We start from the raw sequence: 118,277 nt of genomic DNA, 5'->3' as shown, positions 1-118,277 counted from the left end.
GTCTCAGCAATTTTCATTTTTTCAAATTTTGGATAAAAAATAATCAGAAGTGCCCGCTGCCATGCTCGTGGTTTTTGTAACCAAATAGAACTATAATTATCACTCAATTAAAACATTAAAATCACCATATTAAATAACAGTAGAATGGGGTTAGACTAAATTTTAAGTTTATAACCAACTGAAGGTACAAATAAAAATACAAATTAATATACAAATGGAAATAAACTAAGAATATGAAAGTAGAAATAATTAATGAATGTGAAAATTTTCACATGAATAAACCCTGCTGGGGCACAACATGACTGTTAGAGCAATTTTGTACAAAAGTTTTTCTGTCTAAGTCTTTTGACGCAGAAAAACTTTGGGAGAACTGATTTTCTGGCGGGGGTAGCAACCTGTCCCTTCATTGGCATGATTATAGGCTAGGTCAACCAATTGAATTGAGGTTGTAAGTTATAGAAGTAATTATTATATTATGATTGGATTCAAACAATTATAATTCAAAAATAAAAATACAAGGATTCACTATCTACAGCCCAATGACTCCTGCAGATTCGTAAATATTGATTAAAAAAAAAACATTTAAAAAAAAAATTAACAGCAGCAAAAATAAATAAATTTTTTTCAGCTTGGGGGGAAAAAACATTTCTGTGGGACCAGAGGTATGTTGAAAAATCAAAATTGTTAGATAATCAGGAAACCTTTTTGAAATTGATTTCGTAAGCACATAAAAATTAAAGTACCAAAAAAATTAGTGACTAACATAAATTTTAATAAAAATCTTTACTTGTGTTTTACTTTTGAATTATAAATAACAATACAATATTGTAAAAAAAAATCATTTATAATTTTTTGTTTAATAGAGACTCAAGACAGACTGAACCATGTTACTTGACTATTATTATTCACTCAAATGCCACAATAATGTGACTGTTATGGCAACAACTTATTTACTCTATTTAGTTTTGAAATTACCAATTGGTTGCTACTAGTTACTGATTTATCATAGTTGAATTTTTTGTAGGCAGGTAAGTGACAGCAGCTTAAACATCTTCATTGTTGTTTTCTAGTTGTTAAATTAAATCATCATCATCACAGCAGCAATTAGACTTAACTGAAGTGAATTGATGATACAAGGTTCAAAAATGAATCAATAATTGGGCAACATAAATAATAACTAAAGGATTGGGTGTCGGATAACTGAATGATCAGACGATGGGGTGTCGGATAACCACAGGATTTGATATCGGACAAACAGAGTTCTATTGTATTAAAAAGCTAATTTGTTTTCTATTGGTTGAGCAACTTTCTTGTTCAGATTTTATTTTGGTGAAGCCCAAACTTGATTGTAACAATTTTATTCAAGTTCTGTTTATAGTAAAAAGCTAAAGTTTGGCAATAAAATGTAGTCTTTTTGACAAATTTGTGCAAAACATACAAAATTTGTGAAAATTGCACAAAAAAAAAATTTTGTTGTGCAAAAAATGAATAATTTAAAAATTTCATTACAATCATCACATTGATTTGATACAGGATAAAAACAAAATGCATTAAATAAATTAATAAACTTGACTTCCGAAGGCAAATTTTGGTTTTTCTCTTTTATGCTTACATTAATTTATATTAAAAAACTTTTTTTTTTTTGTATTTTCATTATTGCACTAGAGTAAATTAATTGTTTATGCATATGTGAGTCATATATGTTAGTACTAAATAGAATTTTATGAGTATAGCTTTGCATTATGTAGGTCTTCCAATTGGTTTTTTCTAGTTTTTGTTTCCCATTATTTAAAAAAGATAGAAAACCCTTGATAAAGAGCAATCAAAAGACTATTTTGTATTTCTGAGTTTTATATTCAATGATAAATACAAAAAAATAATTCTTTATCTTTTTGTAGTCAAAAGTTATAAATCACAATGCAGATAATATGATGATAATATTTTTGACATCTTTTAAATTAAAGCAAAAAGAAGACAATTTAAAAATATATAAATTGATTAAATTTTTTTTTATTATTTTAAAATAAATAAAATCTTGATATTTACAAACTCTATACAGAAATTATTCTACGACAAGCATTAATCATCATCATCAGTTCTTTGTCTAGTGTTTCTTTTTGAAGATCCAAGGAACTTTCTCTTTTTGAAAGTAACTTCTTCAGAAGAATCAATGTCAGTTAAGTTTCCAATTACTTTTTCTTTGATTTTTAATTTAGGTTCATCTGTTGCGATGGGTATTACAACCTCAACAAGATCTTCCGAGGGTTTAGGTAATTGCAGATCAATTTCCTCAGGCTCTCTGCAAAATAACTAACATTATTAAAATAGAAGTGATGTTGCAAAAAAATTCGATATCATCAATTTAAAATCATTAAAACCAAGAATATTTTGTGGTAACACATTTTTTTTTTTTAAGAAAAAGTTTAGTTTTGATGAATTTTGCATTGTTTTGAAAAAATTGTTAAAATTACAATAAAACTGTTATAGCTTTATGGGTTAACATAGATAACAGCCAAATTCATAGTTGATTCAGTATTTTTACATGAAATTGTGGTTCCTTAGCCTCAATGTTACCCTGTGCCAACAATGAACTATACTTGCATACATAGTAATTAAATATGTTCAACAAAATAAATTCATTTTAAGCCAATTTTAGATATTTATATTAAAATATAAATGTATAAAAATATACATTACACATTATATTATACACATTATCTTCCTAATAGGCTATGTAACATATGTAAAGTTATCTAATGAAACATTTTTCAGTTGTAACTTGAAGCTCTGTAAACAACACATCTTTACATCTGTACATTTACACCTACCTAACCCAGGGTCACTCTGAGGTCTGCTCCATTTGAAGGCATCTTTTGTTCATCATGATCTATTTGTTTTCTTGTAATAAAAGGACACGGACATGCATTTCAATGCTTGAGTTTTCCCCTGTTATGTTGGGTCGGGGTTAATTTAAGTTAAAAATAATAGTGTACTCAATACCTTGTATATAACAATTACGGATATATTAAATGACACAAACATTGTTCCATCGGGCATCATTTTGATTCTCATCTAAAAAGTGATTTCATGTTCAGTTTAAATTAGATAAAACTTGAAACGGCTGAATTCAAAATTATAGAACTTTCATATCCTCTAAGATTCTGTACCTAAAATTCCAGCTTCTGATCTGCATAATAAACTAATTTTTCTTATCTTATTCTAAACAAACAGACTGTATGGACAAAGAACAAAAACATCCAACTGACCAAGACCATTTCCCTAGGATCTATCTTTTAATCACCAAGGCAAAAATGCTACATAATTTTGGACCTGGTCATATAATATGAACAGAGTCTAGGTTAGTACTCCTATTTCCAAATTTCTATACCAAAAGATAACAACAGGGCTTTCAGGCATATCACACTTAACACACACCTTACTGTAACAAACAAATAGTCTCTTACAAACAAATCAATTTCCTCAATAATAATAACAGAAAAAATATAAAAATATTGACATTTATGAATAATAAGAAAACAAGGACATATTACTGCACAACACAAAGAAACATCACATTTACTAGTGAATAGTTTTTTTAATTTTGAAAAATGTTATCGAAAATACTTAACTTACGCCTCCCATAATAGAAAATATTTTTAAAAAAAGAATAAGTATCACTATCTAAAGTAAATTTTGATTACATAGTCAATTTTAATTAAATTATTTTGAAATTAAATGAAAGAAAACATAAAGTTTCAACAACATGACAATTTTCAATTGCCACTGTTTATAGCTTTTATATTTAAAACTGATAGGATTAATTTTATAATAAATATCTAGTTTTAAAGAAATACTGATAAAATATTAAAATAAGAACTATATTTCACTCTGTAAATAAATATAATTGGAACATTCATTAAACTTACTCCTGTGCAACTGTAACCCATTGTCCGTAAGGATCAGGTTTAGGCTGTGGACCAACAGTACAAACAGACTCTGTACTATCTTTCCTACATTCTTTGGTGTTATGTGTTGTTTCAGTCTACAAATAAAATTTTATAAATTTATATTCAAATTAAAATACTTCTCAGAAATATCATATGCGTAGTTTTAAAAAAAAGTCTATAACAAGAAGTAGATAATAAATTTCAAAAAAACAACTATTATAAGGTTAAATTTACTTAAAATTAAAAAAAAAATTATATTGGTTTAAGATTTAAGAAATATCACTTTTACACTTTTGAATAGCAATCTACATGTTCACATGCATAGCTTGTGTCACATATATAGCTGCACAAAACCTACGCATGAAACCTTCGATTATTTGAATTTGCCTTCTCTAATGATACGATTATAAAACATTTTAATAATAGGATTCTTAAAAAATATAATCTTTTTAAAGTAAAAATATGGGGGCACCTTACAGTAAGCATCATAATATGTAAGAAAAATAGAATCTAGGTAGCATATTTTACAAAGTGAATCTGCAGCACTACCTTCATAAATCTAAATTTATTTCCAATCTTAATGCAGAGAGTCAGAGATTATTACTGTAAAAATTTATCTTATTCTAACATACATGTAGTAAAATTTGCAAATATTAAGTCTTTATACATAATAAATTTGTGTTGTATAAATTTAAGGTGAACTTTATACAATACTAAAAAAATGGAATAAATTAAGCCTGTAATCAAGTAAAAGAGAAAAAAAAATCTTTGCTTATTTTTTTCTGTGTCCTAATTTTTATTCGAAACAAGTGTAAAAGATGTTTTAAAAAGAGTATCAAAAATTTTTTTCTTTTTTTGAATTAAAAGACTTCAACCTAATTTTTAACTTCTTAAATAAAAAGACTTAAACGTTAAATACATACAAAAAAATATATTGTTCTTCAATATTGGTAACTGAAAGAGAAAACTAGAATAAGTCTGAATATCATATTACATAATAGCTTTTCTTTAAGGCAAGTATTGGATCAGTTTGAATTAAAAGTTTTGATTGTTCAAATATAACTCTTTACTTATTTTGAAATTCTTTGTTCTTGTAAAGAGTTAGCAAATTTCCACCTTTTAGTACAAAGGTACCTAGAAATTCGGAAGTTCTTTGTATCATAATTTTCAAAGATTAGCAGAATTACAGCATAGCTTTAAATCAAAACAAGTTAAGATCACCAAAGATTTATAGGAGAGAATCAATTTTAAATTCAAGAATTAAATTACTTCAGTGGAGTTTTCTGAATTTGCTTGAGTTTGTTCTTCCATCGATACATAACCTTCTTCTGGAGGATCCCACTGGCTTTCTAAAAGGATTTTAATAATTAGTACTTAAATCTCAGCAAAATAAGTAGACATTTACAAGAAAAGCACCTCCAAAAAATAAGATTTACTCACCAATGAAGCTGAAATTATACAAATAAAATTGTATGCAGATAAGTTTTAAAGTTAGGAAATGATGAGAGGACATTTCTTTGTCTATTTTCAAACAGTTATAAATCATTGAAAAGTGAATTACGTCAAAAAAAATTTAATATCAGCAATTGAAAAGATGTTTTGGCTGTAAAAGGATGCTTTATTAAAGGTATAAGTTTTATTTATGTTGCACTTAATATGATTCCAAATTTAACTGAACTTTTAGTAAGTAGTTACAAAGTTTTTATCACAAAAAGTGTTTTCACTTCTTACATTTTATTCAAAAAAATTTCTTAAAAAATGCTCATATTTAAAAGCAAAAAAAGCAGTTTTCAGAAACAAATACAGCCAAACCAATTGTTTCATAATCATCCTTGCATTAAACAACTAATTTTGATTTTGAATAAACTATATATTAATTCTGTGTTGCAAGTAAGTATTATTCCAAACATTAGCTACTTAACAAATTTGATTGACGGAAAACAGTGAATGCCTATAGTTTTACTGAAATAAATACCACTAAATTTGACTTTAGTAGATTGTCAAACTTAAGGAAGTGCCTTGACTTGACTTTACAACAGCAAAATTTGATGTTAGTTATCATTAGGACTTTTTGTTTTTACTTTTCTTGATAGTTGTGCAGTATAGTTATGCAGTGAGTAACATAAATAAAAATTTACATTTACTTTCAAGTAAGTTTTAATAGTTAATTTTTATTTGAAATAAGTAGTTGGTTGAATACTGCTGGGTCTAACCTTCTCTCTCTTTGTTTCATATTTACTACCTGACCAGTAGGTCAGAATGAATCAATTACGCTGGAATCCTGAAGGCGGGGTCCAGAATAATTGCTAAATAATCTACCACTATGTAAAGCTCGTGGATTTGGATTGGAAATATCCTGTCGGAAAGAGAGTTGGTATGACAGCTTGGAAGCATGCAATTATATCACATGAAAACAATTATGTCATATGAAACCATTGTCCAGCAGCTAGAGTGACTTTCAGTTGCTCAGTTCCTTTATCATACTCTACAGGAAATAACAGGCTAGAGTTATGATTCTGTGACAGCTCAAGTTTTGTTAATACAAAAAGATAAGCACTTACTATTTTTGTTATTAATTAAAAAACAGTTCATGTTCTGGATTCTCAGATTAGTCAGGTACATTACAAACTGATCAAATTTTATCACTGCTTTAGTGAAAATTTTGAAGATCAAAAAAGAAATAGAATTTTTGTTTTGTTATATCTTAAATCTCATGAAGGTTTTTTAATATGTAAAGAGTCAGCTCAATTTGCATGTGTTAAAATTTGTTAGCGACAAACAGTATCAATAAAATACACAAACCTGAATTTTCAGTATTCCAATAATATTTATAGCCTTCTTCTGTTACTGCTTCATACCATATTTTTGTCGGTGTCTTAGGGGGATCAATCTTTTTCTTGTCTCTATTTTTGGATTTTGGTTTAGGTAATTCAGTAGTTTCCTTTTTGGCAACAGATTCAGTTTTAGTAACTTTAAGAGCAGTTAGGGAACTGTTCACAGAATTCTTTTCTAAACTTGACACAGATTCATTTTGCAAGTCTTTTTTGAATGCAGCTAAAGCAGCCTAGTTAAAGTAACAATAAATAAAAACTTAGAAATTTAAATTTACAGTTAATTATATGAATTTTAAAAAAAAACTTAAATGCTAAAGTTTTCTTACTCTTTCAATTTTGGCCATATCATCATCCAATTTTTTCTGCTTTTTGGCTTCCTTAATGCCCCTTTTTTGAATCTATTAAAAAAGTAATATTATTAATACTACATGAAAAACATTGTCACTATTCAGATACTATATGTGATAAATATTTCTTATCATAAAATAGAGCGTTAACAAAATAATAAAAAATTACTACACTTACATCTTGTATTCGTTTAGCTGCATTTTCTTGGTGACGCTTACCTCTTTCATGGAAATCTATGCTCTATAAGAAATAAAATATTTCGATAACGACCAATTTATTTATATAAATGCAAAAGAATAGTAAAAAAAATCGAAATTATAATATTTTCTGAAGAAAAAATATTGCAGCAGTGGGACATTTCTAGAAAAATAAGTAAAATAAAATGAAAAGAAAAGAAATGTAAAGTGAAAACATAGTATAAAAAACTCCAAACTTAAAAGTTTTGGGAACAAGGATACAATATTTCATAAAAAAATAAATAAAAAAAATCATGTTTAATATGAATTCAAGACTGATTCACGATCACTCTGTTTCTGGGGTAAATAATGATCACCTAAGTTTTATTTTAAAAAAATTATTTTTTTTTTTTAAATTTGAGACATGGACAAGAATGCTTGTACACTTTACTAAAGTATAACTACATTTACTTAATAATAATTTTTTGTTTAATCTAACAAAATAAGTATATTTTAAATTGCTTTCTGTATTTTCCATTTCAAAGATGGGCTTCAAAATGTGCACATTTCTGCAAAGATCCCCCTCCTTCTTTTAATAATAAATATTTTGAGTTACTTTCGTTTTCTTTGATATAAAAGTAGTGTAAGCTTTTGTTTAATTATTTCACATCTACTGTAAACATTATAATTGATTATAGGAAACTATATCAAATGTTGCTCCTTACAGATGAGGTAATTATTGATCACTGGGGTAATTCCTGATCATTGTCATTTCTTTGTATAAATAGTATATAAAATAGCTAATAAATAGCTAATTGTCTTTTCTTAAATGACAGAATATTAAGTGGAACAACTATAAAATATATTTTAACTGTCATCACAAAATTTGTTTTTAACTGTATACATGACTGTATTCTGATTTGTACCATTTCTGGTTTGTCTTACCTTGCTTCTATCTTAATTTTATGTGTGTACATTGTTAGAATAATTTTTAAGTTTATAAATTAGCCTAGTATAAATATGGTGAGAAATTATAAGCCTAAAAAGGATACTAAGCTTCTAGAAAGCAAAATTAGTGAATTTCTTTTAATGATTGAAAATGAAAATTTCAGTGTGAGAGCTGATGCCAAGCTGTTGACTACCTTACTTAACTTTACACTTTCCCTTAATGAAGTTAAAAAATCCAACAAAAGTAACCCATGTGGGAATTCTCTTATATTTCAGCAGAACATGAGAATGAGTTGGCTGATTGCCTAAAATATATGGCATGATGCAAAGATTTTTGAAAATTTAAAGTGTTAATCTTTCTTCTTGCTTTTAAATAAATCGATCTTGATGTCTTTAATTACCATTATATAATTATTTTTAAACAGTCCCTTTACAATAAAAAATGGTGATCAGTAATTACCCCAGAAGAGATCAGGAATTACCCCAGAAGTGATCAAGACCAAAGGTAATTCTGATCACTAAAAATTTAAAATCTTTTAAATCCTAATTAGATTTTCAAACAAAAGAAGGTGGCATAGGACTCATCTCATATATTCACATCCCTCAAACTTCCAGTAAATATTAAAATTATTCTATTTTGAATAGATTTTTCACAAAATAGATGTTTGCATTTTTTGATCAGGAATTACCCCAGGTCACCCTACATTTTTTAATAAACTTTTCTAATATAAGCCTTTTAAGGTATAATTTCTATTTTAGACAAGAGAACTATAATTGTCAAAATACAATTCAGACTGTTTATTTAATAAAAAGTTATATTTGCATATAATGACTCACATAAATTTACATAGCTTTACTTACAGCTTTATTATCAGCAAACCAACATTTGCAAATATCACAGAATTTACGGGGCAATGACTTCCAATATTCTGACCTATTTTAAGGACAAAAACATATAGTAAGTATATAATTGTAATATAATCACACTTGGATTAAATCAAATAAAGAGAAAAGTAAAAAGATTCCAATATAAACCATAAATTTAATTCTAGAAATAAAGGACAATAGTTGAAGTGAAGAGTATTAAAAAATTTTTAATGATAGAAACATAGAATATAAATTGAACTTTTTTGATAAAAAACAAGTAAAATATGAAATAACTTTAAAACCTGGGGAAAATATTTCAAGCTGTCATCACTGAATATTTCAAAACTGTTACACCCAGAGTATATTTATTTCCATAAATTGGGAAGAATAAAAAATTATAGAAATTATTATCATAAGCTAGAACTCTGTTTAATTTTAAACTGGATACTACACACTATATAATTAGTTAAAAGAAATAAAAAATGATGAAAAGAAAATTTTGATTAGAAATTTGGTGAATAGCGCTTTAAAAATAAAATTTTTAATAAAATTAAAATGAGATTAAATTAGGCAACACAAAGTTTTAAATTGATAATAAAAATCAATCTATGATCAAAGATATGTTGCTGTAAATGACCAAAATTAAAAGTTATTCACTTCCACTGGTGAATGTTGACTACCACATAATCGCTTTGGTAAATGTCTGAAATATATAGTATGTCTAGTTAAGTGCCACTACCACCGTATATATATTTGCTCTATATGCCCTACATCAATGTGTTTTAAAGCTCAGTGCCACTGGCTGGTATACATTTACCCGGTATGCTCTACATCAAAGTTTTTTTAAGATCAAGTGCCACTGCCCAGAATGCATTTAACCGATACTCCGAACATTGATGTTTCTCCAAATCTTTCCTCAGCAGATATTAAAATATCAAATAAATATAATAATATCAACAAATAAATTAATATTAAATTGGATACAACAAATATTTCGGACATTCACCAAAGCAACTCGACTATGTGATTGTTGACATTCACCGGTCAAAGTTGACATTCTCATAATTTCGGCCAATCACGGTAACATATATATAGATATTAAACCTAAATGGCCAATAATTGTAAAATCATTCATAAAGTTAAAAAGATAAACATTCATAATCACAGGCATTAATAATAATTCAAGTTATGGTTGCACTTTTTCTCAACAGTATTAAAAAAATTTAGTTTTTCATTTAATTCAATACCCAGCTCAGAAAATAATAAGAACAACACACTAAAACATGTAATAACAAATTTTAATTTTAAAATCTACATTAGAACAATTTCATTTTTTAAATTTTTGGCTTTGGAAAATCTTTTTGATCATAATCATATATGCATTTTAATTCATTAATCATTTCAAAGTCACACGCGTTAATAACAAACTCTTGCTATGATTTTTTTTTTCATTTTCTCTACAATGTTAAGAAGAATTACATTGTGGCGTAACCACCACTATAAATATTAAATACCAAATCACTAGTATATAAGACATGTTAACTTGATTCTATCCTGAGGTACCTTTTGATAGATGAAGGTTGGCATAGTCTAAGATTAAATCCCTACAATGGATTCCTACAGTTGATTTGTTTAAAAAAATACTGCTCAAAGAAAAAAAAAATGGGTGAAGTAAATAAAGTCTCTCGATTAATAAACAATATTGAAAAAAAAATTATCAAAATGTTATAAAAAACATGAAGAAATAAAAATAATGAGTGAAATGCTATGAAGAACAAAAAAATACATAATGAGCTAAATTGATATAAATAAACAGCATGAATCATTTAGTGGTATTCGTACATCGAATTCTATCACAGATAAAATTCCGGAAGGGGGGTAATGCAGCGTAACTGCCACTATAAATATTAAATACCAAATCACTAGTATATAAGACATGTTAACTTGATTCTATTGTGAGGTACCTTTCGATAGATTAAGGTTGGCATAGTAGATTTATAATTCCCTACAACATTCCTTTTTCACTGATTCAATTAATTGTTGCAGAATCAATATGAAAGTAATGTATATACAACAAATAATAAAATTTCATTTAAAAATTTAGATTAAAATACTTTTAGTTTATACAAAAAGGAAAATCTTTTCTATCATCATCCTATATAAGTTTTCAGCGATAAATCAACTCATAATCACAAGCAATAAAAATAAACTCTTGATCCGAGCTACCCTTTCTCATTTTCTCTACAGCGTTAAGAAGAATTACATTCTTTTTTTCACTCTGCGGAATCAACATAAACGTAATAAAACATGCAACAAATATAATTTGAAAATCTACATTAGAATACGTTCGGTTTTTGCAAAGAAAAATTCTTTCTGTCATCATCATACATACATTTTAAGCGATTAAATGTTGATGATAGGATCAAAGTTATCCAATGTGTTAAAAATTAAATTTTTCAAACAACAAAAATTCAAACTATGAAAAAAGAGAGTTAATACTATGAAACAGACATAACGTAATAATAAATTCAGCTTATAACTTACAAAAAATGACTCGGAAGTAAGCCGATGGCCGAGGATTAAAAGCTTTAAACTATCTATTTTTGTAAAGTAGAAGAACTAATAATGGAATATATAAATTACATTTTACAAACAATTTAGTTGCCCCTTTTGACTAGAGAAAATGTGAGAAGGCACTTAAATATTCACTGCAAATAGTATCTATTACGCCATAAATAATTCATGCAAGATACACTTTTTACCGCTGACGTGTCCTCGCTTTGTGGCGCTTCTTCGGTTCCACCCCTCACCCTCATCTAAAATTCTGCATTGCGATGGCAACGGACTTCTTGTGTAAATGGAAATAAAAACTACACTTCAGTTTCGTTAACAAGACGTGGCCGGCATCGAATATAATGGCGACTGCCGGTTTGAAGGGATCTAGAAATTCCCAACAAATTTCTATTTTGCATCATCTGGGTGGGACTAGTTTATTAAAATTTACTATTTTAACCTTAGCATGGTTATTAGGCTTTAGCTCCAGGCTCTTTGCAGTCATTCGTTTTGAAAGTATCATTCATGAATTCGATCCTTGGTAAGCTGTTAATAAATTGATATTACAAGATTTAATTGCCTATTTCATTCGTTAATCAAAAGCAATCAGAGTTTTCCATTGTAACCACTTTTTTAAATGTGCGTCATTGAGATTGTTAATAAGGTACCACACACTCTACCATTTGACGTCCAAGTCTTGGGATGTATTGTTAACACAATAATAGTTATTTGTCACTTGTTCTGTACATATAAACTTACATTTAGTTTTTTATTATGTTTCTGCAACCCCATAAAAATTTAAATTAATTCAAGGAAAATATATTACCAGAACTGAGCTCCTGACTATTTAAACTATATCTTTTGGACCATTTTTATTTACACAGTTGTTAAAAACACCTGATACATGTAAATAAAAGGTTTGTTCTTGCATCTATAATGTAACAGTTATGAACTTAGATGTTGTTTTGATGACATAGTTACTCATAAACTAATATTATCACAAAATTTACTTTTTTGAGGACTTATGATTAAATAAAGCTGTGTATATATACAATACATAGAAAGTAAACATTAAACATGGCATTAACTATTGTCCACATCAAACAAAAGGGAAAACTGAAGTAAAAGTTCTAAGGCCATCTGTAGAATTTTTTTTTTCTCTTTTTATTGAATAGAGTTTTTAGGAGAAAAATTTCTTTATAGTGTTGGGCAACCTATGCATTTAATTCACTAATTTTATAAAAATGAACTTATGCCTAAATAACTTACTACTTTATTAAGCAGTGACCAAAAAAATATCCCAATTAAATTTTATCTACAATCTAAGTTTGTGTTAAATTAATTAGAATGTTTAAAGTAGGGTTAAATTTTTGGTATTAAAATGTAGTTAAAAATGTTAAAAACATGTTTGATGTGACAGACCTGGGAAAAACTGACGTGTTGAAATCCTGACTAATCCCATTATATTATCTAAAGAAAAATATCTGTTGTTACAATTAAAATTTTGCTCAGCAAAAACTGTTATTTTGTTATGTTATCATGCAAATTCTTAAAGCTTTTTTTCCTCCCACCAAAAATTTAAAGTTACTGTTCTGAATTGCTATAGAAACAAAAATTAGTGTCAAATATACTATTAAGTCCTTCTAATGCTTTTTAAGCAGTTAGAATGCATACACATCTGAATACACACATAGAATGCATACGCACAATGTATATGTAATATTGACTTTTGTAGTTTCTTCCTAATACCCATTCATTGCCCAAAATTATATTTGTTAAGGCAAATGCTTTTTTTTTCCCTTGTAAAAGCTTTCTCGAAGTTAAACTAGACCACTTGCATTGTGTTACTTTTGTGGTCATCTTATTAGAGAAATAAATCATTGTTTTATTTATCTTATATTATTGTATTCATGTTACTATTCGAAATTGTAGGTATATGTAGTTGAAAAAATATATGGATTACTCACAAATGAATTTTGGCTAGCTTTTAATTACAGTTAGTTTTTAATACTCTTTTACTTATTCAGTTAAATTCTAATGCATAGTCTAATTGCATAAAAGTATATTCCTGAAAAAAATTATAGCCCAACTAATGAAGGATTTAGAATGACATTCAGTAATATTTGTGATCAACTTAAAAGACAGACTAGTAGTAAGGTTACTGAGATGCTACTCACTTTATTATATGGAATTAATTTGGTTTTAGATAACTGAGATCAACATAGATGGGTGGTGAACTTGTATTGCCAAAAATCTATTACTTTAAAAATATTTTAAAGGAAATTATAATTACTTCTAATTAAAAAAATAAAAATACTTACAATTTATTGTGACACCAGCCTGATATGAACAAAAAAATAAAAGCAAATATTAATTTCAAAACAGTATCAACTTCTATTAAATATGTTCTATTTAATTTCATTAATTGGTTTTTATTTCTTCTGAAAATTTATTGCTATTTTATTATTTTCATTTTATCTTTTTGTCAGATTTAAATAAATTGATATTTTTGTTTAGGTTTAACTATAGAGCTACTCATTATATGGTTCAACATGGATTTTATAATTTTTTAAACTGGTTTGATGACAGAGCTTGGTATCCTTTAGGTCGAATTGTTGGTGGAACTGTAAGTAATTTTATTTTTAATGATCATAAATTAAGAAATGATTTAATCCAAGGTTGATGAGTTTTTGAAATTGCCGGTTTTATCGGCTTCTTACCATGATTTTAATTGTCATGTTAAAAATTCCTTTTTGACATAGCTTTCTACAATTGTCCAAAACTCAAAATTTTGGTGTAGGAATAATTATTAGCTATTATAAGTATGCAGTAATTTAAATAAAACATCATGTGAAATTAAAAGTAATCAATCAATATTTTTTTTTAAATTTGAGACATGGACAAGAAAGCTTGTACACTTTACTAAAGTATAACTACATTTACTTAATAATAGTTTTTTGTTTAATTTAACAAAATAAGTATCTTTTAAAATGCTTTCTGCATTTTCCATTTCAAAGATGGGTTTCAAATTGTGCACATTTCTGCAAAGATCCCCCTCCTTCTATTAATAATAAATATTTTGAGTTACTTTCTTTTTCTTTGATATAAAAATAGTGTAAGCTTTTGTTTAATTGTTTCACATCAGATGGGGTAATTGTTGATCACTGGGGTAATTCCGGATCATTTTCATTTCTTCTTATAGTATAAAAAATAGCTAATAAACAGTTAATTGTCTTTTCTTATATAACAGTTCATATTTATTAAGTGGAACAACTATAAAATATATTGGAACAACTACAAAATTTGTTTTTAGCTGTATACAAGACAAATGTGTTCTGATATGCACCATTTCTAGCTTGTTTTACCTTTCTTCTCTCTTATTTTTATGTGTGAACATTGTTAGAATAATTTTTAAGTTGATAAATTAACCTAATATAAATATGGTGAGAAATTATAGTCCTCAAAAGGATACTAAGCTTCTAGAAAGCAAAAATGGCAAATTACTTTTAAAGATTGAAAATGAAAATTTCAGTGTGAGAGCTGCTGCCAGAGCTGAAGTGTTAATCTTTATTCCGGCTTTTAAATAAAACGTTTTAATAGCTGCTTAAAAATATCTTTTTGGTTTATTTGTTTGATCTTAATGTCTTATTTGTTAATTACCATTGTATAATTATTTTTAAACAGCCCATTTACTATAAAAACTGGTGATCAGTAATTAACCCCAGAAATGATAAGGAATTACCCCAGAAATGATCAAGAGAAGGGGTAATTCCTGATCACTAAAAATTTAAAATCTTTTAAATTCTAATTAGATTTTCAAACAAAAGAAGGTAGCATAGGACTCATCCCATATAGCCTCAAATTTCCAGTAAATATTAAAATTCTTTTTTGAATAGTTTTTTCACAAAATAGATGTTTGCATTTTTTGATCAGGAATTACCCCAGGTCACCCTATTAGGTATCCAAAGGTATGTTAATTCAGATTAAGTAGTATGTTCTGTTTTCATTTATTAAAATATCTACTGCACTAAGTAATTAGCTTATTTGCTAGTCACCTTTTTAAACCATTAAGATTGAGTTCTCGTGTGTGAAGGTATAATAACTAGATCGGAAGCTATTTAAGGTTTTGTTTATGCAGTACTTACCAAATTCAATAAGTTTAGTTCCTTTAAATTTCTTATAAGTCTGTAGAATTTCTGTAAAATTATTTTCTGCTGCAAGCATGTGTTCAGATTTATAATTTTTGTTTAGTTGATGGGTTGTAGATATGCTGTAGTTGAGTTTATTAAAAATGTAAGAATAATAAATGTTCTTGAATATTTTATTCAAATTCCAATCTTCTTGTAGCTAATGCAGTTAATTAAAGTGATAAAAACAATTCAATAAACCAAAAAGTTTGTTTGCTCTTGTTACAAAATTAAATTCAGAATGACTGCATATAAATGCTGTGAATAAATTTTAAATCATTGATAATTGTATGAATACAGGTAAGCAGCACATGCATATGAATACTTAAATTATTTCTATTAAAAAAATTTCTATTACTCTATTTAAAAAAATATTTCTATTTTAGGATAAACTTATATATGTTTTTTGGTTACTCTTGTTACAATACAAAGAACAATTAAATTGACCTTTTTTATCACAGTAGTAAATTTTTTTCCCTTCATATTAAAAAAAAAAAAAAAATATTATCTGAATAAAGGATACTAACTTAAAAGGGATACCTAAAGGTTACTAATACAGTATACTCTCAATATCTTAAAGTTTAAGGGGGACTAAGAAAATTTCCAGATAGCGAGTTTTTGAGATAACAATTTCAGAAAGAAGTATGTTCTAAAAAGTAGAAAAATATATTCCAAAATATTACTCTAAAAGGTAAAGTCATGAAACATAAGAGTAACTACTATTAAGTATGTATGTAATGATAGTTTACTGTAAGTCTGAATACACCAATGACAGTTTTATTTTTAAAAGTAAGACAAATATAATTAGGTATTAAATTGAAAAGAATTGGTTTACAATGAACTCACATTGTGATTTTTGTGAAAAAATTCATTTTCTATTTCAAAAAAAGTTTGAAATAGCAAGGTTTTGAGAAGAAATCCTTCGACATAGGAATTCAAATTAACATTAGGTGGATTTGTAATGCCAGGAGGGAAAATATTTTTTTGACATAAAAAAGTTTTCTAGATATCAAGAGTGTACTGTATTAAAAAAAAAAAATACTTTAACAAAATTACTGTTTGAAATAGTATTTGGAAATCGTCATTAAAATTCATAAATTTTTGGTCTGAAATGTTGTTTTTCAGACCATTTACCAAAAAGAAATTAAAAGAAATATGAAAAATTCTTCCAGTTTAGTTTTCTTTGTACTTTTGGTAACCAAAAAATTATATTGAATATGTCAATTAAATTTGAAGGAGAAAAAAAATTCATGCTCTCTGTCTTACTTTTCTCGAAATTACCCCAATATTCTATTAAATGAATAAAATTAATCAATTAAATGCAGGAGCATGCAGCTCTTTTAAAAATGTGGCCTTATTCTAAAGCTATTTTCAAATTTGTTTTTGTACAGTATTTTGTTGGATTGTTGTTTTTTGACATATCATTTGTTTAATGCCAGATTGCCAACATCTGTCATTCTTTTAAGAAGATCAGAAATCGAATTGGAATTTTCTCTTCAGATTTTGATGAATGTCAATTGTATTGTGTTTTTTTTCCTTATTTAATATTTAATCACTTTTTTTAAGCATAAGATAAGTTTCTTTCTAATTTATTGCTAAATCATGAAAGTAAGAATAAGTTTTCTTGAAATTAAAATAATAAAATGTATTATTCAACATTTTTCTTAACATTTCTTATTGTACTGCTGACTCTCTGGAATTCTCTCATTTGAGAGGCTTGGTGGATTTTGGATAATTTCAGGGCTGAAATTTTTCTCCTCTAAAGCCGATTTGTCCATTTTATTTTTCTCCTTTATTCTGCTGTGTTTTCGACAAATCCATGTTTTATCTGAAAATTTCATATTTTCTTTCAGTAATTCTGTTTTTCAGTGCTGAGCTTAAATTTTTAGCTTTTCTGTTATCAATAATTGTTGATTTGAAATTATTTCAAAGTTTACCATTGTAGTCAGTTAGTTGGAAATTTCTATTGATTCCAAATAAAATATATTTTATCTGATGTAAAAATTCCAACCTTTAAGTACACTTGAAAAAAAATCTTATATAAAAAATAAACCTCTCTCAATTTTATTTAGTTTGTATAAAAATTAAGGTTTTTAGAAAGGGATTTCTTTAACATATTATGATTTTCCATGTGCTCATATAGTATTTTTTTAAATTAAATTTTTTGTTAACATATTAGTGTCTAATGCGACTGCAACTTTCATTCACGTTTGCAATCTTCTTCTTTTTCTTTTTTTTTGTCTCATTACAAAACTCCTTAACTTCCTTTTAATAAATATTCTTTTAAATATATATAGCTTATGTAGGATTATTTCTAAATTTATTGATTCTTTTTTAGGTTTATCCTGGGTTAATGGTAACATCAGGAACTATTCATTATGTCCTATCATTACTTAACATTACAGTTCACATTAGAGATATCTGTGTTTTTCTTGCTCCTGTAATTAGGTGTGTAAAAATTATGTTGCATTTTGAATTATGGATTAGTATTTTAAAACTTTATTAATGATTAATTTTTATTTGATTTATTTTTTATAAAGTGATCACTTTAGCAATTTAATTTCTTGATAAGAGAATCTGTAGGTGTCTGAACACAATTAAAAGATATAACCAGATATATTACTAAATATATATATATATTCTTATTCTCTTGATACATGTACATATATTCTTATTGATAAGTACAATTTCTTAACTATATTAAATGTGTAACTCTTGAATGTCTAAATATTACTGCTCAGTTTCATAGGATTCAGGAAAGTACAATACTTTAGAAGACCCAGGACTTCTAAATTTCTGAGACCTATTTCATTAGATTTAATCCCAGTTTAAAATGTTATCCCTTTTTTTAAATATTTTTATAAAAAGTAAATATTGTGTGATTAGAAAAAATTTATAATTAGCAATTAAATTAGGAATAATTTGGCAAAGAATTAAAACCAAAATTTTCATATCAGTTGTCTTTAAAGTTCAAAATCTGATATTGATCTAATAGATAATATAAATGATCTGATCTATAATATAAATGAGATGATCTAATAGAAGATATATTCTTTTTCATATGCACACACACATATAATGCTTATTTAATCATTCAAAATAACGCTATGCTAAGACAAGAATTTATCAATGAGAATCGTATAGTATGTTACTTATATGTAAGGACTTTAAAAATTTATGAAAATCATTAGACAGCTTTATCATAATTTTTGATTAACAACAAATATAAAGGAAAAATTCCATTCCCATTAAAAAAACATAAAAGAACAATGCAAGTTTTAATTGCCAACAAGCACAAGTCACAAAAATATAAAAAAAAAATTTACATAATAAAAGTTTTAGTTATGATTTATATCTTTTGAAAAATATAAAGAACTTGTAAAAGGTTTTATGATGAAAGTTAAAATCATGATTGTGGCAACAACTATTTTATCTCTTACGTTTAAAGCAGGGTTTTAAAAAAACTTCGGGATTTTTCATAAATGTTTTAAACTTTTATTCCTAAATCAAGTCTTTAATAAGATTTCAGAATTTGCTTCTAACAAGAAAATTAAATGTGTGGTGACTATTTATTTATAACTTGTTTTGTTGCAATGTAAACACTTTTTGGGGAAGTTTTAGATTGCTAAAACACTATGTTTATTTCCTAACGACAAACAGGTTGTTATATAAAAATTTCAAATCATTCAATTAAAAGATCCCAAAACTTTTTATTGCATTAACACAGATTTAGTGGCAGTGTCTATTGGGATAAAATTCAAATTTTTGCTTGGTTACTCTTACAACTTAATCTACAATTTTTTTTTCTTCTTTCAATTCCTATTCAACTTTTGGTGACTATTAAATTATTTAAATCTTTTTCGCTAATGTATTGTTTAGTAATATTGTGTAAAGTTATTTTCTAATAACATTTTAGTATTTGTTATTTTAACTGCTAACTTTGTTGGGAAACTGTTTTATATAAAACTTATTATTTAAACAAATATCTATCTTGTTTAATAATTGTAAAATGATTAAGTTACATACAACTTTCAATATGTTTTTCGTAAAATATTACCTAATAACATAATCATTTTATATGGTTAAAAAATTCCTCTTAATAGCCAATTAATCAAGCCAGCCAAAGAAATCGAGATCAAGCCATAATAAATAGAGAAATATAAATCAAGCTATAATTAATAGTAGAGAATAATATAAAAAGAGGAAAATAAGTAACTTACAAAAATAGCCTTTAAAAATGATTAAATAATTTACTGGTTGAAAAAAACTTCAATGTTTTTTCCCCAAAAAAACTTCATGTTTTTTTTTTTTTAAATATTAAAATAAAAATTTTAAATCTGGTACTTCTTATCTGTTTCTTGTGACTTAATATTTTCTTCCTACTAGTGGATTAACTGCAATATCCACATACTTCTTAACAAAGGAATTGTGGAATGAATCCTCTGGTCTATTTGCCGCCTGTTTTATTGCCATTGGTAAGCAATATTTTTTTATTACCTATAAATTTTAAAAGATTGTAATTAAAGATGTGAGGGGCAAAAATTTACTGAGAAGGAGAATATTTTCCTAAAGTCAATTTTTGGAGATTAATTTATAGATTTTTCTTCTTATATATGAAAATGCTTTTTTTAGTATTATACAATGTTTATTTATTTGTTTCAAAAACATTTAAAATAAATTGTATTAGAGAAAATCTACACTAAAAATAAATTAACTGAAAAAAAAAAAAGATATTTATTATTTTTGTACCTCATTATCTTCCTTCTCAGAAAAGGAAAAACTATTTTCATTCGTTTACATATAATCAAATGCCTCAGAATCAGATGTACTTATAAACTGGGCTGTGCTTTTTTGTTTCCTGGCTTTAATTGTTTTATATTGTTGGCTACAAATGCTTGCTTTACACTTTCAGTGGACAAGCAGAATAAGGAAGAAAACAGAAATAATTAAAAAATGGGATAGTTTATTTAGGAAAACAAACCATTATTGCCGCCAGTTTATAGGTCGTATAGAAACATAATAAAGTTGTATTTAGTGCAAATAGAATCTTTAAAAATTATCATACTATTATTGATGGTAACTATGTTAATTATGGTAATTGGTTAATCATGTAAATTTAAAATAATAAGTTAATTATTAAAAAAATCATGTTAATTTGAACATGCCAACCCTGGCCTGGGCGACTAAAATTTGTTTAAAAAATTAACTCAATTAGTCATCCTTGGACTAGCAATTGATGTAAATAGATAGGTTGCTGTTTTGGTTTTTTGTTTACATTTTGGTCTATTTTTGTAGCAAAATAGTATATTTGATCATACACATTCTTTGCATTGTAATATTTACGTTAAATTCACTTTATTAACTTTTCTTTAAAAAAATTAATAGAAATTTGCAAATGGACCAGTGAAAATACATGTGGAATATTGATATCTTACCCCTGCCTAGCTAAAATCCCTACATTGATAACAGCTCATTACTTTGAATTTATTAACTGAAGTTGAGATGTATAGGAAAATATGGTATTATTTTAAACTTTGTTGCTTTATGTGTGCCAATTTTTCTGAAATGCTCTTTATTAAGTGCCTAGTCTTGCTTCAGTTAGCAATCAATATAATTTTAAATTTTGCTTTTATTACAGTACCTGGTTATATCAGTCGATCTGTTGCTGGGAGCTACGATAATGAAGGAATTGCAATTTTTGCGTTGATGTTTACTTACTACTTATGGGTAAGTGTTTAAATTTTTTCTCCTTTTTATGACAAAAAATTTTTTTTTTTACATTTCATTCTAAATAATATAAGATCTATATTTTTTTTGTTAATTGATTTTAAATTAGTTTGTTATCTCTTAAATTTTTAGAATTCTATCTAAACTTTTTTAAAAACATACAGGATTTGAAATGGCTTAAACAAATTTTTGCGAATGAAAAATTATTTTTATTTGCTATATAAAATTTTCAATGTGCATTTTTATCTATATTTTTATAAGAAAAGAATTTCCTTTAAGTAAATTTGCTATTTACTTTTGAGTTTAGAACCACCTACTTTTATATATTTAAGAAGGATCAAAATTAAAGTTGGTCCTGGGCCACTAAAAGTTTACTTAAATCACCATAAAATAATTTTCAGGTGTCTCAGATTAGCTGTCGATGTAAAGGGATAATATGCTGTAATAGTTTTATGAGCTTTTGACAACAACAAAAATAACATATTCCGTCTTAACCATGGTACATTACACTTTCTCAGTCAATGTTGAATTTTTTTTTTACTTAAATTCACTTTATTAACTTCAAAAAAATCTAACAGGGGCATGTAAATAGACCAGTGAAAATGTGTAAGGACTAGTGATATTTTCTATAATTCCTTCGAACTGATTTTTCTTAATTTCTACTCCCGTTTGAAATAAATCCTGCATAATTTCCAGATTCTTAATGAATACATATTTCGCTATGTTTTTTAGGATATATTACTTTTGATAACTGTATTTGCATGTATTTTAGCTTTAAAAAGCATTGTATATAGTTTAAATTTTTTTTTTTTTTTCATTTAAAAATTTTCTATATCTTATCTCTTTATTTGTAGGCATTCTAACCAAAAAGTACTTTGTTCAATTATTGCAAGTTAAATGTTAAAATTAAATGCTATTTTTTTTGTTATGCATACATGGATAGATTTTAAATTCGGAGAATTTCTATTATTATTCCCCCCCCCCCCTGCTCATAAAGGTTGTTTTTCTGAAAACATAATAAATTTATAACAATATATTAAGCTTGTGTGAACATCTATTTGTAATAATATATAGTTATAATACTCCTTATTAATATTTCATTTATAATTTTTTTTTTTATCAATGTAAACTTTATTATTATAGGTGAAAGCTGTGAAAACTGGCACAATATTTTGGTCTGTTCTTTCAGCTCTTGCATATTTTTACATGGTATGAAAATAATATATTTCCAAAAATCTAATCATAATTTTTTTAATTTTTTTTAAACTTACTGTTTCTTTTTGTTATAGGTTTCTGCATGGGGTGGATATGTTTTCATCATTAATTTAATACCACTTCATGTATTTGTACTCTTACTCATGGGAAGATTTTCTAGTAGGATATATGTTGGTAAGTTCTTTTAGTGATGTTTTAAGTGTAAAATATATTTTCATATTCACTGTCTAAATAAATTGTTTTAAATCTTGACTCATTGGAGCATTGAGAAAGTGAGGGACATTGAGGTTCAACAAAAGAGTCATTTTATCATTTATTTTGTTCATATTTAAAAAGATTGTATAGACAACTATCTAGTCTTTTTCCTATTATTATTTTGACTTTTTAGTTTTAACATTCTGTTTTACTAAACAGCAATCCTTTTTACTGAAAATAAAATATTATAGAAATAAGATATTTTCAGTATTCAATAATCCAGAATTGCTGTCAACCCAGATTTTGCGAACTGCTTCATATTCTAGATGTACTCAAACTGTAGTTCCTATATGTATGAAAGTATTATATTAGTTAGATATAAAAATTTTATTTTTTTATTACTTTAAAAAAATATTTTATGTTTTAGATCATAATAAATTATCTCTAATCTTAATTCTTGTTCAAAGGATACTTAAAATGTTGGTGTAAACCGTCATCACTGACACACTGTACATGTAGTATTTTTTTAAAATATATTGTCTTTAGTCTTTAAAAGATTTGCAATTTGCATAGTCTTATATCTAATAGTGGAAATGCACATATAGACTCATGTCCATAAATTAAGGATGGTTCAGATCCACAGAAATGGAACTGAAGTGAAAATTTCATCTGTAGAATTTTATCACTCATTGAAAATATTTCTGGAAGCCACCAGATGAGACTGATAGTATGTCACAATCACGGGAGTGTAAGAGATAGGAATATAAAGGATGGTGGCAAAGAAGTAAAATTGTTCACAAGCTTTCTGTAAGTTTCTTAGTGCCATAACCTAATAGTGATGACATGGGCACATGTAGATGATTTTTAATGCAATAGAATTATTAGCCGTCTAATATATGGGGATGGAATGTGATTTCACTTGGAACTTGAAATATGCTTTTTTATTAATCGATTCACTGTTGCACTCTCTTTTATGAACTGGACTAGTCCCGCAGTGGACTGATCGTTAAGATCAGTCCCAGCAGATCACCAAAGTCAAGCATCACTGGCTACGGTCAGTGTGCGGGTGGGTGACCACTTGGATCAGTTTGCGTAGGGACCGAGGGTGTGCAGTATTGGTCCTCGTTAAACTGTGCTACCGTAAAGTCCTTGACTTCGCGTGCAGGTCGTCGGGCTACCGAAGCGAGGGTGCCATCCCCTCCGCAGAGGATCAAAATTGTGATGGCATGTCTTTGGATCATCCTCCGGGATGCTTCCCAGACTGTCGCCAATAGCCCAGTGTGCAGCTCTAGTGCGACGTAAATTAACAACAACAATGAACTGGACTAAATGTGTTCCCACTTCCAAAGTAGAAACAAAAAGTTGTGTTTTCTACTTCCCAAACTATGACCTAACCAGGTCTGTACCTAATGCTTTCAGTTTAATTTAGGGTTAAAGAAATGTCTGTAGCACTTTTTCACTTGCGTATTTTACTGGTCCCTGATTGTTCATAAAGTTGTAATAGTTAATCAAAAGAATATGTAAAATATTCCTACCTAGTAGGTTTGGGTCACAAACTTTCTGTTGAAGTTATCAAAAAAAAAAAATTTTTTTTTAATGCATTTTTATTGTTATTTTGACCATAAAGAAACATAATTATTAATAGTAATTCAGTTCAGTTGAAATACTGGACTGGACCCTGTTTGTTCATAATGTTGTATTAGTTGATCCAAAAAATAGCATATAAAACATGTGAAAAATATTCTACTAACTAGTAGGATTAGGTCACAAAAGTCAAAATATTCTGTTGAACTTGTCAAAAAAAGGTGTATATTTTAATGCATTTTTATTGTAATTTCGACAAAAAAAATCACTAGTTATTTGAGTTATTTGAAATACTCTTTATTTTTCAGCTTATACAACCTTCTTCATCCTTGGTCTTCTTTTGTCTATGCAAATACCTTTTGTAGGATTTCAACCTGTTAGAACAAGTGAACACATGGCATCAGCTGGTAATAACAACACACTGATTTGTTCAAAGGAATAATAATTTTCTAGTCATACTCTTAAACTAATTGTCATTCTGTATTATAGGTGTTTTTATTCTGATCAATGCATATGCCTTTCTCAAATACCTTCAATCCTTTTTGACAAAATCTGAGTTAAAAACTGTTTTCATTTTTGCTGTTACTGCCATCGGTCTTTCAGTATTTCTTGGAGTTGTTGTGCTGACTTATGGTGGTAAGTGCTAATATTTTTTGTAAGTAGAAAGAACTATTTGATTCCTGTCTAATTAAAATAATAATTATGATAATGATTCCCTCAATGTGTCGAACCTACTCAGAATAAGCTTAAATCGTCTGTTGGTAACTTTAAGTGTGACAAATTAAATATTTTAATTTTGTCTGCTTTTTCTACTTTTATATTAATTAATCAGATTTTTAAATAAAACATTTACTGGGCGTTATATTATTTATAAAATTATTAATGAATACAAGTAAGTGTTAAAAAGGACTAAAGCTGATGCCTATGGGTATATGTGATTTAACTTTTATAAATCACATTTATAATTTTTCAAATATTTTAAAAATTATTTCTTAGCAAAAATATATTTTTTTTAATGATTTACAATTTGTTTATAGTAATTAGAACCTCCATTTTGTTAACCAATGCCAATTCAGACTTTTTTTACACTTAAATTTTTTTTCCCCTTTCAATAATATGCTGTCATAATTCAGTTCCACAAAAAAGAAATCGTATATTAATTACATTTTTATGTTAGTCTTTTTTTTCTCTCTTACGTTTGTCTTTTTAAAAAAACTTCATTGTAAGTAAATTTTAAAATATAATATATTTATACCTATTTGATGAAAAGACATTTATTAACCAATTATATTGAAATTAAATTACTATATAGAATAGGGGTGCACAACCTTTTTAGTGAAAGGCCACTTGTAGATAAAATTGTTTTGGTTGTCCAATGAAGAATCGCCTTCCCAATTATTTAGACATGTTGACTGTAATTATGGTAATTTTTAAATAAACATTATTTTAGATACTAAATTCTTTTTCTAAATCAACCTAGTAATATATTTGAAAAAATTAAATGTTTTTAAATTAGTTAAATGTTACCTCAAAAATACCAAACTGATACTTCTTTAAAAAAAAAAAAAATTCCTTTGAGTCAAAAAGTAAATATCAAAAAAAACTAGTATTAAAAAAAATAGAGATGGAGGAAAAGTAATATTTTTTTTATTATATCACATAATGCAAAGGTTTATTTAAAAGATAATATACTGTAGTGTTCATAAAATAAAAGTAAAATTAATAAATATTTATCTTGAACAACATAAATGCAAATTAAATATTTTAATTAAAGAAATTTTATGGTTGTCTAAAATGATTTAAAACAAGCACGTTATAGCTCAAAATTAGTTGGGGACTTATTTTTTAACTATAGAACAATTATTGTAAATGAGTTTTTAGAGATTTTATGAATATTAAATCTTAGACAGTTTTTTCAGCTACCAAAGAATTTAAATAAAGTTTTTTAAAAAACAGTAAACCGTACTTTACTCATGCACAAAATTTCGTGTGTTGTAATAATGTTGTATTAAAAATATTAAGATCTTCAAAGAACCATGTGGAAATTAGTAGACTGCCCAAAAATACATAAACTGCTCAAGATCAATCATACAGTAGATTAAAAGTGAAATCACAAATTAAGCAAATTATTTAGCTGCCAAAGCGATCAAAAAATGACTTGGACTGCCAATTGGCACAAATAATGACTTGAACTGTCAATTGGCACAAATAAAGCCTGTCGAAAGTGAATAATCACAATTTAAAACTCTAAAATCGTAAAAATATTGTAATAAAAAATCTAAAGATTTTCAAAACCTCTTGCAAAAGCGTAGCAGCGACTGCCAAAGGAAAAGTAAAAAAATTCTTTAGGCTCGTAACAAAATCAGCACAAATAAAGCGCTCTTTTAATGCACAATTCAAGTGTCTTAATGTAAAAAAAAAATATCAGAATTTTTACAACGATGTGTAAATCCATAACAGTAATTGACGAAAAACTGCACAGATTTATGATGGAATCTGTGTAATTTGAGAAATTTTGAAAGTGATGTCTCAATTGTGCAAATCAAAATTCCTGACTTTGTTCCTTTTCAAAAAAAGAAGAAAAAAGTATAATGAATATTTCTTGCTTGCTGGCCATACTTCAACAACTGGATGGCCACATGTGGCATGCAGTTTGTGCACCCCTAAATAAAAACTGTTATTAAAAATACAAAATTTTTTTTAGAGTTTATTATTGAAAATTCAATTAATAAATAATTTTATCTGTACAATTTGAATATTTTAATTATCGCAAATAAGTCTGGTCCTAATTGCTTCGGATATTTTGAAGACGCATCGCACATTTTTTAAAAAATGTTTTGTTGTGAATTAATTAATCCAGTGATAGTAAGCTTATAAATTAACAGAAATCTTGTACTAATATTTAATTATTTTATTTCAACAACAAATATAAGCTTATAGTTTCAATTCAGCTGGATATAATTGATATTCAAATTTACTGCTGCATATTTGTCGTATCTCGGGTAGTTATATGTTTAATAATGAATAAGTGCAAAATTTCCAGAAATACTTAATTGAAGGAAATGTCATTCTGTGTGCTAATGTTACTGGGCATTTCAAAAACATTATTTTCTTTTTGAAATTAATTTCAGAGTAATTAATTGCATTTAATAACAAATGTTGGACTTCTTTTGGTATTATGAAATTACCTAACACTATATCTAATAAAACGCCTCAATTTCTCCGTAAATTTAAATAACTTTGTGATATAAAAATTTCATTTTTTTATAATTTCAAATGATTGTGAAATCAAAAATCTATTTATAATTATGAATGAATCATTGTTTAAATATAATTTTTTTAAAAGAAATATTATATTTTCAGGCTATATAGCTCCTTGGAGTGGTAGATTTTATTCCTTATGGGACACAGGTTATGCTAAAATACACATTCCAATCATTGCATCGGTATCAGAGCATCAACCAACTACTTGGTTTACATTTTTCTTCGACTTGCATGTTCTTAGTGCTACATTCCCTGTTGGATTGTGGTATTGTATTCAAAATTTAAATGATGAGCGAGTATTCAGTAAGTATTTTTCGATATTTTATTCAGTATAAATGTTGCAAACTTGTAGGGGAAATAGGGCATATTGAAGTATTGAGAATCACATATTAACCCATGGAAGAAAATTGCACAGTAACCAATGCATATAAGAATTTAATTGTAGCCTAGCTTCTCTGGTATTGTTGCACACTGCTAGAGGCATTTCCCTATTAATATCTCCCGGTTTATAGGTATTTGTTACTTTTTTTTATCTTAAAATATATATTCATGTTTTCTAATAATTGTCAAAAATTCCATTCCAGTAGGCCCAAAATTAGGTGTTTTATCGTAATTTACTAATTTGATAAAATCAAATCAGGGAGCTCAGCAAATTAATCGCTAAATCTTTAAACTATGATAAAACAGCTCCAATCTTAGCTCGTTTGAATGCAATTTTTGGAAAATTTTATTTTATAAAACAAATAACTGTGACAATTTCAACAAATAAAAGTACTGGTCCAACTGCACATGGACAGCAGGACCATAGTAAGAAATGCTCTTAGTGGCATGTGATGATATTGCTGCCTATAGGGTGATGTGAGATGGTTTTTATAATGTGCCCTATTATCCCTCCAAATTTATAACTGCTGAGATAAATCATTCTGTATATTTTATTTTGATTTTTCTCTGCATATTTTTCAGTATTTTTCTATTGCGTAAAATTATCGAAATTCACAATATTTTGTGCATATTAAAAATTTCTGTTTTTTTTTTCTTTTTAGTTATTTTATATGCTATAACTGCAGTATATTTTGCTGGTGTCATGGTTAGACTAATGTTGACGTTGACTCCAGTAGTTTGCGTACTTAGTGCAATAGCCTTTTCGCAGTGTATTGAGTTATATTTGCAAGACGATGAATCCCCAAAGACTTCATCCTCATCGTCAGATAGTGACTCTGAAGAAAGTGATGGAACTGACAAGAAAGGCAAGAATTTGTATGATAAGGTATAGTCAATTTTTGTTTTATTAAAGTATTTGCATAATAGGTTTTATAAAACCTTTTAAATAACTACTCATATGCTAGTTAACAATCCATTTACAACAATTATTAACAAATATAGCATACCTATTGAATGTTATGCATTGCACAAAAAATATCTAAATAAAAATATAGATATTTTATGTGCAATGCATAACTACGGTAAACAAAAATTGTCTATTTGACGATTGTAGGTATGTGTATGGTTATAAGTCAAGAATGACCTTTCTAATGAAGGTCAAAAAACTTTTTTCGTTTGAAACTACTACTGATGTTCAATAATGATGAATTAATATTTAACTTGAAGTCTATTAATTAATATGTGTCTCAAACTACCTGTGGATTATGAACTAAGTAAACGTTAGAAAAATTACGGATATATAGGATTGGGTTCATATGCAGCCAAATATTTGACTGCTAAATCGGAACTTTTAAGTTTAGCAAGCATTGTATACAATAAAAAATGAAAGAAAAAATTCTGGTAGGAAATTAATAATGCCTATCCCAATTTCAGAATTTAAATGGAAATTTTTTTTAATTCTTTTTTTACATTAGTACTTATCATTAATCAATTTTTAAATATTTTTGAAAATAAATTCACTCAACTACTTATACTCAGTGTTATGTTGTTTTTTGGCAGGATTTTTATTCTATTTCTCTATGTCTCATGCCAGAAAATGTTTTCTTTTTTACAGGCAGGAAAAATACGAAAGATAAAAACTGATCAGTCGAGAGACAACATTGGCATTGGTACAAATATTCGAGGAATCGTAGTTTTACTATTGATGATGATTTTAATGATGTTTGCCGTCCATTGTACTTGGGTAACCAGTAATGCTTATTCAAGTCCAAGTATAGTTTTAGCAAGTTATAGTGCTGATGGGTAAATAATTTTTATTTTTTGATTTTTTGTTAGCATTATTGAACTTTCTGGGTGGTACTTAAGGTACAATTAATCTTCTTGAATCGAAAATCTAATTTGTTGTTTTTTAATAGTACACAAAACCATTAAATTGGTTTTATTGCAAGATATTTTGGGGGAAAAAACTGTTAGAAGTTCATGTAACATAAGTGTAAAATGTGCAATTAACTAAAACGCTTCTTAGTACAATTATAGTTAAATTCCATTTACTTATACAATAGTTGCTATATTTATCCCCTTCGTCTTGTAATATGGCATGTTCATTACAAGAAATTTTAAAGTGCCAATAGAGGTTAAACAGGATTTGTCATGAAAAGTTTCTTCTGCTGTATAGCATCCTCTTAACTTGTCATTGAGGCCTACTCATTGAATAACAAGGGAAAATATTGGGTTTTTTAATACGAAACACAATGGGTGAAAGGAGTCTTTATTCATCACAAACTCAGTTGCTTATCAAAAATGCCATAGGTGTGCAATCGAACTAGTATTGATACAATTAATTTCTAATAAAAATTAAAACTTGATATAAAAAAATTTCTCAATTTTTGGTTATTTTAAAATAATACAGTTAGACACAATAAGCACCATGGTATAATTTTTTATCTTATTGAAAAAAGAAATATTTTAAAATTAAACAGAATATTGTAGCAATAAAGAAACTCTCTTTAAGAAGAGGACTTTTCTCCTTGTAAACAATCAAGCTGGATTGAAGAAAAATGTCTTTAACCTCCAAAAGTAGACTAACTGATATGATATTTATTTCCAGGTCTCGTTTAATTCTGGATGATTTCCGTGAGGCTTACTATTGGCTTTCCCAAAACACTGCTCCAGATGCAAGAGTTATGTCTTGGTGGGATTATGGTTATCAAATTGCTGGCATGGCAAATCGTACAACATTAGTAGATAATAATACTTGGAATAACAGTCACATTGCTCTGGTAATTTTTCTTTTTTGTGCTATTACAGGAAAATTGTTTAAGAACAAGTATAGTTGTTGATCTTTGGCATCATTTTTGTTGAAGGTTGGGAAAGCGATGGCTTCAAATGAAAGTGCTGCTTATGAGATAATGAAGTCCTTAGACGTTGATTATGTTCTTGTAATCTTTGGAGGTGTTATTGGCTATTCGGGTGATGATATTAATAAGTTCTTGTGGATGGTCAGAATTGCTGAAGGAGAGCACCCTAAAGATATAAAGGTAAGTTTGTCTTGTTTGATCTTATATGTTTATATATATAAAGTTTAAAATGTAGAGAAAAGATGAAAAATGATATAATAAAGATTAATGAAAGAAGAAGAAAAATCAATGAAATAAAATATTTTTTAAAAAAATATTAAAAAGCTAGAAAACAAAATAATGAAATGATATCTTGTCATCAGCTCACACGATTATATCCACAAAAAGGAGTGCTTATTAATATTGTATTAATGTAACCAAAGTAAAATATATCAATACAATAGTGTGGGGAGCAACCAAAAAAAGAAAAAGAAACAAAAATAAAACGCATTGAGCAAAAAATATGTTAAGTAAAAAATGTATGAAATAAAATATCACGCTGAAAACAAAATGTAAAAAGAAGAAAAAAACTTAATCCATAAAGCAAGTAGTGAATTGAAACAAACTTTCACATTCCTGAATACCCCAAGAATGATTTAAAATATTTTCGCAACAAGCCTGCCAGACTGCAGAACATGAAAACTGAAGCGTAAATTGAGGAATCTTTTATGGCCGGTTCTTACTACATTACTGAAGCTCCTTTGATTTGTTCGTTACCTTGGATTGAAAGCAAAAATGGATGTGTGTGACATAATAATATTATACTGAATAATTTCAAGTTTATAATTAATAAGTTTAATATTTAATTATACAGTTTTAAGGATTTTAAAAAATTAGCATTTATTTGAACAAGGAGAATTCTATATTTTCTCTTGTGTGCATGAAAAAGACAGTGGTTTTCGATGAGTTGCCAGCCATCAAACTTAAAGGAGTGGCATGCTAATTTCGTTTTCTCTTAAATTTATAAGAGGGAATACTATTAATAATGTTTCACTATTCTTGTTGTAAATATAATTAAATAAAAGAAGGTTGGTGGAAATACATAAAAATGCAAAAACGGCTAAAATACTATTTTTTATTTAATAATTAAATAAGAATATAGTTAGCAGTGCAATATAAAATTTTTCATTTGGTGTTCACAAAGCCGGAAAAGTTTTCCCTGCCATTTTGAACTAGGAGGACTAAGTCATCTTTAAAGCTGAATAGTTGGGAACGTGAAGGTGGGATTCTTTTTCTTGTTCAATCAAATGTAAAAGAGCGGCTGCATTCCAAATAATTGATTCTCTACTGTATTATGATTTCAGATGATTTGTTGTAATCACAAATAGAGACTTTGCTGTGAAGATTTGTGCATAGAAACCCCAATGGATTTCAAATTAGAATCATTTGGATTTTCCTTTTGTTGTTGACTTGCCCTAGCAAAATTTTAAAGTAACTAACATTTTCTCAAGAAGCTAATTTAATGGCCCAGTTGTCACAAAGTGTTTTTCAATGTTTATTTATTAATGTAATAGACTGCCATCTAAAGGAGAAAATCTAAACTACTTTATTTGTTTTAACAAATGATGCCTTATAGACTGCAGGGATTTTTCTTAATAAGTATATTTCTAAGAATTATTACCCATTAATTTCAGAAATATTCTTTTAATTGGAATATTTAATTTATATGGCTCTTTATGAAAAAACTATTTCTAAATATAAAATTAATAAGAAAGTTTATTTAAAGCTATGAATTAACATAGAAAGACTTGTATGAGACTATCTATATTACATTATCAATATAATGATATGGGGGGTTAAGCAGGCTACTGAATATTATTTATTTCATCATTTCATGATAAAAAGACAACTTCATCGAGACATATAAGAATCAACAGCTCCACAAAATCTTTGTGCTTCGTTATTTAATATTAGGAAAAAGTTTCGCAAGTATTTCCCATTGTTTCCCTAGTCATATCAGAAAAGGGTATCATTATTAATTGCAATTGGTTCATGAAATAGGACAAAAGATTTCTCATGCTTGGTTAAGGGAAATACTTAAAATAATACTCTTTCTTTGTAGGAAACTGATTACTATACTAGTCGAGGAGAATTTAGAGTTGATGAACATGGATCACCAACTTTACTGAATTGCTTGATGTATAAATTAAGCTATTACCGTTTTGGGGAGTTTCAAGTAAGAATACATTGAAAATGAATTTTTAAACTGTAATTTTTCATTTCTTTATTGCATGTAATTTTAAACACTAATTTTTTTCTCTTTATGATTTATATTTAACTAAAGGTGAAGGATTAATAACATATATTTCGCTTTCATAAAAGGATAGGTAAATTTATCAAATAGTAATTTGAGCAATAATTTGCCTGATACACACTATCAGCATTTAATGCCATTATTGCCTATTTTATATTAAATATAATCTCAAAAATATACTTTTTATTTATAATTTATACCTTTAGAAACGCAATTATACATAAAAATGTTTTTAAAAAATTGTAATTTATTTTAAGAAAATTTGATTAAATATGAATGTGCAAAGTTAATAGTAGCGTATAAAGTATGACTCTTGTTTTAAAGTCCTTAATGTACTGTTTTCATTTTCCACAGATTTATTCTTAAAGCATGCTATAAAAAGTTTCAGTGTTTGTTGTGTCAAAATTTAAGTTACTTGCAGAAATTTTGTTACAAATTTTTTAATGTGTGACTATATTCTTGCACCACTTATTGCTGGCAATTTCATTATCATGGGAATTTTTATCCAACACTTGGTTGCTTTTATACTCAAACGTTAAAACTGCATTGTCTTTATTCACATCACCAAAATTATATTTTTATTCGACTCTACTAATCACACTTAGTTTTTTTTTTTTTTTTTGCTGAATTAGTATGAGGCAAAAATGATGTAACAATATCCACATAAATATGGTTGTATAATTATGCAAAAATTGTAGTTATCCCATATTTTATTTTTTTAAATTAACTATCCTGCATGAAATTGATTTAACAGTAAGAATTTATTATATTTCAGTCCTGAGATTCTTTCTCAAATCTGTAATTTACTACTTTTTTTTTCCACGTATCCCACTTTTCCTAATTTGTTTTTATAATTTTCTGGTTTTCATTTTTGTCTTGCTTATGAAAAATAACTACACTACCAAAATTGTGTCTAAAATAAACTAAATAATTAAAATCGATCTATTGGTTGATAAAAGCTGGCAATTTAAGATTTTTCAATGATTCATTATAGGGTCATACTCTGTTCATTTTTTGTATAATTATAAGTTTTTATTTTTTATATTAAATAAACTGAGGTGCTCATTGTCAGTTTATTTATTTATTTTATTCAAAAGTAATTTGAATGTTTTTTAAATGCTATTTTTTTTTTTAATTGTAGATCTATTAGTGATATCCTCTTGTTAGAAGGTTAAAAAACTTGCAGTAAAATATTATTATACTGTATTACATTTAATATTTTCTTTGAAATGTAGCATATAGATTTTTAAAAAAATCGTTGTAAACGAATTTTCTACACACAAAGTATTCTTTGTTATTGAAACATTTCATGTATTTTACTGCTTTTCTTTCTCATGGTATTCTTTTTTTTTTTTCTTTTAATGAAATCCCATGCCTGTTATTTTCAATGCTTAATTTTTATGTTTGTATGTATAATGCAGTTGGATTTTCGCACTCCCGCTGGATATGACAGAACAAGAAGTATGGAAATAGGAAACAAAAATTTTCAATTGGAGCATTTGGAAGAAGCATATACCACCGAGCATTGGCTTGTTAGGATTTATCATGTGAAGAAAGATGCTAATAGACCACGCATTCCTTACAATCAAAGAAAAGTCAAATCTTCAAATCTTTTTATATCCAAAAAGGTATGTCTCAACATTACTTCTTCACTCCAATTCTTTTTATTTTAAAGTGGCTACTAGTGTATTTATTTTATTTTGCTGACTGTAATTTATAAAAAGAATTGCATTCAGAATATATTTATATTCTTTTAGAATCTTTTTCTTGGTATACTTATGGCTTTTTTTTTAAACTAAAATTTTAAGTTTTTAATTAAAAATTCTCTATTTAAGGGCATTTTTTTTTAAATTCAAATTTTTGAACTCTCTAATATTTTGAAAAGTTTAAACAATTTAAGCTATGAAAAGTTCTAATTCTTAGAAGAAAAAATCCAATAATTAAGAGCTTAAATTCATTTATTATAAATTTCTACCCAAAAAATAATTTTGAAAATGATTCATATCAACAGGACGTTATATTGCGGGAGAAACCCTTTCTTGGCAAATCCTTTAACTTACATAACTAAAGTAAAATTAAAAGAATAGAAGACTTGAATTCTGGTAATCCTAGAGTAAACCATAAAGTTTCTAATGTTGAAAGACTAATTTCAAAATGCCAACAAATTATGACAGAGTTACCCCATAGAGAATTAGTTCTGCAATAGTTTGTTTGCATTTTAATGTTTTTAAAATTTTTTCTTCCTCATTTGAAATTTCATTGTTAACTCTAGGTTTATCTAAACTCTTATTTCTTAACTGTAAAATGCCGATGGAGGCGAAACAAAATTTATCGTGCAGAATTACTCACGCGGTATAGAGCTTTCTCTTGATAGGTCTCTTTCCAGGCTTAATTTAATTCAATTTTATTGCAGTTTAAGCTAATGAAAACTGATTTGGATGATGGTAAAAAATTTTTAAAGATAAATTGCACAGAAAGAAAGATATTTATCAGAACTCCAAAAAACAGTCTAATGTATTATACTTAACTACCTTTCAAAATATGCTGACTTCAGAGATATATTGGTATATTTTTATCAGAAAAAAACTTAATGGAGAATTTAAAATACTGCATGCTTTATATCTCAAATTGTGATTAGAAGATGGCCTTTCATGTTTCAAAAGAAACTGTCGAAAAGTGTAAGCATCCACTATCAGTTTATTTGTATAAGTTAAACAAAAAAATCAACAGCATATTCGAAATTTTTCCTCCTCTTCGACAGTTCAGTCTGGAGGAGAAAAGGCCTCTTATATAGTTTAAAAGCACAGCTAATAAACCATTTGTATTAACATTATAGCTTTAAAAACAATGTGTTGTAAAACAATTTTTACCATGAAAAAACTGCTTGAAGTGAAGGAAAAAAAACTAATAGGCTTAAAATTTTTTATTATTTTCTTGATTAGATAAAAATTCTTTTTTAAAAAAATTTTTAAAAAAAACGGAAAATTAATTATTGGCTCCCAGTGTTGTATCTGGTATGGTAAGTATTAAAACAGTCAGAAACTTAGGGCTATAGTCACAAAATTTATGCAGGTGTAGTTTTTGTTGTATATTTAAATTGATTTTTAAATATATGTATGAATTTAAAATTATTTTGAGGAAAAGATAAAAATATTATACATAAAATAAAAGTGTTAAAGATAAAAATATTATACATTTTATATCCATACTCTCTTTTATTGTTTTATTTTATTTATTTGCTCTCATCTCATTAAGCAATTTTTAATTATACTCAATGAAATCTGTTTCTAATACATTTATTAGTTTTTATAATATAGAAATAATTTGTTTTCAATTTTTAAGTTTTACTTAATTCTTATTCTGGCATAAGATTAATTTATAAACAGGAATATTTTTTTTTTTAAAAAAATGTACCTTTTAATATAAAAAAAGGAAAAGATAATAGTGGAAATTTAATAATTTAACTTAATAAATAGAATACATAAGATCATATTGTAGGAGTAACTAGTTTATGATTTCCCTTTTTTAAGCATTGTGCTCTATTGCATTGAGACAAAGCATAGCATAGTAAAGCACATATAATTTATTCATTAACTTGTAAGCCCAAAGAAACTAAATTTTGCAGCAACATGCTACCACAATTTCATTTTCCAAGGCATAACAATTTATATATATACTATTTAATATTGGGTCTTTAAAGTCTTGAAAATTTATTGCCATAGGCAAACTGCACTCACCTTAAACTGTGCTTGGAATGAACTTTTTTCTTCTGAAGTCTTTACGAAGTTGATGATTAACTAATTATATTATTGTAAGCATTTATCGGATTTCAGAAATTATTCTCTTTTGGTAATAAATTAATGAAAAAGAAATTTAAATGAGGGTGACAGCAGAAATTAAATCTTTGCATGAAAAGAAATTGTATATAAAGGAAATAGCGAAATAAATATATCAGTCTGATTTTATTCTCAAGTCATCATAAATCAAAAACTTGCCTTATCATGCTATATTATGATTTTCAAATAATAGTTCAAAATGAGACAATTATGCCATTTTCAGAATAAAAAATCTGATTTTGGTCATTTTTTCATAATATTATTTTTAAACATTTATTTTGAATAAATCAACTCTATTACTGTGGAATTTTTGATCAAAGCTCAAGCAAAAATGAAATCATTAAATACTCTCTGGGATAATATGCTGTATATTGTGATCGTTTAACTTTTGGATGCAGATTGGCCACAGCCTACCAACACGAAATTACTGTACGCAATTAAATGTTTGGAAGTTTACATCTAACACATATGTTTGTTTTTTACATTTTCAAAGGAAAATATTGTTTATTTTCCCCATAAATAAGCATTATTTTTCGTTATGTATCCATAAAAATTTATTCGTGTCATTCAAAAGGTGTAGTATATCAAACTCATTTTATAATCGTCATTCAAAAGGTGTAGTATATCAAACTCATTTTATAATCGCAATTCTTTATTTCTCTAGACATCTAAGAGAAAAAAGGGAACAATCAAAAGTCGTCCAGTAGTGGTGAAAGGTAAGAAAGCAGCTAAAAAATGAAAGTCAGAAAATCAAGTTTATGTGCATCAACGCAGCCCATCATAAATAAATCACTTTGTGAACAGTGCCTCATAGACATTAAAAAGACTCCATTATGAGCCTGAAATTCCATTTGTATAAAAGGACCACAAAGCAATGTTTTATATTAAAATGAACAAGGTGCTGTAAATTATGCTCACATCTTTGACATCAAAATGGGGAATATCTTTTTTTTTTTTTTTTTTTTTTTTTTTTCAATTGCTGTAAATATAATGATGCTGCAGTTATATTCCATTATATTTATAAAATACTTTTTTTTTTGTTTGAAGATGTTCCTAATTCTTCATGCTGTTTGGGTGATTTTGTATATTTTTAAAAAGAAAAAATATATATAATAAAATTCATTTAGGTATTTTCTTTCAATTCAAAGTGTTTACATTTTTTTTTTCTCATTTTGAGAGCTGATTATTTTTAACCCCTTCAGCTCAAATTGAGTCTTTACTTTAGTACTTAATATGCTACAATGATGTACAGTGCACAAATTTTTCTTTTTATCAATTTTTTCTTTTTATTATTATTTGCACATAGTAAAGTGCAATTTCAATGCTTTGAGAGGTTAGCCTGAAATATACTAATTAATTTGTGCAAACAATAATGTCTAATTACAAAGTCAGACACAAAAACGTTCTTTCTCAGAATTAGCATTTTTTTTTTTTTTTTTTTAATTCTTGGCCCTTAAAATGCAGAGAGTTGCCATAATCTGGGAGGAAAACATGGCCCCTGTAGCTCAACATGTATATTTTGCCATTTCTTAAAAATATTTAAGCTCATCGAATAAAGAAAAAATCTTTTTTTTTTTACGCAATTTTAAAACTTATGTATCAAAAGATAGTTCTGCATCAAAAACGATTTGTATTAGTATAATTTATTTTAGTAATAGTAAAAAAATATTTGAATCATTAGATAAGCAAATTTTACGTCATTTAAAATTATATCATTTTGACTGACAAAATCCAAGATTTGAGTGGAATAACTCTTGAGGTATGAAAATTTATTATTACAACTTTTCGAAATTTCATTATACTCAAAAACTATTAAGCCGATTTTGCAGAAATTTTGTAATTTTTTATTTGAAATTTCTTAACTGTTTAAAATGAAATTTTTTTTTTTTTTTGCTTTATTATTCAAGTTTTATTCTACCATTATTAAATCAAATGATAAAACTATTTTTTGTTTGGAATTATAATTATATTTGTGTGAATAAGTTTTATTTTTGTGTTCAAAAGTGTTTAGATTTGCTTAAATAGTCTTAGAGCTGGGGAAATATGTAAAAAGAGAAAATCACATTCAGAGACCCAAACTTTTGACTGCTCTCCTAAACTATAGGTACCGTATTTTCCAGTTTGCAGTTACCATAATATGATGGTCAAGAGTTCCAATTCATCAAAGATGGTCAAGAATTCCATTCATCTGCACAAATTAATTGCATATTAGTATGCCATAATCTGATCACTAGATCTAAAATTATGAAAGTGTTGATTTTTATGTTGCACACTGTACATTTTTGTTTCAATTTCATGAGTTTCAGAAAGAATTTTTACAAAATACTAAATTTTATGACGAAAATTTGAAAATGTTCATAAAACGAAAAAAAAAAAAATTTTTTTTTTTTTTAAAGGGCGAAACAGAGTTCTCCCTAAGAATAAAAAAGGGCAGGGCACGCTGCCTCTCAAAAAAGGCACTATCTATAAGTTTTAAAAGGGCACTCATTCAGCACCGTAAAAATTTATCAAAATGTGTAATATTATGTAATAACTGAATATGATCTTCAACAATTTTTAAATTACCCTCTTGTACTACTTTATGTGTATATTTCAAGAAATGATTCTCTCTCATTAATTTTCTCTATAAGAGAAAAATTTGTAGTTCATAAAAATAATTAAAGACATGCTAATGTCTCTCTGAGCATAAATATTTTTTCAAAAAAAGTTAACTAAAAACAACTATTAATTGATGAACAATTTGAAAGAGATTTTTATAATTTAAACTGAAAATTATGAAAAAATAAGCATTTAAAGTTTAATTTTTGAAAAAATTTATTAATACCCCCCCCCCTCAATAAAAGAGATACTAATAAAAATTTAACGAGTTGAGAATAATTCAAGCAAAGTTAATATTCGTAATAATAATCAGAATCAAACCTATAAATACTGATAATTTTACCAGTGTGTAATTATTATTTAAAAAGTGAATTAGTTTTTTAAAAAATGGAATATGAATAAATAAGCAGTGTTTTTAAGGGATGGGTGGCATGTATTTACAAAGAGGGCACATTTATAGGAATCAAAGGGCAGGCAGGACTGACCGCCCACCTTTAAACGCTTAGGGAGAACACTGAGCTAAATAATGATCAAATGGAATGAGTATTGGAGATATTACTTAATACAAACTTCAAAAAAAATTTGAATGTGTTGACTGAATACCATGTTGTTGCCATTTCAAGCATAATAAGGTCGCAGAATATGCTAAAACAGAAAAAGATTGTGATCCTAATAAATATTAAATTTTATGCATTTATGATTAATATTTAGTGTTAAACTATTGAATACCAGATCTGAAGGGGTTTTCTATTATTAAACTATTTTATAAAATTTAATTAGTGAGATCTGCTCTTTTGGGTATTGATAAAAAGAGTTATAAGAATGTTATTCACACCATAAGCTTAAAAAATTAATCTGATACTTCATATATACTGCCTTGAGGTGTTACTACCTTTTTTTCTATTGTTATTTATTTTATAGTTCTATTGGAAAATATTATTCATGCCATGAATTATTTGCACTGATAAGAAAGCAAATAAAATTTTAATTCTTATGTGCTTGTTTTTATTTTCAAGACTTTAAATTACATAATGCAGGCTTAGTGGGCCAAACAAAAAATCGGGACATATTTTGGAACAATAAGCGTATACTAAACCACTTTTAAAAATGGCACTTGACAAACTAAAAAAAGTATAATATGCTTTAATTTAATATAATAAAGGTAAATGTTATTGTAAATTAATTATAAGATATATTATTTTTAATTTCAAAATAACTTAGTTAAAAGCAGAAAATTTTAAGTTTTTAGTATAATTTTATAATAGCACTAAAAATTGTATAGTTTGAAATTAATGTAAAAAATTTTTGTAGGACTGTTGCCTTAAAAAAAAACATTATTTATTAGCATTCCCTCTTTCCAATAGTTATTAAAACTTACAATCTGGTTCAAGACTTCTTAATCAAATAGTTTAAATTTACAGTTTCAACAACCTTGAAACGAAAACCCAATGAATATTATGCTTAACATTTTTAGTGCAATAATTTAATTTACCTCAATTGATCAATTAAAAATTCTGTAATATGTTTACTGTATTGTTAATTGCAATTGATCATTTTAAAATCGGATGAAAAATATGAATCAATAATTCTTCCCCCTACAAGATTTGTTACTGCCTTTGCTGGAAGTAATAAATAGGCATATGACCGATGAATCCATCTATATAAAGAATTTGATGATGTAAAATTGTTAATTGAGATTTCTTTTTCATATAAGAACAGAATTCCCCAAAAATTTGAAAGAACTAATTCTTTGCTTAAGATTTTATGCCTGAACCATGTATATAGTTTGTGGACTACCCCAAAGAAAAAACTACCGAATTTAACGATTTTTACTGATATCAACAGGGCGCGATTTCGTTGACTAGGGAATCGTTAGTTGCAGAAATATGCAGTAGCAAATATTGCTAGTAACGCCTTTAAGGTATTTTTTTTACACTGTTTTTCCAAATTCCGACACATTTGCGCATGGATAGTTGGAATTATTCACTCACCTGCTCGAATCACATTTATGTTCTATAGTTAATCCACGTCATCGTTATTCGATCTTGGCCACTCCCGATATACCCATATGTATTTATTGAAATTCGAACCTGCACCTATTTGTTCATTATGTCAAGTTATCACCATTAAACATATTTATACTTGAGAAGCAAACTTTTTCACAGCCCTTTATATTGTTTTAAAACTTTAAAAAAACGTATTAAATTAAAAATAGTCAATTAAAATGAAGAAAACAAAAAACTAAAGATAGTAATTTTTTTCTTGGAAATATTTTTGCAGCATATAACTAGTTTAGTATAATTTTAATACACTTAAAATAAGTGCAAATATTTATTCTTTAAATCAAAATTTCATTTCGAATTTTTGCAAATTTAAATACAGTGAGGGCTTGTTATATCGAGATTCACATTGCAAGAAGTCAGATATTATGATACTTTCAAAACATTAATATTAAGATACAAAAATTATTTGTTTATTACGAGTTAAGAAAACAAGCAAAAAATTGACTTTCCGCTATAGCGGCAAAAATTCGTTTGAGGAAAATGACAATTAACAAAGTTATACGAAAGAAGACAAAATGGAGGACGTTTTTATTTATGTCTGATATAGAAAGTGACAATCATTTCACCTAATTTTCCTCTTCCAAAGTTATCAATATGCCGATAACCACCAGCTAAATTATCTTCCTATAAAAATTAAAAAAATGCAAACATATTTTGCAATTATCAGCAGTATTTACATATACTTCAAATGAATGTACAGTGCGCAAAAAAATAAATGAATCCCCAGAATAACTTTCGATTTAAAGATCGGATCTTCATGTTCTAGGACTCTTTCTTAATGGTTCGAGAGCGAAACAGAAATCTTGGTGGAATGTCTGCTTTCAGCTCTGCAGAGAAAAAAAAAAAAAAACATAGGCAGACAAACAACAGCCATATGTGACATTATTTTAAAAATGTAAGTTAGTTAATATTCGTTCCTCGGACGCAAATTTAGAATTTATTAATTCAAAAAGTCATTAAAAATTTTAGCTGTACTGTTTAGCTACATTTTAAGCCGATAGACTCACTCTTTTTTATCAAATAAAGAAATTAGCCGAACATACAGTCCCTTACCAAATTATTAGACCGCACTACAAGAAGATTCTATGTAAAATCATTATTATCAGGGGATACTAAACAGCATTATTATTTTTACACTATACAGAAACCAGTTTGCACTTGCTTAAGCTCGCTGTATGAATTGGTTAAATTAGACGATATATAATATAAATTCAACGATTGAACAAATTAGACGATATATTATATAAATATAGAATATTTAGTATATTATAATAACTAGCCCAAATTAGACGCATTGAATTTTTTTAATAATTTCATGTTTTGCACGAGTTTATAAGCAATACTTTTATATTTAAACATACATGTAAAAGATTTTTATACAGGAGATTTTTTATATACTTATTTCTATTTGTATTTATTTTTAACGTATTGCATTACAATGTTAACCAATTGATATACGAACGTAAACAAGTGCAAACCGGTTTCAGCCGCATAAAAACAATAAAGCTGTGTAATATCACCTGATAATTAAGATTTTACATCGTATAGTGCGTCTAATTATTTGGGCAGGGATTGTAGATGTTGGCTTTAAAAGCATCTTTGAAAAATAAAAGGAATCATAGGGAGAAATTTTAAGTCTCTATATTTACTAAGACGCCCTGTGGCTGAGCAGTAGCGCTTCGCGCTGTCGTGCCACTGGTCCCTGGTTCGATCCTCGGGCCGGGCAAGGTTGACTCAGCCTCTCATCCCTTCAGTGGGTCGATAAATGAGTACCAAGCATGCTTGGGAACTAAACACTGGGGGTTCGGCTGACCACCTGACCGGAACATCTGCTCCTGCACCCCAAGGTCAAGAAAACTGAGATGGGCACAGTAGGCCTTGGCCCTCTTGGGCTGTCGCGCCGCTGAGTTTAGTTTATATTTATTAATAATATATATATTAACATCGAGTCCCCTGATTAAAATAACCCTTTTTTTCTCCGTAAAACTATACTATGTAATAACTAAAGCTTGTACAAAAGGGTCATCATGATATCTTTAGATAGAATGCTTGGTTGCAAAAAATGTACTTATAACTTTATTTGCAAAACTGAACTATTATGTGGTACAGAAGAGAAAATTGAATTTAACATTAAATGTAGTAATAAACATTTAAAAAAATCAATTAGTTCGCAGTTAAGATGAGGACAGAATTTTTCACTATTCCATGAATCAAATTAGATATAATTATCGCTAGAGTTAAAATGGTAAATAAAGATTTACTCGTGATCATTTCCGCCGTTGCTTATAAATGGAAAAAGTTGTAATCAATATATTTTTAAAAAAATTTTCCGTTGTATTTACTGAGTATTTTGTCTGCCTTAGTTATGGAACGCTGTTATGAAGGAACAATACACACGAAAGACGGAGCTTTGCGTGTCTCCTACAGTGAATGCAAATGTAAAGGCAGAAAACACTCGTCGCCTGCCACAGTGGATGTTTGATCGATTACAGTGCGCTTTGAGAGTATCTAACTACTTTTTAAAATGGGAATCAAAAGAGAATTTTTTCAGATCTCTTTGCTGTTATTCGCGATCGCAACGCTCGAATACGCCCTCTGGGGAGAAGACCGGTTCCATGTCTTGACTCTGCTCCTCTCCTCAGTAGTATATACTACATTTTCCCTTTTCTTATTCAATTGTCAAAAATATTTTTTTTAAAAATTCAAACTCTTTCTTATAGAACTATGTTCCCTGTAGTTTTCAGTTCCATATAGTTTCCTAACTTAAAAGTTTTTAATCAATTTGAAAATCAAGAGAGAAATGATGTACTTCCTTCTCCTATGACACTTCACACGCTAATGGTGAAAGCATGCGAAGTATTGCCATAGGTAGAGACTTCTGCTTAACGCCACCTATTGCCCATTTTGATCGCCAATTATTACTATTTACGTCGACCTGTTTGCAGTCTAATCCCATCGAGAGCGACATCGCTCCAAATGGAGGCAACAGTGGGTGGGTATTAACTCTGCATACTCTAAAGCAGCCTACCGTTTCGACAGCTGGTGTGATGATATGTGGTGCCATCGCAGACGACACACTATCATCCCTTATATTGATCCACGGAACTATGACAGCCCAGCGATGCGTTCGTTAGCCACCTAAGTTGCTACTCATGACAGGGCTATCAGCAGTCATTTTTTTTCAAAATTTAATGCATGATTTCTTGATTATATTAGCTAACATGTTTTTGTTGTTGTAGTTCATTTACGTCGCACTAGAGCTGCACAATGAGCTACTGGCGACGGTCTGGGAAACATCCCTGAGGATGATTCGAAGACATGCCATCACAATTTTGATCCTCTGCAGAGGGAATTTTTACCATAAAAAGGGATTAGCTACCATAAAAAGATCAGCAGATTTTTCGTTTCGATTTCGGAGGGTGGAAAATGAAGCCTGAAATTGAGAATATCTTACAAAATGCAGCAGAGTTGCACATGAGAGTACAAGGATCTCACTGAACCCAACTCAGTAGAAGCACATGCAGACTCGCATGCAATTCATCAAACATGTAAAATGATTGGCGCTTTCATACGCTACAGACCGACGGTTAGCCGAAATCGATTTTGTTTGAATGAATTGTAAAAACGTTGAATATAACAATGTGAAAATCACGCTTTTGCATAATATGTGGCGAATATCGACACGGTAAAGAAAAAAAATCTCATTTTCAAAAAGGTACTTTTTAAAAAACCCCAATAAAAAAAAGCACCTTTAAGCTCGTTTTAAAAACGCTACGCATCAGATTTATTACACCCCTCTGAGACAACAGAGATTAAGAATCAACATCATTTGCATTAATACCAAAACTAATTGATGTCATATTGCTACAAGAAAAATTAAAACTACAAAAAATATATATTGTAGATTCTCGAGTAAAAAAAGTTGCAATGTCTCTACTATTTTACAATGTTACAGTGAATTGCCGAATCATCCTTTCATTGGTGAATCAAATAATAAATGATAGCAAGATAAAATGTGAGTTTGAAAACATTTTATTTTGAAATGTTATCAGATACAAAAGTATATACAATACGTTCAAAATATTGCTCAGTCACAAAAAATACCGGAAAAAAAATAGTTCAGTGCACCTATAACACAGACCTACAATTGTTTTTTCTTTTTGGTGTTTGAAATTTTTAAACTAATTTAAATAAACTTAGATATGCTGTTTTGAAATATGAAAACCATTTTTCATCTAATTTACTTTCAGAAAAGTTAACTTCAAAAATTTGCAACTTACACTGCCTTTATGGTAGCTTTTTGTTTGTTTCATATGTTACATTTGCTGTAAGCTGATTCCTTGGGAAATTATGCGGATTTCTAATGTGTTAATCTTTTACTCTTAGTTAAAATTTTAAGATTTAAATAAGCTAACATTTGAAATATATAATTCACACGGGTACTCAAAATAAAATATTGTTTTTTTAGTTGCTTCAGATTTTTTAACCGATTTTGATCATATTGAAGGATTTCTAAACGTCCAAAAGCACAAGAGTTAAACATTTAATTTTATCACGCTTTTTCTCAGTTTCTTTATGAGCAACATATACTTGTTTTAGAATTCAGACCTGTTGTAAGAGTGGTGAAAACAAGGCATTTGCTTTGAGTCAAGCATTTCTCAGACTCAAGAGGATTCTACACATGCGATAATATTCAACATGATCTGACAATGCATTTTGCCAAAAATGCTAGTTTTTTTGTTTTGTTTCTCAAGATAAAAAAACTTTTTTCTTAAAATTAAGTAATACAAAATTCTTTAGTGATTGTATTTGTTATTTTAGGACTTCCAGAGACAAGATCAAAGAGCAGTATAATATGACAATATAAAGGATACAGCATAACAAGCGACTGAGGTATTAAGAATCAGTTATTAATTTATGCACTAAACAAGCATATTTTTAGAATGTGTAGATGTGAAAATTCACATATTCCATGAAAAAAAGAATCTTAACAAAGAGATGAAGGGAAAAAAAATGGTTCTCATATTTGCAGCCTCAATAAAATTAGAACCAGTGAGTGAGTTTTGTGAAAGGATGCCAGTGGAGCATACTCTTGTTGCATCAACTTTCAAATGTAAACAAATATTTGACTGCTGACTTTTTGAACAACCTAGTTCATAGTTCTTAACTCTTTAGTTGAATGGATTAAAATCTTAAAAAATATATTATTCGATTAATAATTTTCAGAAGCTTTTGGGAACAATTTGACTGAATCTGATTCACACTTTCTGCATCAATCAGATTTTCACTTTCCCAAAGCATAGATGGAAGAAAAAAAATAGTTGGGAAAATTTCTGTACCTGGACCAGCGGCAAAATAACCGCCAAGTTTTGGCACCTTCTGAGCAGTGGCCTGTGAGAAACTAAAAAAACACAGAAGGAGACTAACTCAAAAGGTATAACTCATAACCACTCTCAGATAAACTTCTACATACTATACATATTTTAAATTTTTGCCAGTTTGGCACCTTGGTGATTGTAGTTGGCATGAACAGGTACCATTGCAGAAGTATTCCCTAATAGTCTGAACAACTTTAAATAATAATTTGCACCATAAATAAAGTGTTGTGAAAACATTTAAAACTGTTTACTAAAAAAGAGAAAGATAAAATATGCCTACACTCCTGTTTAATGTTAAAACTAATTAAACATTCTTAACTTCCTATTAACAGCAACAGTTTACACAATTCAGAGTACATTCTATTAGCTCTTGGGTCACAAAACTCCACCAATTTAAAGGAATCTGACACCAAACTGAAAGTTGGTCTGTATGATGCAAACTAAATGACACTTACAAAATTTTTTTACAATGGAATGCATTTCATTTAACTTCACAAAATGTACAAAACAATTTTATAAAATTATTTCTTCATATAAATATGAAGAGTTACTGTAAGATAAACACTTATTTAAAATTCATAAATGCATATAATTCTTTTTAAAATGTAATAGAAACTGGTATATACCGACCGAATAATAATTAATAAATACATGGCATCATTTAGTCTCAATTTAAACTATCAAAGTGCTTCTAAAAGATGTTAAAATATTTTATCATTCAAATACAAATATTTTATCAGCAATTTTTTTTGTTGTGTTTCAATATTTTAGCTTAAAAGCATAATAATATTCAATTTAGCAATAGTTATATTACATTAAAGATAGAAATGAAATTTTTTTTATTACAAATAAACACAAACATAATTAATACACAATTATTTACATCAGTTTTACAGACTAACTAAAAGGGCAATCAAGAAAATGTTCATTCATTTATAAAATCAGATACAACAATAATAATTAAAAAAAGATTTAATCACTGTTCATATATATTACAAAAAAAGAAAAATTCAAATTTAAAATGAAAACTCATTCTATCAATATTTTGGAACACAGGGATTACAAAAAATACTTTGGGGGCAAACAATGACACAATGATGAGTAACAATCTAGAAAAATATTTGTGCTGGATAACTAATGCATTTTACACTAACATGAAAATCTCACTAACATGTATCTAAACAAGATTTTGATTTCTTTAAAGGGCTGTCATGCTTCTGCAAATAACCCATTTTGATTTTTTCTTTTATCATATAAAAAACCAGCAAGAAGATGCACTTGCAAATCCCATAAAATTCAATAAATAAAATATTCTAGTTTGTTTTTAAATGTTATTATTTTATTTTAAATCCTAAAATTTTCATTTGTGATTAATAAAGCTTTTTTATGAGCCATATAAACACTAAGAGTCGTAATCTGAGCTGAATACATTTACTTAATAAATTTTTTACTTTGCAAGTACGTCCTTGCAAGTACGCATTTACAAAACTATTGTACATTACAGCTAAAACTTATCAAAAGTAAAAAAAATAATAAAGCTTTATAATTTTATTTTAAACGTTATTATAAATAAAAAATTTGCATCAAAACTTGTTGGTTTAGACAGACTAAAAATTTTAAAATTTATTTTTGAAATTTACTTTTGATTCTTATTATATTTCTGATTTTTCTGAATTAAAAAAATAACTTTAGATAATTTTCAAAATATTAAATATTAATGAATATTGTTCCCGGTTGCATCCTCTTAAGATAATTTCAACCCTTGCAGGTAAATATTTACTAAACTACAAATTATTAAAAAAATTGAACAGTATACATAAGAAAGATATCACATACTACCAATTTTTTTCCACAAATGAAGCTTAACTGGTTTTTTAGAAGAAATGTTAGTAAAAAAGTAAAAATTTTTTACAATTATGATTAACCACCATTTTTCATAGAGTAAGAAATTGGAGAATTTTTTTAAACTATCATTTTAATGCTTTTAGATCATTTTGTAATACTTTGGTGTACAAAAAAAAACTCCTGAATATATTTATTTCTTGCAGATAACACTCAACATGCAATGCAAAAAAGAATATAAAAAAGAACAAAAAATCCTACTACGTTTGAAAATCACGAGTGTAGCACAGAGCAAAACTGATATTTTATGAAAACTCCCAAATGAAAGACATTTTAGGGATAAAGACAAGCTATATCCCGTGCTGAAACATATTGATATTACATTATTTCCTTAGAATAAAAAATAGCACAAAAATAGTACAGAAAAAATAGTTCAGTGATTAGCTCATGAGATATGTATTTATATCAGAAAGACTCTTTCTAGTAAAAATGTACACTATGCTTTAGTTTTAGAGGCAAAAAAAAAAGATATAATTTCGTTTGATAAGAAATATATTTAAAAAAAATCAATTTATTCAGGAGTACAGATATTAAATAAGAAGGTAATTTTTTGAACTTTTTTTTACCATTGTTGAAAAGAATATATTTAAAAATGCTCACATAATGCATCAGTAAGATTTAAAATCACAATTAGTAGAACTTTATTATTTACTATTTGTGATTATTGCATATAAATAAAATAATTCAAAATCTTTATTGAACTAGAAGGCTTTTTTACTGCACTTACTCACTGATATAAAAAAGATCTAAAAAGAATATCACCATTATTATGTTTAATAACAAAAGCCTTGAGTTCATTAGTATCTTTCATCAAAAAACTTATATTACCTCTTTACGAATCATAGTCATAACTGTTTTAAAATTCTTATTTTTTGAAAATGTCTTTGTTTATGCAAAAGTTTATGTGTATTAAATTTTCATAAGAAATAGTAAGCCATGGAAGACAGATTAAAGTGAGATAATAAAAGACTTATATGGATAGTAGGTTTTTCGATAAAGATTGTAAGAGTTTATTATTTTCAAAAAAAAATTTTATTAGGTAATTTTTTTAAATTTAAAATTTTGTGACAAAATAGAAAAAAAAAACTTTTATATAAAACATTTAATAACATAAAAATATATCAATGCATTTTATAAAATTAAGAATATGAAATTGTGCAAGATATATGCATATCCCAATAATAATTTAGAAATTTAAACAATCAAGTGATTTAAAAAATTTAGTATTTGACACTTTCTTAAAATTTATTTTAGATAAAGCAGAAGTTATCTAGACGTCCACAAAAAATTTAACAAGAGCAATTGTAAAGACTGTTAAAAAGTTTACCTTTTTGTATTTTTTAATTGAATTCCAGGTAATTAATATGAGTATGAAACAGAAAATATTATTCAGACAGTCATTTTATGCTATTAGATAATATTTTAACAAGAAATGCAAATTAATGTAAATATAAATGAAACACTAAAAGCCTAAAATTTAATGTTTTCCAGTTTAGTGTAGTTAAGAAACGTCTTTCACTTTAATTTCAATTAAATCTCTTCATAGATAACTTTTATAATAAAATATATTTCAAAATTAATCAGCCAGGAAAACGAAGCATCAACAAGAAAACTTCAAGATAGTATGCTGATATATATATATATGCAATTTTTAAACACCTTTTAAAGAATAAAAAGTAATTTATAACTATCCTCTCTCCAATGAATGTTTTTATTAATGATATTAAAAAAATATTTAAAATTTTTTTTTTTAAAAAGTAAACAATGATTTTTAAGGTTTTAAAAATAGACGAAAAATTCAACTGTTTAAGACTGTACACACCCTATGCAGACATTCTTAGACCAATAGTAATTTGTGAAGCACTTATCAAAATAATAATGCTCTTTCTAAAATTTAGAGTGGAATTTTTTCTGGTTTTTGAGCTACATTTAAAAATTAATTAATATGAAATGGAAAATTTATGCTATAAATATAAAATTATAAGCATTTCAAAGTCAGTAATGGAGTAAAATAATTAAAATTTTCTATTACTGAAGGATACTTGAGTATATGATTACAGAAACTAAACACCTTTTCTTAAAAAAAAACGTGAAATTTCAATATAATAAAAACAATAAAATTTAAGTTCTTAAAATTTTTCCTTCCTTCTCTTAATTTTTTTTAAAAAAAGAATCATATTAAATGCAGTGATTATGGAACTTTTACAAATTCTGAGTTTGTATGAATTTAACAATATCTATGGCCATAAAAGTAAATATTTAAAACAAATATTGTCACCCTAATTTTTAGAATATCTAAGAATTTTACATTTATGAATAACAATAAACAAGTCTTTTTAAATCGATAAAAAAAGAACACAATTTAGATAGAATAAAACATTTCTAATAAACCGTAACACAATCATGAACACATCACTAACAGTACATTTCCATCAATAAACATTAAAACCCGTTTGAGTTCAAGTCATTACTTACAATAGAAATTTTCTTCATTATTTGAGTTTCCATATAGAACTCCATATGATCATCCTCATATTCCACTAAAAGTATTGACAAAGTTTGCATAATATCCCTTCTTGTACACCCATAGTTTTAAGATAGTTTCCCAATACTGTTTTAAGTAGTTTCTGAAAGGGAGTCATAAATGCAAAAACATAAGTTTCCTTAAAATAAATGCATGATTAATTCAGTCTTCTCAGATAGTATGTTTTATCATTATTACTTGAGATCACCTCCACTAAAAAATAAATATTGAATAATTAGTACCCAAAGTAATATAAAATATAAAGAACACACAGAAAAAAAATATAAAACGCAGACAATTTGAATGGCTTTTCAGAGCTGGATATTATCTGTAAAAATATTAACCTCCTTCTTGTTTTTAAGTTAAATTAAACCAACAACGATTAATGAAAACTTTTTCTGTTTGTCTGGAATATTGAAGAGGCTTTTAAAGAATTTTAATTACTGAGGATACTTATACACACCATCCTTTCACTAACAACATCCTAAATACCATCAAAATATCCAATTTAAAGTTCATTTTTAAAATTAATAATTTATTCATTTTTAAAATTAATAATTTATTCATTTTTAAAATTAATAATTTATTCATTTTTAAAATTAATAATTTATTCATTTTTAAAATTAAAATTTATTATTTTTAATATTTCATTATTTAGAGACTCTCTAAAGAAAAGTTTGAAAAAGTGAGGGAAAAAAACCTTTTTTGAAAACATAATTATTTATCATTTTTATTGCACGAAATCCTCCCCCCTAAAAAAATTAAATGATATCTTCTTCATAGAACAATTTTGCATTTAAAGTTATTTAAACAGGAAATGGTGATTTAAATCTTATTAGAAAGAAATCTATTTTATGGGGGAAAAGTTATCACTTTTAGTTGAATAAAACTCACGCAGCATTAATTATTTATTGTATTACTTAAATATATAACTTTTAATGTATGTCACCATACTAACTAGTGACTAACTATATAAAATTATCTCCTACTGGAAGAGTAAATTTATCATTTTGTAAAGTAGTTGCAAACTTCATGCCAAATTAAAAAACAGATTAAGCATAAAAAATTACAGTTAGGAAGCAAACGATAAACTACACTGTACAATGAAGTGGAATGTCTTTCTTGTTCTTTAGATGAAACTGTGTGGTACTGCATAAACAAAAGGTGCTTGATTCATATATCAGAAACAAAATAGCCCATCAAGTACTGTTTTTGAAGGAGAAAATCACCACATTTCTAAGGAATTTTTGGATACTTTGCTTTCTAAAGTATCTGGAGCCTCCGAACTTTGGGAAGGTAGATAAGATTTTTGACAGCAAATATGTTATAAAAAATTGCCAAAATGATCTTTGTTGGTTCATAATATACTTTTAGGTACTGATTAAATTTTTAAAAATAAAACTATCTTGTTTCATTGCTTGCGAGGGGAATTTTTTTATTTTTACTCATAGCTGAAATTACATTAATATTTTAACTAAAAAATTTAATACTCTCCTCAAAAACAAAATGTGTTTTCTAAATGTTTAAAGATACTTTACATGACTTTAGTAATTTTTATCTCAGCCTGACACTACATAGTATTATCGCTTTTCATACTATTCAAAAACCAGTCAAAATTTTACAAAAGTTTAAACTACAAATGAAATCATAAAAGGATTTTTAAAAATGAATGACATTTTAGCAGTTTTACAAGCTTTAATGCAACTAATCAGCCCAAATCAATAGCTCGTTTTTAGAAAGAAAAAAAGTCTTTATATAGTTTTATTCCTATATTTTTAAATCACCACACATGGCTTGTTTTAAAAAGTTATATTCATAACAAAATGCACTATCAAAATTTTAAGGTGCTTTTCAATCAACCTGCAAAGCAAAATTGCTGCAATAGACACATCAGAATCTCATTATGAAAATTGTGACAAGAAAAAAAAAATGTTTTCAATATCTCCTATTATTAAAATGGCATGAACTTTTTAGCTTCAACTATCAAGATACGATATTAAAACAATTATTTATATATTAAATAATTAACAAACCTTATGTTCAACTTGAAGAGTCTTCACTACGATCTAGTTGGAAAGTAAGAGCTCTGCTTTGATCACTTGGTCCTGCTATGGAATTAAGTTGTTGAAAAGAGTTCAACTCAGGCTGCAAATAAAACAATGTAAGAAATATTATTTTGTGCCAATTTTTTTAATTTTATTATTTAAAATATGAATGAAAAAATTTTACTATAGTCCTGGTATTGAATTAAGTAGTTGAAATAAGTTTAACTGAGACTGCAAATTAAACAATGCAACAAATATTATTTTGTGTCAAATTTCTAAATTCTGTGGTTCTAAAGCGTGATAAGGGTTTTCCATTTCTTAAACATACATAAAGCAGGGCATGTTACGTAATAGAACTGGTTGAACTTTTTCCCTTGCATTGGAGATCTCCTTTCTCATAAGAAAACGTAAACAGTTAAGCTTCAACCATCAAAAGACTCACCCTGTCTCATTACATATTACACCTCTTTTAAACAAAAATTTTTGATCAAGAATATATAAAATTTAACACTGATTCAGGAGATTACAACTCAACTCTTCTTGATTTTCTTCTTCATGTTTTAACTAAAAATGAATCACAGCAATATAGGGTCTCATACAAAATACACATAATGAATTAAAATTTCTTTTTAATGTCAATTAAATATTCAACATATAAATTTTACTCCAGCCCTTTGAACAGTGTTATCGCTAATACAAGATTAGAATATTTTTTTAAAACTCTTTGTATTAGACTTTGTTTTTTAAACTAGTTTGGCAAAGAGCCTTTTAAAGAAAAGTACTAAAAAAATTCGCTTTATATTTAAACTTAAAAATTATGACAAGCCTTAAAAATACATTTTTATAAATTAAGTTTTAAAATATCCATTTTGTAATAAAATGTTATGTATCTTCTTTGGATGACTTTTTCTTGTTAATTTTAAGATACAGTACAATGTATCGAGTCCCATATTCGGACATCCCTTAACTGGAAATGTCTATTTTCCGGACACTTTTCTACAATCAAAATAAATCTTTTTTGCTTTTCTTAAAAAAAAAATGTTTGTTATTTTTTTGTGTTTGCGATTGTTAAAAAGTTATAAAATTATTTTTTCCTTTGTTCTTGCTGCTTTTTGATACTGCAATAGTTGTTCTGCTTCTATAAGCATATACTAAAAGAGTTGCTGAAAAGAAAAGAGCAGTTGAAGGAAAATGTTTTAGTTAGAATAATAAACTATGAATATTAATAGTGTTTGAAAAGAGCATCAGCAGGCAAACTTATTTTTCTTTTAAATAAGAAATGCTTATTTTATTAACAAAACCTACCAAATTCTGACTTAACTGCTTAACCTACCAAATTCTGTCACTCGCTTTATGTTACTATTTTTTTTTTATTAAATCAGAATGATTTACTTTTGGAATTAGAGCCATTTTTTTGTTACTTTTATCTGATTATCTGCTACAGCTAATTCTTCATATTAAGGAGGAAAAAAAGAAGAGAAAAAAGGTGTCTTTATTCATAACAGTGACAGCTCAAATTATCTTCTACTTTTACTTATTTTTTTTAAATTATAAGAACACATTGTAGGATGAAATTTAAATTAACCATTTTTAAAGTTTTATTAAAAATGCATGTTATGATGCTTGTTTACCTTAAAGACCTATTACCAGAAAAAATGTATTCAGAAGTTTCAGGGATTTTGGAAACAGGACTTTCCATATATCTTGCTGGTTACATACTTTCTATTTATATGTAAAATAAGTTGAAAACCAAAGGAAATATGTTTCATAATTGAAATAAGCCAACAAATGTGAATATTTCCCAAAAGAATTTATTTGAAAGGTGTCCAACAATTTATAAACACATTTGCTCATTGCAATTTATTATAAAATTTTATACTTTTCAACATTAGAAAAAAAATATTGCACTTTTTCAACTAAAAAATTAGAGAAGAGTAAAATTACATTCCATAATTCTGTAATGAAACTCATTATAAAACGATAAAAAGGTATTTTAAACTCACTTGATGTGGATTTTGTAACTCAATATGTACAAGTAAACAAGCTAACTCTAGTTCTTCACTGAATTCATTTTTCAGAGGTATAGATCGATAGCCTGAAACAAATTATACAATAGTAATCAGGGATGGGAAGATAAGAGTCAAAGAAATTTTTCCAGAAGTTGGATTTGGTATCAAAATTGCTCCGACTGTAGTTAGCTATTAGTCATTAAATAAATGCAAATTATGGTGACATATAGACAAAAATATTAATCAAATGAATATAGTGACAACAACATTATGACTTATCACATACTTATGACTTTCACAACATGACTTATCACATACATAGTAAAAAAGCAACAATTTCTTAAGTATTTTAACTCTTTACACCGATTATCTTCCTTTAAAATTTGCCTCTAAAGTCATTATTATGGCATACAATGTAAATATTAGTTTAAAAATTTACCAGATATGGCATTATAATAACATAATTTTTTTTATAATGTACAATTTTAGATGCAGTTTACAAATAGATATTTTTCATAATATTGTTTGCAACTACTTATTTGATTCATCTTAATTAACTACTATTATTATCCTACTTATTTATTTTACTTATACATTTAAATACTTATATTATTATTTTATTTATCTATTTTTATGTGTTCTAAAATTTTAGTCTTCGAAAGTAGTTAATAACTTTTATTTTGCTGAGTGAGTATTAAAATAGATATAAGATTACTTTATAGACATGACAATAATAATTTCAGAACTTAAGAAAACATTTACAATATACTCAATGGCTATTATGAAGATATTGGTCTTCTGATTCAATGAAAAAAAATGTTATTATCTTTAAGAAAATCAGTCATAAATATTGATAATGAATTGTGATTGTAATTTTTATGATAAGAGCAATAAAAAGCTTTATATATATATATATATATTAATGATTTTCAGGAACTTATAAATATATTTTTTTAAACCCATATCTGAGAATAACTTTTTAATGATTTATCAGTCATTTCTCTGTAATGCAATTATCAATTTTTATTTTACTCAATTTTTAATGGAAAGCAGTAACAATTAAAATTATTAATTATACATTAGTCATGTTTTTATTTTTATTTTACTTTTATAAAACTCACACTAGAATTTTAAAGAAGTATTATTAATTTTCTTCCTGAAAATGTTCTCTTTTTTTCTAGATAAAACCTACTAATCTCTTGCCATCATGCAAAAAGCCCCGTAAATATCTTGATATTTTGCTAATTTAGGGATAGCAAGAAATTTGTTTCCATTAGATTACACAGAATGAAATATAATTCGAAATAATATTGATTAATTTTAATAGATACTAAAGGGTTTACCAAAACCCATAATTGTTCTAAAATAATTTTAATTCCATTTCTATTTCATACATCAAAATTTAAAATTAAATAATAAATCAATCATTTTTTATTATATTAATAGAAGCTTGATTCCACAGATTCAGTTTCTGTTTCTAATGGGATAAAATTTAAACCTATTCATTTTGTTTGGTTACTAGAACAACTCGCAAACTCCTTTTTTAATTCAGTATTAAATTTTTATTAATAATAATAGCTCATGAATATTTATTTTAGCAAAAAGATTATTTAATAATAGTGTAAATTTAATTCATAACATTAATTTAAATAATTATTTGGTATTCATTATTTTTATTGTCTACTTTGACTATACTCAAGTTTACTCAAAATTGATTACAGTTAATGTAGAAAATTTTATGCACAAAATTTACGTGCGTAAAATAGTAAACAGTTTTACATAGAGATACTGAGAATATTGTTAAGAAGGAATGGTATATAAATATTACAAGTGAATACCTTTAAAGGATAACTAAATTATTTACAAGTAAATAGGACAAGAATTTTGTATGGTGATGACAATCAGAATTAGGCAAATTAAAGATCATGTGATTTTTTTTGTTTAATGAGAGTGCAAAAATCATTAAAAGATTTTGATGTATAGTAAAAAACAATAAAATATTTCAGCTCTGAGATGAAAACATAAAAATTTACCAGATCTGAGGCATGTAACAGGATAACAGGCTTGTGCTAGAAAATTAGGATCCCCAAACATATCTTCATACTGGACTGTAAATTTAATTAAAGCTAGTTCAGGGCTATAAATAGACCATGAGAATGTCTCTTTCCAGACTGGATTCAAACCATTGTCCTCTAAAGGTTCACAAATAAAATAGAGTTAAATGATTTAATAAAAAAAGAAGATATTTTAAAAATAAATCAAATATAAGTCACAGCAGTTACTTCTTATCTATAATGAAACCCATATAAGAGGACCACTTATGGGACTAACTTTTGATGGTCCACTTGGACAATTGGTCAAATTATAAAGGGGAATTTAATTGATTTTACCAGTTTTCTACTTGCTCCTAAAGATCAACATAGGGAAGTGGTCAATTTTCAGAGGTGGTCAAGTTTATACAGATTTCACTGCTATGGTCACTGGAAAAGATTTTACCACATGAAGAAAAATTATTATTAAGGAAGGAAATTTTTTTAAAAACTAAAGCCTTTTTTAAATAAATTACCAGAAAAGTACAATTAACCAGACAAATCGATCTTAAATATGAATACTTGAATACTGGTGAGCCATGGTAATTGAAACCTCATTAAATTTTAAAATTAAAAAACAAACAGGAAATATACATTAAAACTTAAATATTGCTACCATATAAAAAGTTTTTATCAACAACTATGGAAATTGGCAGCTACGTAAACAAGATATATATTTTCGAATTTTCATCACAAGTAATAAATGCATCTTCAATAATTATCCAATTTATTCACAAAATAAAATAGAAATTCTGCACATAAACAAGTTAATGAAAAAATGGTAAGTTGTTTATTAAAATGCTTGCTTAGAATTAAAAAGTAGTGAACAATCGATGAAAACAAGTTCTATAAAAATAAATGTGAGCTATTATATTAAACATTGACTAAAAAATTTCCAACTTAACTTTTTAATTTCATTTTATTTTATAATCATCGTTGAACAGCCAACCTGATTTTGAGTTTAAGAGTACCAATGTTCAACTCCTTTATAATTTTTAAAACAATCCAGAAGACAAAGGAACTCCTATATCAAGTATTGGGAGAAAATTTGCCTTAGCAGAAGACTTTTTGTAGAAACAGACACTAGCATGTACGTTGCATGGAGAGGAAAATCATGAAAACCTCCCAAGTTTAGCCTGACGGCAAGGGAACTCATCTACCAATGAGGATATTTTAGGTCAAAACTGTGGCTGGTGCGAGCTGGGTGACCACCCATGATGAAATAATACAGCTATATAAAAGAGCTTTGGCACATCTTTGTTCAAAATGCTTGACAATCAACTTTTTGTAAAAGCAGTCTGCTTTGTTGAAGCGAATCCCAATGAAGGATGCACCATGTCCGAAAGCCTGTACAATGCACGTCAATAAGCATTATAAATAAAAATGCAATTTAGGATAATCCAAAAAGCTCTTAGTAACTTAATTCAGTATAAGAACTATTATAACAAGTCTCGGCACACAATCACACACTTCAGTTTCTACTCTCATACTTAGAATCTAGTCTTTTGTTGTCTGCATTGCAAATGACACAATTTCCATTTCAAGTTTTATCTTCCGATTTATAAACCCTAGAAAAATGTCTTTCTGACTTACAAAACATATTGAGCACATTCAAAACAAATTGAGCACTTTTAGAAGTTGGTTTTATACATGGCTAAAACCATAAAATATAAAAAAATAATTTATAAAAAAAAAGTTCAAATATAAAGAAGTAAAATATAATCTATAATATGAAAAAATAGTAAAATTCAATTAAAGCTTTTTTATTTTTTTACACATAAAATAAAATCTGTAACAAAATATAACACACCTTTTGTAGTGGTTTTGTAGCGAGCAGTATCAAACTCAGATCCCAGTACTTCAAGTTCAATGAAAGGACTTACAATACCTTTACTTGTTTTCATCAGGTGACGAGCAGCAATAACCTTCATGTTTAAAATAGATAAAAAACTGTTATGCATCTTTCATAAAATATATCAAGACTTAAAAACTAAACTAGCAAATTAAACTTATTTTAACAATAGAAACATAAAAATACAAAACGTAATTATATTTTTTTTCACAAATACCCAATAAAAAGAGTAAGCATGAATTGTGGGTAAAAATGAAAAAAATTCCTTATTTCATACTAGGTCATGTAAATGAAGGTACTTTGAAGCTTGAATGGAGCATATTGTGTTTATTATATCACATGGTAAAATATTATACTCTTATCATACATTATGTGAACAAAACTTCAAAGACACTTTCATAAAAAATATTTGATGCATTTTTATGTAAATTTTTAAGAATGAGAAGCTTACAAAACATTTTTCAATAAAGGCTTGGTCATGAGATTTTATATTTATGTATATTTAGATAATCAATGTCATTAAAAAAAGTTAATGAAATCATTACTCCTCTTTGCTATTATTACATTTGGTTTTATAAACTTAAGTATATAAAAGAGCATTTAAATTTCTTTAAAAATTGAAATGCTTGACACATTACAAATTTAACCATATTTCTTTCCATAACAATATGGTTTCTGCTCATTTTACTCAAAATGAAAGGATATAAAAAAAAAATTACTTCTTTTGGTCCAAAATCAAGGACAACCAACTAACACATTAGAAATTTTAAAATTAAATTACCTGCACAGATAACATAAAAGGTTCCCGACCTTCTACGCAGGAACGGTCATGTGGATCAAAATGATCTTCAAACATACATTCTGGTCTCAAAACATATCCACATCTATAAAAAAATGGGGATTTCATTAAATTAAAGAAATTTATTATAGAATAATACAGCAAAAAAATGTATAAGAGGCATGAATACATGTGCAAGAACATGATATCAAAACAAGAAAGAGATAGTAAAAACAACTATTACACAAAAAAAATAACAGAAAATTGATATCACAATTTCTTTAAGAGTATAATGTGAAAAAAGTAAGTTACCTTCCATTTTGTAAAAAGCGAGCTTGATTTAACTGCATTGCTCTGTCTGAAAGTTTGAAAAATCAATTAGAATGACTAAGAAGTAATAAATAATAATGTAGAAGCAAATTATAACATAAAGTGAAGATTGCACTACTGTCTCCTTACTCATGTTACATTTCATATTGCATTAAACATCTGTGTGTCTACAATATGAACTCTGTCTACAGTTGTCAGGATCCTGATTCCTCTCCCACTCATTTGATTGACCCCTGACTTGAGGGTCAGAGGGTGAAGGACACTGGAAGTGTCGTCCCCTACATTGGGGGTGGAGCAAAGGACTGTCTCTTATGAGAAAGAGGATTTTTAGAGATTAGATTAGTTTTGAACGCAGAAGAGTTGAGTTTTTTTTAGTTGAACTATGATAGAAAAAGTATGAACGAAAAAGGGAGCAGTAGAACTACAGCTCATGCATAATTTTGAAACTTTTTGTAAATAATTATATTAATCCAGAATAATGAAATAAATAAGCTATAACTGAAATAATCCTTGGTCATCCTTATTGAGGAGTTCTTTAAAAACGAACCAAGAGACAAAATGTCTCACAACAGTCTTGCATAGATATATTACTATTGTGAACTTTTGCTTATTATATGAAAATTTATGAGGTAAACACACAGGGAAAATTCTACAGATGATGCATAGACAGTAAAAACTTAAATATGTTTAATCAAGTTATAAGTTTTTCAAAATTAGACATAAATATCAGAAACATTCAAAACAACAAAAGTAAAGTCATCTCTTTTACATTTAACTAATAATTATTACCCATAAGGAAACTGAAATTTTTTTTTAATATTTTGTAGGAGTGTCAAATAAAAGTACTCTTTTAATTCAAAAGCACTGCGTAAAAATAAAATAATATATTAAAATTAAATGTTACATATGTGGAAGTTATTGAATATAGAATAATGCAAACCTTTTGGTTTTATTAGTTACCTTAAATTCCAAATATACAAACACATAAGATGTATTAGTATAAATTTAATATTCACATTTTACTTTAAGAAGCATATTCTCCAAATATTCAATAATTCAAAAAAAAAAAAAAAAACAGAGTAATACCTGGTGTTTGATAGTTAAGAGCTACCATTTGAACTCCAGAATTCCAACACTTCATGGGGTCATAGTTGGAACTGTCGATACGGCTTCCTTTCGGGTAAACTCTGCTAAACTGTAGCCTATGATATGTGTGAAAATTAAGGAAATATTTACAACTTAGGGTTCTTTTAAAATCCACGATTTTTAGAACAAATGCTTAAAAAAAACTTTTTTTACTACCCTTTTCTGATCTATACTTTTTTTTAAACAATATAGCTGCTACGCTGTTTCAGAAGACTAAATATAATACTAACATAGAGAAAAAAGAAATAACAAATACTGAGATATAATATCCTTTTAAGATATAATTGCGAATTAAAATTAATAAACACACAAAATTGAACAGAATATTATCTTTTAAAAGAAACAAAATAAGATTCAGCATAATTTTAATTCATGAGAAATTTTGATATTTTATTTATTGCAGCTAATAAAAATAATTTACATGTAATTTTATAACTGCAAATTAATAAACTTATAAAAAAAACTTTAACTTAAAATATTACGCTATTTTACACTACCCATTAATCAAATTTTTTTTATTGCCTAATTTAAAAAATTATCAAGTTATTTGTATTATATTACTTACATGTTTATACAAACATATTATGATAATAAAATTTAAGAGATAGATAACCACTAAAAGTAGATGCCTTAAACTAATTTTTTATTTTATTTCAAGTCAGTTTTCTATATATAGATTGTTATATTTATTCCTTCTGAAGATGGACAATCAATTAACAGGAGGATAGTGTTAATCATTTCGGAAAAAAAAACAGCAACAAATTATGGTTGTAAAAAATCAGCCTCATTCGTAAAATTGTGTCTTGTTCATATAAAACTTCGGTTTTATGAGAAGGATTTAAATATATGTTAATGACAAAAATAAAAATAACCATATGTAAAATTAGCAAATAAAAGTGAAAGAAACACTTCCTATAGCAATGGAAAATCTAAAATAATTCATGCTACTAAATAATGTGTGTAAAAGTCATATTTTTCTTCATCCAGATTAACATATGTTTATAAACCTATAAAAAACCCATTCAGAAATTATAATTAAGACATGTTAAATATTTATTTTATTGGGATATTTAAGATTGATACGTTTATGTTTACTAATATACATATATAGACTAAATAAAAAAATTTGTAAAAAAAGGATATTTTAAAAGAAACTTGGAATTTGCAGCAGATACCCATTTTTCAATTTTAGTTTCAGGAAATGATGACATTTCTGTAAAATTACCGATTTCTGAAAGAAAGGGAAAAATAATATATTAAAAAAGTTATGCAACTCTGCAATAAATAGATTTATAATATTTTCAATAACATGAATCAGGGTTCATACACAAAAGTGAAAAAGAATAAAATAAAGGTACAGCAAAAGGACTATTAGGCCGGGATAGCCTGGTTGATAGGGGGTTGGGCCCATGTTCAAGAGGTCGCGAGTTAAACCTCTGTTGGCCGATGATTCCCTGTGAGCAAAATGTTGACTGGTATATGTTAAATCTGTCGGAGTCATAAAGTTCTCCAAGTTCCAATAACAAATCAATAAATCTGGGGGTATTGGATTGGAGATTTTTGTTCTCTGGTTCAGGTAAAAATTAGAATCTGCAGATGGAGGGTGTGTGAATGTGTCCTCCTTGTAAAACGGGCTGTGATGTATATGTGTGGCAGAAGTGAAATTCTTGGCCATAGATGGCATCACTGGAAAACAAGAAGATTATCCCCTGCCTTTAAAATACACTTGTTAGCCATATGGCATAATTTTCTGAGCTTTCTGCGACAATTCTCTCTAGTATTAATATCTTTCTGAAACACATGTTACTAATTTTAAGTAACAGAAGCACTTTCTGTTCACAGTATATAATTTTTTTAAATTATAAATGCAAGAATTTTGTTTCAATCTACGCATAAAAGAATACATATTCTAATATTATTAGCAATATTCTCCTGTTCTAATAAATATTTGTGAAGTTAACTTTTTGTTAAATTCTTTAAAAAAATATCACACGTGTTTCTTCCACCCCCAATATGTGAGAAAGGCCTTTTTTGAAAATAATTCTGCAGAAATGGAGGAAAAAAAAGAGCTCAGCAAAAATAATATTTCGAAAAATTCTGCAGATTAAAAAACAACTTTTTTGCTTCCCAAACGAAAAAACTTTCTGCAAGAACTCAATTCTGTGACAATGTTGCCGTGTCGCCAGAATTGACAAGTGGCATAAGACAACAACAGCAACATAAGGCCTTTTCAATTCACTTGTATATGAATCTTCAATGGGTAGAAATCTATAAACTAATCTAATAAATTAAAATTATACCTTTTTATAAAATTTGTGTTTGTTTTTAAGGGCAATAATTGTCGTCCAATTGAAAACGAATATTATAATAAAAAACAAGACTATGTAGGGGTTAAAACTAATTTGCTATGTGCTATATAATCTGTAATATATTTGTGTTCTGTTTGTGTAAGATTGAGCAATCGAATTTTGAGTTTTTAATGAACAATATTAATTAAAACAAAATAATGTTGGTCGGAATTCTGAATATTTTGATTCCACAAACTAATTATTTTCAAATCAGTAATGGCAGTTTTAAATGCACACAAAAATCAGGAATATCGGGACAAAAAACTAAAAATCAGGAAAAATTAGTTTTCTTCAAAAAAAAAAAAATAAATAAAAAATTTGAAAAGCCACAAACACTGCAATCTATATATTTTTTTAAAAAATAATTATTATATAATATCTAAAATTTAAATGTTTATAAAACCTTATTAAATAAAAAACAGGAACAATACAGAAACTATTAAAATAAGCTAATAAATTTAAACCTTACTTTCTGGACTAAATGGCATAGATCGGCAATACACAATTAACTTGGACAGTTCTTTGGCTATTCTTAACGTCCTTTCCATCTTTTTGCTGTGTAGCAACTAAACAAAAGTAGTGTAATTTTCATTATTTAAAACATGTTATTTCTCACACAAGATAATACGATATACAAGCACACCTAAATTTAAATCTAAATAATAATATTTAACATAAGTATCAATATAAAATGACAGGAAAAACATTAGGAAACAAGAGTTGTGACATTGGTTTATTAATGATAATGTAAAACATTGAAAATAGATGACTAATAAAATTTTAATTTAAAAAGCTTAGCCACACTAACTTTCCTAACACTCGACATGCTAATAAAGGATGGCCAGAAACACAAAATAAATAAAAAAATCACTGACTTTTCTTAATTTCTGTAGCCAGGTATATAAATTTTATAGTTAACTTTTTAGTTAAAATTAACTCTTATACATAAAAAACATTAAAAACACTTATCCTTGTAATTACAGTTGAAAGTAAGCATTTTCTATTTTACAAAAAACATCAGATTTGTAGGTTACTAGTTCGTTTTTCCTGACTTTTTTAGTACTTTAGCCAAATTAATTAACTTCCATGATTTTACGAGATTGATAAAATTTTTCTAACATTTCTCTGTTCGTACTGTTTGGAAGCACCCAGTAGTTAGAAAGAAAAAAAAGATGAGTAGATCTGCTAATTGAGTTGTTTACGATTCTTAAGGAGAAACCGTTTTCCAATAACCTTGCATTTCAATAATAAATTATAAAATTAATAATTTATATAAAATATTAAATTAAAGTAAAAAATTATAAAAGGAATGTTAAAAAAAATTATTGTTGTATACAGTCAGTTACTAAAGTAAAAATTTATGTCTTCTTGCAAAAGAATTTACAAAGGTAATATTATTAGTAGAGTAACCTATGTCTCACTTGATGCTAGGTTCATAAATCTAAAGGCATTTTCAAAATTAAAATTTTTTAATTTTATGAAAAAATGTCATTTAAATTCTATAGATACCATGTCATTGGCAGATTGCGCTGTCTCTCGAATTTTTTGTATCCATTCAGCCATTTCTTCTCTGGAACCGGCAGCAATTTCTATGGGAGTGACTTGACGAGGTGATACAATACGAAACACAAATTCTCTTCCTCTATTTGATGAAGTCAAAATATCTAACAATATAAAAACATATGTTTGGAATTTGTTTAATTATTGATTTAAGAGATTTAAAATCAACAAAAAGGTTGTAAAAGTTAACTACCACTGTGATTATTAAACATCAATTCACTAGTATGTAAGACATGCTAACTAGATTCAATCCTGGGGTACCTTTTGATAGACGAAGGTTGGCATTGTCGATTACTACTCACCCCACATTGGTGACATGCGGACGTGATATGAATTTGACGACCTCGAAAGTAACACCTATTTTAGCTGAGACAAATTTACTTTGATGAATGGTACACATTGAAAAGTTGACTTGCGCCATCCTCCTCTTCGAGCTGCTGCTTCTCAGTCTCATTTACACACAACGGGATCCTAAACACACTCTACAGCTAATAGCAACACAATAGTGATCACACACACAAATGCAAATTTAATAAAGCTCTCACGACAAGCTCTCCTGGTCTTTTGCAAATATGGCAACTAGTGGCATCCGTTCATCGCATTCTACCCCTGATAAAATTCTGGTGGTATTGTGGCGTAACTACCACTCCGATTATTAAACATAAATTCACTAATATGCAAGACATGATAACTTGATTCAATCTTGGGGTACCTTTTGATAGATGAAGGTTGGCATTGTTAATTACTACTCATCCCACAAGGTAAATTAGCAAAAACTAAGGCCCTTTTTGATTATAACACATAGCCTTAAAATTAAATTAATGTGTTTTTTATTTTTATTTTGCCTGATTTTTGCCTTCTGTACAAAGTCTTAGTAACTATTTTTTTACTTGTCACATTCGACCTTATTTGTTTTGCAATAGAAATATGGCGGAGGTATATTAGCATTGCATGCCGACCGGCCTGTGTAGAGGTTAGGGAACTGCCTTTGCATCAGAAAGGTTCTGGGATCGAATCCCGGGCAAGGCATGGATGTTACTTTTTCTCTGTGTGTTCTATGTCCTTTCTTCTGTGTGATTGTGTGAATGTAACCTGCCTTATAAACGGGTTTGTGGTTGTATGACGTGAGCATTTCTGAGGCCAATGGGAAATAGACCCAAGTGCCCGCCATTAACCAAAAAAAAAAATTAGCATTGAAGTAAGATAGAAATTATGTATTTGAATGCGAAGCTAATTCTATTTTTTAATAAGTGGCTTTTTAGTATGTTTTTTAAATTCAAATAATCCTTCAAATTATATTTACAACACAAAATTATGCATTAAATAATTTATTAAAATTAAGTCATACTTACCAACAGTGCAGTTAACTATGTCAATGCTTCCCTTTTGCAGACTACCAAGGGGCATAGCTTCAACAGACTAAACACAAAATAAATGAAAATTGAATTACATCAAAATCAAATAAAATTAAAAGTTTACTGATAAAATTGTGACAAGGATTACTGCTTTGAAATAAATCCAAGTATAATAACAGCAACAACAGATTTATTAATTAACAATTAAAAACCATAAAAAAACAATTAGTAAAATAAAATGGCCCTCAGGTGCCAAAATGCAGATATATAAAAAAATATACCTTCACAGAAGAAAAACCTCACGCGACGGTTCTTCTTTGTCTACTCCTACTTCCAGAATTATTTAATAGGTGCGGGATTGACTAGCCCTTTAGAGGTTAGCCAATCACTACAAAAATATTTTGAACTATATAAATGGGTGATGATCAATGCCAACAGCTCATTACGACAGAAAAACTATGAATTGTGAAATTTTATAGATTTTTGTGCTTAAATCATAAGTAACATAATTGATTTAAATAACACAACAGCCAAAATTTTTTTTACTACACTAAGCATTAAACATAAATAAAAGGGGATATCAGCTTTAGAAGCCCTAGAAATTAAACTTTCTGAGCATTAACCATGACTGGGGAATTTTCTCCAGAAATTTTTTCCCCATGTTCAATGTTATTCAGCGAGAAAGCCTTGGGTACCAGAAAAACTTCTGTACAATTTCGCCAATACTTGAAAAGGTAAAAGCTATTAATAAAAAACTTCTTAAAATTCAACTTTAAAATACTTATTTTAAAAAAAAAACATACATTTTCGTCGCCATTTTCCTGTGGTTCAATTTCTTCAACGTAATTTGCTGGAAACCAGTGTTGTTTTTTCCCACCGTAATCGCCTTTCCACCAACCTCCACTTTCCTTCACAACATTTGTGATGATAGCATGTTTACAAAATGACAATTCATCGACGCGTGTTGCACGATAGTCATACAAAGCTTTCACAGTTATCTATAAGAGAATTATCATTAAAATATTTTAAAATTAAAATTGAAAAAAAATAAATAAATAAATAAAATAAAAAAAATTTGTTAGGTTTCAGATTCAAATTGTAAAATACAGCAAATTAAGCGGAAAAGTTATGGTAAGGTAATGCAGTAGAAAATTGATTGATCATTTCTCACGGAATCATTCATTGCGAATGACAAGTCAACACAAAATATCAAATAACGACTGGAAAATGTATGAAAAGTAATACAAGATATTATTACAAATTGTTGAACCCCAAATGCAGAATTGCGGCGACATTGTCGAAGAATGTTACTGAGTTCTTTGAAAAAGATTTTTTTTTTGAGAAGTAAAAAATTTTGGTTTTCTTTTCTGCAAAAATTTCAGAGAGATTTTTCTTTTTTGCAGAATTATATTCAAAAGATGCCTTTCTTGTGCATCTGAGGGGTATGAAATGCTGGCGACTTTTATATATTCATTACAGAAATAAAAAATCGGTGATGACAGGCTTGAATAAAATTTCAAATGGATAATACATATAACATATATTTTAAAATATTGTTTACTTTAGAAATCATGTTCTATCCTTTCATTATTTTGAAAGGACACAATCTTCTTTCATTTAATAAAATATGATTGTAAGTGAGGATTTTGTTACAAATTTAGATTTATAGTAAATGAATTAATTAAAGTAATATATTAACCCTTTTTGATAAATTTGATAGAATAAAATCTATCCAATTTTTTTAATATATTACGCACATGAAATTTTAAATCAAGCATTTTAGTCATCATTTTAGAGCTCACAAATTGCACCGATTCCATCGTAAATAAATGTAGTGTTTAGGTATTTTTTTCTAACAATTATTTCTACAAATTGAATTTTTTTTTCTCAAAGAAAATCCTGGTGTCTTTTATTGCTCAGTTACTATTGTTGATATTCGCAAGATTTTCTTTTTTAATAATGAAAATGCCGATATTATTTACGGTACGGAATTTTCGAATCCCGGATTCAAGAAATCACTCTTAACAAGCCCAATTTCCATAGATATCATCGTTGATCTGTAAGTATTTCAATTATTAGGGTGGCCACTCAAAACAGATTTCAAATTTCCCTGATTTTTCCAGGTTTTCCAGGTAAAAATCTTAAAATTTCCAGGTTTGTGTTTTTTAACTTTTTTTCTTATAAAGTGTAGGATGTGTACAAGAAAAGTTTCTGTATTATAAAATATCTTATTCAAAATGTCATTTTTTTAAACATATCTTGAAAAAAATCTATTTTTTTACAAGATATTTTTTTATTATTTTTTAATGTTCTGGTACAACATTAATTTTTAAAAAATTAAGACGTGGAGAAAATATGCTTAGCTTGCAGAATATATTGTTTTTATTGAATAATTTTAATTGCTTTTATTGAATTTAATGTGATACTTTAAGTTGTATTTGCTCAAAGTATACCTACAAAATGACAAAATCAGAATAACCAATAAGACCTTGGACAAATATTGTTTAATATATTTTCATTAAGGAAAAGAAAACCGTTTCAGGTGATTATATATCAATAATTTTTAATAATTACAGTGACTCCCAAAAGTGCTCACTCACTTATAACTTATATTGAAATAGGAAATAAAAATTCAATAATTAAAATGAATATTTCACAATGGGTATTTGATAATAAGATGTATAATCTATTCTTAGCAAAACTGCACAGAATATTTTAAAAACAAAGCAAAAGTTAATTTTTTAATCAAATAGTAACAAAAATTCTACCCCACGAAAGTCATCGTACATTTAAATGTTTTGGATTTTAGAATTAAAATTATCGTCAATTGCTTTTTTTATTTAATTATTTTTCATTTAATTTCTTATTTCTTTATTAGCAATTTAGTATCAAACCTATAATAGCAAAATTATATTTTAACTTTTGCTTGCTAACTCCGTAATATTTTATTTTATCATTTAAAAATGACTTGTGGTCGTAATAAAATAGACCAAATTTGATTATTTGTCTTCATAAGAGGTAAATCAGTGATGAATATGTTAAATTAGTTTACTGTATTCAATTGAACTGTGCAATATGTGATAAAATGCTTAAAAGAAGGACTTCATATCAGAGATTAAAATTATAAATTTTGTGGAAAAATTAATAAATTTGCAATTGAGTGTTGTAAAAGTTTCTGTAAAAATTTTAAAAAAATATTCTGCACGAATTTCACCTGACAAAAAAAAAATAGTTACACGTATTTTCAACCTTTAAAAGCTATTGCAGATGCTAAAGGAAACTCCACTAAACGTTAATTTAACGAAAAATTAGATTTACTAATAGACTAAGTTTTTTCTTTAAAAGTGTATGATGACTTTTGTAGGATAAAGTTTTTGTCACTTTTTGATGATTGATTCTTGTTTTTAAAACATTTCATATTTAAAATATTTCAGTTTTGTTACGATTCGAACACATTTTTTATCATTAAATATACATTCTGAAACATTCATTTTAATTAATGGATAGTCTTATTTCATTGAAAGTCATAAAGTGTATCAACAGTTCTGTGAATCACTGTAATTACATTTCAATATAAAGCTGTACTGTATACTGCATTATATTGTATTTCATCTTATCAGTGCTTTTTATAAAATTCACTGATCATATTTTCCTTAAACCAATATCTCAAGTCAAATTTTTAAATAACGGTATTTTGAAATAGCATTTTTATTTTAAAAGATTCAGTATAAAAAAATAAATGTCAGAAATGTAAAATTGTCTAATTTTTAGTTCTATACTCTATAGAAGAAAAAAAATAGATAAAATTCCTTAAAATTTATACTTTTTTGATTTTTTTTCTTATTTGAAATTAAAACATTTAAAGAATTCCAATCTAAACGCACAGTTTTTTAGTTTAGCATAGTTAATTGTTTTTGTTTGAACAACTGGAATCTTGTACAGTGCAGAACTAAAACACGAAGTTTCGTTTTCCTTCTCCTGACTAAACACATATGAATAAAAAAAAATATTTTATGTATATATATCATTTAATATGTTTCCTATATATTCCTTATTCAGTATCAGCTTTTTGAGGTAAAAAGAGGAATAGTTTTGAAATATCATCTCTGGAATGCAAGCAACATTTACGAACTTTCGATATTGTGATAACTATACAATTCGAATTTTTAATCAAAAAACTAATATTTACCAACAAAACCGTAAAATTTTATATCAATATATAGTTAGTTCAAAAAAAAACTTCTTTTAAAATAAAAATATACTATAAAAGGTTAAAATGAAATAGAAAAAATTAGCATTAATGCAAGAATTGTAACAATTTGTCGAGAAACATTGCTGTTAGTGATGGGGGAAAATGCGTGATTGGTTGGCTTGCTGAGAAAAAATAATTTACAGATTTCTTTGAATGGGAGTTCAAAAGCTTTCAGAAAAATAGTGCAATATTATTATTAAATTATAACCAACTAACTTTTAGAGAATTTAATAAAGTTAAAAATACAAAAACATTTTCTCATTTTGTCAAAATAGAAAAAAATTACCACTCTCAATTGCGAATAAACTTGAATCATTGTGTGAACAAACCCACGGACAGAATTTAAAAACCGAATCCACCATAATCTTCGCTTTTCCTAAATTGCACAGTCCCATAGTCTGCATACTACATTTGCATGGGAGAATTTTATGTTGTATTCTAGTTTAACAGGGTTATAATGGAGCAAATTTTGAAGAAAGCAAAGTAAGTAGATGATATTATAACTGTTTGGAGATACATTTCTGTCTAAAAAATGTGGGTGTAATGGATGAAACAATTTAAATTAAGAAAATTAGCAAATAATTTAAATTAGTGAAATTAAAAAAATATATAAGAAAAAATTTCCAGCTTTTCTTTAAAATTTCCAGGTTTTCCAGGTTTTTATCCATATTTCCCTGATTTTTCCAGGTTTTTTCCAGTATAAAAAAAAATCCCTGATAATTCCAGGTTTTCAAGGTTTTCCAGGTGGGTGGCCACCCTGATTATTGTTTCTTCGACAATTATTGCTACGAACTTCCCCATTTAAAAAAAAAAAATCCCTGATGTTTTTTAAGACAATTTTATTGGACACAAAACTCAAATTGCTTATTTGATTATTTCTTTCTTTAATGCGACGATTTTATAATTTTTTCGTCTTTTCGGAAAAATTCAGTTTATTTTTTAGTCGATATTATTTCTACATGTAAAATTTGAATCACACATTAAATAATCACCTTCTGATACAAATTACAATTGACACCAATTATAACGTAAATCTATAGTGTTTGATTGTATTTTCAACAGTTATTGACATTAATGTTCAAATTTTTATCATCGGATATTTTTATAACAATGTTTAATACATCAACCGAATCTCAAAACGAAACACCCATGAGTAACCCCTTTATAAGGAGTCCAATTTGCGTGATTTCATAGTCAATCCTATTTTTGTAAGTTACTGTAACGGATTTCACAATTTTAAATTTTTTCTTTAATGTGATGATGATTTATAAAATGCAAAAAAGAAATAATAAGTGCATTTTTTCTCCTTAAAGAATATCGCCCACAGCATTAGAACAAAAAAATATTACATATTCTATTACAAAAATGCATACAATATATTTAATCCAAATAGGTTTTCGGATTGTAAACACAACGCTTTTATTACTTTAAATTATTAACAGATATATTTGCTATAATTAAAAGTATCTTGTTCAGAAATAGTAGTGCTAGAAGTTTGTCGCAGAAAGCCCGAAAAAATTCTGTGTCAGGATTGTTGAACAATGATATTCCTTCATATAAAGGATTTAAATGATTCAGAAGAATTATTTCAAAGAAATTTAAAATATTGAAAATTTAATATCTTACCTTAGAAATGAAGCAGTTGGGATCCATGTACATTCCAGGGGGACCATACACAGGAGAATATTCTGGTTCCTAAATATAAAAACACTGGTGTTAAAAAACTACATAAACTTTTATTTTTCATATTACCTTTTATTAGATATATTATAATAGAAATGTGAATTTTTACATAATAATTTAAATCTTCAGAAATTAACAATGACAATAAATATATTAGTATGCTATGTAATTTATATGATTTCAATGATATAGCTAATAAGAATGTTGAATAGGAAATGAAAACGAAAGTACATTCAATCAAAACTTCAACGTTCCATTTATAAAAAAAAAAATTATTTCAAAAATAAATAAATAAAAAAGTAAGTTAATCCGAGAAATAAATCAATATCCTTTTATCGTGAGCATATGTTTTTTTAAAAATGTTTTTGAGTTATTATAGATGTAATAATTTTGTATAACAGAAAACAATGAATTTAATTGTATCAGATATTTTCTTTATGAATTATAAATTATTACTTTATCTTTTACTATAACTACAATGGATTTTTCATAAAAAAAAGGATAAATTTGTTAAGACCGCAATTTATCTTAATATGAATTACTTTTAATAAATATGGATTACTTTTAATAAATAATTTGTTTTTAGGCTATTATAGTTCTTATAGGATAATGTGTGTTAAGAAAAAGGATATTTCAGGATAAATTTGCTAAGATAAAATCAATTCACTTTATTTTTGTGGAAAATTGAATAAAAATTACTTTACAATCAATTTGAATGCATTGAATAAAAATATGATCACTATACATAGATTTATAGACAATGATAAAACTTATTCACTAAAATATTAAATAGTATATCACTCACTCCACCGATTCTCCTTACAACTTCTTCATTAACTGGATACTTAAGTTTCACTTTGCGATACAAGGTATGTTTTTCATAATAGTTAACTAATTCCACTAAGCTCTCAAATTGTGCAGTGCCAATAGTGAAAAGGCGACCTTCGAGTTTGATTCGGCAATGTTTGATTTTATTTTCAGCTCTAAGAAATTGATGTAAATAAAAAGGATTATTTTTACAACAAAACATAAACAATAATTTTTTGTACACTAAATTTCTATAAAACTTGTTTTTAAAAAGCCAAAATCTCCTGTACAAGTTGACTCAATATAAAATGTAAACTACCAGAGTCTACTGATATAAAAACAATGGGGATTCAAATTTGGAAGATAAACAAGGGAAACAAAAGCATTAATAAAATAATTTTATAATTAGTATTTTACAAATGAAGAACTTGATACAGTATGATAAGCCACATTTTAAAATTGTTCAAGGGAGAGTTTTTTGTTAAAAGCACCAAAATTTTCATGTTGGCATTAAGATGTTTCTGTGTTTGTATTGTTATTGAGTGAAAATTCTGGAAAGTGTAAAGAGTTCAGCAGGAAAAAATATAATACAAAGTTAGATATAAAAATGTTATTTTTTGGAAAATGTGGGTTATCACTTTATTACCTAAATCCTCCAGATATTATCAAAGGAAAGAATTTGTTCAAATTTTTCAGAAAAACCTGTGAATTTTAAAATACTAATTTCTATAGATTGTTGTGTTACATAAATATTGTTGTGGTGCAGTCGTTAATATTTTGTATTAATAAAATGGGAAAGCTGCTAATGATGACTTATGAAATTTATACAACACTTATAATAATACTTAGTATATATATAGTACAGGGCTATAGGACAAGATTAGGAAATTTTGTTATTGGCCAGCTGTAGCAGTGGCTACTTTAACAAAAATAAAAAAAATCTAAATGATTAAAAAGACAGTTGCTCTTAATGATGTAAGGCATTCCTTTTGAAGCATTTCTCAAAATATGGCTAACATTACGAGGGTCATTTCCAAAATGAAGAAAAATTTTAAGAAACAATAGCAAAAGAAAATAACTTTTAGAATATTATAAAATATTCAAAATAATTTCATATTTATTATAAAATAATAATAATAGAAAGTACATGGGGGTGAGTTTGGACAAAATAAGTGGCTGTCAGATGAAGACTGCAGACAATTTTTTAATCATCATTTGCTATACTTAGTTGCCCTGTGGCAACTATTACTTTTGCCTTATAATATATTGAGTTTAAACATAAGTAATTCAAAGAAAGGTCCTCATAGGTATAATTAATTTTAAGGTAAATATATTGGAGGATATAGAGTCTAACATACAAAAATAACTAAAATTCCATAATTTGATACAAGGAAAAAAAAAGCAATAATGTAAAGGTGCAAGTCTTAATTAGTAACTAAGCATCTTTATAAAGATGAGAATCACACTAGTAAATAAAGCTCTTGAATAAAGAAGATTTTACCGAAATGAAATGGCAAAACAATTAGCTTCTTTTTCGCTCGGTCTCACTAAGAAAGCTCCATCATAATGCACTCGTTTCAGCATATCTTCTGCTTGAGCTCTTGTCATATTAGCATGATACCACCTATTTTAAAATAATATTAACTCCTTTGTTAATAACAGAATAAAAATGAATAATACTACAAAACTTTTAATAAACTAAACTAAATTGCCAATATTTTTTTTTTTTATAGAATTTGAAATATTTCACAAAAGACTTTTTAATAAGTGGTAGATTTAATAAAGAAGTAAGTAATGGATATAAACACATTGTGAATTGGTAATTATAATTTAAGTACTTAATTCTTCCCTGGGTCATGATTAATACAAAATTCATATGAAGTAACGCATATCAAATGTTTTCAAAATCAGATTTTGGAATGTATTGATATTTTAGAAGTAAAAATACTCATTGGCTATTTAAAAATCAAGAAATATTTTTAAATATGGATTTCTAGTACACAATGTAATTCTTTAAGATATTTGTATTTTTCCTTTAATCCCTTAGTAGTAGTTCGAAAGTGTTTTATTTCTTTTTAAACTATTAGATGGTTGCTTTTTTGATTCAGAAATTTTTTTTTCATGCTATTTAATAAGAAAATCTAGAACTAGAACATTTTTTGAACAAATTTGCAATGAGAAAAACTTTGTAGGTGTGACGATTTTAAATACTCATTTGACAATTTCATGTAGCCACAATGTGTGGTTATTGCAGCCTTCTCACAGAATATGAGTTTGATTAAAATGATAGGACTAATTATAGAACCTAATATTTCAAGGACCAAATCTGATGTGGCCAATACCTATTTTGAAGAATAACCTTCTGAGGAGCCTGATTAGAAAAGTGATATCTCTCTCCATAAGACCTCTTAATAAAAAAAATACCTTTGTGTTTAGTTGACAATAATGACTTGAACAATTTTGATGCAAATTTGGCACAAGTTTCACTGTCATAGGAATTTAACAAGTTTTGCAGCAGCAAATACAGTTGGTTCTCATTTGTTTGGTTTTTGTATTATCTGGCTGGGTACAAAATTAGGAATATAAAAACCAGACTGGCCTTGCAAAACTGGTTGCAGAAGGTGGAGACTGCAAAAATGAGGAATGGTAAGTGGTTTATCTCTACATTTTGACTTTTCCTAATCATAAATTTTAGCAATTGGTAAATTAATAAATACTGAATATTTTTGCATTAATAATTAATTTAAAAAATTGCAACATGAACTTTTTATTATAGGAGAGAAAGGATAGGAAGTGAAACTTTATCCGATCCCGCTATTTTGCAATCAGGTCAACTGTTCCGCCATAGTTGAACAGATAGTCAAAAACCTACTATACTAAGTATTCTACATGAAAAATACTAAGATTCTGCATGAAAAATATCCTATAAATACAATAGTACAAAAATCTAGATTTTGAATAAATTTATCTGAATTTATCAAGTTTTGGATTTGAGTAATTTTAATGTTGAGGAAATCCATTAAATATATTTACTCTTTTCCTTCATGCTTATTTGGTTGTGGTACTGGTTCCGTCAGACACATGCAGAATTCTGGACTTCTTAGTTGATTGGATTGATAATAGGTAATAAGACTGTACAATGTATCAAATGATATGGTATCAATCAGGTAATACTTTGTTTGTCCTCTTTCTTGTCTTGATCTGATGCGGCAGTGATTCACTGTACCCTGTCGCCTAAAAAAGAAAGATAACATCAAGATTGCGGAATATAAATTACAATTTTTCATAATTGAAATTTAGTCTATATTAATTTTAAAGAAAAGCAAATTTAATGAAGCTTGGCCAAATTAGATAAAAGTTTGTAACAATTGGATTTTTACGTTTTTTTTTTTTGGATTTTTACTTTTTTTAAAAGAAATATTATTGTTATAAATGAAAAAGAGGAAGGAGGAAATCAGAAAAATATTTTAAATCTCTTAACAAGTATAAATTTATAAGAGGTATTGTATATGATGCACTGCAATACTTTAACTTTCGTTACTTGTAACGGAAGTAAAGAGTACATACTTTCAATGGTACTTCACTTTTCAACTTTAGCACTGTTACTGTTATACTTGTTTTTTGTTACAGCTTTAGGAAAATAGCACAAGTATTTGTAATAAAACTGTTGAAAGAAATAGTTACTTTTTTTTTTTTTAAAAAAAAAGGAATTTTTCAAAAGGTATTCTCAAAAAACTTTTTTGGAAAGTTTTCCTTGTTCATATTAGTTTAGTTTGGTTTGAGGCAAAGAATGGAATGCCTTAAAGACTTAATCATATTTTAAAAAAAGATAAGTAATATTACAAAATCTAATTGCCTTATACTTGAAAAATGACTTAATCTATTTATTTGATGGATTTAAAAATTTATTTAAGTTTGGCAAGCAATATTTTTGTTGTCTATACATATACACTGGAAGTTTTTATAAATAATTTCAATAATTTATTTAATGCTACTATACCAAAAACATTTTGCCACAAAATTGAAATTCTTCAGCATTTAAGTCTTAAAATATAAAAATTGTGCCTTATTTAATTAAAATATAGTATGTATTCGAAAGTTTAGAATTTTTCTTAAATTATATCATGTAAAAATATTAGTTCATCATATATAATGCTTAACGTATCATCATAAATATTTTGTTGTACGAGTTAATTTATTCCCAAACTATAATTTCTAAAGATTTGAAATTTTTTAGAAAAAGATCATAAATCATATTTATATGCAAACATTGCATTTTGATTTCTAATTTGTCTTCGGCAAATATGTTAAATATTTCAATGAATTTTGTAATATTTTCATATCTTTTAAAGTTTTATATCACCTAAATAAAAATTAAATACATATTAAATGTAAAAGTTTATATTTTGCTCTTACATTTTATAATGAAATGAAAGATTACTTTGAATTTTTGATTTCATTGAAATGTCTTTTAAAATAGTTACTTTTTTTGTTTTGTACTTGTACTTCTTACTCATTACTTTTCAAAATCAAAAATTTTTACACCTTACTTTTCCTTAAAGTACTTGTACTATTATCTTTACCTTTTAAAAGTAATTTTCCCAAGTATGTTATATATACTTTACAATCTTTAAGAGGTAAATCTAAAGATTTCTATCTTAATAGACAATCTTAAAAGTTTCTCTAACATATACACTACACAATAAATAGATACCCTTAATTTTAATTCATATTCAAATTTTGAACAATATTGTGCCAGAAAATTTTTTAATCAAAGTAAAAAAACAGGTAACTCAAAAGGATATGAAGCAAAATTTTTTTAAATGCAAATTTTATAAAGAAAATGAGACATATTCTAGAAGTGACATAAAAATGAGAAATTTCAAAACATAACCGTCAAATATTCGAGCAAAATTCATAACAAGAAAATTATTAATTGCAAATTAAATCAACCATCATATTGAAAAGTGCATGAACAATATTGTCATTTAAAAAGTAAACTTATAGTAAAAAAAAACATTAAATAAATAACTAAGCTTATTTCACAGAAGAGAATATTTAATAAATGCATTTTAGTAAAAAATACTACTAACAACACCATTTAAAAATGTTTGTTAACATATTGGCACAAGAATTTAACGCAGACGAACTGATTCATATAATGGGTAATCAAATATACATAATTCTGATCATTTTCATATTTCCTTCCCTATTTGTTTCAAATATGCAAAAATAAAAACAGAAAATAAAGTTTCCTACCAAAAAGATAATGAGTAGTCTCCAACAAAGGTTTCACTTTCTCGTACCAAAAAAGTACCATCACCTAAAAATGAGTATTGATTAAGGAGTTCTTGAGCTTGAGTTCTTCCTCCACTCAATTTCCCATGGAACCATTTTTCACCAAAATGAAGCTCATTGCTAGGAACACCCTAAAAATATGAGCAAGAGTAATAAGAAAAAATGCATGTTCATCAATATTTCTTTAACAAACGAAATATTGAAGGTGCTAATAACTAAAAATGTAGAAGTTCAAAATATAGTGTTCCGCATAGTCTCATAGTCCCACCTTGTACGTACATTTTTTTAAAAACTAAAATTAGTTTTAAATAAAAGGTTACAATTTCAAAGTGATACAAACAAGAATAGAAATAACTGGGCAGTAGGAGCAGGTCTAACAAATAATGCTTTATTAAATATAGAATTAACAATAATAAGTGCTTGCTTGTTGCAATAATTAGGAAGAGACAGAAAACAAATAAGCCATGTTAAAGAAAACATATATTTTTGTACTATTACTTAACAACCATGCATTATTATAAAAAACGACAATAAAAATATTAAAATGTATTAAAAAAGGGACAACTTTATACATAAATTAGCAACGAAATGTAGACGAAAATGCCATAGAATGTATATCACCTAAATAGCTTGAAGATTAAAGAACAGAAAATAGGCCTATTTCTGAATATTGTGCACATCATATATTACCAGGGTTAAAAAATTCATAAAAAAAAAGGATTATCAAAAAAGCTCGACCCGCCCTTAAATAGGGCGGGTCGAGATACAAATAAACTCATAAAAAAAAGGATTTATTTTATTTAAATTGAATTTTTTCATTTTTACCAGTTAAATCATCTGATAAAATGTATTAACAGTACTTAATATTATTAAAAAAAGCAATATAGCTAGAATAACTAATATTTCTAACTAAGTTTCAAAACTTATTTTTAATATTACAAACTAATTATTCAATAAATAAAATAACGTTTTTTTAGTTCAAGCCAAACAAACTAAAATTTTAAAAAATGGGAGACAATTTGTTAGTTAGATATTCAACGAAGAGTAAAACAGTTTAGATTACAGTAACGAAAAAAAAAATCATGGTAAGTTTCATTGGACAGAACACTCCTTTTATTAATATTGGTAAACACTAATTACATATTTAAATGTTTTAAAAGTCCTTAAGGTATTAAAAAAAAACATAAAACTCAACAGGTATTATTTAAATATGTTCATTACTCACAAATTGATTTACATATAGCTAATAGAAAATTATAACTTAATAGTTTAATGCCCTTAAATACTTTGTAACTTGTACAAAGTGTAGTACAGTACTTGTACTGTACTACACTTTGTAACTTGTTGTTTGTAACACTAAGTTTACTCAAATAGATATGAAGGAGAACTACTTGTTAATATATTTTAATTTCCTTTGTTTCCTGATATAAATGAATTTTTCCTTCATTTTATATCTGGCATAAAGAATAAGACTTTGCCTTTACAAATTCAACTATTAAGCTAGATAAAACCATTTATGATTTTATTATTTCAGTGATTAGTATGTCATAAATATCTAATAATTTTTATAATTTGTACTGAAATAACAAAATACTTAAGTTATAATATTGCTTTTAAATAATAAGTATGGTTAATATATTTTATTAGAGCATTGATTGGTATAGATAAAACAAATTTTTAAAAAAAAAACTGATTTTAAAAATAATGATTTTTATTTTTATTTTAAATCATGTATTTTGCCCAACCCAACATAAATGTGATTTTATAAAAAGAATGTTCTTTCACTCCTTTGGGTTGAGTACTTGTAAGCTGGATAAAACCAAATATGATTTTATTTTTTAAGTGATTAGTATGTCATAAATGTATAATAATTTATACAATTTTAATTGAAATTACAAAATACTTAAGTTATAATATTGTTTTTAAATAATTAAGCACTGTTAATATAGTTTATTAGAGCTTTAATTGGTATAGGTAAAATTTTTCTAATAAAACCTCCTGATTTTTAAAGTTTTTTTCTCCCCTTCAAATCATGAATTTTGCCAATGCGACATAAATATGATTATATAAAAAGAATGTTCTTTTACTTCTCTGGGTTGAGTACTTGTATCTTCATTGTCATCATCTTCATCTCGACTTTCTTCTTCTTCTGCATAATACATCTTATTCTGAGTGAGCATGAAGAAGTGAGGTCGCCACTCATGATCAACAGGATCTTCCAAGTATAAAATACCATTCTTTATGGCATTGCTGATGTCAGATTCAGCTCCTGCTGAAATTTAAAAAAAAGTTTAAAATTAGCTAATTTATAATAATCAAGATGCCCAAAATAAAGCTTTTAAGAAGGAAAAAAATTATGCTGCATTGTGATGATAGTAAATAAATTTTTAAAAAAAATAATGTTTAAAAAAAATAAAGCATTGATTGAATTTAAAGGTACAGGGTTTGAAATTAATAGTAGTTTAAGTTCTCTAAGATCAAACTTGGATCCCTAAGAAGTAACTACCAGAGGTAAAAAGGTAAAAATAATTAAAGACTTTAGAGATAGAATTTTTTTTTCAGATTTAAATTGAGTTCTAAGTTCTAAAGTTGGATGAAGTTTTATAGTTAAATAATTTTTGAAGCATAACTGAAACAAAAGTTCTTTTCTCAACTAAACTTCTAATTTAAAACTATAAATGCATATTAATAAAATAAAGCAATAACAAATACCTTCATCATTTCTTACAACTATGCGTTCCTCGTGACCTTCAGGAAGCTTTTTGTGCTGCAAAGAAAATATGGTTTAAAAAATACTATCTCTCATTTCATCACTGATTTTAATTTGAATTTTTAGATGCTGAAACAAGAACTAAAGACATTTTGAAAATAGAAAATAAATTAAAAAATCTGGGATTTCAGTTTAAAAAATTATAGTTTAAATTTCAATATTTATTTTAAAGTAAAACATGCTATTACAATATTTCTTGAGTCACCTTGATTATTATCTTTCGTTTTAGTTGAGCAGGAGAGGGCATTTGCATTCCATCTCTTTCAACTGGTTGAGTTAAGAGCAAATCTAAAAAGCATTCATAGTTATAAATAATCAAATCAAAAATATTACTGCAATAATTAATAAAAACAGTTATTAATGTGAAAAAAAAATACAACGAAAGTAATGTTAATATTTAAATAATTTTTTTAATCAATTATTTATTTAAAAATAAAAGCATATTAAAAAATATTATTTTTCTAGCTACATATTAAGTATTTCAAAAACACTTGACAGATTTTAAATTTTTCTTATACTTTTGCAATCATGTGAGGCAAAAATTTATACAAGATTATATTTCTATTTGCGACAGCTAAGTTTTACAAATTGTACAAATAAAAAAATTATATGAAGAAACAAAGCTAAGTAACCAATCTAAAATAAAAATCTTGTGAAAAAGGAGAAAAAATCATAACTTAGGCAGCACAAGTTACATATCTCAGCTTGCATGAAACAAAGCAATCATAGAAAAATTATCACAATATCTTTAAATTAGTACTTTCATTTAAATTGTTAAGATATTGAAAAAATAAAAATTTATTATGTTCTAGGTCTAGATGTTTCTATTAAACAGTTCTAATTAAAAAAAGAAACAACTAACTTATTGTATTGAATGTTGATCAATTGGAATTATGTACTCAAGTATAAAAATAAAACAATTTTATAATTAAGCTGACAGAAAAGAAAAGTATAACATTAAGTTGCTCGGAAAGTAATTTAGTTTTTCCTAACACATGACTTAATTGTATTTTTTATAGTCAACTTCATACTTAAGCCACATAAACACAATAAGTATTTAACAGCTGATATAGCAAGGCTCTAAGGATTGCTTGTGAAAAAGTTCAATTGATTCTACTCAGTAGTTTTTGGCTGATGTCCTTTCAAACATAGAAAGTGAAAAGCCGCATTTTCAATATACTTTACTTTCTAACTATCAAATGGGTAAACATGCAGCTCAAGCTAGAAAAAATTATCTAATGAGTATGCAGAAGATGTATTGACAAAACGGCAATGCCAAAATTGGTTCGCAAAATTTCAATCTGGCAAATTTCTATGTTGAAGATGAGCAACACCCTGAACAGTCAAAGGCGATTAAGACACAATAAACACATTAATTGAGAAAATCGGCAAATAGCAAGTCGTAAGTTTGCTGAGAAATGGATTCATCAAATTTGCTATTTCATGATCATTCGAATCTCTTAGGTTTCTTCGTGTTCTTACAGAAGGAGATTTGCGTTGTCCGGTTGACCTTTGTGATCTGTTTCTCAAACATTAAGTAAATTATTTATTTTTCAAGCACATCATTACTGGGGGTGAGGAATGGGTTATCTACAACAATATCACAGTCTTTACAAAAAGTTTTAGATGATAAAACCTTTACTTTAAATGGGGAGGACAAAAATCATATGGATCAGTTTTATACCAGCAAATAAAAAAAATTACTGGTGTGGAATCATGCTACTGCAGACAGAAAACGAAAGATATTACATCTGAATGAGCTGTATATAATTCAATAAAACATTTATTCCCATAATAAAATTGTCTTTCATTTTCATAAAACAAAAATGAAATAACATTTCAAACAACCTAAAATAACTCATATTTATCAAAATGGCTCTATCTGAAACAGTTTTGAAAATAAAAATATTCTTGGAATTTTTAAATGAATTTTTAACTTCAAAATTTTGTATAAGATGAAAAAGAGAAATTTAAAAGGAGAAAAAAAAATTAACGCCTTAATTTTTTGAAATTTGTTTTATTTTACTAAGTAATTAATCAAATATCAACGAAGATTAAAATGGATGCATCTAAACTTATGTATCTTCTGTAAATTAAAAAATAACAAAATGAATGACTTATAAAAATGGAACAAATAGTATAGGAAATGAAAAGAAAATATATAACAGAAAAGCTTTTAGCAAATAACACAGTATAAACATTTACCCCCAAATATTTCAAGGAAGGCAGATGCCATATTTCGCTGTTGAGGTAGTGTGCAGTGGTTTTCAAGACTAAGAATGACTGGATACCTAGAATAAAAATAGAAAGTCGTTAGATTCCTTCATACGCGAGTCAGATTTGTACAATGCTTATGGGGTCACAAATAATTTTTGTAAATACTATGGGGTCCTCACACCAAAAGGTTTAAGAAACCCTGGTTAAGAGCAACAGAGTATACATGAGAAGCACTTTCAGAAATTTGAAGCATCATTTTTATTTTAACTCCAATTCTTCTTCTTCTTCTTGCTTGAGCTTGTCAGATATGTGGCACCTCTGCACATGTTGCATTTTGTACCATACTCCAAGCCCAATTTTTCCTAGTTCCATTGTCTCGGGTCGCCTACTTTATTAATGTAGTCTGACAGTCCCTTAATGGAATTAAGGTGAAGCTCTTTAGGATATGGATTGCCTAAGGTAGTGAGGCGCGTAAGGGCGAGGGCATCACATTCGTATAGGATGTGATGTGCTGATTCTACCGCTTCACGGCATTTCCGACATATTGGTTCTTGTTCGAAAAGTCCCAATCTATGTAGATGTTTCCTGAAATGATAATGCCCAGTGATGAAGCCTACAATTGTTTGAATCTTCAATCTTGGGAGGCTAAGAATTTCAGAAGCAATTTTTGCAGAAGGGCTGCTGATCATGCTTTTAGCATGTTTTTGTCCAGGAGAATTGCGCCAAACTTTGTTCATCTCCTGTTTTTCCCATTTCAGGACGGCCTTCTTTGTAGTCTTCATATTGATTCCACAGAAGGGTTCCGTTCCTATTGGATTGAAAGAGGATCCCTGTTTTGCGAGTTCATCAGCTCTTTCATTACCATCAATTCCCATATGCCCTGGTACCCAAATAAGAATGATTTTATTCCTTTTTGCCAGTTCTATTAGGAGATTCTTGCATTCCAGAACAATTTTTGATTTTACTTGAAATGAGTAAAGAGCCATCAAGGCTGCTTGACTGTCGCTGAAAATAAGAATCCGCTTACCATGGTAGCCTTTCTTAATATTTATCTGCAGACAGTTTACAATAGCAAGTACCTCCGCCTGAAAGACAGTAGCATACTCCCCAAGGCCTTCAAAAAGGTTGAATCTTGGTGACAAGCCACAGACACCCAGTCCTGAGAGGTTACCTTTCTTTGATCCATCGGTATACCAGATTAGATCATCATTTTTTGTATCGATCGTGTTGTTATCCCATTCTTCTCTGGTAGGAAAAACTACTTCAAATGGTCTTTCAAACACGTACTTTCTCTCCATGCAGTCAGAAGGCATAAGGAGAGTTGGATGGTAAATTTTCTTAGTAATACTGGTATGACCTCCAGAAGAGGGCTTGTCATACCATTGATATTGCAATTTCATTCTATATGCAGTCATTCTGGCAGAGCTGCACATGAAGATATCTAAAGGAGTCAGGTCCAGAATTGCCTCAAGTGCTCTGGTAGGGGCCGTGGACATTGCACCTGTGATACACAAGCAGGCCAGTCTTTGCAGACTCCCCAGCTTATCCTTCACAGTTTTCTGTTCCACTTTACACCACCATATCACTGAAGCATATGTGAAAGCAGGCCTGACAATTGCTGTGTACATCAAAAACATCATTTTTGGTTGTAATCCCCAGTTTTTACCAAGCATGCGTCTGCACATCATTATGCATTTTTTTGCTTGATTGATTTTGTAATCAACATGTTTATTCCAGGTGAGTTTTTGGTCAAGAATTAAGCCTAAAAATTTCACCTCAGAGGCAATATTGATTTCAACGTTAAAAAGTTTTGGGATAAAAAAGCCTTCCCTTTTTATTTTACGAGTGAATGGTACTAGATTGGTCTTCTGTGGATTTATGTCCAGATTCCTCTCCCTGCACCATTTGCTTACATAACTTAGAGCGTTTTGCATAAGTTGGCAAGTTATGTGAAAATCTTTGCCAAGGATGAGTATGACAATGTCATCCGCATATCCCTGGGTATAGTAGCCTGTATTATTTAGATGTTTGATTAGGCTATTTACAACCAGATTCCAAAGTAATGGTGATAGTACACCTCCTTGTGGACAGCCTCTGGTTGTTTTCTTTTCTAATGTCTCGTTGAAGATATTCATTTGAATGGCTCTATCCATAAGTAGGGACTTAATCCATAAACATAAAGTTTGGTCTATCCCTGTTTCCCTTAATAACTCCAATTAAAAATCGATTTTTTAAATTTCATAAATATCATTTTAAACTCAACTCTATAGGATTTATTTATTTTTAAAAAAAAAAATATACATAATCACTATTGGAAATAAATAGAAACTCATAATACTGAAATTAAGAGTAAAGCTATCAATTTTTCTATCATACATTCTTTCTCATGAAATCAATGCAAACTCACTTTCAGTAATAATTAAATTTGGTAATTTTGGTTATAGACTGCAGATTATTAATTATATTATCTTTAATAGTTACTATATTATAGTTACAACAATGAAAAACCAATAGATTTTTTCTTAGGTAAGAAATTTCACAAACATTAAAAAAAGTTAAATTTTTCAAGGCAGAAATAAATAAATGAAAAAAAGATTCAAAATAATTGTGCCACAAAAAGAAGAAAAAGAGAGATTTTCCAGTTATTGATTTTAAAAAAAAGGGACATATGTACACAAATAAAATGATAAAAAGTATAATAATGGAAATAAAATAGGTCGAAGACAAATTAATTTATACCATTTGTAGTTTCAATATCTATTTATTTTTAATAATATATTACATGAAAAAGAAAAAAAACAATAACCAAATTTTGCATTTTTAAACTAATCAATTGCAAGCAAAAAGATATAAAATGACGAGAATAATAAAAGATGAAATTAGCAATTAGAATTTTTTAATATTAAACTTATTCATTTAAATATAGTTTCAAGTAAAACTAATTAACTTTGATTAGATAGACAATTTATGCACTGCAGAAACATAAATACATACTCTGATGCAACAAAAGCATGTTCTTTAATTGTTTTAATCACATCAAGAAATTTTATTTTGCTAGTCAATGTATGGCCATGGAAAACATGAGGCATACCATCTGGACCATCCCAGCAATCCACTGAAATTTAACAACATATTATGAATAATACAGTAATAATATAATTCAGGTTCACAGAATTTTTTAAATCATATTTACAAAGAGAAAAAAAGCCAGAGCCTCTTTAATTTTTGATAGTAATAAGATTATTCAGATAAAATGATAACTATTACTGTGTCTACTAAAGTCATAAAAGCTTAAATACTAAAAAGCTAAAGCTAAAATTTACAATCAGAATAAATAAATAAATAAAAAAAAATGAATAAAAATATAACAAAAAATTAGTTAGCATAACAATGGGAAGGTAAATTTTTTTTATAGACAACTAATAAAATAATTAAAATTGAAATGCATTGCATTAAAATCAGCAATTATATATGGATACTAATTTTTTAGAAATCAAGAAAATAAGATTTTGTCAACCATTAGTTGCTCTTGTTATATAATGTGCAACATCAAGAAACTCAAATATATTAATTTCAATTACTCTTTAAGATCGAAAAATGTTTAGTAATCTGAATTAAAAACGCAGTTTGAAATATATCGATGCTAAATACATTTTGGTTAGTAATCAATTGTACTTTTTTAAACTACTATTATTACTAATTTTTGTTGTAGCCATCTATATACCAAAAAAGTCTTAGGCAGCTTTATCATTATTTATTTTAAATAAGTTTATCAACAATGAAAATAAAAAAAATATTTACAATATCAAAATGCCTAAAGAAAACTCACTGCAAGTGCACACTGTGGGTGCGAATAATAATGTAAAAACAATAATTTTAAACTTAGGAGAAATGAGGTCAGCTTGACAAAACAAAAACTGATTTACAGTATAAAAGTAAATTTAAAAAATAAATAAATAAATAAAATAATGCATTTAATAATACAGTAAAGCATTTAATAAGTAAAACAATAACAGAAAAATCCTTTTTTTTTTTAAGTTATGCAATTACTCCGTCCTAATTTGATATTTTGAGGTAGTTTATAATATCAGTGGAATATTCTTTTTATTGGATCTAGAGTTATTTCAGAACTGAAAATTTAGTAAATAATAATATAATTATCGTTAATTAATTAATTATTAATTTGTTTTTATAAATTTAAGCATTAATAATATTTAGTTGTAATAATTTTAAAACATCATAGATTGGATTTTCAAATACTAATTTACTGTTACTTTATCAATTTCATTAACATTCACAATATTTAATTCTTTATAAATTGAAATAAACGTTTTAAATTATTAAAATAACTGTTTGATTTGAGTTGTGTATGTATTTTTTTTTACCAGTAGTTTTTTCAGTGCTGCTTCATTTGGAACATTTCCCAACAACCCATACATACTTGTTAAACTTTTTATGAGTTGCAAAAGTTTTTGCACTTGCAAGTATTAAGCTTTAGTTCATAAACGTAAAATATTAATTTTATTCAAATTTTGATGTTTGTTGGCACTCACAATAGGTTTTAGTGTTTAACTAAAAACTATTTAAATCTAAATGAATGAACCTTAATATTTTGAGTTTCTAGAATGGACCATCTTCTAACAATTTTAAAAGGCATGCATGGAACAAAAAAATGGTTGTGAATTACTAGGCTAAAGTATATGAATATAATTATAAAAGAAACTTACATTCAATACAACGACATCCCATTCGGAGACACCTGGCATAAGCTTCAGTTGAGGATTCAGATTTAACTTGGTCACCAGTGAGGTAACTAAACAATGAATTATTTACATTAAAATATAAAATTCATCTTTTGATGTAAAATATTTGATAAGTAGCATTGGATGCCTATAGCAAAATTACAAATCTTAAAGGAAAAATAAAGCTCATTCTAAATTTTATTGCACACATAAAAGAAATGCAAAGCCTGTACGAATGTTCAACTTAAACTCACTGCAGTAAAGTAATAAAATCAAACACTTGCAGTTTTAAATTTACATTACGTTTTTCATAGGTTTTAATATTAATGCAAAATATTTTTAAAAATTGGAAGCATTTCAAGGGATTTATATACACGATACTTTCAATGTATAAAATGCTGGTAATCTTTTGAATGCCTAATCGCCGTACAGAATACCTGTCATTGTTAGGACAGAGTATAAAATATGAGAATTCTATAATTTGTTTAGTTATTGTATATAATGCAGATCTTCTTAAGTCATTCCATAGAATGCCTAGACAATGTATGAAACAATAATCATTTTAGACTTTGCGAGGAAATTTAAAAGCCTTCAATGGAGTGATGGACTTTGAAAGGAGCATATGTATAAAAAAGTATGTTTAAGCATTCATGCAAAATAATTACGGTGAACTGCCTATGTACTGAAAAAAAATTATAGACTATGAAAATTATTTCTTACGTATTATGTGATGATGCAATCCAATAGTTCACCAATGGTTGAGTCATGTCTTGATTAATTAAATCATGTTTAGACTCCCATGCATGGTTGTGTTTAGAAAACAAGAAATCTAAAAACTAAACACAAAATTTCAGAAAGTACACATTATTTGTTAAAAACATATTTTGGTAATAGTATGCTTAAAAAAATGTTATTCAAGCATAATTTATTAAAAAAATCTTCATATCAAATATTAACCATAGACTGGGTAGCTGATCACTGATTCATAATTAAAAATACTTACTATGTGCACCATAAAAACAGTTATTTTCTGATTTTTTTTAAATAATTGGGACAAAAACTAATAAACACACAAATGTTATAAAAAGGAGCAGCCATTTTAACAAAAAGTTAGGTTCAGGTAATTGATAAAAGTAGTACATATAAATGAAAAAATCTTCTCAAAGGCAATTAGACATTTTACTAATTGAAAGAGACATTTTCTTAGGGGTTAATGTTAGTTTTTGCTGTTATTGTCAGGGTTTTAATTTAATACATAAAAGTTTTAATTTCAGTTTTTATTGGCAATGTAATATCTTTGAATAATGAAATATTAGAAATCAATATTTTATGGTACCTACTAGCAAATTGCATTTCAAGAGTGGAATTAAAACCACATCTATAAAGTTCATCATAGATCTCTTAAGAATTATCATTTTTGTTTAAATCAAATATTTTTTTTTATTGCAAACTGTTAGCTGATAAATTATATTTTTCTCATATACACAAAGAAAAACTTTTAATATCTACAGCCAACTTGGTATGAAGAATATCTATTGAATGAAGAAATTTGAATTCAATGCTACATTAGAATTAAAAATAGTATTGCCAATAAATAGAAAAAATCGTATTAAAAAATTTTGTTGTTTTGTTTGAGTCATTAAAATGTTATATTGGGATTCACACATTTCCACCTCGTCTGCATTTTAGAACATTTTGTTGTTTTTGAAAATTAAACAGCATTTTAAAACTTTTAAGTGTTTGCATGTACTATTCATGAGATAACTATCAACAAATAGTAGGTAACTCAAATTACAAGGTATACATAAGTTTCTAGGATGAAGCCTTCAAACGCACCAACTATTAAACAACATGAAATAATAACAACAATAATAAATGAAGTATACATGTTGTCCACATTGTTAAAGAAAATATTACTTTACAAGAAAAAATAAAAGTTTAAAAACCTCAGGAACAGTGAAAAAAGGTTCTTGGGCATCTCTACTAGGATCTTCAAGGTACTCTCGCATGATCTTGCTAACTTTTTCTTCATCTGAAGCATCAGAATCCTATTTAGTTATAAAAAGAAGAATATTATCAACATGTAAATTAAAGTAACATTAAAGCTTTTAAAATTGAAATATAAGACAATAGAAGATAATAATAAAATAGTAAATATTTCTCAAAGTCTGTGAGATGGAGTTCTTGGAGTCCGCTCCAAATTCTTTCAACTTTTGAAAAGTAAACAATAATTTGCAGTTAAATTATGGAATGATCCAGATCATTGTTTTTGCATGATATCCTTATTCTTTATTTAACAATAATACTTTTTATCAGAATTTTAAATTATTCTATTAGGAAAGAAAAAAAAACTACAACAAAAAAAAAAGAATAATAAATACAATTCAGGATTTTTAGAGACTTAAAAGAATATGCACTGAATCTGGTTTGACTGCTCTACTTCAAATGCATCAATCACATTCACAATTTCTAATGTATATTTCATATAAATTTTTATTTTAATGAAAAAGTTACAATAAAATATATGGTCAGTGCAGAGTTGTTAAATATTTTACATAAAAATGAAAAGTTTGCTTCAAAACCATTTTCATTTAACACAAAATCATAGTTCATATAAAAAAATAAAAAAAAAAAAGAAGAAAAGGATGGAATATCTCAACTCTTTAAAATTAAAACCAAACTTTTTTGGCCATTTTCATACAGCAGTGTCAGTAAATATTGGAAGAATCTCCAAAAAATCCAATCAGGAAACTGACCCAAACTAAATCCAGAGGTCACAGAAATATGTCTATATAGAACACAAAAATGAAAATAATTACTTGAAACTTACAAATACTAGACAATCAAGACTGCCTAATATGAAAATCAGGGGGGGGGGGGGGGGTCATTTATTTCTCATTCAAATCTTCCTTCATTTGAAGATAATTTAAGATGCTTCTTGTTCAATGGGTAGTAATATCAAAAAAGTAATGGATTAAATTATTTTTTTGAAAAATTCTGCTATCAAATGGGTTATTGTCAACAAAGAAATGTTTGTTTTGAAAATATAAAAGAAAAATTGAACATTTGTTTCTAAAATAATTTTCCAAAGAATGGGAAAGAATGAATGCAAAATGTTCACTATATATAAATTATACCTAAAATAACATACACCTATGGAAAAGCAAGCATGACATTATGTATCAATCATTATACTGGGAAGAGAAGACATACTAAACAGCATAAACTGTATAACAATAGTATAAATATTAAGAGAATGTATTTTCTGTCAGGATTTGAAGTAGACCACTATTGAAAAGTACAAATGCAAAAGTTATTCAGCATAAAATCTGTATATCACGTAAATAGTTAATATTTATCTCATTCTCAAATAAGAATGTAACAGAAAATTTGTTTATCTAGAATAGGCATGAAAAATATTAAATTGTATATAATTATACAAGATAACTTGTATATATTTATAGAAGACACATTTTTAATTGTTTGCAAACTTCTTTTTTCTCTTTTTGTTCCAAGAAACTAAGAAATTAATTATAATTTTAGAATTTATAAACAATAAAAAGAAGAATAACATGATTATAAAAAATTTTTTAAAGAAATTTTGCTTTTAACTGAAGATTTTTCTACGTCATTGCCACTTTTAATTCTTATTGCACTGACCGCAATAATGAGTGTTGCAAATTTAGATTACTTAAATAAATTAGCTAGTTAATTCAGAGAGGATAGATCCGGAAAAAAAATTACCTTTTGTTGTTCAAGTAGAAATTGTTTAAATTCTTGCAATGTAACACGTTGGCCATCAGTAGTATATTGACCAAATGTACTACAAAATAACTGTAAAAAAATATTTATGTTAGAAATAGTTATATTTTAATTGATAACAAAAAAAACAAGTCAGTTGAGATAAATAAAGGATTTTTGCAGATTTTTTTTTAAATTTTACAATTTGATATTTTAAACTAAATAGAAAAAATAATTGAAACAAATTAAAATGTGTTTCAATTTTTTATAGCAACAATTAGTTAGTCTGAAAACAGAAGAAATACAAATGTGCCATCAAGCTAGACATATTCTATAAATATCTTTAACCCATTAATGTCAAGAAACAAAAAGTAGAAGTACATATTTGATAGTACAAAGTGGATATTTTTTCTGTTATCAATCATTTTATCTTTAAAAAAGCACAATGTTTTGACTTCAAATACAAATAATAAATATTTATATATTTAACATATTATGGTACTATCCTGTTTATGCAAAATACATTTTAAAAAAGGCAGTTTTATTAGAGCTTTTGTTCTTTCTTGAAGAAAGTAATCGTCGTTTTTAAAAAAAAGTTTGGCACAAATAGATTCAGTTATACATCAGAAACAAATGTGTTAATAAGAATTTTCAAAACAATATCAATAAATAATTTTTAAATTCATTGAAATTCTTTCACCTATTTATTAGAAATAACCATACACAACATAAAAAAATATTCTTGGTTTTAAAATTTAGAAAAATTCAAAAACTATCTAAAAAATATTTGGAAATCTAAAAACTATCATAGCTAATACTTCCCATTATCTGTAATAAATATGAAAAATAATGCAAAATAGTTCAAAATATAATGGAATAAGTTACAAAAAAATGGTTATTTGTGGGATATTATAATTATTTGAACATCATAAATACATTTTAATAAATTAGATATGCATTTCAATGATTTTTTTTATGCTACACACTGTTTGATTTTTTAAAATTCCATAATTGGCTATCAAATTCCCCATTTTTTTGCATTCTGATTGATTTTATAAGCATGATTTTTTTTTTTAAAGTAATTTATTCAGGTGGCCTCACAACAGATGGAAAAAAAGATACAAAATATTATTTAAAAAATTATGACTTATGTACTAATAGATTAAGTAAAATAATAATAATTTTTAATAATCAATTTTCAATAATATTAAAATTAAAAAAATTAAGTACACATTTCTTACTTACTTGTTCATCATGAATTAAGTTGTGATATAATGAAGCAAAACCCTCAAAACCAATTTCTCCAACTCTTCGAGTATCAGCATCCTATTAACAAAATGAAACATTTTTTTTTAAAAAAAAGTTCAAAATTACATGTTCTAAAAATAAATTAAAATAAGTGTATCTCAGTTTCAAGGATAAATCTTTTTAAAAAAGATATAAAATTAAATTTAAATATAGAGTATAGTGTTTCGAATATTATTTTAGCATACAATATTAATTCCAGATAAATACCTGAAAAAATTCCTTTAGTCTATTTGTGGGTAATTTCAAATTGATCTTAGGCAAAAATGCTTTCAAATCTTTGATGGTAATCCTGAAAATAGAGAAATGAAATTTTAAAAAATTATGTTATAATCTAAAATTATTTCCAAGTAAAAAAAAAAAAAAAAATAAGGTGAAAATATCAAATTTACTTAAGCTATGCTACAGGTATGTAGCTACAAGACATTTTTTGTCAACACATTTTAACTATAATTAGCAAGTATAATTAAATGAATGATTCAGTACATTTTCAGTTTTTATAACAATTGTTTGGTCTTTTGGTAATAATGAGCAGTTTGTCGACAATTTTCAGGGATCCCTCTTTTTTTCTCCTTTACTTTCCAAGGCATTACAGTCTGGTTAAAATTTTTTTTTTTTTTTTTTTTTTTGTAGAAAAAAATTCATTTGTCACAAACATCATAAATATCAGAATTAGTTACATTGTTTTATAAGTACACTAAAATTGGTGAGAGCAAAATATTTTATCAAATATAAAAAAAAAATATAGAAAAAGAAATACAATACCAGTAAAATTTTGGAACAAATTAGATGGTAAAAATCCCTTATCTTAAATCTATGATTAACGGACAATTTAAAAGAGTTGATAATCTTCGATAATATTAGAACAACTTACACTCCTCGCAGACTCTCCATGCTGTAAAACTCTTTTCTCAACCATCTTTCCACTAACAATGGATATGGTGCAGACGAACTTTCTGCTGAAAGGTGACGAACTCCTTTGACCCACAAATCACATTCATCCTTTTTAGCTAAAAACAAAAGTGATACAGACAAAAAAAAATTTAATGGTTGAAAAATATTTTGTCTATTTCATATGAAAAACTGTCTATTTTAAATCACTACAAAAGTAAATTTTTTATTATATCAAGGTTAATGATTTTCATTATTTATTTTTTTAAAAATCTAGATCAGTTTACATTAGGTTAAATTTTATAAATATTATTATAATTGAAATGTTATTACAAGTTATTTAATAGGTACATGCAAATTACATATTATTCAAATTTATTAAAAATGGAATAGAAATATATCATATGCTATGTGATGGGCCAAAAACCAATCAGGATATTTTTTTAAAAAATCGGGGCATTTTTTGGCATATTTAAAAATAAAATTAAATCAGTAAAAATGACATTTCACAATTACTCTACTTTTATATGATAGAAAGTGAATTCTTACCAACACAAGATAACAATTTCAGTTTAAATGTGTTGCCATATATAATCGTAAAACATTCATTATTTTGATACTTTCTAGTGTCATCAGGCCAGCGTTCAAATGGCTTAGAATTTTTTCCCATTCTAACTTCTTTTACTTCTCGGAGATCAACTGGAAAAAAAAAAAACATATATATATAAATACATTCTGAGATAAAAGAAAGAAAAAGCTTTTAATTTGTATAGAGCAGGGTTGGGGTTTTGGACGTACTAAACTGGTTTTGGACAGGACACATGGGTTTTACTGTCTTAAACTGGGTAAAACTGTCCTAAACTATCTTAAAGTGTCCAAAACCTTGAACTTTGGGAAAAGGTAAAAATTCTATAGGTGTAACCATTGTACACATAACAATTACATGTATCAATAAATATTTGATATTTTTTATACAATTTACTATAACTTATTAAAAGAAAATAATTTAATATAATAGGAAAAGGTTTATAATTTTCGAAGCTCCACAATTCATTGAACAACAAAAGTGAATACCTAATCCTTTAAATATAAATATGCTTTTAATACTGATAAATAATATTTTTGCATAAGTATAAACATGGCAATATTAAAAAATAATAATTTTTCTTAAAAAAAATACTAAATTTGTTCAAAAATTAAACTTTCTTTTTTCTCAATATTTTTTAAAAAAATGTTATAATTTCTGCATCACAGAATGATAAAAAAGACATCTATTTAAAAAAAAAAATTTTTTTAATATAAATATATTAGTTTAAATTGAAAATACAAAATAACTGAAAAATGTATTAACAGTTTTGAAGGGCATAACATCAGTTTCAGTTACCGACACTGGTGATGTATCATCACTATGCTAAAAGAATTGAACATGAATGAAATAAAAGTATTCTTGAATAGTACTATAGATAAATAAACCTGTTTATGGCGAACCAAGCACTTAGTCCCTAATATATTATCCTGTATGGCAAAGCAAAACTTCAGTTATGTACTATTGAATGAGAGGACCAATTGAACTTGATTACTGATTTATCTTCCTTTGTTTAAATTGAAGAGTCAAACAATATTAATAAAACATTATAGAGTACAGAACCCGTTATCCGGAAATCAGAAAACCGGAACGAAATTCGATAAATTTTCCCGCTATTTTTTAAACAAAATTTTTTTTTCCTCATAAGATTTTAGGATTTTTCTTTCTTTTTTGAAAGATGTTCACCTTACCATCATTTTGGAAATAATCATTAGTGCATTACTTCATCGTTTTTTCTTCTTTTTAAGATTATTTCCCCCCCCCCCAAATTTTTTTTAGTTGGGTTTAACAATAAAAAAAACGGTTTTTTGTAGCGATTCAGAAAACCGGAAAAATCAGTTATCCGGAATAGTGATGGTCCCGATCGTTCCGGATAATCGGTTCCCTACTGTATATCAAATATTCTCGGTTCCCTACTAAAATCAAATATTCTCTAATACACTTAATTATCAATATGTTATTAGTTCTATGTTTATTTTACCTGTTAAATATTGTTCGGATAAAATTGTGACATAATTTGAGTAAAAGGGTTTTGGACAGTTTAAGACAGTTTTGGACAGGATGGTTTAAACCGTGGATTAATCCATTCTGTCCTAAACCTTGCCAACCCTGGTATAGAGTATTTATGAAATTTTTATTAGTAAAAAAAATGCAATATTTTGAACTCTGTTGAATCATACCATGAAAAAGCACCTTCACTTTGATTGTTTGCCCAAATTTATTCTTTTTTGGATTATTCCAAATGTTCATTATGTTCTTTTTTAATGATTTAAGATATAGTAAATTTCAAAACTGTGTGAAATTTTATGTAAGTCCTACTAAAATAATAAAATATTTGCTTGGAATTCAAATCTTTTCAGCTTTTGTTATTGTCTAATAATATGCAGATGACGCAAGGAAAATGATAATTAATATTTTCTTTAAAGTAAATTTCTATAAACGTATACAGTGCAGTAAAGTAAAGGTTCCAGTAACATATAAAAGGTTAATAAAGGTTATGAAGCAACAGATAAATCTACTCCTTTTCCATAAAGTCTAAGAAACCTATAAAAAATGCAATATAAGCAAAATTACTGTTATGAATACATATAATAAACAGAAAAAATCTTCGGAAAAGTTTGAAAAGGAAATTATATGAAAACTCAGACATTACTGGTTCAATCACATGAATAGGAGTAAAAGTTCTTAGAACCTATTAACAACCAAAATACCATATTAGATTATATTTTATTTCATTTACCAAAAAAAGGGAAAGTTTTCAATATCAGACTTTGGCATCTTGAAAATTTTAGTCAATTGAAATATCCCTAAAAAAAGGAAGTCAAGATTTCAAAGTGCTCTTTGGCAGCTGGGCAATGATAAATGTAAAATATTAAGTTTATTTTTAAAAGTCATTAATTTGTGTTAATTAGATGAATAAAGATTTAACATATCGAAAATTATAAAAAAGAAAGACTCAATTTTTCTTAACGATTTAAGAAGAGGTTAAAGATGGGTCCAATAATTTGATAAATTTATAGTTGACGTCTCCATGTCTTTAAGAGAAATATAATACAAAATATCTAAAAAAAATAATAATAATTGTCTGTCAATATAAAATTGAATTAAGAAAAATTACCTGTGCCTTCCAGAACACTACGTCCGGCAATAGGTCTCAACATTATAATTTGTCTAGTTTCTAATTTGATGCAGAAAGTACGTCTCTCGGGTTTCTTATTTAAGTATAACTTTAATAAATCTGTACCTTGCTCTAGTTTACGGTAAATTTGTTCAATTTCAGATTTTGATGCCGGCATCATGTTGTTATTATTTAAAACACTACAGAAAGCCATTTAAATTGTCTTTCACTTTCAGTAAAACTTCCCTTCTGGAGTTGCGATCGCGGTTTTCCGTAAATTATAAAAGTAAACAAACAGAAGATGAATTTGCCATGACGTCATGCACAATTAATTTTAATACAATGTTATTTTTAAAAAATTAAGAACAATCGTTTAATTAATAAATTTATTTGTTTATTAGGTAAGTAAGGTAAAATTAGGTTTATGAAATTCACTACTGTTTACAGAAAGGGCTGCTTAATCGTTCCTTGCTTATGCTTACCAGATATTTCGTGTAATGCATAATTTATGAATTAAAAATTAAAACAGTATCAATTTTCTTGGGAAAAGAAATTTGCAATTTATATTTGTGGATGTTTTTTATTGATCAGTTTAAACATGATTAAAAACTATCCACGAAATCCCTATTGTTTTCATCTTTGGAGCTTTAATGACATAAGAAAGTTTAGAGTTCATTGACCTTTTAAGTATTATTTCTCTTTAACAAAAAATATGCGATATATAACACTTGCGTTCGCTTTTTTTTGTTACTTCAGGTAATTAGATCTAAAAGTGCATTCTCACGTCATGTAATTCAATCCTCTCTACTTAAAATTATGCAGATGTGAGCTTGGAGATATGAACGAAAACTTGAATAGAAAGTTTTTCTCTGGTAAAGGTGTTTTCTCATTGCGAGTGATTATTCTAGAAGAGCGAGCGAATGTATAGAAGCTACATGTAAGGCGAACTGCTTCCGTATGAACGATTCGCATTGATGGCACATCTCACGCAGAGAGAATAATACTACATAAGGACACTTCAATCATGTTCTAATCATGATATCTGCGATAATTTCTTACAAACAATCGCACGCTTATTCAGGGTAATGGGATGTGGTACTATTGTCCCTTTAGGGACCTCTCTCGCAACATGCAAAACTTGTGAGATCCTTCCCATTGTGGCTGCTTTTAATCTATAGGCGTGTTTCTTTTACTCGTTTGGTTTGGATAATGAACTACTCCCTTTACTTACATACAGCATTTTATATCTGTTTCCACTTGCGTAAATATCAGAGACCACCATCACTGCTTTGGTTTAGCTTATGCGACCACTTGTAAATGTGGTTAGTACTTGTGCTACTAGAATTCCCCATAAGGGGCATTCTCACAGAATGCGTTTTGCTACACCTCCGATCGCCACCGAGGAAATATGTGAATCTGAATGGAGGAATTTTTCGAGGGAAGGTATATTACACCAATCAGATTGTCGCTGATCGAAAGTGTGGTCACTACATTAAGGAGAATACTCCTTTACCAATAGTTAAAATCTCGCACCTGTGTGCAAGCGAATCGTATACAGTGACTGATTGATTGATTGATTTGTTCATTTGCGTCGCACTAGAGCTGCACAATGGGCTATTGGCGACGGTCTGGGAAACATCCCTGAGGATGATCCGAAGACATGCCATCACAATTTTGATCTTCTGCAGAGGGGATGGCACCCCCGCTTCTGTAGCCCGACGACCTGCACGCGAAGTCGAGCACTTTACGGTAGAACAGTTTAACGAGAACCAATACCGCACACCCTCGGTCCATACGCAGACTGATCCAAGTGGTCACCCACCCGCATACTGACCGCAGTCAGTGATGCTTGACTTCGGTGATCTGCTGGGAACCGTGTCTTAACGATCAGTCCACTGCGGGACCGTATACAGTGACAATGGTAGGTGAATGATCTTATTTTTACACGAGGACAGAAATATAGCTCCCGAAAGCAGTCTACTGACGTAGAGAGTCTGAAAGAAGAGTTTATCAAATTTACTCCATTTTTCATGCTAGGAACCCCACTTGTAAGGGTTAGCGAAAAATAACCACGAAACGTAAAGAACCAATCATCAAGTACTTGATGATTGGTTCAATGCCTACCAGCCTACCTGCCCAACAATGCCTACCTGAATGCAAGTTAGGAGAATATTTGTCCGAGAATGTGTCACACATGCGGGAGCACGAGTTTATCACACCCTGAAAAATCGGGAGGTGAAAACCTGTATGCTTGCATTAGAAACAGCAGATCTGTTGCGCTCTCGCTAATGCAAATTTAGGCTGGAATTCAACTGAAACAGTCTAACGACTCGTCACTCGTCTGCCCTTTGCGCAACTGTAGTGTAATCTAACTGAAGTGCTAGTACTTCTTCATTAGTAGTTATTGTCCACGTTTAAACATGGTAGTTGTATATCGTCCTACAAGTGGGGAGGATCAAACATTCGATAGCTGAGAAAATTGTAAGAAGCTTAAACAACCTATATCACTGAACAACCAACCATGCTCGACAACTCATATTGAGCTTTTCCCCATCCTGGAGACGACAAAGTAGTAATCTATTTGTACGTTGACCAATACGGAATGTGACATTAACGCCGCTTAATCAGAGACCTAGTTCCAGTCACCCCTAAAGCACCAAAATGTAGAGATGAATAATGGAATTCGAGAACTCTTTTACGGTTAAAAGCAGCAGTCTGATTACCGATGCTCGAAGCATTGTCTTCTGGCAAGAGACGCACGATAAACCCTCCTACATAATGGAAAGGTATGAATATATAGAGATGGTGGAGATCTTGTTTCGGGAGGCATAGTGTTTGGAGCCTGTACTGACCACCAACATTTTCCAAGGTATTTTAGTTACTGGTACACGCTACTGAACCAAGAGTCTCCCTTTTCAAGCGAAATTTTTTTAAAAAAAATCCGTTTTATGGTTTTTGTTTCTTTTTATAGCTGATAACGCCACCTCAATTTAAAGCTGTTGGGAAGTTAATATATTCTACGTAAGATTGCTCGGTAAGTCTTAATGACACCCAGTCTAGATTCAGGAAAACACGTCTAGGACTTCTGAGGCAGCATTGTCACTCATCGCCGTCGAGGAAATATGAAAACCAGATTAGTGAAATACGTTTTTCCGAGAAAAACTCATCAATCAGTTTCCCTAATTCTCTCGACGGCGATCGGAGGTTCTATGGCGTAACTACTATAAATATTAGATATCAATTCACAAGTATATAAGGTATGTTAACTTGGTTCTATCAGGAAGTACCTTTTGATAGATGTAGGGTGACTTAGACGATAATTGAATCCCTTCAATGTTAACATGTGAACGGGATATGAACTTGTCAGCATCGATGGATGGTCCACATTAAACAGTTGATTTGCTTAAAATATGGAGCAAAAAAAAAAAAAAAATCTGGTAAAAAAATAAAAGTTTGGGAAAATAAAAAAAAATAAAAAAATGAAGAAAAAAAATATAATGAGCAAAAATGATATGAAACAAAAAGCAGCATAAATCAACAAGTGGCTTTCGTGCATCGAATTCTATCACAGATAAAATTCTGGAAGGAAAGTAATGTGGCGTAACTATAGCGTATTAAATACCAATTCACTAGTATATAATGCATGTTATCTTGATTCTATCTTGAGGTATCTTTTGATAGATGAAGGATGATAAGGTCGATTAAGACATTTCTCTCAGATCTTTATAATTGCAAGAATTGTTAGTGTGACAATGTAAAAAAATGTATAGGGATATGAGGAAGTGTAACACTTTGGGACAAAAAAGAGGAGAGTCCAACATGTCACCAGCAACGATTTTGCAGCTGTCGACGCTACAACAGAAATTCAGTAACCCTGTTTCATCAGTTTTTTAAAAACCAGGAGCCGATGAGGGGATCATATGCCATATTTAAGTTTGGATTTTAATCGTAAACTACTTGTCACATGGACATTTCGGTCATCTGCTCTATATTCGAGAGTGCATTGTCAATCGCGGTAGTAACGCATCTGAAGATGTTGACCTTCTCTAATAACGAAAAAGCCAATATGCATTTTGTTTATGGAGCTGCACATGGAAATAGCTTAGATGCTCAATGGTTGAACGGAGAACGATTTCCCAACAGGTGGTTGCCCAACCGTAAAAGCCGTTCAAAAAAAGCCAACCGTTCAGCGCTTGCACCGACAGTTGTGTGAGATGGGATCCTTTTTTCAGCCCGGTCGGATGCAGATCGTGCAAGGACGTATAGAATGGTGGAAGAAGTTATTTTGGATATGGTGGCTGATCAGCCAAGTACAAGTACACGAGCGGTGGCTAGACAATTACTGGTATCGCAATCCACAACATGGCGAGTACTGTGTATGATCATGTTCAATGAGTCCAGGGACTAACTCAAAGGGATTATCCTAGTCGTGTGTAATTTGACAGCTAGTTTCAGCAGAAGAATGCTGTAAATACTGATTTTGTTGCAACTGTTCCTTTTACGGAATGTACCTTCACGCGTGATGGTGCATTTAACACCCACAATCAGCATGTAGGGCAGAAGTAAACCCATAGGCCACTTATTCACATTCGCATCAGCGACGTTTTTCTATCAATGTTTTTGCAGGAATAATCAGCGACCATTCACTCGGCCCGTAACTTCTGCCAGAACGCCTTGACGGAAAAAAATAACTCACGTTTCTGCAACAGGTGCTGCCAGACATGTTGAATGACGTTCTTCCACACATCCGACGGTTATTGTGGTTCCAGCAAGATGGAGCACCAGCTCATTAAGTGCGAGAAGTGCGAAACTCTCTGGACGTAACCTTTCCAAACCAATGGATTGGGCGAGATGGTCACGTTCGGCAGATATTTCATGTCTCGATTTCTTTTTGTGGGGACAGCTGAAGGCTCTTATGTATGAGACTCTCATTAAATCTGCTGAAAAACTTGCCACCAAGCTTTCGGCCGCTGCAGGGGAAGTTCGCGATATACCTGGTGTGTTTCAGAATGTTCGCCAATCTTTTCTTCGTCGTTGTACTGCGTGCATAGCCGCTGCCGGCCACTGTTTTGAACACTTATTGTAATCACATGCCATTGAATTTGCTTTTATAACTTAACTTCATAGATCTTTGTGTGTTTTTGCCTCATATAAGAACACAACTTTAGGCGCCCTCTAACGGTTTTGCGTTTTGTTTTTGAACATGCATTCTTTGATAAAAATTGCTTGCTTTGGTGTATAGTATCACTTCCATACACCATAGTATTTTGCCCATCTTTTATGAATCACCCTGTATATGTTAAGTGAATAATTTTAACTTTAGTAGAAAAACTGCTTTCCGCAAAGAAACAACAATTATTGCGAAGCAATCATTAGTGTTGCTTTGAGTAAAAATTTTACCTCAGTTTTCACAACTGTTAAGATCTTTAATGAATTAAATGATAAAAGTCAGTAAATGGTCATAAATAATAATATTTTGCATGGAATTATCGTTGAACAAATAAATTTAATAAGCGCATGTAAAATCTGTTTTAATTCTCGTAATTGGATAAAGAGATATAAGAAAATGCACTAAAATTAAATTTAACTTTAAATAAATCACACTTTTGACCAATTTTTGATTAAACTATATGGAACATATATTCTAGATTTTCTGGTTCTTTCCTATACTTTCTATACTTTATAATACTATATAAGGTCTTAAGTGTGAATCCGGTGCAATAAAAGCATGCTTATTCAGATAAAATACATTTATGTCTCTGATTTTGTAACTGCGCAGTTAGTTTTTGTCTGCTCAAATTAGTTTGCAAATTTATTGTTAGTTTTTGAACTACTAAGGGTGAGCATTGGTACTTAAAAATCGTATCATAAGACCCATTTGTAGGTCAAGAATACAAATCCGTCAAAACAGAAAAAAATATGTTTATTCTGAAAAAATACGGCTTTGTATCTGATCCGTAACTTAAAATACTAATAACTAACCCTTCACTGCGTCCCTTTGTGTATTTACAAAACTAAGTTTGAATTGAATTTTCTCTGCGATCCTTTATAACTTAATACTGTAAACTGCTTTGCTCATCACGTCTGCAAAAGGTGTTTGTCTCGGTAAAGGAAAAGAATATGTATAGACTAAAGGTCTGTGCTAGTTTCACGGTTGAAGGACATGTAAACATTAATTTTCTTTATGTATAACACTTATTCTGATTTGATTCCTCTGATTATTATTAGGTGAGATTTACTACACTTGAAATGGCGGGATTTGCTAACGACTAAATGAAAAAAATAATCAACTAAGACATTTACTACATTATTTCACATTGATAGGGAGACCACGGTCCAATACGGACAGTAGTACCAGGGAGCAAGTTAGTTTGTTGACATATACTAGCCAAAGAACTTGGCCATTATGTTTAATTCTGGGTGTCAATGCGCATCTAGTAATTCTAGACTATATATACTATATTTCTATATCTATTCAAATCAGTATTCAAATGTTAGTATCATTATTTGAATAAAATGTTCATAATATTAGTTTAAAAGTTTAATTTCAACACAATTTGGGATCCTTTGGGATTTTTCGGGATCCTTTCTATCGACAATAACACAGTTTTCTCTTAACTATAAAATGTTTTGATTTTCTTTAAAGGTGACTTTAAAGTTTAATAGCAATAAAAATGAATCCATAAATATGGCTACAATTGGATAAAATGCAGTAATGTAAAATTGTTATAGATAAAAGGGCAAAATAAGTTAAAAAATTACAAATCAATCGCAGGTAGAAACATGAGTTTTTATTAGCATTTCTCAAAATTTCTCACTACAACATTGATGATGATTGTTGATCTACTGCAACAAGAACTTTAAGTAATGGTAGAAAATCCGCTTTTTATTTAGGCGTATGAAGCTTAGAAGAAGAAAATTCTTAAAAAAATTTAAGCCATTTAACTTATCATTTTTAAAAATTATTTTTATTTATTGCTGAAAAATAAATAAGTAAAATATGATACATTTTTAACAAGTAAGATATGATAGAATAAATAAGTAAAATATGATAAATTTTAGTTTTAAATAGTATTAGCATTTTCATTTTAAATTAAATTAATTTTAATGTAACAGAGAAATAATTTAAATAAATATGTTACTTAGGTTTCTAAAAAATAATGCTTAAAAAGACAATTTTTTTTGTTGAAGAATTGGATTTTTTTCTTAAAACTGTGTCTTGAGCTTTTTCGATGCACCTTTTCTCAGCATCTAAACAAGATATTGCTTCAGTTTTTTTTTACAGAATATTTACATAAACATGTTTACACTGTGATACCTGTTAATGCATATGTTTGGCAAAATTTTTTTTAAAAAATTATGAGCTGAGAACTTTTAATTTTCTAAAAACTTTGCCCATTTTTAAGCAAAATGTTTCATAACTCAAAAAGTATTCCCGTTCACGCTAAAACATTATTACAGCATACTACTGATATAATCTAAAATATCCCCAAAAAATTTCTGAGTGATATCATTTCTGAGTGATAGTAGTTCCCAAAAGCTAAAATGTTTTTTTTAATCAACAATCGTTTTACAGAAAGTTTACATGCATTCATTACGTGTTATTCTTGGTATTGAATATATATCCAAGTGAAATAGGAAGAAATTGCATTGCAAAAGTTTCACAGGAACTAATTTTATCATACAAACAAATTTTATTACCTTAGTATAAATTTTGTTTCGATTTGTATTGAGTAGAATTTTCCCTATTCTGTGTTTTACCCTATATTAAGTATGGTTTTTCTTGTTCTGCAAATTAAGACAAGGATAACACGATAATATTAATTTTGATCATCAAAATTAGAAGAAAATTGCTATCAATCCTTAAAACATAAATACAAATTTCATACTTAAGTCCAGCTTTTCTTTAATTTCTGACAAAAGTTAGCAACATGAATAGATTTTTTCCCCCATTTGCCTTGAATTTCATCTAGCGTTTCGTTCATTAGTTAATTGTAGACTTTATCGATTTTTGTCCATTCAATCTTCAGCTAAGAAAAAAGAAGCATCCAACGCTTAGAATTTCATGAATGGAAATTTTTATGTGCTTCCTTTCACAATAGCCTCGGCCATTCTGGATATAAAATTTAGAACATTAAGGAGCTTATTTTATGGCTCCTTTATGGTTGGACTCCAGCAGAGAGGCGATGAACTGTATTAATCGTCGCGCAGTTAAACCTGGGTTCGCTTCATAAGTCATTGTAATTAGACAGACAAAAGAAAAGTGAAGACAGCGGATCGCATGTCTTGACACAAAATGAAGCGCAGTTTTGGGACATTCTAAGGACGTTGGCTGGATTAGGTAATCATTTTGATTAGTCATCTATGTTGAGTAAACATGATATGAGAAATCGTCCCAGACGCTTAAATATGTATTTTCTTCAGCCAATAGTTTTACATAAGAATTTATTTATAAAACTCAACTTAATTCAACGATTCTTAAGAGAAAATGCATATAACTAAGTAACATGACCGAAATGCATTGAAATAGCACTAGATCTAAGCAAAACAATAATAATAGCATGCAGATAATAATGGTGCATTAAAAAAATAGTTGGAATTTTTTCAATGGATTCATTTCTTGGATACGTCATGAATGATTGTTTTGAGTGCCTCCATGATCATACAGATGATATTTTTTTTAGAAGTTTAAGGTTGTTATGTGATCAGTTTTCACTAACGTCACACTTTTTTTTCTATGCTTTTGATCCCTCCTCCTTTTCTTTATAAAGTCTCACACTTCGTCATACCCTTACCCTCTTTATCACATGTGACACTATATTACATAAACAATTATTTACAGACATGAAAAAATGCGGTACATTATAGATCATGTTTCAAATTTTATTTTTAAATTATAATAATGCTTTTTGATGTAATTTCTGAGAATAACAACACTATACACTGGAATAATTTTATACAAAAAAAGTGAATCAAAAACGTTTTTTCTTTTTACAGTACAGTGGCATTTCCTCATACTGACGCTTTACGAGATTTTTTTTATTTATGGCTGGGATAGAGTGGTTCCCAGTGTAGTAAATGGTGACTAGTGCACGTTAAATCTGTCAGGTCACAGAGTCCTCCATGTTTCCTAAAACAAATAATACCCCTGGAGGTATTGAATTGGAGATTGATCGTTCTCTGGTTCATGTCAAAATTACTATCTGTGTATGATCGAGTGATTGGATGTATGAATGTGTTCATCCTATAAACGGGTGCGACGCATGGCTGTAGCATAAGTCGAATTCTTGACCATAGATAGCACCACTGGTAAACAAGAACAATTGCACCTGTTGCCTTAATGGCCTACGACAGCAACAGCGACATTTTTATAATTAGCATAGCAGACAATGATTAAAGGGGAGATGAAACCTCAATCCAATAGTCATGAACAGGGCTAGTATATTGATAGAGGCATGAATTTTTTTTGTTGGCATTTGTGGCTGTTTTTTTTTTCTTTTATAGGACCATAGTCATTGTTTCTTAGTCAATCTTCTGTTTTAGAGTCTCTCTGATTTATTTAAATATTTTTTAAATGTATCTTGAATGATATTTTTTTAAACATAAAATAGCGTAAATTTTGTAGAGATTAGTGTTATTTTAAATAATCATCGATAACCATAGTGTTGAAGTTGAACTAAGTTTTTCTTAAAATACAAGAATTAGTTTTTGGTCAATATACAATTTTAAGAATAACAAAAAACGTTTGATAATACGATGAAGTTCTGATATTCTTGATGATTATAACTAAAAATTAATAAATTCTTTCTAATCATTGCTTATTTGCATTATCAGGTACTTATTTAGTTTTTACTATACTTATACATTACTTATTTTAATTATCTCAATTTTCATTATCATCATTAATCACCTCATTTTTTGTTAAATTTCAACTAACTATATTATCAACTTTAACATATAGTGGCTACACTTGTACAAGTTACTATTCATATATAGGCACATACTATTATAATTATTATCTTAAAAAAAAAGTTGATGTAAATCATGCTTTTGGAAAATTTTAAGGTTATCATTTTTCATCTTAAGGTCATCTTTCATGGTTTTTAGAGACTTTTTTTGCATTTTTGAAGACAATTTTTAAAAATGTTTAGATCTGGTCATCAAAAACTTTTTGAAGCTTACGAAAACTATAAAAATAGTTAGAAAGAGTAACTTTGCATGCTGACGGAACTTTCTAAAAACACACTAAAAAGAGCTTAAAAACAATTTAGGTTGTTTTCCATCACGATTGTTAATTATGTAGAAAAAATTCGGATTTCTTGTGCAAATATTTCAGTAAACAATACATTTACTTAATTGTGTATTTTATTTTGCTCTTTAGTACTAATTACTATCTAATTATGTGGTTTTAGTTTCATTTAAAAACATAATCATATGACCTCAAACGAACACTTAACAGAACCTCTAACAGGAAACTTAAAGTCTAATAAATAAATAAATAAATAAATAAATAAATAAATAAATAAATAAATAAATAAATAAATAAATAAATAAATAAATAAAAGAGAGTAAGAGAGACTTTGTGGGACGCTCTTTTTTAACGTTGAAAAACCAGTAAATAAAATGTCTGAATATACAAGAACAAAAACATTTTTATAGGCATCTTGTTTATGTACCGTGCACAAAGTAAGCGGACCACATTGAATAACTTTTGATCTAATGATCTGATCTTCACGTTATAGGCTTAATGTTAAAGGTTCAAAGGGGAGACCTAAATATTTTAGTTAATTTGTGCAGACGATATCTTAAGTAACGAAATCAGACTCAAAAACATACTTTCTCTGAATAAATATGCATTTTTTTTCAATTAATTCTAATTTATGTTAGCTATCTGGGATTTGGTTAGGAGAGGGGTCCAAAGTTTGAACCCTTGGATGTTAATTTTTTTGCGTACTTTGCCATATCTCGAAAATATTCTAAGTCAATTAAAATAATTTTGCATACAATTATAAAATTTATTACGCCAAAGATAATGGGCCGGAATAGCCTGGTCGTTAGGGCGTTGGGCCCATGTCCGAGAGTTCGTGGATTCGAACCCCGCCGGCCGAAGACTCCCCGTGTAGTAAAGTGACTGATGCACGTTAAATCTGTCGAGTCGCAAAAGTCCTCCATGTTCCCATAACAAATCACTACCTCTGGGGGTACTGGATCGGAGATCGATCGTTCTCTGATTCAGGTCAAAATTACGATCTGTGGATGAATGAATGGATGCATGAATGGGTCAGCCCTATAAACGGGTGTGACGTACGGTGTGGCAGAAGTCGAATTCTTGGCCATAGATGGCGCCACTGGAAAACAAGAACAATCGCACCCCCTCTGCCTAAAACAGGCATACGTCAACAACAACAACAGCCAAAGGTAATTGCATGCAAAAGCAACTTTTAGTGAGTATTTACTATTTTTTATTACTTTATTTTATTACAGTCGAAAAATTTTGAATTGCAATGTCTAAAATTTTTTACATAATTTTGAACTATGTATTTTTACTCGGCAAAATGCAAAATTCGAGCAAAATCGGTCGAATAGTTCTTGTGAAATTGAATTTTAAAAATACAACTTATTCAAAATTCGATTTCTCTGAAACTATCTGACCGGCTGGCTTGAACTCCCTTTCTCCTGAACGTGAGTCCAAGCGTCCTACCAACCAGGATATCCCAGCCTTAAATCGGTGTTGACACTTCAGAGTAAAAAAAAATTTTTTTTTCAGATTTCATGCTGACACCCACATGTACGATATTGTCACTTTTGAATCCATAATTTTAAAAGTTTTCAGTGCTTTTTTTAAGTAAACATATCAGACGGTAAATAATTATAATAAATAAAACACAATCTTATTTTTTTTCTAAAGGAAAAAGGTATAAAATTCATGAAATCAATCGCAATCCAAAAGGAGACTGCATTGATTTTAATTATCAGAAACAGATAATTATAAAAGTTTCAATATGGAAATGAATGGGAAGGAAAGGGTTTAAACAAAATCTGCATATAAATTCGATTCAATACATCAGGTTGTGTCTCATAAGTATTGTTCTTTTTAGAACAAGATCCTTTCTTTCCTTTCTATTTTATCTTCGGCATCTTGATTGTAATAGAATGCATCTTGATTAGTTTTGTATTCATGAATTTCTAAAACTGTTTCAATAATACTTTGGCTAAGGATTTATTACTATTTTACTTTTCTAAAATGTAACCAAAGTCTTTCGAGAAGTTGAATTTTCTTTACTGATTCAAAATATTAAGTTCTCCAGGATATGATGTTTGTTCATTACATCAAGTCGATTTTTTAAAACTATTGTGTCTACCTTATTTAGGAAATTCTTTAAATGGCATGTTTTCGAATCAAAATTGTCTTACTAAATTATTCAAAATCTTATTATTATTTTTTTTTTTTAATTTTGAAAGCTCAAAAAGGAAGAAAGATATGGGGTAGTATTACTTCCTCAGTGAAGAGGATGCTTATGAAAATTCAAATTATATTCTTCTACTCAAAGCTAAAGAATTTAGAATTTGCTTCATAAAAAAATTGTCGATTGCAATTTAAAAACTTTTGTTAAAATATCGGATATGTATATCATTAAGATTATAGGGTGTAGGAAGAACCTGTGAAATTAGCATGAAATGATGGAGAGTTACCAATATTTTTTGTTTATCCTCAATGTTTTGTCAATAATACTGTTTTACTAAAATTTTATGTCAACAAAAACTTTAATTTCAAATGCTTTAGAGAACTTAAAGTATCGGTATAATTTGTTTCAAGGGACAGTACAAATAATATAAAAATATTAGTTAAAGCTTTTAAGATTGCGCACCAGGGCCCGCCGCGTTAAGGATAATTGGCCAAATTGTAAAAGTATTCGCCAATTTTCGAAAGTCTTCGCCGAATGCAAATTTCAGAAATTTCTTATGATTAATTTTTTTCCTTAAAAAACTATTTTATGGTTGTTTCTAGCTTATATTATTTGAACCTAATTCTAATTGGTTATGCGGCGCATCTACCGAAAATTTCTGTATTCGAATAAAAATACTGATTTGGTTAGAAAAATTTATTTTGATATAATTTTGAGGATCGAGTTAAATATATATTTTTCTGTCCAGTGTTAAAAAATCATTTGCCAATACTTTTGCTTAAACAAAATTTTATTCGTCAAATTTACGATTTTATCACATTTGGTAAGGTGGCGAGTGCTTAGAGCAGACCCTCACACACATATATAGTTGTTTTTGTTTTGTTTGTGTTGGTTAATAAAAATGAAAACGGTTATAACAAATATTTCGCTTGATTCACCTTTGTTAAAATAAAGAAAGTCCGAAAATATGCTAAATATAATAATAGTTACACAAAAGTTAAAAAAAAAATCAACTTTAAGGTTTCTGTAATTGTAGTAAAAGCGGAAATTGCTGATAACGATAAATAAATATCTAAATCCAAAAACAAAAGTAATTTCCTAGTTAGGGAACATATTTATTATTTCTTTTAGAACTGAAAGAAGGTTGTGTAGCGATAGAAATTTTAGCAATATCTTTTGATCACATGCTTTTTCAAAATTTTTATTTCTAACTTTTCTACTACTGTGCTTTTTATAAAATTTTATTTAACCAGGCTCTGTAAGAAATATTTGTGTTGAAAAAAGAAAGAGAAAGTTTAAGCTGAGTGATGTAAACTTTAGATTACCCTTGTTTTGGATGAAAACTAGTTTTTACAGTTTTTATCCTTCAAAGTAATTTACAAGATACTAAGAAGTATAAAATTTCCCAAGGGAATGTAGTACAGAGAGTGGTTTTTGACTTAGGAAATTTGTTGATTTACAGTAATGTTTTAATTTTTAGAATTAAAAAAAAACTGTAAGTATATGTGGTGATTAACGCTGACAATCCCTGCAGGCTGTCCTGATTATAAATAACAATAAAATTTATATTTATTTATATTGTAATGTTTTTGAATTCAAAATTTTAAATTTGGTTAAATTAATATTTGCTTGAATCATTTAGTGGTGATTGAATGTTATTTTAATTTGCAACTTTAAAATGCTCTTGTACAGTTTTTTCTCATAAAATATTTTATTTTAAATTTTGAAATTTTTTTAAGTATTAAGCTTCTACATTTAACATGCGATATTATAGTGAAACGTTTCAATATTTTTAAATTTATAAATTAAAAAATTTAATTGACAGAAACTTTGAAATGATATGATTAGTCACATAATTTCGGAGTTACCTAGTGTTTGACTAATAGCTAACAGAATGTATTTGTGCTTATAAACTTAAAAGCAATAGGCTATCACATGCATAACATAGCATCAATCAAATTTGTTATAGGTCATTAAAATTGTCAAATTTAATATCCAATATATTTGTATAAATATCATGCATACATTCGGGTAAGGTTTAACTTGAAAATTAATTATACTCTATAATTTAACTCTATAATTAACTCTATAATTTAACTTTATATATAACTTAATTTTACTCTATAATTAACTCTATAATTTAACTTTATGTATAACTTAATTTTACTCTATAATTTAAATTTATACAAATGTGATTATTATTGTTTTTTATATTTGCTTTGTTTTTCCTAAATAATTTAGTTAAATAAATAAATTAGTTGTTTATTAAAAGATGATTTTGTTCTACAAATTACGCTAGACAGCAAATGTCAAATATACTCTAAACAATTTACAGCTAGATTATGTTCGGAGACCGTTAAAAGAGCTTCAGTAGTTGACCATAATTAGATATTTGTGTTTATAATGCTTTCATGACCATAAAAATACAATTCCATCTGTAAATTTACTTTCTCGTAGAATATATGTCCATTAACCGTAAATAAACGTTATATTCGTAAATGTAATCTTCAGTTCAAGCCTTGATGTTGTTTGTGACTCAGGGGCTCTGTTTGTTGAATTAAAAAGAACTGTGGGACGAGGCGAAATGTTATATACAATCAAGGAGTGAGAAAGCTGCGTATTTGTTTATCTATTATCAACAAAGTAGAGGAAGTGTGTGAGAGAATATTTTTCGCTTTAGATGGGTTTGAATGCACGACATTTGTGTGTTGATGATACTGCAACTACCATTCATACCAGGGTGTAAAGTGGGCAAAAAAAAAAAAAAAAAAAACAATATCACCCTGAATAACTTTTGTTCTAATGATCGGATTTTCACGTACTAAAGTGTCAATCTTAATGGTTTCTGGAGGTGATTTCAAATATGCAAATTAATTAGTCTTAACCATTAATTAAGTTACGAAATCAGACATAAAAACATACTTTTCAGAATAAACATGTATATCTTCCAGGCAAAAGTTTGAAAAAGTTGGATCATAAATTGGGCAGGGCTGATGGGCTGATAAGTTATTTATATCTATCTATACATATATATATATATATATATATATATATATATATATATATATATATATATATATATATATATATATATATATATATATATATATATATATATACAGCATAATAAATAAATACAAAAAATTGCTTTGGCTAAATTGATACAATATTAGGAAGCACTCTTTTTTGTGGATATAATTGTGTGAGCTGATGAAAAGATTATATCTTTTATTTTCCGGATTTTTTAAAATTTTTGTCCTTTTTTTTCGGATTGTTTTTTCCTCCGGTGTCTTGTTATTTTTATTATTATTTTTCTTCCCCCCCTTCTTTCATTGTTCTGTAATTTTCCCCTTGTTTTCTCTACCTTTTGAACTTAAGGATCACATGAATCCTGTCAAAATAATAAAATGCATATGTTTACTTTTACGAGCATAAAATCCTTATCAAAATAATGATCAAGACCCAAATGTAAAACAGAGTACAATTGATGATAAAAACTTCAAGTAATATGAAGAGGGAAATAAAAGTTGTCATGTTTCAAGTTTTCAAATACAAGCGCCCATTCTTAAAACTCGTCAGGTGTGAATGACTGGTGACTTTAACTATTGGACGCTCAAAACATGTCTATTTTTATTATCAATTATTTCTTAAATCAATGAAGTTTTTATCTTTTAAATTCAGTTTCGTGGGATTATTTATTTAGAAACACAGTGTATCAAATTACTTCACTCGATATTTAAATAAATTTTATGTAAGATATAGGTATAGGTTGTTAGAATGAAAAAATAATAATTAGTCACTTCTTTCTAAAAAAATTACTTCAGTACAATTTTATTTACTGCAAGTTTTAATAACATTTAAAAAAAAAATCCGTTTACTATTGAAATTTTCAAAAGTCGAAGTGGAAGTGGAATGTCTCCTAGCACCAGGAATCGGAATTAAATTGTTATAAGATAGGGGTGCACAACCTGCGGCCAGCGGGCCAAATGCGGCCCTTCGACTACCGAAGTGCGGCCCGTGAGAGCTTCTAAACACAATAAAAAAAAAATTTAAAAATGGCAATTTTTAATCGCACTTTTAAGTCATCACGTTTTGACACAATCAATTTTAACAGATTCTTTAGTAAATGTACGTTTAATGCGCTTTCTTTAAGCCGATTTTCTGGTAAATATAAATGATTTTTTTTAAACAGTTATTTCCACTTTTCTACGTGATTTCGAAAATCTCGAATTTTTTATTACGACGCGAGTTTCAGATCGCCCATTTAAATAATCACTTTTTGGTGCACTTTATTTGTGACGATTTCATCTTAAATCTAAGTGATTTTTTATCTTTCTTTTTTAAATTCTTTTTTTCAAAAATTTTTTTCGGCTGTTATTGCTATGCGTTCCCACACACTTGGGGCCCAATAGCAAAATCTTTCAGAAGCATAGCAACACTGAAACTAAAATTTCAATGCTCAGGATAATATTTCCTGGAAAAACGCATTCATAAATTAACTCTAAAAAATAAGGCCAATCAAGAAGGTTTTTGAAAATGTCGCAAAGCGAAACGAGAGAACATAAAAATCAATATTAATTTTTGAAAGAAAATTTTAAAGCTGAACATCTCAGATTTTCAATTACCAGAAAAAACAAAGAAAAAAGAATTAAGTCAGCAGAAATACTAATAAAAATTACAGCGTTATAATAAAAATGTCTAAAAAAGTTTTTTTTATTTAAAGAAAATAAGATAAAAGAAGAGAAGTTAGAAAAAACGTTCTTAATTTTTTAAATGAAAATCTTATGCTGAAAATCTCAATTTAAATTGCTGTAAAATAAATTTTATTAGTAACTTTATTTTTAAAAAAAATGCTGTCATAATAAAAATGCCTAAAAAAAGAAAAGCAGAAAAAACAAATTTCTCTTAGTTCCTGAAATAAAACTTTAATACTGAAACTCACACTTTTCTATGTTACTGGTTATTTATATTACAGTACAGGGAAAGAGAGATAATAAATTAATAGTATGAGACGTTCTGTTAAAATGCTGGCTTATAATAAAAACAGCAAAAAGTGGAAAAAAATCCTACTCAATTCTCAAATTATCGAAGAAATGACAAAATTGACTTCTGATTATATATATATATATATTTTGAAAAAAAGTAATATCTATAAAAATTCAAAAATAAAAAAAACTTAGAGAAATAAATTTCTAAAAAATATTCTGCCGAATATTTGACAGATCATTCAACCAACTGAATTTTTCACAGAAGGGCAAAATACTCGTTACACCCATCTTGAGATATTCAACTTGAGAAATTCATAAAATGGAGGAAAACGTGAATTTTTAAACTGCTCACCGTTTGTAGTTAAGATTTCAATTTTTTGTTGCTTAAGTGATTTTTTTCGATTGAAAAAAAGGAAAATGTTTACAATAAAAAAATCTAATAATTAATAAAAGGAAATAATAAGGTACATTACAAAATAAGCATTGAATTTTATTTTGAACTATTCGCAATAAAACGAACTATAGGGGGCGTTGTTGTATGAGACTAATACCTGCGATTTCTATATGAACAGTCATTCAGTTACTCTAGAGACGTCGTTAATGTTTTTTTTTTTTTTTTTTAAATTACGCCCGCCATCGTCTTCTCAGACATAAGGCGTCTTGCAGTCCAATACAATACTGAAGTAGCTCCAGAAGGTGAGAGGGCACAAAAGTCATCAGAGGAACGAATGTCAAGAAGAGAGGGGCAATCTAATAAATGCTCCCCAGTCATTGGCGAAGTGCTACAGAGCACACAAAGAGGTGAATTGACCAAGTTAATTTTAAATAAATGGGCCTGTAAGTAGTCATGTCCGGTAATTAAAAATTTAAGTTCAGTAAACTTGTCAATAGTAAGGCCACCGGCATTCCAGAAAAGAACCTTAAGGCCGGGGTTGTCCGTGCCCTTGAAAGGACAGTTTTTTAAAACATTTTTAAAAACCTTCATATAGTCTTCAAGATCAGTACAAGACAGCAAGATATTGGCGAAGGCTGTAGCAGATTCAGCATTACCCAGGGTGCACCACGAGGAGGACGTCGTTATAGCATTGCAACGTTCCTTCTTTATTGTGGCTAATTAAATTTAAAAAAGAAAAATGCTTGATATTCTTTCTTATGCAAACGAAAACAAAATGGTATCTCTTTTTATTAAAGAAGGAATATCCAAGACACATCGGAAAAATATTTGTACATCAACAGAAAAAAATATGTAGATTCTTATAAGAGTTAAAACCTAATGCCCGAGAAATAGTATTACTAAATTTAATGATATAACATGAAAGGCCCATTTAAACTTTACATTCTATAGTTTTAAGAATCATATTACTTCAAAAATTAAAATGAACAAAAAGTATACATAAGCCTCATAATTTTATGAAATTTAATTTTGCAAACATAGTTTTTTGACAACAATTTTTATCAAAAAATTTCAAGCTTCAATAAAAATCATTATTTAGAAACTAAGATACGTAAAATAAAGAATGCTGACGAAACAAAAACAAAAAAAACAATTCTTTTTTGTCGCCATTTTTCGTGCTACAAAAATTCGTCTTTGGGATTTGCCAAAAACAAAACAAGATGCAATTTTATTTTTTCAGGAGGGAAATATTTTACCGAAAAAACGAAAATGTACCAATTCCCACAACATGAAACTTTATCTTGGTAAACGTACGTTTTGGAAATGTTATTTCATTTGGAATCTTATGTATCAGAGTTCATATGGCAATATGATTGTTTGAATCTATGCTAAACTCTATATCGGCTCATTTTCCACCGAAATACGATCGACTATTTTGATTTTAAATAAAGTGTTTTATTTTATGAATTGTCGTAAAAATTTTAAGTGTAGATTGACGGCACTTAAAAACCGCCAAATCTGCTGTAGCGGCGGTGGCGTTAATACGTAAGTACCGAATTTTTATTCCATACTTTTCTGAATCATATTACTTCAAACATTGGAATATACAAGAAGTATACATAAACACATAATGTTATACCATTTAATTTTTCAAAAAAAGTATTTTGAGAACAGTTTTTATCAAAAAATTATAAACTAAAGAACGGAAAATAAAGAATTCTTAGGATAAAAAAACGATTTTAAGAATTCTTTACATTGAAATAAAAACGTTCATATTGCTTCTTTTTTTATTATTCTTATAATTCTTAATCAGACGTAAAAAACCATTCTGTAGAGAACCATCATCAAATGAAAAAAAAATATTTGCAAGCAAATTTTTTATTGTAAAAATCATTGCACTTAGCTGATTTATAATTCCTGGAGAATTCTAAAATGATAAGCTCCTTGTTTGAAAACTTTATTCTCAAATAAAAGATACATAGTTTATCCCTTCATTACTTTTACATAACATACTACACAGCAAAATTTTATAATTGATATGAATTTGAATATGTAGCTAAAAACAGAGTAGCTGAATTCTAGTTGAACTTATTCTTTCAAAACTAAAAAATACTTACCAAGAAAACGATTAAAATTAATTAAGAATCAGCACAAATGGCACTATTTGAAGTAACTTAAATAATTTTTTATTGTTGTTTTCCGAATTATATGGATACAGAAATATATACTATTCTATAACGAAGAAGAATATGCTATAACTATTACAATTCTGCATGTTCTGAATTCATATTTATTCACTGGAATGACGAAAGCAATGTTGGCTTCACTTTAATTCGTAATGAATTGAAGACAGAAGAAATGCATTTTACCTTAATACACACATCTGTA

General features: G+C 27.7%; 3 protein-coding genes across 5 annotated transcripts; 1 reads left to right on the top strand and 2 right to left on the bottom strand.

Moving 5' to 3' along the window:
- Positions 1 to 1,990: 1,990 nt before the first annotated feature.
- Positions 1,991 to 11,686, bottom strand: LOC107452543 (uncharacterized). The gene is made up of 8 exons (XM_087162529.1): positions 11,665 to 11,686; positions 9,115 to 9,187; positions 7,307 to 7,369; positions 7,108 to 7,179; positions 6,750 to 7,011; positions 5,217 to 5,296; positions 3,927 to 4,042; positions 1,991 to 2,299 (listed from the first exon to the last, which is right to left on the bottom strand). Exons 4-8 carry the CDS (start codon positions 7,123 to 7,125, stop codon positions 2,080 to 2,082), a joined length of 696 nt encoding a protein of 231 aa, XP_087018655.1. The 5' UTR covers positions 7,126 to 7,179; positions 7,307 to 7,369; positions 9,115 to 9,187; positions 11,665 to 11,686; the 3' UTR covers positions 1,991 to 2,079.
- A 205-nt stretch (positions 11,687 to 11,891) lies between these two features.
- On the top strand, positions 11,892 to 40,805 carry Stt3B (catalytic subunit 3B of the oligosaccharyltransferase complex). The gene is made up of 17 exons (XM_043042714.3): positions 11,892 to 12,214; positions 14,191 to 14,299; positions 18,199 to 18,308; positions 20,247 to 20,335; positions 21,499 to 21,587; positions 22,731 to 22,796; positions 22,877 to 22,976; positions 24,890 to 24,988; positions 25,071 to 25,217; positions 27,945 to 28,148; positions 28,889 to 29,112; positions 29,842 to 30,029; positions 30,835 to 31,006; positions 31,091 to 31,264; positions 33,186 to 33,299; positions 34,799 to 35,005; positions 37,878 to 40,805. The coding sequence occupies exons 1-17, from the start codon at positions 12,036 to 12,038 to the stop codon at positions 37,950 to 37,952; spliced, it is 2,346 nt and encodes a 781-aa protein (XP_042898648.1). The 5' UTR covers positions 11,892 to 12,035; the 3' UTR covers positions 37,953 to 40,805.
- Positions 40,806 to 51,234: 10,429 nt separating this feature from the next.
- On the bottom strand, positions 51,235 to 98,580 carry sl (small wing phospholipase C gamma 1). 3 transcript variants are annotated; one of them, XM_087162525.1, is made up of 32 exons: positions 98,101 to 98,580; positions 95,447 to 95,596; positions 94,881 to 95,016; positions 94,217 to 94,298; positions 93,947 to 94,027; positions 92,705 to 92,794; positions 90,907 to 91,008; positions 89,681 to 89,796; positions 88,946 to 89,031; positions 87,213 to 87,333; positions 84,207 to 84,292; positions 82,207 to 82,289; positions 81,944 to 81,998; positions 81,319 to 81,503; positions 79,193 to 79,362; positions 76,967 to 77,167; positions 75,435 to 75,557; positions 73,932 to 74,109; positions 73,070 to 73,138; positions 67,995 to 68,189; positions 67,189 to 67,255; positions 65,786 to 65,940; positions 64,746 to 64,842; positions 63,072 to 63,159; positions 61,869 to 61,993; positions 60,765 to 60,810; positions 60,456 to 60,558; positions 59,633 to 59,747; positions 57,766 to 57,924; positions 55,727 to 55,818; positions 53,712 to 53,823; positions 51,235 to 51,891 (listed from the first exon to the last, which is right to left on the bottom strand). In XM_087162525.1, the coding sequence occupies exons 1-31, from the start codon at positions 98,312 to 98,314 to the stop codon at positions 53,719 to 53,721; spliced, it is 3,675 nt and encodes a 1,224-aa protein (XP_087018651.1). In that variant the 5' UTR covers positions 98,315 to 98,580; the 3' UTR covers positions 51,235 to 51,891; positions 53,712 to 53,718. The 3 variants fall into 3 exon arrangements, with proteins under 3 accessions (XP_087018651.1, XP_087018652.1, XP_087018650.1); XM_087162526.1 differs by having other exon boundaries at positions 81,319 to 81,500; positions 98,101 to 98,574; XM_087162524.1 differs by having other exon boundaries at positions 51,644 to 51,781; positions 98,101 to 98,563.
- Between the last annotated feature and the right edge of the window lie 19,697 nt (positions 98,581 to 118,277).

This window comes from Parasteatoda tepidariorum, chromosome 1 (assembly GCF_982258835.1).
Source record: "Parasteatoda tepidariorum strain Cologne lab strain chromosome 1, Ptep-v5.0, whole genome shotgun sequence".
In the NCBI taxonomy this organism is placed as follows: domain Eukaryota; kingdom Metazoa; phylum Arthropoda; class Arachnida; order Araneae; family Theridiidae; genus Parasteatoda; species Parasteatoda tepidariorum.
The sequence above is the reverse complement of the archived record's forward strand: the minus strand, read 5'-3'. Positions and strand labels throughout refer to the sequence as shown.

What these genes read in the sequence shown, in the direction of transcription:
- LOC107452543 (XM_087162529.1), bottom strand. An exon ending in TTGGAATACTGAAAATTCAG is followed by an intron (nt 5,297 to 6,749) that starts GTTTGTGTATTT and finishes AAATCCTTTTAG; the next exon opens with AAAGCCAGTGGGATCCTCCA. An exon ending in ATTCAGAAAACTCCACTGAA is followed by an intron (nt 4,043 to 5,216) that starts GTAATTTAATTC and finishes TTTTATTTGTAG; the next exon opens with ACTGAAACAACACATAACAC.
- Stt3B (XM_043042714.3), top strand. Translation starts at nt 12,036, where the DNA reads ATGGCGACTGCCGGTTTGAAGGGATCTAGAAATTCCCAACAAATTTCT. An exon ending in GCAAGAATTTGTATGATAAG is followed by an intron (nt 29,113 to 29,841) that starts GTATAGTCAATT and finishes TCTTTTTTACAG; the next exon opens with GCAGGAAAAATACGAAAGAT. An exon ending in AGCACCCTAAAGATATAAAG is followed by an intron (nt 31,265 to 33,185) that starts GTAAGTTTGTCT and finishes CTTTCTTTGTAG; the next exon opens with GAAACTGATTACTATACTAG.
- sl (XM_087162525.1), bottom strand. Translation starts at nt 98,314, where the DNA reads ATGGCTTTCTGTAGTGTTTTAAATAATAACAACATGATGCCGGCATCA. An exon ending in CTTTTTTCACTGTTCCTGAG is followed by an intron (nt 89,797 to 90,906) that starts GTTTTTAAACTT and finishes TTTTGTGTTTAG; the next exon opens with TTTTTAGATTTCTTGTTTTC. An exon ending in CTTTTATGTTATCTGTGCAG is followed by an intron (nt 59,748 to 60,455) that starts GTAATTTAATTT and finishes TTAAACATGAAG; the next exon opens with GTTATTGCTGCTCGTCACCT.